We start from the raw sequence: 142336 nt of genomic DNA, 5'->3' as shown, positions 1-142336 counted from the left end.
TTTTAAAATTCGGTTTTGCTTTGTTTAATAAAAGAACAAAGCTTTGACAGCCTCCAAATTCAGGTGCATTTAAATCAAATCCATTACATTGCAGAGCTACGACTGAAATAAACCAAACTGGACGGAGCACCGCACTAAATCACTATCTAAAACATTAAGTAGTAGGGCAGTAATATTTCAATAGGGGGCAGCACACTGCCATTACAGATTGGCCTTTAAATCATATTTAATTGCTCTTTTGTGTAGTAGTCTGTAACTGCAGCTTGACTGGAGCTTGAAACGCACCCTTTTTCTAATCTACTATACTGTCTGTCTATCAAATCCAGCCTCCATATGCCATCCTTAACAACCTTCTGTCTGCTAAAACTAGCGTGCATATCTTTGTTAGGTGTTATATCGGAAATAGACATCAGTACATCCTAGTAATGGACCCCAGTATGAGGTCAAGCAGATCCCTCTCAAGTGGCCGGCTCATTTTCTTTTCCTGTCATCAGCTTTGGGTGGCTTTTTACTAAAGTGTCATAAGCCATGTGATTGTAAATCTTGGTGACCTTGAAGTCACAAGAAAAAGCGCAGCTCCGTAAACCAATCATCGCACGGCTGCCCCTGTCAGCCACGCTCCTGTTCACACAGTCACTGCCTGAATTTCCTGATGTTAAACAGAGGAAGGAAAGAGGAATAAAGCTCAGTTCACGCTCGTGTTTGTGAGAACACAATGTCAGTTTTAAGCTTTTACTTAAAATCCAGCCAGTATTAGCATTATGGTGCTGCTGTCAAGGAATTATTTAAGGAAATCGCTCTGTTGGGTTGAACATTGCTAAGCGTAGGGCATCCAGTGGATATAGAGGTGTTACAGACTTAGCTAAAAAGTCAGGATAAAGACTAATGATACTGCAAGTCTCAGCATTTCGTAGACCACTTCCAACTGCTCCACTCACCGGCAGCACAAAGATCAGAGTTATTATGGATTTGTTGAGAAATCAATTGTGTGAATGCTAATGTCCTTTAAATCTTTCTGAGATAAAGAACGCTCGCTGCATTTCTGTGGGATGATTTCCAGCAGTATCAGAGATCTGCCTGTCTACTCCTACTGTGGATTATTGGACCAGCTGCTTGAAGGCTGCCTCCACTCTCAGTGAAAAGGGTTCTCAGGTTTTCTGCGTGACCCACACGGGTTAAAGAATCTTGTTTTTCTTAAGAGGCTTCACAAGCCGAGCTGTGGTTTGCGTGCAGGTCTTTAAAACAAGTGACCTGGATTCAGTTTCCACCTGATTTTGCACCTGTTCTCCAGTTTGCCCAGGGAATAAACCTGCAATTGTTATCACGGCGTATGATAATTGCTGCTGTAATGATCAACGGTGCCACCCAGGAGAAACGGCATCATCATATTTTTTACATTCACTTGCTCTTTAGAAAAGCTTTCTCGTGATCATCTAATTATCTAGGTTGACTGTTCCTGCTGCATGTTGCCTCTGAGCCACAGAAACTCTTGAATTGCTCTTATGATACAAACTGTAAAGTAGAATAAATAATCAGCTGATTATTGACTGATGTTATTGACTTATTATAGGTCAGCAAAAATTCCTTACTTAACCAACTAGCATAAAGACTCATCTTTGACAGTGATGAACCCTCAGTGCCATATTAGAACGGAATAAAAATGACACTCACAGATATCTGAGTCTGAAGCCTGTGTACATTCTGGGAACTTTATACAGCTCAAAACACAACAGTAAAACAACAGAGACCCTGTTAATGGCTTTAAGCACCAAACCCCACAGAGTCTACCAGCCCAGTATGTGTACATGGTGGGGTACATACATGCATCATCTGAACCACCACTGTGTCTTTCAAGGAAGGGAAACCATTCATGAAGCAAGCAAAATGTAAGTGGAATCAGGTTTTTGCAAGTGCAAAACAAACTTAGTTATTGTTATTGTCATCAGCGTGTGTGTGATGACAGCAGATTTACTGTCATTTTTTTATGTAGTTCCATCCCATCAAAGAAACATACAGTAACAATACAACCGTTTGGGGCCAGAAATACGTTCATTACAAACACATAAGCACACCCACTCACACTCATCTTGCACCAATAGTGGACAGAATACAAATAAAACTAAATATTTCCCTACATTGTGTACATTTTCCTTCCGGGTAAAGCCCACATTTCCACCTTTCACAACATTCACGTGTCGTTCCCAGAACTGAACAGTCTTTCCACTCACCCTTAGCAATTTAAGTTTTAGTATTTCCAGACCGATACAACACAAATAACTCCTTATCCACATTCTGAATGTTTTAGCCTCCATCCCCTTCCAACATAGCACAGGCTTGAACAAACATCTCTGACAAACGTCTTCTGAGAGTGAATTGTTTTGCTGCGATGCTGTATGGAATTTGTTGTGAGGTCTCTTTTGCTGAAGAGATTTGAGACATAAAGAAAGAGAAATAAAGCTTAATTATCCGTCTGTCACGCCGATGTGCATAAACATACTACTTGTATACTAAGTTATCTGTCAGTCCTTTATATTACCAAGACAGTCAATAAGTGTTGTAGTTAGACTTCTTTTCCTGAGTTCTTTTTGTCCCCACTATCAGATTTAATACGGACACCTTGTGATGAAAGCCCAGTCAGGTGTTCCCATTAGAGGCTATCTTGATTTATCTCTAATTGGCTTTGTTTAATACTGTTAAGAGAGGGAGCTTTCTGAAGTGATGTACGGCAGAGTGAGGAATTAGAGTAAGAACGCAGATGAACTGTAGCCCTACAGGCTTTGTATCCTTGGTCTTGACAAAGAAAGGAGCGTCAGTAGTTTTCGTGCAGCATCCAGAAATGGAGATTAGCATGGAGCCATCAGCAGCGCTGCAGTCCCTCCCTACCCTGCTTCTCCTGTCAGACCGCCTCCTCCCTGCTTGTCAGGAGCTCCGACGAGGAGCTGTAAAAACCTTTTCCCCTCTCCTTAACAACTGCAAAACAACACGCACACACCCTGGCTGAGGTGCCTGCTTTTCTGAGGCCTCTGACAGGACGTGCTGCAGGCACAAATTGTAATTCATAAAGGTTAAGGGGGTCAATGCCTTTTATTACCAGTCTGAGTGCATCCAGCTTGATGGGGCGGGCATGCAAATGGAATGTCTCAGTGTTCTATGCAACTCAGACAGCGAGTGCGTGCGTGCCTCTGAATGGGAGGAAGTAAAAGGTGGGTAAAGGGTGGTGGGTGGTGGGGGGGTTGCGTGAGATCGGCTGCTCTCTCCACCTTCCACAGCCATGTAGGACCACACAGCCGCTGCCCGGTTAATTAGACAGTATGACATTGACCTCAGGTAGTTAACGGCCACTTTGATATGTGCCGTCTTGCAATTAATATATTGTAAATCTTCATGTTTTATCATAGGGTTAGCTCTGACCTATAAGTGGCTGCATTACACTTGGGCCGACAATACATTCTTACATTTTAAATTTGCATTAATGGAAACACAACATCAGCAGTGAGGAATTAAAGCTCTGTCACAGGCTAGTTTTGCTTTCAAAGCTCTCTCTTTCTGCACTTGCATAATTAACAGGAAGATGAAGAGGTTTAGACCAAACCAGGTACAGAGTCAGAACAATGTGATGAAAGGATCAGGATATGGGATAGTTATTTAAGTGTTCTTCATCTGCCAGTGAATTTTAGGACAATGTTGTTGTGCTAAGTCTGTTTCCCACCTCTTTTGTGCAGTTACCATGACCCCAGCAACAAAGGCTATGATCACATGAGACCCTATTGCACCCTCTGCTGGACCTTTACGTAAATGGCTGTGTTCTTGGCTGCAAGGAGTCCTGTCTATTCTCAGTCTCAGGCAGACTCTGAATATAATGATGTAATGACAAGTTTGTGACTTAAGGGTACAATAAATACTGGACATGAAACATAGTTTCACCACATTATATTAAGTTTGTTTTGGATATTATTTTACAGAAGTCTGGTTTGAGCATCGCATAAGTTATGGCCTTTGATTGGTAACAAATGCAATTATGTGACATAGACCTTTGAAACTGAACTCCTTGGTGCACTACCACTACAGCAAAGTAGGGCATATGGAACATAAATGGAACAGAACTGAACAGAATGGAGAGTGGAATAGGATATAAAACCTTAGAACAGTGCTGAGCAGAATATGATAGAACATAATGGAATAGAACTGCAAAGAACAGAAAAGAATGGGATTTAACATAATGAAACATAATAGGATAGAACAGAGTAGCTTTCCTGTGAGATTTGCATAATATCTGTGGCACATGTGTGATCTGCTGACTGTTTCTGCTCAGTGAGGTCAGGAATCTGTGGCTTCATGTTCGCTGCAAAACTGAAGAGATCATACCTGAGGAGTCACTGGGACATTCCTCCCTTAAAGCCAGCGTGCAGCAAAGGCAGACTCCCTGTGCTCATTACCTTTCCATCACGGACCAGCTGCTGTGGAGTCATTCATCACGATTACAAATCCGCCCGATGTTGGTAGCCTACAGCTCCACCATCAGCCTGTGAGATGCACCAACAGGGCCCCGAGCCATCAGTCCCTGTGGGCAGGGTGTTAAATTCACACCACAACAGGTGATAGTAGTGGACAGCGGCAGGCTTGTTTTGTTATGAGGGGAAAAACTGATTTTGAAACACTCGTTGGAAGTCTGCTTCTCCTGCAGTCACAGCATGTAGATCATTTGACAAAAACGGTCTTTATATGTTATAATCTCTGCCTACTGCATCATACTAATGACTGTCATTTCAAATACATCTGAAACAGTGATTTCTCCTTTTTCCGGCTATTTCTTGATCCACTGTAAAGAGATCTTTAGACTGTCCCCGTACACATACAGGAAAGGGAAGCACATGGTCTTTTGTAAACTAGTTAGGATCACGCTACCTTCATCTAAATTTCCACTGTTTCCTGGTTTGACCTGCAGCAATGCTACGGCCAAGAATTTCCAGCCTTGGAACAAACCCTCGTTCCCACAGTTGAGCCAAGGTCTGCTGTTGTCGTGCAGCAACATTAAGAATGGATGTCTTCATATCAATGGTGACAACTTTACAGATAGATTTTACCTCTTCTTTCCCACAGAAACATTTCAATATCTAATAATTAGACATTGATTTTTGTTATTAACATGATACATACAGAACCAAATGGTATGTAAAGAAGTGTTATGTCACATGAGGTCAAGTGACATTCACCCCAGAAGAATTTAAATGGTAAGAGTGACCTACTCATGTACTTCAATCTCAGTGGTTTGTTATATTTACTTATAGTGAATTCAGCTTTAAAATCAAATCAAAGATCAAAATCAAACAAACTCTTAACCCCCCCTTCCCATTTCTTTTAATCTTTATGTAGCTTCAAAGTCAGAAACAATAGTCTTATTTCTATGGCTGGACCATTGCCTCAAATGAAAATGTTCTAGATGTCTTGTATATCATTTTATACACCTTCCCCCAAATTAACCTGACATATCTGGTATCCTTGGATGTGAGGATACCAGACGTAGAACTTCATACACAACTAGAACTTGAAATTAAATTTTTAGGGGGGAGAATTAACACAAACATTAGCTGATCCAAAACAGACATCTTGCTCATCCTGCCGCCCAGCCTGATAAACCATACTGACACCTGGGTCTCCAAATGAATCTGCAGGGGTCTACTTTGAGACCTGTGTATAGCTATTTTAGTAATGTTCTAGTGCACATCGGCTCAAAGTTAAATCTGTGTAAAGCTGGATTCCCAGCCTGCCCCAGGCCCCCACACACTCACAAAGACCAGAGGTAAGAGATTCATTGTGCGTCACATGCCGATGCTGAGTATTTACAGCAGCAGGACAGTGTTTGTGGGATTGAATTAAAATAAACTACAGTGCCCATTGTCATTGATATGTTTTAAATAGTTCTTTTGACAACCAAGATCTATGGCACAGAGGAATAATCTATATTGTCCCTTGGCTACAACGCAGTGCTTCATAATGGGATCAGGTCATTTTTGGTTTTGGTGTTTTCATTGAATATATTGACAATAAGAAAATGTCACCAGACTTGTCCTTTAGGACTTTAAGGGTCCTGTGTTATTACCTGTCTTGTGCACCTGTGACTTAACATGTTGCATATTCTTAATTAGAGCTGCAACGATTAATTAATTGAGTAGTTGTCAACTAGTAAGTTAATTGTCAGCTATTTTGATAACTGCTTTATCAAGTTTGAGTAATTTTATAAGTGTGTGTAAAAGTGTGTAAAAGTGTGTAAAAGCACGTTGTTACTGTGATCGTGTTAAATAAAGTTTCTGTGAAATGACCTTCCATTGTCATCATCCGGGCCTCTAAATACATCACAGCGCGCATGCGCACTCTTCCACTGTGGTTCGACCTCTGCAGTCGGTAAGTGTGTAATGGCAGTTTGAATGAGAATCGTATCTTATCAAATCCCTTTTCATCCTCTCTCGTAACTTCACAGTGCAGCACATAAGTGAGGATAGCATGCAGAATGGATGTGATTGTGTATATGAATGCCTGTATTTTTCCTGTGGAGCATTTTTACACTCGTTTGACCTTACTTCTCTCCGGTCTTCCCTCCTCAGAGAGACCCGGGCTTCATCCAGATTTGACCGAACCGGTTAAAACTACCTAAAGTAGAAAATGTACGCCTGTGCAAAATTCGTCTCCACGCCGGCTCTGGTGAGTTTGCTTTTTTCGGTGCGTTTCCGTGCTGTTAAATTGAGTCGTGCTTTCTTGGTATCATCATTGAATCCGGTGGGCCTCTGGATGAACTTGACTGCAGCTCACTGCAAGGGTATCTGCAGTGTAGGCCGACGAGCTAGCAAGCTAATGCTAAAGCACACAGAATGACAGACGTTTTATCCAGCTGCAACGAAGCTCCAATGTTCATGAGAAAGCTGGGTGTAAATTATCTTCAACAAGCTGCCGCGGAGCCTTAGCTTTAGCTCGGAGCGGACATATTTTCCAAAGGCCGTTAGCTAAGGTCATTACAAGCCTCTGTTAGCCGAATTTAGTGCAGAGTTAACCTGAAATCCCATTCAAAGGACTGTGCAATTGATAAGACAAGTGATCACTTTGTCCATTTGATCATCATTAGCCCTCAGATAGATGTAGCCTGGGTTGATAGTCATTCTCCAAGGTCATATTTCTGTTTCTTGTAGCTCTGGTAGGCTAAACAGTCTAAACTACAACAGGACTAGTCATGAACACGCTTGCTGTCAGCATTCTTGCAGTTTGCCACCACCACTGATTTAAAAAATCTGAGTGACAGCACTCACTTACAAATCATTAAACGCCACAGGTGATCATGTGTGTACATAACTGTGAATGACACTGTGATTGGCAAAGTGACATTCAAGGTGCCTTCCACCTGCTCATGTGCCTGCACACTAGGAACAGCTAACAAACATATGCTTCATGTGTTAAGCTTGTGTATGTGTGTGTTATGGAACTAAATTTTGTACGGTGCTGTTGCTGCAGGTCCGTGCTGGTTCCCGGGCTCTTTACAGACCCCTGTCTGCCTCTGTGCTGTCCAGGCCTGAGCTCAAAACAGAGGTAAGAAGACATCCAGCCTTTCTACTGGGACACCAACTATCATTCTACCACTGACTTAGCTGTTTTGAACTAATTTTGACTAATTGGTTTTACTTGTTTACTGTAAGAAAATGTCAAATGCTACCAATGCCCATCAAAAATGTTAACACTCTTAAGCTCAAGACACTAGCTTTTTCAGAGTGTTGAGTTACTATTTAATTTGAAATAAAGAAAAGCATGAAACTGTTTGTATTGTCAAGTTTCGGTACTTGTCAAAAATATTAAAAACAATCATTTATGTTGTTTACACAGTTCGTTTCAGCACTGTTTTGTATGTTACCTAGCTGCATTGTCATATCTCGTATCATTGGTGTAAAGGTAAAAGGTTACAGTTTTTGTCTTCTCTTGCTCCAGAGCAGTGTTGCTGTGATGCCACAGAGCCCTCTCACCCAGGTCACACTGAGGGGCTTCCAGACCAGTGCTATCAGCAGGGACATTGACACCGCTGCCAAGTTCATTGGAGCTGGAGCTGCCACAGTTGGAGTAGCTGGATCTGGAGCTGGAATTGGGACAGTGTTTGGCAGTCTCATCATTGGCTATGCTAGGTTTGTTTTCACATGCATGCATCCTGAAAGTGTTAAAATGCATTTAAAGTGATAGATTTTTTTTAAATTGTGCTCTTCTTTTAAAGATGCATTGACAGTTTGTTCTTGTTTGCAGGAACCCATCTCTGAAGCAGCAGCTGTTTTCATATGCCATCCTGGGATTTGCCCTGTCTGAAGCTATGGGACTGTTCTGTTTGATGGTGGCTTTCCTTATCCTGTTTGCTATGTAAAACTCTGCTGTCATACAACACTTTCATTACAGATGTGACTACATATTTTATTGTGGCTACCAAAATTGTTCCGTGTTGGTGTCATGGAAATGTACATTTTCAAGTCTTTCGGACACTGTCGAAATAAGGAAAACATGTATTGTACAAATGTAAGAAATTACGTGATTAAAATACATGTATTTGACTATTTAACAATGGCAGTAACTTTTATGTCTGGATTATCATGCTAACACAACAGAAAGCAGTCAGCTTTCATGAATGTCATCTTTTCTGTGAAGCAGCTGCTTAGACTTGCCATGGATCAGCCTTGTTTTCTCAGAACATCACCTGCAAGCTTTTAGGGGTCCACCTTAATGGATGTTTGGTTCAGCTGCATTTAAATAGTACTGTAATTAGGCAGCAAGTGAGTACTTGCATTTGTAAATGACATTTAATAAATCTAGATGATTTAATTGAGCTATATAATGGATTTTTACTTCTTTTGAGTGTCACTGAAAGTCCCTGTTGGGTTGTTTCATAAACTTTCGTCATTTGTAGTCATTGGGTCTTTCTGTAATGGATGCTGCTTGGAGAGGACTGAAAGCTCAAACTTAAGTCATTGATTAAAATATCAGTTTTAGTAGTTGGTTATTATTTAAGTCACAAAAATGGCTGTTTCCAGCTTCTCATCTTATGGACAAAATTATTTATCAAGAAGTATTTCATTGTTGAATCCATCACATATGATGAAATGAGTCATTGCAGCTCTAAACTTGCAAGTTTAAAGGAAATTGACATTATTGAAGAATATCGAACAAAAGTGTGAAACATGTACACTGGTATACTTTTAATATCCCTGAAAGATAAAACTCTATCCATACTTTAATTAACTAATAGTAACTATATAGATAACCCTGAACCGACCATGCTCACATTAAATGTTAAATGAGAGGTGCACTGAACATAACTACCAAGGAGTAAGCAGCTTTCATAAGGGTAATATGGAAATTTGATTCCTCCAGAACATATGAATGGAAAAAGGACGTTTCACTTATATAATTAAACGTTTGAAACAAATGTTTTATATGCATTGATTCTGGATTTTTTTTTTTTGCAAGGGGGGCGGTGGATGTCGGGCTTTCAATTAGATGTTTTTTGTGAAAAAACAAAACAAAACATTAATATTGAAAGCATAGCATTTCTATATATATGTCTCAAAACATATCTGGAGGAAATCTTAAATGAAAATCCTGTGTATCTGTTCAGAAAGTGCTGGATAAGGATCAAACATAATGAATAACGTGCGTAACGGACCTGTACTCTGTCTGTGTGACGTTCACGGAAGAGCCCAAGCTGCTCTCGCGTTACTTTGGTACATACGTGGGATTTTGGAAATCAAGGGTTGTGGCTGAGGGGTAAGTGAGCACAGAAACTGATAGCGAATGGGTACAAAGCGGTCGTAAAAGGTATAATTTCTGACACTGCGACAGACTTGTGCTTCGGTGCAGCCAAACGGCCTCGAAATAAACGCTGACATCTCCTCTGTTTACAGTGATATTTAGCTCCAAATATGGCGACGGTTGTATGTTAACGAAGCGCTCAGGCTGTTCCATGGAAGCGACTGGAACAGATAATGTCCCTCTGTAATAACGTTAAATGTTTTTGTGTGTCGACTTTTCATGTTGAGCATTTACATTTACAACAGATAAAGCGGTAGAAGTGTCAGCGGCGGATAGCTCAAGATGTCCTCCTCAGCCGCGCACCTAGACCAAAATAAATGGACCGACAGTTTGGCGTTTTGTGATGACACTGAGGTGTAAACAAGCAAAGCAGCCGCCCATCGTCGATATGCTTTGTCCAGATTTCTGTCTGTCCTCTCTCAGGACTTTGACCTTTACTGTGTCACTCCAACTGTCCAACTAGTCACACGTTATCCTGTAGCAGCTCTGTACATTTGCTGAAATGATAGAGCCACAGTGTTAATTCTTCAGCTTATTTAGAAACCGTTAACTCTTGGTAAGCACATCAGCGCACTGCTTTATGTCTGATGTTTAACTCCTGCTTGTGCTTTTTCCTCTTTTATTTCAGGGTGACATAACAGGAATTCCTTAATATGAGTGATGATAAACCTTTCCAATGCACTGCTCCTGGCTGTGGACAGGTAAGTCATCTTTGATATCACAAATGTCACTTTGTGCCACTGTTTCACGTGACCCTCTGTACAGACCTACATAAAGACACAAAGCATGTTGCATAGAGCTTCATTAGATTTTGCACAGAGACCCAGAAACCAATCAGTACGGTTACACTGGAATATTTCCTGGCCCAAGGTTTTCTGTGCATCACTGAGTTTGTGGTAATTGCCAAATATGTAAAACACAAATTAACTTGAACTAAAATAAAACAGGAGTCGGAGCTGGATTTCAAAACAGCACCCCCAGAAGATGAAACCGCAGATGTGTAACAATGCCAGACCCAGTTCATTTAGTACTGAGGTGGTGAAGATTACCAAACAAATTTTCAAGCAATCAGATGACCTAAAATAAACTGACATGCAGGGAACCTGGTGCTGGCTTCTGGGGCCTGTGGGGACGTCAGGGAGCTCTGAGGAAGTTGCTTGCTATGCCTGGTTAGGCAGGAGTTTCAATATACTGAGGTCATAAAACAAAGTACTTAACCCCTCAACTCTCCAAGATGCTTTAAAGAAAGGACAGAAGAAATAATCTATGTTAATTTCGCATGATTTACTATGTTAAACAAAGTATGTGTGTGTTGTATTTTTTTTTAAACTGATCTCAAAACAGTTGCACGCCCCAGAGTTTTCCCCACACTGCCAGAAAGGAAATTTTCGTATTATTCGGTCATGTTTCTTAATTTTTTTTGACCTAAAAGGCATCAGATTCAGAAATAGTGAGTCTTAAAAGTGCTGGTATCATCCTTGTGAGAAATTCGCTTTATATAAGTTTGAATTCTGAAGTATGAACTAAACTTCAGGTCTCCTGAATCCAAGAAAAAATGTCTCTCTATCTGATCTCTGTGTTCTCGATATAACAATAGAGCTGCAGCTGAAATTCTAAATTCATGAAGATTATAATGATCCGTTTTTGTTGAAACTGATTTAGAGAGGTGCATCTGGCATTCTATCTATATTCAGTAATATGTAAATGTAGATGAAATATTTGAACACCTGCAGCACACATTTATATTTAAAGCTTTTCATAAGGTGCGGCAACTGTTTCAATGCTTTGTCAGACAGCCACGATATTTAATAGAAGACATGATGTTTGTCAAAACTTCACCTGCTGAACTTTATTAAAAGCAGAAACTATCAAGAGATGCTCCAGACCTCATCCAAACAGATCCCGCCTCACTGTCCTCTGTTTTCTTTGTGGCCTTACATAGAGGTTTACTAATGAGGATCACTTGGCTGTCCACAAACACAAACATGAGATGACCCTGAAGTTTGGCCCAGCAAGGAATGACAGTGTCATCATTGCTGGTGAGTGCTCTTGAAGTTGAGATATTTGGATGTCATTGATGCTTTACATGAACTTGCACTGAGGTTTTCCTCCATCGCAGACCAAACCCCTACACCTACCCGCTTTTTGAAGAACTGTGAGGAGGTCGGACTCTTCAACGAACTAGCGAGTCCGTTCGACCACGACTTCAAAAAAGCAACTGAAGATGACATTAAAAAGGTTGTTCCTCTTATCAAACGTGTTGTCTGCAGATCATCTAACTTCTATTTACTGCACAGTGAGCATTCCTGTCTCTGCTCTGTCATATTGAGATGACTTATTCTCATTTTTCTGTAGTTACCATTGGATTTGTCCCCTCTTGCAACACCCATCATACGTAACAAAATTGAGGAGCCCACACCGTTGGATGCACATCGAGACAGCCCTCTGCCTCACCCCGAATCGACCACGAATGATGACAAGGTAAAGCCCTTGAATAAGCTGTTTCTGGTCTTTGTGCTAATCACAGAGAGTTTACAAGGATGTCATGAAGAGTGAATAAAAGGTCCTCCTTCTGTGATTGGCAGTTTACTCTGTAATTGCAGATCAGCTGGTATAAATATTAATTTGATAAATGATCAGATTATTTGCTTGTTTAACTCAACTTTCCATGATACTTGTGTCTCATTCTGGGAGAAATACTAACAGTACTGCACAAAATGATCTAAAGAAATTCAGAGGAGGTATGAGATGACTTATACTTAATACTTTCTATTTGTTTAGCTCTTTTATTCCTAGTATTGAGAAGGATATGCTGAGATATGGGCATCATCTTTTATCATAAGAAGTAATTTAAGAATCTGGTGTTTATTAAACACTTCCTGCCGCTAAGGTCTTGTATGATGTTTTCAGGACTTATCCTTGCAGCCAGCCTCACTGCCAACATCCACTATAGTCCATCCTGCATCCCTCCAAGTTCCCAATGTACTTCTAGCAACCTCAGAGGCTAATGTTGTAATACAGCAAGCTCTCCCATCACCAACATCTAGCTCTGTTATTACCCAAGTCCCATCCACTAATAGGCCTATAGTGTAAGTAACTCAAAACGTCCATTTTTAAAAATCTTAGTTTTATTAAGTCATCTTTTTTTTTTGTTTGTCCTTTTTTATATTTGTGCAGTTTTGTCTTGGAGAGCTCATGTTTCGTGAGGCATGTGCTTGTTTGTGTTTGATTTATTTGCACTCTGCAGGACCTTTTAATTTTTGACCTTCTAAGTCTCATCTTTCAGAACAACATCAGCTTGCTCAAATATGGACTTTAACAAAGATACAATAAGATATGATTATTGTTGTATTCAATGTCTACATCTTCTAACACAGAGGTGAAAATGTAAAACTCAATGGGAGTTCATACCTGCTCATGTTCTAGGTTTACAGAAATGTGAGTCAGTGGAAAAGTGTTGTGGGTGGGAGTACAGTAAAGCACTAGCTAGTCAGATTAATGTGTATACATGCAAATTATCCATTGATATCACCAGTTGCTTGTGAACTGGAGCCACAGCTACATCATCTGTCAAACCTTAGGTGAATTGGACTCGTTAAAGATCTGTCTGAACAGTTATGTTTGCACACGTACACACATTATGATATTATCATGGGTTGAGTGGAGTCTCCTTGGGCCCCTACCTCAACAGTTAAGATGGTTAGGTGATTTTTTTAATCCAGACTCCCTTAAATCAACAAAGCAATGATAAAAAAATGACCCTGGTTATAGGCAGTATAATTTCTTCTTGACCCTGTTTGTTAGTAAAATAACTGCATCAAATTGAAAGCATTCTTACAAAATACAATGAGGCAGGTTTAGATAGGAAAAATACGCTGTATTTAAATGAATGTCTGAAACCAGAGGTCCATATCTGGGCAAGACCGATGTCACTAATGGGGTCTAAAGTGGTGACAAAATATGTGTTCTCTTTATATTGCTTGAACCTGTTATACGACAGGTGCATTTTTAGTTGGATTTTGTTTTAGTTCTGCTTTCTTTCCATACGTTGTTGCCTGATTATGACATAGTGTTGGTACATCAGTAGCCACTCTTGTCTTTAATTTGTGACCGATTCTGTTTTGTGTGTTAGTCAAAAAGTTTCTCTGTTATTTTCCTCATTGAGGATTGTTTTCTCTCCCCCTTTCAGCCCAGTGTCTGGCACCTTCCCTGTGCTCTTACAGCTGCCTAACGGCCAGACCATGCCAGTTGCTATACCTGCATCTATTACAAGCTCCAGTGTACATATTCCGACTACAATCCCTGTGAGTGTTCTGCTGGTTACATCATGTTTATGTTGTGTTTCAGTGTGTTAGAGTTAAAGCACAATTTTGAAATCAGACTCCTGATAATTTGGTTTGGTTTGATGGCAAGACAGTCTCACCTCAGGGTCCATTTAGTAGCTGTTTCAGGGCTTTCTATCATGTTACATGACCTACAACAGAAGATGAAGTTGTCATTGAACTGTAGATGTTTACATGGACAGATTGTTTTGTCAGCTGCTGGTTACAAGGACAATAGCGAACCAGCTTATGAACCAAAGCATTTTTTTTCTCAAGCCGAGTAATTTTAGATTATTATTTTAGTCCAGCATGCAGAACAACAAAATCACTAGACTGTGTCAAATTACTTCATGCTTTGTTAAGCACAAGTTTACTGTTTGGTACACACATTTGAACTTGAAATGTTGTCCGGACAATTATTCACTTCAGTGAAATTGAAATCCTTCTATCGTGACATTCAGATGTATTAAAACCACATATATTCTTTGGACATTGAGAGTATTTACAGTGTTGGCATCTCAGATTTGGCAGTCAATACGGAGTTGTAGAGGTTGAGTGAAATAATGGACTTTAGAGTATAACTGTGTGTCACTATGGCAAAGACGAGGGATTTGGCCAAGGCACAGCAGGCTCCGGTCCAGGATACTTTGCTGCTATTTGTCCTTGTACAATTAGAATCAACGCTCTTGATCGGAGCAGATAGATGATACTACTTATGTGTTTTGCAAACCAATTATAACTGCAACCCATGGCAGTGTCTCACATAGAAACTGTGTTGTAAATGAAGGTCTTGCTGGTATATTTTTGAACTCCCCCATGTGGAAGCTTGTTTTGTTGTTCACTGTAGTCCTGATTGTCTGTGTGGAACGCTGAGCAGCAGATGATTATCTCCTGATAGCGACACAGCGGGGAAAAAACTTCTATCTTCCCAGTCTGTGGGGACTGGGAAAGCCGCTGACAAGTAAAGGAGGGCAAAAGTAGATGGAGAACATGAGCCACCAGTGGGCCTCCTTTCACTCCATCACCCCCCACCCCCACCCCCCCGCCTCGCCTCTTTCTCTCCCTCTCCAGCTCTCCCCACCTCCCTCTGTCTCATTGTCAGCGGCTGTGAGAGGAGGCCAGGCTCTGGCCTCCCGACTCGTGTCTCTCCATCCTCTCTTCAGCTTCCCTGTCCATATGCTCTCACGCAGGCAGGCAGAGGTTCATTAGCGTTCACACTGCATCTCCATGTGGCGCTGCCTCCACAAAATAACAGGCCATCCAACGTAATGAGGCTGAGATATGAGGAAACTGTGTGAGCCTGCAGTCGCTGTGCGTGTGTGTGTGTGTTTCTGTTGTTGGGGGAGCGCTGCCTGCCTTTTTGCTGCAGAAGACTAATTTTCTCTGTGCTGATCTGTCTCTGTGTCTCTGCCGTCAGCTTGTCAGACCTGTCACCGTAGTGCCTAATGTCCCCGGGATCCCAGGACCTCCCTCGCCACAGCCGCAGCCCGTCCAATCAGAAGCAAAGCTGGTATTAATTATATGTTCTTTTACATCAAATGTTATTTCCATTTTGTGTCTGTTATTTCCCATCTGAGAGAGGCAATAACAGACAGAGTAATGAGTGAGCTTCCGTCAGCGAGCAGTTGCTTTCTGGGACCAGATGAGGGTGCTAGTGAAGTACTCCAAAAACTGTGGCGATAGCGTGTTAATGAGTATCTTCCTTTCATCAGTGGACTTTCCATCTGGTTTGTACGTATCTCATATCTAATAAGGCTGTATCATTACCACAGCAGCCCAGGTTCGATTCCAACCTGGAGCCCTTTGTTGCACATCATCCACCGTGTTCTCTCTCCAGCTGCACTGTTACGGCAAAAAAGAAAGGAAAAATCTTTAAAAAAAAAAAAAGATGACTCTTTACTGATTGATAGAGCTGCAATGATTAGTTGATGATCCAATTGACAGAAAATTAATTGAACATTTTCTGCTTCAACGATAATAATAATAATGATAATAATGCTAGTTGTATTTATATTGCATGTTAGCATGCAAAGATGCAGCCCAAAGTGCTTAACAAAACAATTTTAAGCCAAAAATGAAAAACATAAACAATACATAAACAATACAAATAAAAGCAGTGTAAGGGTTCGTGGGTTGAAGCCATACTGATTCAGAATAACTGAGCTACTAAAAGAAAACAGAAATATTGTAAATATTTCTCTGTGCTGAGAAGCCAGTCATCGTGTCATAGTCCTCTCCTCCTGTATAGAAGAAGTGATAGTTGAAGGGCAGGGATATGAAGTGTTGTGTGGGAGATCAGTGGCAATGTGATGAAGCACGGATCACAGAACCTGTAAGTGTTCGCAGCATGCTCCGGCTGTGGAAATTAACAGATAAACTGCGCGTGTGTGTGTGAAAGAGAGAGTGTGTGTGTGTGTGTGTGTGTGGAGGGAGGGAAGGATTGATCCTGACTGCCGAGGACGAAGGGGAGGGGAGGGGGTTGTCGGGGATCATGGGGTACGGAGATGACAAACGCGGAGACAGCGTTGTGCTCAGCACGCCGTCACCGGGGCCAACTAGAGGGGGGCTACCAGCGAAAGCCAGCTGGGGGCATCCTGGCACACGCTCAGCGAGGCACATTAAGTCGGCCTCACCCTGCATGGAACCTTTTGTTCAGCAGAATCCTGCCTGACCTGCATACCCCCTCTTACTCCCGGCACCTCCCACTGCACTCAGCTCATCAGCAAACACCTAATGAGCCCGCGTCAAGAAAACAGACCCCCGCTCAACCTGCCTGCTCCCCGCCCCCACCCGGCTCTCAGGGGGCGCAGAGACGGCACTTTACAAGGACTGATGATGCTGCAAAGACCACAATAATGATAATTAACTTGCTGAATTTAGAAGATTATGCTGTTAATTAGTTGCAAAATAAAGATAAGTAATATAGTAGCAGATGGTTGAATAACACCCATGAGATGGAGGGTTATTACACTGATGAGGTTTCCATGGCAGAGATGAAATATGAATCTGACTGGCTTTTCCCTCTTTCTATGGGCCATTCCAAGAGAATAATATCTTGTTTCTGCCAGAAGAGCTTCTGGAAGGGTATTACACGATAAACTAATTTGGTAGATAGATTGGTCTGGCAAAGGTAGTTGTTAGAATGATGTGGTCCTCTGTTTCCCATGTAAATGTATTCCCTCTCACTTTGTTATTGCTTCGAAAGGCTCATTCACTTTCACCTTGTTTGTTTGGTGTTTGATACGAGAGGAATTGGCCTGTGAATCATGGACACCACTCAGCAGAGGAATAGTTTCTGTGAATGGGCCATGTTTGTGTGTGTCATATGCTGTCTTAGTCACTGTTCAAAAAAGAACATTTTTTGATAGTTTGGGCCACATTATGTGTCAGGGATGTCCATCAGTTTCTTTAGTATTTTGGATCTTCATCTTAGTTTCAAGAAGTCCTTGTAGAAGGAGGCTGTTTGACATGGTAACCATCACTGATAATAATATGGGTTGTGATACTTCTCTCTAATTCATCTCAAATGTGTTTTTTTTTTATTAATTATTGAATTACACAGAATAAAATAGCAAATGGTCTGCTGTCAACATGACCTCCTTTTTACCATGTTTACATAATGAATGTAGTTTTCCTCTCACAACAAACATTTCTTTACATGAACATTTCATGACTTTTCCCTGTGTGAATTCTCTTCCCAGAAACTGAAAGCCACGTTAAACCAGCAGCTTCCTCAGGTAACCAACGGAGATGGTGGTGAAGTCCAGAGCAGTGCTGTAACCCACACCGCTGCTCCCACTTCTCCTGCTCCTGCTCCGACCCCGACTCCAGCCCCGGCCGCGGTCCTAACTCCTGCTCCCACTCCTCATCTGCCCCCAACTGAGGAACCCTCTCCTCATTCCCTTCAGCAGCCAGCCACCTCCACCACAGAGACACCTGTAAGTAGTCACAACTCCAGAGTAGGAACCGGATTCTACTCACTGCAAAGACTGTCTGAGCATAGTTCCAGAGAAGAGACCTCTTTGTTTTTGTCTGTGGTTGTTTGCAGAATAATAATCCAGTTTGTTCCTTATCAGACCATGTTATCATTTACTGGTTTGTCATTCAGTTGAAATAGGGTTCTTTATGAAGCATAATATGGCACTTGTTTAATCTAGAGCTGCAACATTTCATTGATTCATTTTGTTCTGACCATGTTGTTGTTTTGTATTATTATTATCGTTCAGGCTTCCCCAGCGCCCCCTGCACAGAACCCTCCGAGCACCGGCGGTCGGCGGCGCAGAACCACAAGTGAAGACCCTGATGAGAAGCGGCGCAAGTTCCTGGAGCGTAACAGGGCTGCAGCCTCTCGCTGTAGGCAGAAGAGGAAAGTGTGGGTCCAGTCTCTGGAGAAGAAGGCTGAGGACCTCAGCTCCCTGAACGGACAACTACAGGTGCTCCTTCCCTCTTCCCCATCAGAAACCGCACGTTACAACACCTACTTCATCCGTCTTTGTTGTCGTGCTCTTAAGCATCTGTTCGTGTGTGTGCATGCCTGTGTCTGTTTATCATCGCGTGCTGTTAGTGTAAGCGTCTGTACACAGACTTTTCCCTTCTGTGGTGATGAAGTCATTAAAGCCGATTAAGAAGAGCTACCGTGTGACAGCAGCGGTGTGTGAGCCCTTTACATCGATATGTCCCTGTCAATAAAGATGTATCCTCCAGATGTCAGCCGCGCACAAGCGTGTCTTCGCTTCTGTCTCAGCAGTTTACTGAATGGCCTCAAAAATCTCTTAGGGAAAGGTGTCTTTTTGAACCTTCATTTTGCTGGAAGCAATTAGGATCTGATGCTGACAAGTTCGAAACAGTTCATGTATCTGCTGTCTCTGTTGATAAGTGTGAGCCGGGGGTGCAGCACATCGGTGTTCCAGACAATTAAATGAGATGTGGTGTTTATTTGCTCACTGTCGTATTTTTCTGTGAAAGCAGAGTAAGATGTGGAGGGTGGAGGAGGGGACAGACAGCGTTGGGAAAGAAAATGGGTTCACGTTGTTAATATTTCGTTCAAAGACAAGTTATCACCACCTGTCACGGGTGCACTTGCTGAGATTTTATATAAATATAGGTAAACGAAAAGAGAGAGGATAGGTGTGTGAACGGGGTTATTAACAGATCGCATCGCTGTTAACTACAAAGAAGGGAACAACATGTGGCAGAGAGTAAAAGGGCGCTTTTATATGAAGGCATTAATCAGCAGTGCAGTTTTTGTTAAAACCCCCATGCTGACATAGCCCAGCTGATCAGTGAAACTGCCTCTAATGATGCACAATTATTTTAACATCATCCTTAACTGGCTTTTTAATGAGGTGTCAGACCAGGCAGCTCACAGGGCTCCCAGCATCACCCAAGGCCCCATTTACTCAGTTTCCATTAATTCACAAAGTTAGAAACAAGTTTAACTCTCAAAAGTCCAGTTTAGTCCGGTGTGAAATTCAAGGTGTGACGTAGTTTGACGTTGCTGTAGCTGGAGCATCTGTGCCAGTATTACTGTCATTGGTTTCACTGCGTCTTCTGGCTAAATGCGTCTGTAAAAACAAGATAATCGAGATTAAGCATGAAAGCGAATGTCACGCGTTCTGATGCTCTCATTTTGTCTTGTGCTATAAATCCAGCACACCCCATTCCTCCGCGGTGGTGAGCTTCCCCTCCCTCAAAGCCCAGACTCCCTCTCAGCCAGGCTGTGCCATGTTTAGTTCAGGTCACTGCAGTCAAGTGAGCTATCATTTGGGAAAACCCGGTCAAGCCTGTGCTGCTTGGATTTTAGTGCACGTCTGTTAGTACCGGTGCTTAGAGTGGCCAAAAAGGATGAGTCACATTTCAGCAATCCTTTCTCACAGTTTATCTCACAATATATCATATTAAGACAATAATTTCTTTTGTTGAATTATATTTAAAGTTCAAGGAAATCCACTATTAAAAAATATATTTTTTTAAATTCAATAAAAGATGTTTCACAATCAGTGAGTCATGTGAAATAATCTTGACCTCAGTATTGACCAAAATATCAGTATTATGATTTTTTGCCATAATTGAGCAACCCTGCATGTCTGACTGTCTGTGTTTCATGGCTCCCTGTGGCGGAGTGGAGGCAGAGTTGTGAGCGCCGTGTTTATATTGGCTGTAACTGGCAGCAGTCATGGTGGAAGCGCAGTGAATATGGCTACATTGGCTGCATGTGATGCATACGCTCCTTCCAGCTGTGTTTAAATCTGTCTTACAATAGCTCAGCCCTGCCAACACCAGCAAGACTAAACAGATGGAATCAAATAAATTGGCTGCTTTTAGGCTAATAGATTAAGCCTCCCATAGTCCTTTAAAGGAGAAGGGAAGGAGCTTAAATCTGCCACTGGGTGTTCCGCGGGCCCCTGGCCGCTCTAAATCCAGTTAAAGTCACCTTCAGCGTAATGTGGCTCCCTTTTACGACATGCAGAAATCCTCAGCTCCCCTGGGAGCTGTAACGACACAAGAGTGTAAATCTCGACAGCATCTACAAAGTTGCACTGACAATCCGAACAGCTCACCTCTGACAAATGTTCTGGTTGGCAGTCAGTGAAGGCCCATAATTATTGTGCAGGAAAAACATAAATGAAGAAGTGCATCATACTTTATTCTGAATTCATTCTCTATGTGGTTACCTTTCCTTAATATGCAGCACTGTAGTGGTCATGTACTGACTGTACAAAGGAGGTCCGGACGGTTTGATCCTGTGATCCCATTAATAATTGCCATTAAAATCCCATGGTTATTAAAGACACAGCAATTCATGTAACGAAGGCACAAAGGCACATTCAAGCTGCGGTTTGGTGTATGTTCTGCACTGAACAGTCACTGTATATTTGCAGGTTTGGGGAGGGTGTATTTTTACTTGCTAATTTGTGCATAATAGACTGTATAAAACATGGCTGTAGTCTCTGTGACGTCACCCATAAGTTTCTGAAAAGCCATTGTGAAGCTCAGTGATAGCAGCTACGGCCGGCGCCGCCTAAGATGTGGAGCGTGGGTGCTGAAACCTAGTGGCTAACTGTCACTCAGAGCAGCCATGCCCATAATTGTGCATAAGCCTTAATATAATTTAAACAAGTGAGTTCATCCCTGTACACTTGTCATGAATGGGGAATTGATCTACACAGACCAAAAGGTTTTCCTGGACCAGGCTGTAAGCATGTTTCTTTCTGCTGTAAAGTTGGCCATTTTCATATCCAGCCAGAACTGCAGTTTTTGGCACTTCCACGCTTCATTTCTCAGACCTGGAGGTTGCTCTTCTGTGCTAATATGTGGTTTGGGCTTCTGCTCTGAGTTAACTCTTAGTCTAGCTGCCATTTCTGGGTTCAGACTAGAGCTAGTGGATAAGCTGTTTTCTTTTTACAGATATATTAGTATCAACCTGAATGTGGGTCAAAGAGTACAAGAACTACTGAAATGCTAAATGTATTTTAGGATCATGGAGAAACTGTGTCATCATTACATAGTATGTCCACCAGAGAGCGCTAAGAAGAAAGCCTCAGTCATATTTTAATGAACCGAAATCTGACCTTTGAACTGTATGTCGTCTGTTTGTCTTCGTGTTATGATCTGACATAGTGCATCCTCCAGAGTGACCATTTTATTGAGTGCTGTTGTGTCTTCTCTCTCTCCCAAAGAGTGAAGTCACCCTGCTGCGAAACGAAGTGGCTCAGCTGAAGCAGCTTCTTCTGGCTCATAAAGATTGCCCTGTAACCGCCATGCAGAAGAAATCCGGCTATCACAGTGAGTAATGCTCCATTATTCTCAGCCCGAGGCTTCCAGTGAAACGCTTCGAAAACGAGCCGCAGCTAACCACTAGAAGGACGTGTCTTACTGAAAGCCAAGCAGAAAGAGCCATCGGCACGTAGCATCCCTTTTTAAGACGAATCAAAACAAAAAGCATTCAAACTTTGCACAAGTTTGGATATTTATGGGCAGTGGTGTTTCAGACAAATTCCCACTGGCGGCATTGTCCGAGTCCTTTCAAGGGGCCACAGGTGGTATCCACCAGAAAGTTGTTTTCTCCTCATTTGTCTGAAGAGGAATGAAGCTAAATATCTGCAGGAAGTGTGTTCAGAAATCAAACGCTCGTGTTGTCAAGACATGGATAAGAAAGCGTGAGCTCTCTTTTTGTAACACCTAAGTAGGGTAATTAAAATCATCAATCCATCACGATCATCTTTATGAATATTTGACTACGGGGGAAGTTTCTGCCGTTTGCAGCCTCTTCATTTAAATTTCCCGTCGTCAGCTTGCACGCCGTCGTCTCCGTGCCAAGTTCTTGTTCGTTACTTGGTCTCATTTAGAATTATATCGCCAATATTTCTTCGTTTCCCGAGACTGGGGCACCGTCATTCTGACCCTCTGGTCATAACTCACCTTCCCTCACAGATGAGCCGGTGTGCACCGAGAACAAGCGCGCTCCGAGCCACTTCTCCACTGTGCTCTAAATGCCTCTGCTGACTTGTATTGACAATGATTGCCTCTGAAATGAGTCCATTAAAGCAGCAAGCTTGACAAGACTGCAGAGCATTCTCGTTGTGGGGTGTCCAGCGAGCTAGGCTGTTCATTATGCATCCCTTATTGCTAACCGTCCCACTGACACACGTCATATGTATTATGGGACTGATGGTTTCCAGGCTAGAGTGGGCTGTCACAGCCAGGTCTCATTTGGTATCGTCTGGATATTTTTTATTTTTTTTTAGATGATCCACAGATGAATTGGGTCATCTTTCTCTTGCATTTGCTGAGGATGTCTGTCCTGTGTTTCTAGACCTTTCTGAAGGATGGCATTTGGACCACTTTCTACCCTGTTTGGGAAAATATAACCTCATCCACACACCCCAGTTCATCAGTTTGGCTCATGATGACAGTCGGGGTAGATTTGAGACAAGCCAAGAGGGGAAACAAACTAACATGAGAGTGAAAATAAATGTCTGGTAGAGCAGCAGCATGAAATAATCCAGTGCTTCCCAATCCTGCCTCCCTACAGCCCTGTCAGTTAGGCTCAAGTACCCCTTCATCAACACCACCCATCATGGTCCAAATGTGTTTGTTTGGCTTGAGTTTAAACTGGATGTTGTTTACCGCTGTTGATTTTCTGAAAGTGGATATTGATCCAACATTTATTTCACACAATACATGAAAGGAATTTATCAATTACTTTTAGCTATTTCAGCCATTTAGCCTTTAATCTTTAGTATTTCAGCTTTTTATCCATTGCCTCTGGCTATATCTTTCAAGTTTCATCCACTGCTTTAAGATTTATCACTATTTAAAGTAGTGAAACAGTGAGCTAAAACTGGCTAACTCAGTATTTTAAATGAAATTGTAATTTCTGTTTTTCATATTAGTTTAGCTACTCCACAGTCTTTCCACACAGCCCCTGGCAACTGCATACTGTAAGTACACCCTGGAGCAAGAGTACCCCTGGTTGGGAATCACTGAAATAATCTATTTTGCTTAATTAGTAAAGCATGTTATTTAAATCTGACTGATCTGTGCCCCTCACTCATGTGAAGGCCTCATCAAGCCCCCCATTTTCTCAGTGTTACACATCCCGTAAGGCTGCACTGCCCTGCAGACCTGGTAATATCCTTCATCGTCCTGCTCAGGCGTAGCAATGGCAGGTGGGGGGGAAATTACCCAGACTACCCTACAAACAAGCCAGGACACGCTTTCTCTTGGCACACCAAGCTGTCCATCTGCTTACAGTGAACTGCACTTCAGAAATCAGGAGAGCAGAAAGACGCTCTGGCCGTCCGGGGAACCAGAATTTTCCGAGTATTATGATATATCAGCTCGCCACCCCTTAATGTCGTTAGGAGTAATAATGCTCACTTGAACATAGAACAAAACCACCAAGCTGATTTATTCTGAGGTTGACCTTCTGCATAGTAAAACAGCAAGGGAGTTTATAGCACTTTGACATTCACTTGCACTAAATCACACGGTCAAAGTCCAGTCAGGAAGGCGGATGAAGCCTCTAATGTGAAGACATTTGTGTTGTGCTTTAATTGCTTCTTCTTGTTATGGAATCTGCATTTTACATCCTCAAATACGAAACCCAGTCATTAATTACAGCGTGCCATAACAAGTGACTTCATATCATTAACAATATTAATTATCACCGTGCTCCTTATTCCTTTACGAAACAGAGCATGAGAGTAGAGTCTTTTTTTTTTCCATCAGGATCCAATTAATTCAATGCAACTGCCTAACAGCTGGTGGCATTTCGACTCCAAGTCTTCCCTACTCTCCAGTGTGAGCATCATTAAAATCAGGTGCTGTAATCATCTGTCGCTGCAGTAGTTGGCAAGGTAACAAAAAACAAATGAGAATGCAGTTAGGGGTGGGAAACACTGCCACATGCCCCAGAATGTAATGTACCCTTATGATGTGGGTTTAAATTGACATTGGAGCTTTAATTAAAGGAAGGGGTGCAGAAGTAGCATTATGGGGATTAATGAAACAGTTTGCATACGCCACATGCAAATAGCTGTTTTACATCTGATTAGGAGTACGTGACAAAGCTTTCCCAAGCCTGTCTGGATCATATCAGGTAAAGGCTAATAATTAAAATGGCGGTGTAAGAACGCTCTAGCGGCACGAGCTTCTTCAGTGGTTTATTCTCTAATCTTTCCCAAAATAGTCTCCGACAAAGACGAGAGCTGCGAGGAGATGTCCGTCCCCAGCAGCCCCCAGAACGAGGCCATCCAGCACAGCTCCGTCAGCACCTCCAACGGGGTCAGCTCCTCCTCCGCGACCCCGGCCGCCTCCGCCCCGTCCAGCGCCGCCACCACCACATCAAACCAGAGCACAGAGGAGAGCCAGCCGCGGAGGGGCGCCACCCCGTCTCAGCCTTCAGGGAGCTGATCCCAAACTGTGCCCGAGCGTCAACACTGGAGCGCCGTCGCCTCCTCAGTCTGCCTGACACGCAGAGGAAAGGGACCGTCTCTCCGCTTCAGTCTGGGCCGCACTGTTTTTAATTTATTCTCCGTTGGTTTGTTTACGTTTGGTCCATTTTTTGTTCTCTGTCAACGCTTTTGAAAATGCAAACGTTTTCTCTGGAATCGATGAAGACAAAAGAACAGGCACTTTAGGTGTACGATGTAAAACACGTGGTTCTAAACTGTTTTTGTATTTGTGTGACTTATTTATTAATCTTCTATATTTTTTTATTTGAACGCGAGCAGCCTGGAGGGTGAAGTGAATTGTTAGAGACCATACCAAAGTGTGTTGTGGCTCATTTCTAATTAGTTTGCTTGTTTGTTTTCACGTCTTTTATAAGCACTATCTTTACAGTGAAGTTACATAAAGAGCAGTCACTTTTTTCCTTTGCTTTTTCTATTTTGCACATTGAATATAGTGTTGGCGTGAAGCTCTTTGGAGAGATGACGGGTTTACCTTTTTAGAGTGTTGGCAGTCCACACGTTAAGTACTGGCAGCTTTTTAGAAGTAGATTTGAATACTGTCACACTACACAAATGTAAATGGCTGAAGCAGATTTTGAATTTGGCCACTTTTCTGTGAGATCAGCCGTAGTCGCATCGTGCAGTTTGAATGTTTGTAATAATAATAAAAAAAAAAACAAGTCTTAAGGAGGTGAGCTGATTAGAAATGTGTGTTATTTCATTAACATTCCATCTGTAGTCTGATTGTTCCTGAAGCAGTGATTGTAGGATTGCAGTACTTTTTTCCATTACTCAATCATGGTGACGTCGACTCAGTGCCATTAATGTTTTTGTAGAAATCACTTCTGTACATTTTCAATGCAGATTAGCTTGAGATGATCGCTGTTCTCTCCACATTAAAGGATCTCATGAACATAGTTTCTCAGTAAGGAAATATCTTGCTTTGTATACTGTCTTTGCTTTCTAAGTGACCGTTTATGGCTCCAGTGTCTAATGCAGAACACTTAAGGACATGATGCTGTTTTCATGATTGCAGTTCTAGATGACGTTTTTAGACAACATTGTAAATAACATCAATGATACATTCTATGTGATCTTCTAGGTGTTATGTACCTTTTTTATAGAATAGTCTGGAGTCAGTAGCTGAGCCCTGTTGATCACATTAACTCTTGTTAGCGGTTCGAAACTGATCGTAACAGTGTTCCAGTCATTAGGATAGGCCGCTGTCTGACTCGATACCCTGTCGTGTAAATTCAAAGCATTCAGATGTGAACTGGAATCACATCATGTATATTAGAGTTACACTACTACTGCTTGTACGAATTGTGAGCATTTCATCATTGAAATAATAGTAGGAAGCAAATCACACCATGAAGTCAATTTGCCTTTTCTCTTAGTCTCTGTACTGGCTTACTACTGTGTAGTTTTACAAGAAGCTAAAACATTGTTTTCTTAAGGTATGATTTTTTTTGTAAATTTTACTGTTATGTGCTATCTGCATGAGATAACGATTCTCTGCGAGAATTTAACTGTTTATTCAATAATGTCTCAGTCAGATAAATATCATTAAACAAGTTGTTTCAACTTGAGTTGTGGTTCTAAGTTTATGGAAGCTTTGGTTATTTGTTCTACCTGAGCTTTACAGCTAAAAAAAAAAAAAGGGGGTGTGAAACTGTGTTCAAAGTGAACTTGTAACTTGTGAAAGTTCTGTATAAAATTTGAATTGATAAGTTGTTGTAATAAACCTTTTAATATCTCTTTAAACTCCAGCTTTGCTTCCATTTAATCCTCCAGTCTGACTTCACCAGAATGAACAATAGATGATCTTTTGGACTGTTTGTTGGACAAAAGATGCAGTTTAGAAATGTCACTTTGGAATCTGGGAAATGGCGAATTGTTAGTTGCAGCCCTCATATGAATGAGGAACAGACTCTGTCCACACACATGCTTTATTTAGCTTTATTGAAGCTTTCAAAAGAAACATTTCAGCTGAAGCTACTGAATATTGATCTGAGGCGCTGAGGACATGCTGTGAGACTGCAGCTGGGGCACAAAAATATTTCCTGTGGTGTATTCTGCCACCTTGTGGAAGGAAGAGTTGACCATATTTTTGATGAAATGCCAGTCAGTGTCTTACAGAACAGAGGTACTGACTGTCTGTACATCTCCCAATAATTTTCCCACAGTGATTTTTTTCTCATATTTTTCCCTCTGACAGAGTTTGTTTGTGTCCACAGCGGCAGATTTAGAGGTCCTGCATTCAAAAGTTTATTTAAAAGTACAGAAATATTATCAGCACAGTGTACTGTGTATTGACTTTTGATTCACTTTGTTCATGATGCAGCTAATTGTAACCACTTTATGTACTATTGGACAGTTCAGCTGTGAGGTACCTGTACTTCACTTGAATAATTTCATGTAATAATACTTTAAATTTCATCTCCACTGCATATTCAGACTGATGTTGTGAATTGAAAATACATGACCAACTGATGAAATCTGATGTGTTGTTATAGTACAGTGCATAAATCAGCAACAGCAAACTTATTCTAAACTAAGTCTCAGTTTTTTTCAAATCAGGCCTTAAACGCTTTTTTGTTTTTTCCCCACCTTTGCTACATGAAGTTTGGTATTATCAGTTTTTCTCTTGCAATGCTCCACGTACAATGGCAATGCAATTTTTCATTAGTATTTCTATCTTCTATCTTTAACTTTTTAAATCATGTATGTGTGTCATTTTGACTTGTGTATCTTTCATATCTTGTCTTCAGGTCTTTTTATGCCTTAATTGCACTTATGTAAATGCCTCGCTGTTGAAAGGCACTATACAACTAAACTTGCCTTACTGAGCCAACACTGAGCTGCCACTTGTCTTTCAGCGTACTGTACACAAAATGGCTGAAATCGAGTAACCCAGGCGATGCTGATGCAGCCAGAATATAAACAGGCTCCACAACTACTGCAGCAAGAAACAGGTAGGCAACCACTACTACTTCTGCTACCACTACAACTACAGCTATTACTACTACATATGCTGGCAAAAGTCTCTAAAAGACTCGAAAGACAGTGGGGTCAGATGAAAGTACCATTATTATTATTAAATGTTCTTACATCCACTGCAACCTGCATCCATTCCACATTATTCTCAAGTTAGAGTCCCATGTAAGTAAATAAATATCATTTATCTATAAAGTGCCTTTCAAAACCAGAGTTACAAGGTGCTGCACAATTCAAACATTAAGGGAGAAACAGTTAGTTAAAACAGGAAAAAGCAACATAAAAAAACAATTAAAAAACTGCACAGAAAGGAAAGCACAGAGGAGTTACAGTGTACAGGCTGAGCTCAGGATGAGCTGCGCGAGTACAATCTGAGCATTTCTCAGATAAATCGACCAGCACCGGCTCTGAGTGTCCAGCAGGTGGAGTTCCATCCAAACCGACGTCCCAAACAGAAGCGACTGACTCCCTGCATGTATCTACCTCTCATGGTAACACCATCCAGATTACTGTAAAGAGGGCTCACAAAGACATAGCACTCCATTCAAGACACAAACAAGCTTCTCAAACTGAAGACTTACTCAATAAATAAATAAATAAACACAAAGGGGGCTCAGTTTTGTAATAATTCACCTTATATGTAAGTTATATAATAACTTAGAATTTCAATTTGAGAGACATTTTCTCTAAGATATCACGATCATCACGTGAAGTCAATGATCTCTCCTCTGTCATTGTCATGTGTCTTTTATGTTTTGCACAGACGAAATTTGCCTGCCAACACGCAGACGCTCCCTAACACTGTTTAACTAGGGCAGCCTTGATTAGCTGCTGATCACAGAGGGGAGAATTGTAAATGTTACTATGTAGGTCACAGCATTCGCGAATAACAACACTTTTGGCTTTATGCTGCACATTTAGAAAGCTGGAAGCGAGTGACGCTACAATGGGGCTCTGCATCTTTGAAGTTAAATCAAAGGGGGAGAGGAAAGAAGCGGAGCATCACAGCGATATTCCTCTATTCTTTCTCACCTCCACATGCAGACTATTAATTTTGATTGTTTGATTAATTAAATTCCCCCTGGCAAACAGCTCTGCGTTATTCATTATTCACTCCATAATGATTTCAATGTTAATTTGATGAGGTTTCCATTAATGAATGCATGCCGTTTAGAGGTATCACCATGTTCTGACTGCTGTGGCAGGAAGACAAGTTTCCACTAAGACCGCAGAGTCCTTTGTGGTGAATGTGATCTGCACATTGTTTATGAAGAAGTACAAGTATATGAGCCAGACTTGTGGACGTGGAGCCATCACATACGGCAGAGCCTAAGTGGCAACAGAAATAAAGATGGCCAGCGTACAAGCTGGGAGTCTCTCTGTTTCGCCCTCTCGATAAATGAGCAGGATAATAATGTGGAGCTGATCTGCTGACAGGCAGGCTGCTCCAGCTGTTCCCATAATTCGACAGGTATTACGTTTTGGCCCTTAGCAGTCTGCCTCAGCAGACTGGCACTTAATTAGGCAAGGATTAAGGCCAAACAGCCTCGTTTACGTGAATTGTATCATAAATACAAACTGGCTACCCTTTTTCCTTCTGGGAGCATCGGGGGTAAATTTTAAAAACGCCTAGGTCTGCTGAAACAAGATGCTCCAGGCCTCAGACTCCAGATTTCTTAACAATGAATGCTCTCTCCCCCTGCTGAGAGGTGCTGTTTTTGAGCACACGCTTTAACCCCTCAAATCCAGGGAGACAGAGATGAAACAGCTTGATTTACATTTAATTCAGATTATGTAAATATACTGGTTGTGGCCCAAACCAAACATGGGACACAATGCAAGCTGCCTGCAGCACCCAGCAAAGACGGCCTCTATTGTTATTCAAATTTAAGGAATGAAATATTTCTTTTATACATGGTCTGGGCATTTAATTGAACTCTTGATGAGATATAATATGTTTCTTCTACAAATACTGATAACCATTCATTATTTTCACTTGGCAGCCTCCACATACTATCATACTGAGTCTGTCTGCATTTGCTCTCGATTGGAGGGCGACTGCATGGCATCTGGCTCTGCCACCAGGGATGTGCATCTATTTAATAGTATTATAGGGGTGTATCAGCTCAGCTATCGCAGAGTGCACTGCACGGGTGGAAGCAAATCCCCAGTGGGTATGTGCACGTGAATCAAGTAAGCTCGACTCTGCCAATCCCTCCCCTGGGCACCGGCGCTCTCCCGTGCGTCTGGAGGCCGAGTCGTCTCCTCCATTAGTCTCTGCTGACATTAGCATGCATGAAGGTCTCCTCGTGGCAGGAGGTCTGTCACTGTACGAGCTGGTCTTACTCTATTTTCCCATATCAAGTTGCTTATTTTGTTATCAATATTTCACGGTGGTCCGCTCTACTCTCTATGCTGACATGGACAGATCAAAGAAGGGGCTCCTGGACTCAGACATAGCCCCCCACCCCTCTGACACAGACATAAGACACCCAGACTGAAACAGAAATAGAAATTCATCATTTTGAATTGTTTGTAGTTGTTTGCATTGTTCTACTCGTTTTGCATCTTTGTGGTTATTCTGTGACTGTTTGTGGTTGTTCTGGATCTCAAAGTGGTCTTTTTTTTTTTTTTTTTGCATCTCCTTGTGGTCGTTTCCATCTTTGTCGTCATTTTGCATCTCTGTGGTTTTTGAGCCCAGGGGCCCCTCCTGACCCTGACCCATCCATTTACGCTGATGATACAAGGCTGCACTTCCTGGTAAAGCCAGAAAAAAGAGCTGGGAGTAGTCTTGCCTCGACAGCATTTTGTTTGATGTGGTGGTGGAGAAGTATTCAGATCCTCGATAGAACTAAAGGATCTGAATATTTCTAAAAAAGTCGCAGTCCTACAGCACAGACATACTCCTTCACTCGTCCTTTAGGTCTGCAGTCAGAATCCTACTTAAGGACAAGTGGAATATTAGAAAAATTTACTGAAAGTTTGGAGACCGGCCCCTTGCAGAGTGTGTTACAGTTGCATTACATGTAAGCTATATTTCATTTATAGTAATGGATCGTTCAACAAGCTCATCACAAACATCTCTGAATAGTATTTGAAAAGTAACAGCTGTAAACTAATAGAGTAAAAAGTGCAGTATTTCCTTCTTAAACGCAGTACATGGGCAAAAGGTAAAAACAAATAATGCAAATACAGCACTGGAGTACATGTACATAGTCACTTCCCACTGCTCGTTGTTGAGTTAAGGTCTGAAACTCAGTATTGGTCCGTCTGAAGTTGTTAATTTCAGCCTTTCTAACACACCTTCTGTAAATCAAAACGATCCTGGAAAATGTTAAAACAACTTCTAAATCCTGTTTTTCCACCTCTGACCCAAAGAAACTCGTTCATGCTTTAATCTCGTCCTTTGTGCCTCAGCTGGCCGTCGTGCATCTGCTGTATGTTGTCTACACAAGCCTTCCTGCTTTTTTCACTACAGCTGAGATAAGAGATCATGTTCGTCCCCTCCTTACGTCCTTATAGTGGCCTCAGGGTACATGACTTTAAAAATGATTGACAACTTCCCGAACACGACATGTTCTAACCCCCGCTGACATTTCCGAGATGTTATGTTCTTCCTTTATGTGCCCTGTGTCTTATATCTGATCGTGGAAGAGCGATCCATGTCTGCTGGCCGCTCTGTTATATCTCTTAATGAGGCATTTGGTGGAAGCTTTTCTCTGTCTTTATTGGGAATAGACAGTCGAGGGATGTTATGTTGGTGAGTAATTACAGGTATGGCTTAAATGATAAGGCTGACTTATTGTCAACAAATCCCATGAAAAGATCAACACCAACAATGGATTGATCCTACTGACATGTATTGCCTGTGTAGTCTGATATATCTTGCTCCTCTGTGCTGTTGTGCTCCATTGTTCAAAATCCTTTAAAACACATCAGTCAGACATGTTCCTTCATTATAATGATCACGAGCAGTAGTTTTTGTTTGAGCCACCGTTGTGTTGCCATATAGAGCAGCGGTTCTCAACCTCTTTTGCTTGTGACCCACTAATATGAAGCAGTGTCTAATTGCGGACTCCAGATATAAGGTGCTTGAAGAGGGAAACCTATATAGGATTTTGCAAGAAAAATCCAAAAAACGCAATTTTAAAACTTAATTTTAGAAGCAGATTTCCTTTCGTGGTCCCTTGCAGAGGTCTTCATCCCCAGCTTGGGAACCGTCAGAGCACCAAATGTTCACACATTCTCTGCTCTTGCTTCTAATCTTGTTTTCAGGACGAATCACCAGAGCTGCTGTCATCTCCACTGGCATTTCACTTTCTTTGTTTCAGTACTTGAAGGCAGAGCTGTCCTGATGTTTGTTTCTGTTTCATAATTCATAGCATTGATTCACAGATGACAACCGCAGTGGAATTGTCTTGTGATCTCAGCGTGAGGACAATTTATTTTTAACTGATTTCAAAATGTGCTGTCGAAGGTGCCTCTGAAGGTGTCTCTTCACTGAAGTGTTGATTGACCTTTCGCTTCGGCATGCTTACACCAGGGAATCTTCTTCACTAACTGCTGATCGGCACAAAGCCTTATTGATTGTCAGACACTTTGGAGGGGATCTGAGGATTGATCTCATCTCGAGAGGCATCAACAGGAATTCTTATTTACTGCAATAATGACCATATTTACATGATAGAGTTATTTCACGCTCACCTTCAGGACGAAGTCCTCACTTTGTATCCTGCCTGTAAAATCATGCCGTGCTCCTTACGAAGCCTCAAAACATCACCAATGTGCTCTTGACATTGACTTGCAGTGTCGACTCCCATGTCTGTCACCCTCCCCCCCTCCAGTCCCCCACCCGCCACCAACACCCCTCCCCCCATCAGCTCCCAGCACACTGACCACTGTTACTTATTGCTCCTGTACCATTGTAGGCACAGTTGTGTTGATTTATTGGCTCTGCAGCGATCTTGATCCCCCTCATTAGCTTCTTCATTACACCGTCGATCATTTCACGGTGGGCCATATTGTACGCCGAGTTTTATCGAGCTGGCTCTGAGAACATTCATGGTCAGTGGTTATCATGATAGATTCCTTATTTCTTACATTTGAGCCTCCGTACTTTTAGTCACTTTGTGGTCAAACCAGCTCAAGCACTGCAAAATTTTCCCATTTTGAGATATTTATTTCTCTAAGTTTGGTTCAGGCAAAACATCCGATTTTTGGATAAACTGGAGAAAAATGAGTGCTGGACCGTAAGTTAACAACAGCACACAGCTGTTAACCTTCTGCATTATGAGACACACCATCGAGGACATCAAGTGCAGTAACTGTATTTAATGCTGCGGAAACAAGACATTTTACCCACCGCCCACTCACTCAAGTGTTGTAATGTCCTTGTCTCCTCACTTTATTTGTCCCAGTAAACTTTATAGTAATTATTTGTTTGCTGTGTAAAACATTTATTCATTTCAATTAGTTTCTATGCTTCATTTTGTGCAGTAGTTGTTCACAATGAATGCAGTGCTTCTGTTTTTTACAGTTACTAATCTTTACTATGCATCTGTACTTACTGTACACATATCCAAAATGTGTTCAGTAAAGTTTATTTTTATCCTAAATTCAGCTTTTTTTTCAGGTTTTGTTCTTTTGTTAACAAACTAACAAACCCATCATCCAACATCAGGAAGCGTTTAATAAATCCTTAGTATTCATTCAGCTAATTGTTTGGGCATCATGAGGAGCGGGGAAGGTTTCAGTTTTTAATTTGATGTGATGCACAAAGTAAGCAGCTTTAACAGCATCTGCAAACAACCCTGCTGCTGCTGCTCTGTCGATTCGTTCATGCATTATCAAAGCAACAACACACCATACACCACACTCAAGGTTAAATACTGTTTTTCCTCTCCGCTTTGCATGTTTCAGTAAAAGTACGGACTTATTGCGGATAGCTAAAAGAAACTCATTGACTTCTAAATGATGCACGGCCCGATTTTCTCTAAATGTATGAAGCAGCTGTCTCAGGTTTAATTCTCCGTTCTGCTTGGAGAGTTCTGCTCCACTGAAATGACCTTGTAGAATACAGGTGAGAATTTCACATGTGAGTCACAGAAATACAGCATGCAAAGCGCCCATTTTCTACTGTCACTCTGAATTAAATCAATCAAGACATCCTCTGCTGTTTTATTTTCCACTGAATTGTATTTTATGATGTCAATAAATCTCTTTCTTTCCTTCGATAGCCCTAATGAGTCAGATGAACATGCATCTATCTCGGCAGTCCCCCTTCCACAGTCCATGATTGTGCTACTGCATTTTTATATTCATCACGAGCCATAAAAAAATGAGCCAAGTCCATTTTTGTCACAACAGCTGTATCTCCCAATTTCAACAGCACCAACTGAAGTCAGTCACCCTTTAATGGGATTTCCATAAATCTACTAAATGGGTTTAAAAACAGCCTCGCCCTGATGTGGATTCAGAAATCCTTCTGTGGACTTTGAAAATATGCTCAAGATGTGCACAATTTGACAGAATTAGTTCTGTCTCAGCAAGGCTCAGCCCCAACAGTTAAGTCGGGGCTGAGCTTGATGAAGTTAATGGGATTACAGAAAGGGCTGCTAACCCACGATTTAACAATCCAATGTTTAAGAGCAGCGGCGAGCTAATGAGGGCCCCTCTCATCACACATGAAGGGGAGCGGGATTACTGTGGTTTATCAGATGACACCAGGGACAGTGAGGTCATCGCTTTTATTGGTGATATTAAAGTCTGTCTTATGATTCTCATGCTCATAAACTGTATTAGAGAGGTGAAACGAGGATCGTGTCTGTCTGACGGGCCTACGGAGACAACATAAACTCCTCAGCTCTGCTGTGCCAGCTGCTGACAGAGCTGCGAATGCAAACACTGAGCCCTGAGAGCCACAGGCAAGCAGAAACACTGTCCTTAGTTGTCGTACAGCAGTTTACACCATTAATTTTAAAATGCGTTGATCTTTATTATTTTTCCTTATTTTCAACAAATCCCATGAAAAGACCAAAACTATCTGATCCTGCTGAGCATTGTAGCCGAAGTCTAAAATATGTTATTTCCACTGTTCCTTCACTGAACATATAAACAGCCGTATATTTTGAATAAATCCAACAAACTCCATCCTGCTGCTGTAAATACTCACTAGTGCCCCAAATGTGTATTAATCCGCAGCTGAAAATAGTCCCCAACAAATGTACTATTTACTACTGTTTTAAGAAAGGAAACTATGATGTTTCTTAGCAATAATGAAAAAGATCCTTTAAGAAGACTAATTTGCAAACTAACTACAGGGTACAGTCGTTGATTGAAGTCTTTGGCGATGTCTTTAAACCTTTAAACCTGTTTACTCATCCACAACTCCCCATGTAATAGCTCAATAGCTTACACGAAAGTGAACATTAAATTGACATTTTGGACACTTATCTCTAATACGCGACACATTGCATTGTGGGATTGTTGGCAGTAAGTGGTGTATATATCTACTCAGAGATCCGACACTCAAATTCAATAGCTGGGGGTAAATATAGTGATCTATGCAGTGAACAGAGAGTGATTTTAGGCACATCCTTTGTCATTTAAAGGCCTTTTTCACAGCAAACATTTTGACTTGTCACTATAGGACGGTGTTACCAATAATAACAATGACTCCATTTTATTTAAGTGCCACTGTGTGTGTCAGCAAGCACAATAGCAGGGCTGTGAAAGTGGTGAACCTGAATGGAATGAAGCCATTATCAAGGTGTAATTAATTACCCCAGTGTTCCTGCGATGACATGTCAAAATGTTGGCTTTAATGTCAAAGCTCTGCACTCTGTAAAAACGTGGTTTTTACGAGGGAACAAGTTTTACTGTGCTTTTTTTTCTGATTCTTCTCTGATAAATATTTAGGGTCTTAAATTAATCTTGTCGGGATCGGCTCGGCTCAGCTTCTTGTTACTTTGGACACGGGGAGTGCAGTGATTGCCTTTATTGATCCGTTGTTACAACACTGTCATGCTGATGAGAGCAACTGTGTCCATTGTCTCAGCTTTGTTAATTAGATCGTCCAGCACAAAGAGGAAAATACCTTGTCATCCACAGACGTCAATTGGTGATCATGCACCATTTTACAGACAAAATAACCTTCAGGAAGCCACATTTTATGAGCAATAAATGAAAAGGTGTTTGTAGGTGCAGTTGTATATGCAGATCCCATGATACTTTCCAAACTTGTGACATAAAATGTGTCTGTTGTTTCAAATGACATCAAAAGATGACGTGTCTTTAAACTGTAGCAAATAAACCTCTTATCTAACCCTTTAAAGTATTTCAAGTAATTTTGGGGAGTCGGTGTACAAGGATTTGATTCTAATATCCAGTAAATGCAATCAGTGTATCAGATGCAGCTCGAGCCATCTTGTTCCTTATCTTTACTCCCTTCACACCCTTGTTTCCCTTCTTTCATGTCAATATTTTGTGTTAGATGTGTGTGAATTTTGAATATTTGATCCAGTGTCCATCTGTGTCGGACATGCAGTGTATGTAAAGAACAATACAATTCCTTGCACGTGGCATGAGATTAAAATATCCTAAATCACAGTTTCTTTTTTATATAATAAACTCAGATCTGTTAGCATTTTAGACATGTTATATCCTGAAGTTATTATCAGTAGTTGGGATTTTTAATTTGCACTATAGCCTTTTTCCTTCACACCAGACAGTCGTGAAGACTGCCGTGTTGTGATGATTGTTGTCACTGATTAGCAGACTTGCAGCTGCTTGCTTTCACTCCAGCGAATGAATTAATCAAGACAACAAAGACGAGCTAATCACTGTTTTAACATTGGCCCATTAAATCAAGTGATGGCTAATTACTGTTTGTGCTTTAAGACAGGCTTTCAGGAATTTTTAAATTGCTTTGAAGTCAGATATCGTCTCTGATTGATTTCTAAAAGATCTCTTATTCCAATCTTACACTGATGGTAGCATCTTTTTCTCTGTTTACGCAAAATCCACAGACTTTATTTCGTCTGTGTTTGTGGTATGCACAACAATAAAACAAAATTCTTCCATAAATGAACTTTAATCTCAGTTTTTCAGGTAGTATGGACAAGAAGTCCTTCAAGTGTTTCGTCCAAATTACATTTTAGTCATTTCAATAAGCAGTTTTGATTGCAATTACTGTCTAACAACACCATTATATTTGGTGCAGAGGCAGAAATCTCATTGACAGATATCTCCAAATCTGTACTATCTGGACAGGATTTTACCCTCAGAGGTAAGATGGGACATTATGATTTTTTGACAATGATCAATGGTTTTACCATTTTACCAACAATATACTATAGATGATAAAACCATTTACAGTATGTCTGCCAGCAACTGCTGCTGTTATCCTGACACACTCTGGACTGTCCTTGTGTAAACATGTAGCTCTGGTACATGTAAGCCATGACAGATATTGATCGCTCCATGTGGGGATATTTGCACCCTTTTATTACATTTCTGACTGTGTGCAAACAGACATAATGCCTTTCTATAGCGGCTCAAGTCCAAAATTGCAGTTCTCCACTATTACCTGGTCAGAGAAGCAATAATGCGGAATTAGGGTGACTTTATCCACAATCACTCAATCCACCTCATAAGCTGAGCCTTGTAAAAACTGACAGTTCAGTCAGCTCAGTCAACAGCTCTTGCTGCTGGTTTCATGGTAGAGTGGCCTGAACAGCACACACAGCAGGAGAATGTTTCAAAGAAAAGGCAAATGTTGTATCTTTATTTTTCATGCAAAGCAATTGTTTCTCTCTCTACTGCATTGCTGTATTATTCATTTCACCATTAATAATCAATTGAGCTCCTGAGCTTTCTGACTGGCTGATTGGTAAATAATCAGAGAGCGATCAGTGTTGGTCCGTTATGTTCATCATGAGGACAATCAGAAAGAGGAGGCTCCGATAATCAAGATGAAAAATGGTTTCCACATCACTGCTCCAGAAGACGATGGCTTGAGTTCATTTAAATGTCAGTTCATAGGATACAAAAAAAGTGCTTTTATTTGTGGTTTTCTGTGCAACTGTGCATGCATTGTATTCACACACACAAACATTAATCATGGTGTTTCATCTTGAACTGGGCCTACATATGGAAAGCAGAGGTTACTGACGTGCTCTTGAAGCATGAGTAAACATATTTTGAGATTTATGTAACAGTGGAAACAGGGTATCCATTTACCCAACTGAAAGAAGTCTTCTGCAGATTTTTGATGTTACAGATAGCTGAGGTCCAACGCTAAGACCTTTGCTATTTATATTGAACTTTAACTCTGGGTTGTTTACATATCTGATGGATATAAAGGATGGTAAATGATCTCTGACGCTCGCAGAGAGAGGCCTCCAGAGAAAAATGCAGCTCTCTGAAAACAGACAACCAGCCAGAGGCAAGCGAGGCAGCGTGTCGACAATGAACGAGATTGTCCTTGCTTAACAGCGCAGGAAGAGATTACGTGGAATCTGACAATCTCACATCGCTTTGAAATAAGTTCAGAGCGTGGAGAATGGTTCAGGGCGTTCTTTGCAGCTGATTTACCTCTGCAGCAAACTTTCCTTTTCTTCTGCGCTGAGTGTGTTATGTATTCTCACTGTGCAGGGGGTGAATGAGGTTGGATAACAGCGGTGGTGGTGGTGGGGGGAGGGTTCAACCTCAGCGGTTATAAACAAAGAGCAACTCTGTTTGAAAATCTTGGCAGATTACATTCATTAGCCCACTGCTTGTGTAATGTCTTATTCCGGATATTACGTAAAGTGACTCTCTTTTTGTGTGTCCAGACAAACCAGTGCTCGCCACAATGGTGCAGTTCAAATGATTATTTCTGTTACTCCTTCTCTTTCTGCCTGACGAATACGTTTCAGTCTTTGATATGTTAACAAGCAGGCTGCATGGGGAGAGCACAGACACCGGTTTACCAGATGTCCACCAGTCGCTCTCTTCTGGGTAATTTTCAGTGATTTTATATTCATGGCCTGCTGATTTGAAAACTGCCTCAAGCCAAATGCCTCGGATTGGACGGACAGAAATACATACAAATTCATTCCTAACTGCTGGTTTGTTGTTTATGCAACAATCAATGCCAATCATTTTGCCTTTGCCAGCTGCCATGACACCGCAATGCTGCTATAAGAAGATGTACAGATGGCTTTGGTTCCTCTGTTCCAGGCAATTACAAAATGGGTCTTACCTTCATATGTTTGGCCATTATTTCTATCGGTTATGAAAACATTGTACTCTCAAATTTAATGGCTGAGATCTGAGAACACAGCACCATTGTTAGAATATCTGCCCATCCTCACCAGCAGAACGGCTGTATAGGTTGTCTGTGTAGGTAGGTTATTACTATGTGATTGTAGTAATTATGACAGGAGCAAAGGAGGAAGTCAGGTGACATAGTATTAAGAGCAAGAGAGACCACATTTGGAGGAGGTGGGGTGGATGGATCGGTCTAACAAACACAGAACGACAACGGTCTGGTTCAACCAAAATCAAACCAAAAGGCGACAGTTTCACAATGTTAGCCAGAAGCCAACGAAGGGCTCTAATGATTATCGATGTTGTTTCGGGAGTCAATGGCAATCGACTTATTCAGTCGTTTAGGGATGAGGGCGTGTCGTGAAATGTCCTTGAATAAAAACAGGATAAAAGCTTTATTTCTGGCTTCATTTTCTTATTGAAAGCTGAACTCAAGCTGAGGCACAGGATCTGATTTTCTTTGCTTTACAAGTCACAGTTCTCAGTGTGTGATAAGGGATTTGCTATAAAAATCCTTTAATTAAATGATTTTCACAACTTTTTCAGTCTGAACTTTGAAAGGTGCGAAGACCAGAAAGTGACGAACGATAATAAGAATCGCACATACAGGCTTCATTTTACAGCTGATTATGGAGAAGAAAGGTGACAGTAGTGAGCTGGATCTGATGTGTGAAAGCAGCACGATGTGCATTTCACGATGATGAAGTATGAAACTGGTCTGAGTTCAGTAGTCAGTAGCACAGTGAAGCTGCCACATGTTTAATGATGACAGACATTTGTGGCTCCTGGATGTCCTGACTTTCCTTTGCTGTCACGAGCTTTTACTGACTATTTTGGCGCAGAGTGAAATACCAGATGATTTATTATATATAATATATATCTATTATATTAAGAATTATTTTTATCATAAACATCACTAGGTCAAAAATGTTATTTGTCCAAAAACATCTGCACAGCTAATGACATTCCCAACAGCCTCAACTGTACTTGGCGTTTGCTGCTCTTCTGCAAATGTTAGCATGCTAACACACAAAACTGAGACGATGAACCCTGAAACATCAGCACTGTCGTTGTGAGCATGTTAGCATGTTAGCATGCTGAAGTTAGCAATTAACTTAGGGCACTGCAGTGACAGAGCTGCTAGCCTGGCAATAAATAAGATAAGATAAGATAAGATAAGATAAGATAGCACTTTATCAATTCCCCATAGGAGGAATTTAGGTGTTACAGGCTCAGTATATATACATTCTATATAAGCGAGTACAGTGTTTTTCAGTATTGCACACTGGATAAAAAAGTATGTTGCAGTATATAAAATATTAGCGCTAATGGAAAAAATTAAAACAATTGTACAGGGAATGGAGAATTGCACAGATTGCATAGATGTATAGTCTTGTTATAATGCCATCATTAAATTTGACAAACAGAAAGAAACAGAACAGAGTCATAAATTTGGAGCTCCGACACGACCAGCACCACAAAGCAGTTTTTACTCTCTACCAATTTACTCACTAGCTCGTCATTTTGCAGGAGACAGACAGAGATGCAGCTGACACAGATCTTCCTCATGTGCTCCATCAACATCCCTGAGGTAAGATGTAGTTTTTTCTTATTGTAGTTCATCTTTGTCTGTTGATAGTTCTTGTATGTTTAAATATACTGGAAGGATTAGGGTTAAACCAAACTCAATTGCTAATGTATCACTATATTCACTGTGGTGACACAGAGGTTGCAGTTGCAGAATTGTACCAAACATATTAAGCACAGAGAAAAATGTGACATTATCTCTCCACCACTGACACCGACACTGAGTGACCAAAGCTGCTGCTCCTCATGCTGACACTGTAATGTTTTAGCACCCTTTAGGCAGGAGCTGGGTGTGTCATTAGTACTCCCAAGGTTTTCGGGGAAATATTGCATATTTATATGATGAGAATGTGGAGTTATTTTTAACGGTCTACCTCCGTGCTTAACTTACTCTGTCATTCCCTGCAGAAGTGTTCACGCTGCTGCTGCTTCTAAAACTGTCAGACATTTTCACGAGCTGAGCCCAGAATATTTCCAGAGATGATTTGGGCTGCGGGCTACCTCGCCACAGTTGTGGAGAGCTCTGCTCTGGCAGAGTATAGCTCTCACAACGCTGCATTATTATGTCTTATTTGACTCTCTGACTGATGGCTTTTATTCTGTCCTCCTGGTGTTAATTACAAACATGAGATGTGTTTTCTTTCATCATAAAGAACTCACTCTGTTGCTCAGGATGTGATATGTTTTCGGTGTTGGGTAATATAAAGCGCACTAATCAAATTATTCATACATCAGCACCTCTAAAATATCTATTAACATTGCCTCCTCATGGGACCAGTCAGCTAATTTCAGCTGGTAAGATAACCACCAGCGTATGAAAAAAGTCCACCGGCTCAGAAACATTGTTCTCATGGGAACCTGGCACTCTAAACAGATGCTGTTTTTCTGCAGTCTGTGAAACATAAAAGATACAATATGGTCAGCACTCCACAGGTTTGTGTCCTCTTCAGCCAGAGCAGACACTGAGCAGATTACTGACCAGAAGTCAAGACCTGCTGCCAGAGTGCGACTCAGGGCCACCTGTCCACAAACATCGGCAAATCAGGCCACGGCACCGGCACATTTTCTACTGAAAAATGCATCTTTACATTTATTTTATGTACTGTAGCAAGCACATAACTGAGCTCCCATGCCGCTTGATTCTGTGAATACAAGTGAGTGGCAAGCATGTGAGGGAGCAGGGACCAGACATTCAAAACTTTCTCATTGTTGCTTAATGATGATGAACATAAAAGCTGCTTTAAAGTTTTCATCACATTCACTCATTCACAGTAACGGTCGCATACCAATGGCCATTATGCCACTGTTTAAAAGTCCAAACTTGTACTTTGCATCCTCCGCTGCCCCAGTGTTTATTAATACAATAAATAGTTAAAAGTATGTGGACACCCAAACAAAGTGTATATATTGATTCATCTCAAAGGTGTCTGATGAGGTTGAGGTCAGAGTTCTCAGTCAAACCTGGAAAACCTCTAATTTATGGATCCCGCTTTGTGTGTGGAAGCACTATCATGTCGATGCAGGAAAGAGTCTTTCCTAAACTGTTGCTGCAAAGTCGAAAGAACATTCTTGTATAAAATATAATTTCATTCTGCAGCATTTCCCTTAATTGGAATTAAGCCTAAACCAGTGTTTTTTTTTTTTTTTTGCCATGTAATAAAAGGATCCAAATTGAATTGTAGCTACATAAATGTCAGCTCAATAGCATCAGCAAGCTTGTTTGTTCTTTTTTCCCTGCATAAATCATGTTCACTCCATGTTTTTCCCCCAGTCATCCACAGCCCCCCTGCAGTGGCTCTATGCCTTGTGAGTTAGGCCCGCCCCCCAGTTTGAGAACCACTGGCCTGTACCATGAAAACAAGGCTAATGCATTATTTTATGGGTCGTTATTTCCATATGATGTTCTAATGATTTCTAGGTTGTTTCCTGGAAGGAGGGTGTAATTTGGTTCTGTAACTGTTTTCAATTGTGTTGAGTTTAAAAATAGTTGATTTCCAGAAGAATTTCTTTGAAAGAACTGCTCCACTTAAACCCAAGCAAATAATAATTCATCAAAGCTTCTGTCTTCTGATATGTTGAATTGTATGCTTGTCTTTTGGTCACTAGCTTTCCGATTACTTTGTGACATATGTAGTGCCACATGACATGAATAATTCCTGGAAAGTTCAGAGATGACTGAGAAATTATTAGGAATTTACAAACAAGTGCACAGAATGTATGTGGATGAGATCCCTGCTGCACGCTCAGCTGCCAGCATGCATCAAAGACCTCTGACCCAGCGCCTGTTACTGAGACCGAAACTGATTGTGCAAGAGCTGATCATGAAACCTCGCTGTCTTTCAGGAAGCTGCAGGGACTTCTTATTCTCTCCGGGGATGCGGAGGAGTAAGGTACAGTTACATAAGAGCGAGAAAAAATATATCGCTGATATAAGCTGCTCTATCCATCCATGATTAAGAGACCAGTGTGTGATGTTCTGCACTCAGAGAATCCATGCTGGACGCTCACACAGGGAGATTATCAAGTATTTATAAAGTTACCTTCACAGGCTTGCTCGCAGATGTATTCAATTCTTCCTTTTTCTTTCTTTTTCTTAGCAGAACAAGAAGCAGTGAATAACACAGAAAACTTTAATGTTTTATTCACTGATTGTTTTATTGATATCGTTCTTTATTGGCAATATTTAAAGAGGACAGGCACAGAAACTTTTGGCCACAAACACTTTATGTTTTAAGGTGTAACATAGAAGACATGGCCAGAATTATAGTTTAAAAGATTGAAAAAATGAAACAACATTAACAGGATATGAAGAGGTAACAGTTCTGACATTGTCTATGTGTTGTGTTATCTACTGAAGTTAGCATGCTAACCAGCTATCCTCGGTCTGTCTCCTAATACCACTTTAAACCTCAAGAGGTGATAGTCCGATACTAAAGCCCCTCATAGCTTCAGCCAGCCTAGTAGTCTTGTTGTCTAAACCTAAGCAAACTCCCTCACAACGTTAGTAACGTGAGGATGAAGTTGCCGTACGATGAAGGTCCGCCTTATGACAGTCAGTGGACCGGTTTGGCTCTGGTGCTCTCCAATGGTGACATACAGTATGTCAATTTAGGAGTCACTGACAGTTGACCCACCCAGTCATTGAGGTTCAAGGATGTATATCACACAGGCATGAGACAGATTCACTTTTGGAAAGAAAGAGAAATCCCCAAAATGTTGAACTAATCCTTTAAGAATTAAACGCTTTCCTGCTGGAAAAGCAAACAAACCCAACCTTTTTATGTTCTGCAGCATTCCTTTGACATTCTGTGAAAACACCCAAAGACTCACTAAATATTTGAGGCATTAACTAGATCATCCTATCCTGTTATCATCACCCTGTTGCCAAAATAGCCGATGCACAATGAGTCATTCATCAAGCTCTAAACACTGGTATTCACAGTGATGCTGGGGGAAACTGCTCTCTGTAGAGCCACACAGAGATAAAGGACCACTCAGGCCTTTTAATTATTCTTCACAACCATTTGTCATTCCATATAATACAGTCGTTCTTTATAAAAGCAGGTGATTCCAAAGCAGATGACTTTGCGGTAACCAAATTATTTCTCAAGGCAGGATTAATGGCAGCATTTGTACATGACTGGCTGTAGATGTGAGGTTAGTCTCGGTTGTGGGACCTCCACAAATTCAAGCATATAAAGTAATACCTATACTGCTAGATAGCTAGATAGCCTGCTATCTTCAGGATTTTGGGGGAGCTGTAGGGGATGAATTTAACTTTATTTTATTTCTTCCTACCAGTTGTAACAGCTCTGTGTGAGCAGAGAAACACACATTTTAAAGGTTTTCTGTCAAGGTTGTGTTGTTCATTGTGCGCATGAAGCGTGACAGCAGTGAAGTGATGACTGATTTGCTTCCACGTCACTGAAGCACTGAGTCACTGTTATGCTCACCATTGTGTTTCTGACATTTTCAAACAAGGCTGTTACTGTTATGCAATGCACGCATCTATCAGGACCGCTTCAGTGAGCAAAGATTTCTCTATTTAAACTGATTTTTTAGGCAGGTGGCACAGGTTGGACCATTGCAACATGTTTATATATACACAGACTAGGATAAATCCACAGTTTAAAATGCAGCGGTGACTACAACCTCACACTATATTGTGCCTATGCATTGTAAAGAGGGTGTCCGACGTTTGTTCTGACCTTGCTGTGTGAATAGCAAACCGTGATAGCGGCCTACCATACATCACTGTCAGAGCACAGACTGTTCCAGCCACATCCAAGTAATCTATTTGTCTCTGTAAAATATGGTGTAATTTGTTCCAGGTTTCTTGCAACCCCCGCAGAAAAAGCAACAATTTGAGCCGCATCTTATGCATATGTGGTATTTTCTCAGTAGTGGTGGCCGAAAGCATGCAGCCTTTCTGTGTCTTCGATCCACTTTGTCCTCTGTCCTCTTCCTGGTCCAAAAATGAATAATTGTGTAACGGTTTTGTTATTACTTCAGTGGGCTACCCAGTTACCAGAATAAATGTTGGTATTGTGTGTGTTTCTGCAAACCATGGTTATGCTGAAACTGCATATTTCTTCACCATGAATATGTTACTCTTTTTATCTTCAAAACATAAACTTCAAATTTTAATTTCACGTTGTGGCACTGTGGTTTAGATCCAGTTTGGTTTAGGCACAAAACCACTTGGTTAGGGTCAGGAAAGAATCATGGTTTGGCTTAAAATACCTGCTTTTGTTGCCACAAACACGGCTAGAAACTCATACACATCTAACATTAATCTGAATTACGCCACTTTGGTATCTACAATAGAAATGTTGATATGATAAAAATGAAAAGCACAAATTTAAATTGCCCATGGTTTGTTCCAGGCTGCAGGTCTTATTTTAAGTGGCTTGAAAATATCAAAGACGCTTCAGTCACAGCGTGATGACCTACAATGCAAGACAAGACTCGAATTTATCATAGTCATTTCATAAGTTTAATGGCGTGCAGTTCTACTGAAAGCTTTCAGTGTGCAGGCACCCTTGTTCTGACATCCGTCCTCTATATTCTTGGACTCCATTATAACACCCTGGCTCTCACTCTCGTCATCATGCTGCAGTTTCCGGTTATATAACATTATGTAACTTCATGATTTGCAGCTTTACTCAAGGATGAGGTTCAGCAGACTTATATTAATAAGTGTTTGCATCACTAAATCTGCATGCCATTTGGTTTGCCTGTGAATTATGAAGTTTAGATTCGGCTTATGACAACTGTTATGTATTTATCACAAACAAGTGATAAACATTATGTGAGAGAGCGAGGTAGACATCATAGCCATGAGAGTTCATCATGAGATCATGAGAGCAAATTCTGCTGTCCTCGTAATGGGTGTTTATGCCAGTGCTGGGTCAGCAGTGCATTAGAGTATCATTTCCTTATGTAACAACCCTCATAGCCCGCAGAAATTGTCAGCATGTCTTCAACAGCTTAATGGCTTAAGATAGAGTGGGAGGGAGCGCGGAAAAAAAGTTTAAACAAAGAGCGAGAAAGTTTTTGTGTGGGTTTCTGGGTCAAATCCCAATCAAATCAAAAAAGGATCATTGTTAAAATCTTAGCTCCGGCTGGACACAAACATTCAGACAGGCTCACATGTCCAGGCCTGGACACAGATGGACATCGCAGAGATGTAAAGACACTGCACTGTATGCATCCATCCTCAAGAGTCCCGTCTCTGGACATGTTTGGAAGACAAGCAAATCAATCAGTGTCAATTAGAGCTGCGTTCAAAGTAAACCACATCCTGGGAGTCAGACACTGCACTTAACAGCAGGCAACGCAATTACGCTGCAAAACCCTCTAAAGTGCTCAGGGTCTGAGAGGATGAACCGGCGCATATAAAAGGCTCTTACCGTCTTTTATCTATACCACTCTCAGGTACCCTCCTGAGCAGAGACCGTTCGCTGAGCATGAGAGAGGCGAGCTGCACTGGAAGCCCTCTGTGTCACGTCTTTCATGTTGTGATCCGTACCCTGCCAGACACCACAGTTTGGGATGCCATTCTACATAAGTACACTGATCTTCAAAGCCCCTTTTCTGCTCCCCTCCGCTGTTCATGCTCTCATTTTGATACCTCTCTGCTGAGGTGGGGGCAGCGAGAGCTTCAGCAGCCCTGATTGATTTCTGAAGGAGAGTCTGTACAGTCACTTCCTCTCCTGCTGTCCTCTGCGAGAGGTGAGAGCGTTGCACTTTAAGAGTGTCTGACTTTTAGTCTCTGAGACGTGGGAGCATAATCACATTTGACTTGCAGCGTGAATTACAGAAGCAGGTTGGAGATCCTTCCTTTCTCCCACATCCCTATCATGATGCTATATTTGAGAGTTCATTTGCATACACACAACACGTCGCTTGCATCAGTGTAAACCTCAAGGAAATGAATGTTCAGACAAAGACTGCAGAGGAAGAAAAGGCTGCCAGCTTCCAGACATATGCTGAATTCTTTATTATATGTTTTATCAAAATGTAAGACGTGAATATTGATTTATGACACAAATTATTAAACTGGATCATATTTTATCCAATTCAACATGTAGTGTATGATTCATTCGGGGTGATGTTTACATTGTTTATTTGTTGTTTGCATGTGACATAACCAAAGGCAATTCAGTGTGCACAGGAGACATGTAATTCAACGTTGAAAGATGTTAAAAACACAAAATAGAGTTTGTCTGTTAGTCTGTTCTGCATAAATATGTCAGAGTGGAAATTTCAAAGCTGTTTCATCACCTTGTGGATCGATTGTTAGATTGATAAAAACAATGAAAATTTCTTTAGGAGTCGCTTCATATTTCTGTTTAGTCTTCATTCATTTATATTTAGGTTTTGTTTTCCCTCAGTTTTCAGTCCAGCTGCTCGGCGGTGAAAATGGAATTTCTGTTCTTTGTTTGAAAGCTGGAACATCTCTTTGTATTAAAGTGCGCATTAAAATACCTGCTCTCATATTTTGCGTGTGTGCTTTGTGCTTTTGTGTTTTTGCTTTTTGTGGTCCCAGTCATGACCAGTTTCTGTGGCAACATGATTTTGAAAATAGCTCCTCTCCAACGGCCCACTGCTGTCGCAAGTTCTGCAGGCAGCAGCCCACTCTTGATGCATGACTCATTCATTGCTCATTATCATCCCACTCTCATTTCATCCTACCCAGGCTCCCCTGCTTGTATATCTGATGGAGATGGTTGTGTGGGGGCGGGGTGGTGGCTACTATAAAGCCGCCGTGTCCGTGCTGTGATTGGCTGGTGGAATCCATTTAATCCGCTGTGTCTACTACAGAGTCCGCCCCTGTACTCCTCCCCCTCACTCTGCCCGCCCAGACAGCATCCATACACAACAGTGTGCTGTCTCTGTTCCAGGGAGAATATCAGCTCTGCACAGGGAGGAGAGGATTAGCACAACCACTCAGCTCATCTGCATACACGTTCCCAGAGAACCACATGAGCACCCAGGGCTGCACCTCTTTTGTATAAAACCTGGCACTCCTGTCACAGAGGCTCCACTTGATCTACTGTCACTGCAGTGAGAGGATTTAATAAGGACCACAGTGTTTTGTTTTTTTTTTCTTCTGGACTCTATTCAGTGTTTTCCAGACTTTTTTATATAATTCAAAATTGCACTTTCTTTTCTGCAATGTCTCTATTTAATTGTGACAATGCAAGCAATATCATTTGATATAGACTTGCTCTGAGCATCAAGAGTTTTTCCACTGGGTTTGTTCCTCCATCTGGTTTGGGAGACTGCAGCACCAGAATGCCATCTAGAGAGTCCTACGAGGTTCGCAAGGAAGAGAAGTCCCTGGTGCAAAAGGCCAAGCGAGAGGCCAATCAGGAGGATATGCTGGCGGCAGCTCTGGGGATGAGGATGGGGCCACAGAAACCTCCAGCCACTTTCTGGCAGCCACTTAAACTATTCGCCTATTCACAGCTCACCTCACTGGTCCGCAGAGCCACTCTGAAGGAGAGCGACCGGACACCCAAATCTGAGAAAGTCCACAACTTCAAGGTGAGACTGGAGTCAACTTACAGAACTCTTGACGGCTGTTTTGCGTCAAAATGTTGCTTTAATTTCATCATGTGTGGTCAGAGGGCTGCTTCTCATGCTTGTCTTGTGAGAGATTGGAGGAGGGGGGGGGGGGGGGGGGACAAACAGAGCTGTTTTTGGTCTGTCCAGTGAGCCTTTATCAAAAGAAAATCTGTTGGGTGGTCTGTGGAGCACTGCTGTTAGTTCGAGCACCAGATGGAGAGATTAGGCCGATGGAGAGGGGAAACAGTGGAGGAGTGTATCCCTGTTTGGCTCGGGCTCACTTAGCTTGGCTGGTTAATGGAACGGAGAGCAGCAGGTGAAATATTACCTTCAAGGCTTTCAAACTGCTGATGCTTAGCAAACTCTTTCAGCTGCTCCCCTCTCTTGTATCGCTGAATGTTGCGTTTCAGCATTTTAACAGCAGGATCCTGCGTTGAAAGGATAATGTTTAATTTGAGCAAATTCGTGCTAAAGAGAGTGTTTTAGTGCAGAAATGTACAAAACATAAATCACATCTGGGTGTTAAAATAAGTCTTCCAATTGGAAAGTTTGCAAATGAATCACTTGAACAGGTACAACAACACATTTATCAAGTTAAACTACAGTTTGACTTGTTTTCAAACCACAGCCTCATACGTTAATCACTCCAGGTAAACACATCCATCACCTGCCTTTTGATGTTTTCCTTGCCTATAAACAGGCATGATACAGTATGAATAATTACATGATCCTATAGTGAGTCAATAGCAGCACAAACTGCAACCGTGACATTCTGTAAACATGGAAAGGTGCCTAAAGAAGTGACATCACTCCAGCTGATTGTGATAATGATGGCTGACTGTCAAAGAACTTCTTCTTCTTAATATTTGTTAACACCACGATCGCCTGCTTACCAGAAACGTGCAGTTCTTTACCAAATCAGCCTGCTGTATCTGCTGCTGACATACTGCACGGAGAGAAACGGGGAGAGCTGTGGCTTGCTCTTGCTCCCAGAGGCCTCCCTGATTGGCTGGGCTGTTGTTACCTGATGGAGCGTGGGGGCTCCCTCCTCCTACACGAGCAAGGTGGCCTTCTCTGTTTCCATAGCAAATTTCCCTGACAATTTGCACCTTTGCTGTGGTGAAGTGTCAAATCCTGCTGTGCCATGATGGCAAAGCCTGGCCCGCTGCAAGTCACCTCTGCACCCACCTCGTGTTGTCAGTTTGAGGGTGTAGTTGAACAACAGTCCTCCTCCACCCACTAATAAGCCTCCTTCTCTGCCTGATTCAAGATGGCAGCACCTACAGTTCTCATGGCCAGTTAAAGGAGGAGATGGGTTTTCTATGGACTAAATGGCTGCAACCCCCTGCTGCGCTCTCTCTCTGCCAATGCCATCGCACTTCATCACTAATATCTGTCACTGTCTTCCTCTCCGTTGTAGGTCCATACCTTTCGGGGCCCTCACTGGTGTGAACACTGTGCCAGCTTCATGTGGGGACTGATGGCTCAGGGGGTCAAATGTTCAGGTACATCTTGTTCTCAGGCGAACACAGTCTTATGTAAACGATCTCATCACTTCACAGCATCTTCACGGTGTACAAAGTGAGCATTGGTGTATATGGGTTACTTGGTTTTTAGTGCATCTGGAGCCGGATTATCGAGTTTTAATCTGAAATCCGAACAGTAGTTTATGGATTAGGGGTTGTATAATAGAACAGAATGAGGACTCCATAGCTGTGATGTAACAGATACTTAACACTGTGTTAAAACCTTATTTCTGACCCACTTTTTTCCCCACTAGATTTGTGAATGGGTGAATCAGTTCAAACAGGCAGAAGAATGAGTTTAAGCACAATCAGTGATGACAGATTATCATTAAACATCTGAAGGTATTTTTCTTTATTCTCTTTGGAAATAAGGACCGGATGTTTTCAGCTGGGTTGTTCCTCACATCTTGTTGACATCATTTCAAGTACAAAGGATATCTGCATTTCCACTTGCATGATTTTAATGGATAAACATCTTCTGCATTAAAGTCCAGTGAACAGGCAACAGTAGGCTCAATACAGCAGCCAACAAAATTATGTTTAAAGCTCGTTTTTTTTTTTTTTGTTGTTGTTGTTGTTGTTGTTGTATTTTTCTAAATACATTTTGCATTGATGTGCTCCACAGTGTGAGCATATTTCTTTTAATTATTCGCCTACAATCTGTAATCATTTTCAGTCCTTTATGAATGTTCCTTTACTTTGTGTGATAGCTGGTACATACACGCCTTCAGACCTGATATTGGGAGGTAAATGCTTCTGTTATATTTTCCCCTTTGCTTGTCAAAAACCTTCAAACTAACAAAGATTTCAGTTTCATTGCAGCTGTTGTTAGGTTCATTTCACATCCCAGAATAGTGCTATAATATAGTCTGATGTGTGTCTTTGATGTTTTATTGATGAAACAAAGTATGTCACACAAATCTGTGGGAGCTCAGACATTAATTATTAACGTCTTGATTTTGAAAGCTGACAACAATCTAAAGGAAGGCACATATGGTTGGAGCCAATCTTTATCGACTCTTACATCGCCATTCCTTCAAACTCGACCACAGCTACCAGAATCTGGGGCAGCAAAGTCTCACATGATGCTCAAATTTGCATACCAAAAAAAAAAAAAATTCTCTCCCACCCCCTTTTCTTTTTGTATGTGTGAACTGTTTTTGGCTGAGTGCCAGGAAGCCAGCCTCTGCTTGTGCTTGTTGTGCCACATTTCCTCATCAGTGTACGCCCCCCAGCCTCATCCCATCATGCCCGTGAAGGAAAACAAAGCTGGCATGTCTCTTTAATGAGCAGCAGAGCTCGGAGCGTGGGGAAGGAGCTCTGTTTCCACACACATTAAAATTCAGCGGCTTCAACCAAAGAGCTAGGTCAAGCGGCTCAACCCCTGTTTAACTTAAATGCTTGGTAGGGAAACCAGACCATCTAACAAATACAAGTGGTGTTTTTTGTTTTCAGTTTCAGTCAGACAGGGACCGGTTTTAACTGGTAACTGTGCTGGTAGAAAGACACGGTGATAATGTGCTGATTAGAAATTAGCAACCAGCCACCATTAAACCTCTTCTCAGAGCCCTTTAGCCAAAACCAAGCTGCAGTCTCCTCCCCATAGCAACAGATACAGAGCTGACGGTGCAGTAAAGCAGCACCTCCTGTCTCCTGGTGTCCCTCAGGCCCCTGTCTCACCCTCACCCGCCCCACCTGGGACCCAGGGCCATCAATGTGCTCACATGGACAACAGGAGCTCTGCAGATTTGTGTCTGATGACAGGCTCTCCTCTATTATACTGCCTGTCTCATATCCTTAAGAGAATCATCTCTTAAGGTAATTACATTTCTGCATCAATGCATATAAATGCAGGCTCCGTGAATTTCTCCAGGGACCCATATTAATCTAAATATTGTCTGAGGTTCTCCAGAAGCATAGATTCTTGGCTCTCAGAGACATTTTTTTGTTTAAAATTACAAAGTAACAATTGTTCTGAGGGATCAAAATGTTATATTTTATGTTTTTGGAATCAAAAAGCACACAGCATTTGTCAAAAAAAAAAAAAACCCTTTCAGAACTTGGAGACGGCTCAAAAGATCCAAGAGCTTGAAGAGCTGCCCCATTTTAGTCTGGGAAACTAGGTCTAATGTAGCCCGCAGCGCCTCAATTGCTGCTTCCACAGCCATTGTGTGTGAGCTTGGATTTGGAAAAGAATAGAGCACGCAGCAGCGCTGACTATCCCTCCTCCAGGCCACAGCGTTTTCACTGTTCCTCTAATTCCCTCCATGCGTCTCTGTTTCAAAGCAGAGCTGCAGTCTCTCTCTGCATCTGCTCTCCACGGGCTCCTCTGTTCCCGACAAGGTGAATCCTGCCCTGAAACAGCTGTGCCTCAGGCCCTGTCCGCTGTGACTGAAGACCAAACGCAATGTGGGATACTTACACTGACATCATGACTAATATGCTATTTGAACACCCAGTGAGGCTGCAACTGAACACATCAAAAAAAAAAAAGAGAATTTCCCTGCATTTAATAATGACCAAATACATTTTGCCTGCACTAAGAAATGTTTTAATACAAGCTGAAAAAATATACTCTCACATATTCGGTACAATAATATCTTTTGTTGTGGTTTGTCATTGTTTTATTTGGCTGTTTTTAATGGTCGTCCAGAGGTGACTTTGGATCTATGCAGGGCTCAAGGTGACTCCAATGCCATGTGTGGTACAGCGAGAGGAACTCTCCAGTGGTCTTGTGACATTTTAGGGGGCAAATATTGACCAAGGGAATTAACACTCTTCTGCAAGCCAAAGCACACACACGAAACCAGCCGACCAAATCAAAATTAACCTGATGTTGAATTTACATAATAATCCTGAGCTCAGAATTACTGAAATACAAAAAACAATTAAGTCCTTGTATTGTGGTTTATAAATTTTAAATATGACGTACACCGTCCGTCCATTCTGACTTTTTGCTGCAGATATTCATGATGTCTCTCTGTCTCTCTGTAGATTGTGGTTTGAACGTCCACAAACAGTGTTCACCTCTGGTACCCAACGACTGCAAGCCAGACCTGAGACAGATCCGTAAAATCTACAGCTGTGACCTCACGACCCTGGTGAACGCTTATAACACAGCGCGGCCCATGGTGGTGGACATGTGCATACGAGAGATCGAGTCACGAGGTTTGTTTAGGACGTGTGTTTGTGTATTTCAAACGTAAAGCTCGGTCTAAGGACATTTATGCCCAAGATGTAAATGTGATAAATGCAGTTTAGTTCATTCAATTACTCTAAAGGCCAAAAAGCAACAAAACCAAACTCTGATTTGAGTGAACGTGGCCATTGAACTGAACTGAAGAATAAGAGCCAAAATAATCCAAATCTTATAAGAAATCCAAAACATTGTGACATGTAATCACGATTGAATACTTAATGAAATGAAATTTAAATGCAGCTGAATTAATAGCACTGAAATATCAATCTATCTTTAACAATTTTGGAATTAAAAAAAAAAAAATCTGAAATTTACACTGAATTTTCCAGTGTTGAATTTAATCAATCCAATTTTAGGAACCTGATCTGGACACTTAAAAATCCTCTATCTGTGAAACCTGTACAAATTAATATTAATTTTTGGAAAATGCATAAATGACCCTCTGGAAATATCAACAAAGGGAATCCAATGCAAGTTCAGACAGAAGTGCTTCAAAGCTATGAATATTAAGTAGCATTTAAATTTCAATATTAAGGCGTGAATCAGTTTCATAGACAGATAAATAGATACTTTTCCAATCACTTACTGCCTTTCTTTGCTTACATAAAGACATTTAGCTCATGTCCCGTCACATCAGGAAACACTAAAGTTATTCTGAAATGATTTAGAAATACCATTTACAAAATGCAATCATTTAAAACGTAATCGCTTGAACAAAATTAATTTTAACATTTTCAACTGCCATTATGCAGAAGCAATTCTTTCAAAACGACCCCTTTAAGACGCCATTTGCAATGAAGTTTATGGATCCTGTTTGCTGTATTTATGACGCTTGTTGTGGAACAGCTTTCGTCTAATTTCAAAGCAAGCCATCTACAGCACATTCTCCTCAGTCTGAGGTGTTAAAAGTCTGATTACATTACTAACTGAGTTAATGTTTTTGGGGCGGGGGATGACTGAGAGGAGTGATGACTGTGCTGGTAATTGTAAACGTGTAATGAGGAATACATTACTCTGTTTCCTGCTGCCTTACTTGATTGCATTTCAGTTAAATCATTCAACTATGTAGGAAACTCATTGCTCCCTCATTGTCTGCCCTCTAAAATATGTCTGAAGCTAAGTTTGATTTATGTCTTTATTATTTTGCCCGCTGATGCAGAAAACTATTTGCATCTGCCCATGTTGTTCCATTGTGTGACATTGTGGACATTTTATCCTTAATTTCTTATGCATATTTAAGAGTGCTTAATGGCATTTCCTAAATCACCCTGGGCGATACACGCAGGTGAATTTTTCTACATTACTCATGACAGCTCTGATGATGTCTGAAAGGTTGTTTATTTGCTCCTCAAGGACTGAAGTCTGAGGGCCTCTACAGAATATCTGGATTCAGTGATTCAGTGGAAGAAGTCAAGATGGCGTTTGACAAAGGTATGGTTTCCTTTAGTTCTGCGCGTGGTAACTGTTTTTTATAGATTTCTGCCAGCCCACAACGTGACGACTGACATTGCGTGTTCACATATGTTTACATAAGACACCCAGAACAATCAGATTAATGAGAAAGTGACACATTTGAGAAGGATTATTGTCCATCTGGGAGCCTAGATCTTCTCCTGACATGTCCCTCTCATGCAGGGTTTTGCAGTGTGGACAGATGGGGGGACCTCAAGGGATACAAACCATGGCTGTGCTCTCACTGCCGCAAACATAGCTGTAGAAGAAAGAGAAAAAAAACTGTGTTGGGATTCAGTAATAGACTTAGTGAGAATGAGCCTGTCTTGGCCCAGCGCAGTGTGAATTTTAACTACAAGAAAAACCCTGCAGCAGTGGGCTAAACTCTTAGCTAGATCCGCATGTGGGAGATCATCCATGACAGAGTGTCATTCCAGCTCACAGCACTGTGATGTTCAGTCTGCCTGCACAAGTAGGCCATGGCCTCTCTGGAAAGCATGCATAACTGAGGGAAAGTCAGAATAAAACAGGCCAGGCGGATGATAGCAGCCACTTTGCAAAATACAGAGCGAGAGAAGATTCCTCTCTCCCCCCGCCCACGCATCACACGATCTCTTTATTCCTCAGTTCACACGGTGACGTGAAAGTGCTGATGTCAGCCAGTTTTCCAGTGTGAAAAACTCTCCTTCTCTTCTCCTTGTCTCCATCACACATCCTCACAGATGGCGAGAAGACAGACATCTCAGGGAAAGCCTATGAAGACATCAATATCATTACCGGTGCACTGAAACTGTACCTAAGGGATTTGCCTGTTCCCGTCATCTCATACGATGCTTACCCAAGGTTCATCGAGGCTGCAAGTGAGTCACAACAAGGCAAATTAGTTGCACGCACACCTGTTTCAGCTGGATTCTGCTGTGGTTAACATCCACTTCAAAGCTTTATGTCATGTGGTCACTTTGGTTCATGTGGAAAACGCTTTGCTGGGTGACAGATGTCAGCTGTAGTATATTGGCCTAATGAGGGTGGACAAAATAACAGAAACACCAGTATTTGATGGAGTCCAATTCTACAACCTCTAACAAAAGCTAATGTTTGACTCCTGTCCAGACGAGCCCATATATGAACATGTATATGTATATTGTTGAGGCTTTGTGTAGTTGTTGTATTGGACTGCACTTTGCTGCATTTTCTCTTTACTTTATAAAGCTGCTGCCAGCACAGGCACAGTCCTTGGCTGTTATTTCAAACTTCACTTCATCTGAATTTATAGTTCTTACTGGGAGTCCTGAAAAACTATTCAACTCCAGTCATGCCTCTAATTTGCAAAACAAAAGCATACAGAGCACATTCACAGAGCCCATTTGCATTACTCATCTCAAGCAGCCCAGATCTCCTCATGGAAACTAATGGCTTCTCTTAGCCCACAAGGAAATTATTAAGTTGACCCCTGCGTGCGCCCTCTGAGGTCAGAGAGTGCACTGTGGCCACTTTTTTACAGCAGCTCTCCTTTCTGTTTCTGTTCAGAGCTCACAGACCCGGACAAGAAGCTGGAAGCTTTCCGCGAGGCTCTGGCTCTGCTGCCGCCATCACACACCGAAACTCTGAAGTACCTCATGGCGCACTTGAAAAGGTGAGAACTCCTGTCGAACTCTGTAAGAGCTAAATTATTAGCAGGCAGGGCTTTCAGAAAAGGGGGATCATTATGTTTTTTTGACTATTTTAGGTAGGAAGAGTAGTGTGATTTTTTGGAGCATGGGGGAGAGCTGTCAGTGGAAACATAAGTAAATGTATCATATAAAATGACAGTGACAACACTTTGTTTAAAGAATAAAGGAAGAAGTAAATCAGAGGCATCACCTTTTATGATGGACAGAATTTAGGCAATTGCTAAATCTACATTTAATGGTGGCTATGTGAAAGCCATTATTCAGATGACATGTGATGCTTTAAATTGGAGAACTAAGAGTCAAATTCTTTGCATGCTTAAAGTTACTGAGGGCTGAACGGGCTGTACGGGGACATATTACTTTGAGATATTGAGATACAATGTCCATGTACGTTTCATGCAATCTGTTTATTTCCAACTTATTTCTAACTTTAATACTTATTTGCAGGGTGACACAGAATGAGAAATTCAACCTGATGAACGCGGAGAACCTGGCCATCGTTTTCGGACCCACCCTGATGCGCGCGCCAAACCTGGACGCCATAACAGCACTCAATGACATCCGCTACCAGAGACAGGTGGTGGAGGTGCTCATTAAGAACGAAGACGTGCTCTTCTGAGCACAGATCAGGACTTTTATAGAACGGCCACATAATCATTCTTTTGTGTAAAAACTTTGAATGACTGTTTGTATTACACTGATTGATACGTTTTTTAAAATGCCCTGCGTATGGACTAGTACTGACCTAATTTCTGTCCTCCCCTGTTTCGGGTGTGGATGATGAACTTTATGTCTCCCCATTTTTGTCGGGGGATTTTCAGAAGCTGACAGACCAGCATGCATGGTGCGCGGTCTTTGTTGCTTTGTAGTCGTAACCCAGCATGTGTTGAGATGGTGTAGCGCTGTGATTTTGCTTTTGTCTGTTCTGTGGTAGTTATAGTCCACATTCCCAGCTGCCTGCTGCGCACTGTTTTTTCTGTGAAACATTGTATAGCTGGATGTAAAGATAAGCTACTGATTTTTCTGGGGTAATTTTTACAATGCTGTATTTTTTTATCTCCTCAGCTGTTTTTATGTAACCTGAAGTAGTTGAATGAGCCTTTCCTGTTCATGTGTACACACTGGTGCATTTGCCTGACCTTAACATTTTTATTGTGTTTTAAACAGCATTATTTGTGGATTTAATTTTTTTTTTTATTGTAATGTTTTTGTACAAAACTTCTGCATGATCAGTTTAATTTATTAAACCTTACTCTGAGAAATTAAGTGCTTAATGGGTCATCTGAGTCGCCATAATAAAAATCTACATCAAATTGTGCATTAAACCTGCATTAATATTTTTTTTGGCCACCTGGGAGCAGAAGAGATAAGCTGTAAACATGAGCAAACTGCTGCTTATTTATAGATTCAGCAGATACGGAGCAACATTATTGTTCATTTGGATTCATGTCTCTGGTCACTGGGCAATTGAAAGTCCAATACTCACTCTCTTTTAGCTCTGTTTTTGGTCTCCACCAACTCCCGAGGGAAATATCTGGCTCTTTAGCTGCTAAATGCTCCACTACATTCAGCAGCATGTTGCTAACTATGTCTGTCAGCCATTTTGTGGGGGAGGTTGTGGTTACATCAGAGCATTTTTCCTGTAAACAGCTTCCTGTGGCATCTGGAAACAACACCGTGAGAGCAGTGACACTGAACCTAAGCAGTCGAGTGAGCCAGAAAAACGAAAGCTGAAAGATGCTAAAAACCTCTGTGGAGCTGATAGGAACTGTCCAGCTGCAGAGCAGAGTGAAAATTGTCTTTGTGTTCATCACTGCGAGCAACCTGATTTAGCTTTTTGATGTCAAAGATGTGAAATGCTTCATAGTGGTAAACAACATTCATATACATGTAAGCTCTGCTCTGAGATGTTGACATCTGAAATGATGTCATGCTGCTCAATGTGGTGATTTATTTGTTTTTTATTTGCCCGACAGAGTAAATCTAGCAATATTTTCTATCCATTGTCATCTAAACCAACAACTAAATACTGACTACAGCCAGAGCTACGGTTAATTAGTCAGTGCCACTGCTCTCCATTGTTGTTATAACACCTCAGCGCTATGGCTGACATGTCATCATTACCATGAAAATGGACTATGCAGTTTATTTTGGGTCAGTCCCACATGCAGCATCCTGCTACCATGAATACACCCACTGTGTATTCATCCACTGCTGAAAATAGTCCCCAACAGCTGCACTCTTTATTCCTCTTTAAGTAACTTTTGCCACAAAATACTGAGCTCAGCTGTTTTTAGGAAATGACTCTGCCTTTTTAAAAAATATCAGTAGATATTTTTGACCCATTTTTAAAGATTTCTGTCTTCATTTGGAGCTGATTGGCATCACGTTGAGTGCCACAGACAGGGTCAGGCAGTGAGAAATCATTAAGACAGACAAACATGTTGACAGTTTTGGTCTTTTCATTATTTGTTCACATTAAGAAAACTATACAATAACAGCATCTGTATCCTTTAAATGATCTCTAAAAAATAAAAATAATGTTTAATGCTGCTTAAACAATGTGACACAAACAACATTTTTGTTGCTGCAAGATGACCCTGACAGATAGGACTGATAGTCCTCCATTCTGCATATTCAAAATGACAGGTCGTGCCTAAAAGCCACACGTCATGTGACTTCACATAAACCCCTCGAACAAAGCATCAGTCACACTGATTCACTGTGAGATTACACCCAAACACGCAATACCTGAGGCAACACCACTCTTGCACTCAGGAAACTGTTAATTACTGGATATATGTGCAAACAATGTCACATTAAATTTATGCATTTTAGGTTTAATTACCCACAGGTTATGCCTTTCCAAGCAATTTCCTAGAACCAGCCATGCACCGCCATCGGTGGCTCATTACACCATCACCAGAGAACCAGGCGCAGTTATCTGGATATTGTCTTCATTCTGCATTTCATGTTAAATTATATTTATTCTCAGGCCGTGAACAGGTGAGCTTTCAGACAGGATTGTTGTTGACAGACATAAAATCTGATGTAACCACAGTGTTTGGGACCCTGTGCTGTCTGGAGCTTCACATTCAGCCCGTCCGTGTGTTTTGGTTTCTGTGCTTTAAATTTCCCCACAAAGCATCTGAGAAGCAATCACTGCTTGACATTTAATCACTTGGGTTTTGTGACCACATCACATTGAGTTAATGTAAGCTGAATTCAGACTTGTCTCTGGTGATTGTGTGGCAAAATTGGATTTTCATCCAACCGTTTAGCCTCCCTCGCCATTATCAGCCATTTTAAATATATCATACCTTCATCTACATCAGGCATTGACTGTGAAAGGAGGTAAACCACACCAATAAAGCTATGGAGCTCTCTATCTCTCAGTCAGATGCTGCGATAACACCATGCTGGAGTAATGCCTGCAAATGCATTGTGTGGTGGATGTGCCTCATTCACAGTAATGAGACAAAATTTGAAAGGCTGTGATCCATGAGATAACTGACCTTTCTCTGTTGACTGGATGGTAATGCTTTCCTCCCTGCAAACGCCTGACCTGAATACATTTTCAGACGTTGAAATTTAAAGAAATATTCAGTTCATCCATGTGAAGTATATAAAATGGAAATGTTCATCTTGCTTAATTGCCTGCTATTCAATATAATCACCACGATTTCATATTTCACATTGAAGATCTGCTAGAAAACCATATTAAAGAATGAATCATGAACTTAATAATAAATAAATACTGCTTTTAAAATTCAAAAGATTATTATTTGTTATATACAATTCTTGTTTGTTGAGCATTATTTAATTGACTCACTGGTCATTTTGTCCATTGTACTTGTATTTTAACAAAAAACAGAAATTTTAATTATTCCAAACAGCATTAGAATAAGATATTAAAGGTGTGAAATAATGAAAATATGTCATTTTAGGATTATTACTAATGTTGTCCAGTGTTAGACATTTCTGTATTCATGTTGGTACATCATGCGCAGTAAAATATATCACTCAAACATAATCTCTTCTGTGAAAACTCTAATCCTCTTCATCTTCATCGAGGCATAAACATCCAGTATGTTGTCCAGTTTTTATCCACCCCCTGCTGATATTACATGGACGCTTTCATTCAGATTCAGTGAACATTTAATCACTTACAGAGCAGATACAAACACAGCTCGTTGTCCTCTGGAGACTGGAATCACAGTGTGAGCCTTCAAAGTGTCGTCATTAACACTGGACGGAGCACTAAAGGTGTCCAGCTATAGGACTGCAGGCCTACTGAGCAGAAACAATGCCGGCTGCTCCCGTGTGACATGACAGACTTGGAGAAAGGCAAAATGGTGCTCACATGGTGTAAATTCAGGTGGCCTGAGTGATGGGAGAGAGAGCTGGGGGTGGGTCGGGACAAATCTCTCTTAATTCAGACATTGCCAAAATGGTCATTTGTTCCTAAGTGAGATGAATGGGGCGAGTGGTTGAGTGACTGGCTGATTGAATGGATTGGGGATGTGAGGAAATTGAGTTGCCTGACCCATCACGGGCCCGACAGGGTGGGCTAATGCAGAGCAAAAAGAGGGAGATATGGGTGAAACACCTGGCCTCTAGGAAACACTGCGCTAGCTGAACATCTGAATTAGGATTACAATATTATTTATTTTGAGGTGGAACTGGACCTGAAAAGCAATGTGGAAATACAAGGTGCTTTACAGCCGACTGACAAGCTCAGACAGCACAAACAATCTGCAAATGCTCACAAGACAAATGATAAAAATGAAATAATATAACAGAGCAGCTGCAAGATAGACATTATGATCATTTTGTTTTGTTAACAAGATCAGAAATTAACTTAATAAAGTTTTATTTTTCAGCCTTAATGAAGATCCAAAGCTTTAAAATTATTTCAAATATGCCACCCAAACTGAAATGGTCCATCACACACGTAAATTTTTCCATGGGAGAAACAGACACATACGTCAAATCATTATTCAATATGGAAACAGCTTTTGGATTTTCAGTGGGCTGCACATGCCCTTTACACGGCTCATATAAATATATACACAGATTTCAAGGCAGCATTAATAGTTAATCACCGATACAAGAAAAAACATAGAGCAGAGAGCATGTGTCGTGTCTTTGCACCTCGAGGTTGTGTGTGGCCAAGTTCACGATGGGATATTTCAGTGGTGGATTACTCTGGCACGTTGATCTTATAACAGATGACAAAGAATGTGGCCCTCTCAAATGACAAGCATTGGCAGCCAGTCACTCACATCCGCTGTCAGACAATAACAGCGAGGCAGTCAGTGGAGAGCTTGGAGCTCGTGCAGTGAGTTATTTGCCAGTGCTGAAAGAATGTTTTAGGTGGGTCAAACCTTTTTAACTCTCCAGTGGTCAACGGGCAGCGTGTTGAAGTCGGATCTTGTTTTTGGATGCCTGGGTTTATTGGCGAGAATGAATAGTGTGTTTTTCATTTTTCATCTAGTCTTTCTAGCAGGTAAGAACGTACTGAAAACTGGAGCAAACGCGTGTTGATCATCTGTGGATGAGTGTTTACAATACTTACTTTTAATGTTTAAAGTATATAATGAAGTTCGAGAAAGTTGGAGTGTAAAAAAAGCTATTACTAAACATCTTTTCATTGCTTGTGATTAATCAAAATGCCGTCAGGTCAGCTTAAGCTGATCCTGTTCAAACAGCAAAACTAATGAGCAAATTTCTGTGCAAAGAAGCTGTTTGATTGACAAGGCCATGTGCGCTGTTTTCATTTCGCTTTTCAACCTTTTATCAGTCTGTCACCGCATGAAGTCACCTGCGTAATTATGTTCAGGAGGATTCCTTTTTTTACTCAGCTGAATATCTTAAGACTCATTCAACCATTCAAACAACATGTTGCTGTGAAATGACCTTGATTTCAAGGTCAGCTGAAAAATGAAAGGGGATCCTGCTCTGGCTTGTGACAGATACGTAGAGGAAAGAGCATAAGAACATCTCTATTAACAACTGTGCAGGAGTCCCATCACATGTTTGAATGGAGTTTGCCAAATTTGGACCCCAAATCCCAAAAAAGTGAGTACAAGCAAATACATAGTTAGATTGTAGTTACACTGCAGGCCCACAGGTTTGAGAACATGTACTTGAATGCAATGTTTTCATGATTACCTGTTATGTAGCCTGGGAACATCAAAAATATATCAATATATTCAAAAGCATGAAAAATCTAGATATAAAAATGTCATTGTTTTACTATTTTTTGTGCTTATCTGCTCTTTAATGTCTTCTTTGAATGTTTTTTGTGTGCTGTCACCCTGCCACAGACTGCATGGCTAAATCTGGCGCATTTACACGATGGACACAAGTGTTCGTGTTAATGAGCACTGTCCCTTCTTAAATAACATAAACAGGAATAAATAAATGAAAACATAAAACCAAAATGTACGTATTTGATGCCTAGAAGAGCTTTCACACACTGCATGTGTACCTACTTAAACGGCTTAGACCTAGAGAACAACACCTGTCACATCTATTTTCAACTCATATTAAATGCACTCATGTCAGGTATCAGATGTTCTTAAAGCAATATTCTGCTTTGGAACAACATAATAGTTTTCCAGCCCACTCAAGAGGTCCCTTGATGAGTAGAGAAAGTAATATTTCACTGTCTCAATGCCTTAAATGTAAGTTAGTAATAATGAGACTGTATCCTGTGTGGTGTCTTTTTTATTTTAGGGGCTGTCTGGGCCTCCTCTGACGAAACGCGTCTGGTCAAGACCCTCTTCACTGGCTACAATAAGGTTGTGCGTCCTGTCAATCACTTCAAGGACCCGGTGGTTGTTACTGTGGGCCTTCAGCTCATCCAGCTAATCAGTGTGGTGAGGTCTCATGTCACACTCGATGTTGTCCCGATGCTGTTGAGATTCACTGTCATCCGCTGTCTAAACACATTTATCTGCATCCACAGGATGAGGTCAACCAGATTGTCAGCAGCAACGTGCGACTGAAGCAGGTTTGATGCATTCCTTCATTTTTGTAGTTGTGACATCATAAAACAAAGACTTTGGACTCACTGTCATGTTACAGAAAGCCTCAATAATTAAAATGGGCAAGACAAAGATGGAAAAATACATCATCATGCTGCTAGCTGCAAATAAATGCGCGTGTGTGGAAAAATAAGTTTGACGCAAAAAATTCAATAAGATATATAACAAATATTTGGTTTGGGAAATGCTGAAAATACAATATTAACATTTAAGAGTTATAAACATATAGTGTTTATACATGAAGACAAAGCTCAGGATTGACCACTAGGATAGGCAAAAATACAGTTACTTTGTTGTACCAGCTTCTCTAAAGAGAGCAAAGGCAGATGCACAGTTCAGTTCTTCTTTGATTCAATCCACATATGCTGCTGTCCATATGAAGTATATGAGAGACATATTTGACCACCCCTTAAAACAGAATTACATTAAAGTTCGGTACGGTAACTGTAAAGGATATCAGGTGTGTCATTCTTTGTACAGAAATGTGCTTTGGAAAATGTCATTTGTACAGAATGTGTCACCTCTTTGAATACACTGTTTATCGTCACAGCCTGCGTGATGCTTTCCGCTCATGTTAGTTTCATAAAACGATTAAATACTAGTTGTCATTATTCAAACACTTTCCATTGTTCTGAGTGTGCATGTCTGTTTTCTAGCAATGGGAAGACGTGAACTTGAAGTGGAACCCAGATGATTACGGTGGCATCAAAAAGATCAGAGTTCCCTCCACTGATATTTGGCGGCCGGATCTGGTTCTCTACAACAAGTATGTCATCTGGCTATATTTGATCCATGTCGTATCCCTCTTCTTTTTCCCCTCAAACCTTTGTTTTCCCTTATAATAATCTACACAACCTTAAGCACCGAGACTTCTAGACACCATCAACACACCTGTCAGTGATGCTTTGAATCTCACTTTCATATACGTGTGAAAGCTCAGATTTCATCAGGCTAAATCTGGACTCTGTGTTGCGGGTCCTCCCTCCCCCCACCATATGCTGCATCTGACACACTGCTGTTTTTCCCTGACAACCAGCTCCGCCACCACAACAACTTGTGGCAAGCTGAGCTCTGGTTGGCTGGGCTGTGCGACAGCAGTGCTGACCCATCCTCCGGCACTGATGTCCCCCCGCGTTAATATTTGACTTATTATCCCCCATACTGATGCTGCCAGTGTTTATCTGTGCCCACAGTGCTGATGGTGACTTTGCCATCGTTCATGAGACCAAAGTGCTGCTGGAGTACACGGGGATGATCACGTGGAACCCACCTGCCATCTTCAAGAGCTACTGTGAAATTATTGTGCTGCATTTCCCCTTTGACCTCCAGAACTGCAGTATGAAGCTGGGCACCTGGACCTACGATGGAAACTTGGTTGTCGTCAATCCTGTAATTGCACTCAGATCATTTCTTTAGAGGAATGGTTCTACATTTTGGGAATTGCCCTTATTTGCTTTCTTACCAAGAGAATATCAATATCAGAACAGCTACCCCGGCTCTGTCAAAATCCCTAAATCTCAATAATTAGCATGTTATATCTTGTTTGTTTAATCCATACAGAAACCAAGTGATAAAAATATATTACGGATTTATGGGGGTTTTGTACCAGACTATTTCTTGGCTGGGTGAGTCCCATAAAACCACAACATGTTTTGCAGCTTAGTTTGTTGTACAGCTTAAACAACAGAGATACAATATGCTAATTAGTGAGCGTGTATGGTAACGTTAGGACTGAGAGTGACATCAATCTACTCATCTAAGTCTCAGCAAGACAGTGAATAAATGCATTTCTCAAAATGTCACACAATTACTTTAAGCATGGAAATAGTGTTAATCCCTATTTTGAGAAATAGAAATGGCTTTCCATGACGCTCAAACACCAAAGGTCCTATTGAACAACAGTGATAACATTTCTAACACCTCTTTATTGCTCAAGCACTTGGCTACAAAATAAGCAAATAAGTCTTCATCAGGCCTCCTTTGTTATAGAGAATAAGCCGTCTTCCCCAGGTCTGTCAGGGGTGTAACTGTCATGTCACCACAGTGAACAATAATATACAACAGGACACTTACATATGTTGCACCATAACATCAAAACCCACATCATGTTGAACAGATAGACAGAGTTCAAACAGAAGGCAAACAGTCTGTACAGCTTAAAGCCCTATTTCACTATCACTTTTGAACCCAAACACAATTCAGAGTACAAGATAAGCTTGAAGAGGCCTATCGCAAAATAAGTTAGCACACTTCAATCAAACAAACATTGTTTGCTAGCGCTTGACAAGCTTAAAACCAAACAATACAAATAGAAACCATGAAACAATTGTAAACCAGGGAACATGAAAAACAATTGTAGAATGACATGACTGAAAAAATCCACCTTTAATCACTCTGTTTAATGCTTCTCCTCACCAGGACAGTGACCGCCCTGATCTGAGTAACTTTATGGAAAGTGGAGAGTGGGTGATGAAGGATTTCCGCGGCTGGAAGCACTGGGTGTACTACGCCTGCTGCCCGGAGACCCCTTACCTGGACATCACCTACCACTTCCTCATGCTGCGGCTCCCGCTGTACTTCATCGTCAACGTCATCATCCCCTGCATGCTCTTCTCCTTCCTGACTGGTCTCGTCTTCTATCTTCCGACAGACTCTGGTATGTCGTCACGGCTTCCATACTGTTTTGTGTCACTATGATATAACACTAAGTATCAGTCATTAGTATACTTATGACATAAAAGAAACATCAGCACACTGTTCAGAATAGCTGCTTTTTTCTAATTTTCACAGACAAAAAGCAATAAAAGTGTATACACATATTACAACACTCTGCCTGCCAGCACCTCACCCTCACAGGAAATCACTGCGCCTCGACAAGAAATAGTCTGAATCAGAATCCTCATAAAAATGCAAAAGGAAAAACAGACAGAAAGAAAGAAACACTGAAGCTGCTATTTGCTAATGTGTTATGTGTCAAAAAAAAAGTTATCTACAGCGTACTTGCTGCATATGAAAATACAGACATGATAACTGATATCATGTTGGACAAATCCTTGTTTCTAATTTTGTCTGCCAGTCAGAGGTGTCCTTTACATCGGCTGCTACGCTGCCTGTGTGCACATCTGGCCGTGTTCCCAGTGTGTAGGTCTGCCTCATTACCCAGGGTCCCTCTGTGCTGTCATGTCTGAAAGCAGGCCTTTGCTTTAATGTATAATACATCACTTGATCCCTGTTTCTGATACGGCTGCTGACAGGAGAGTGTGGAGGAGAAGCTGGTGCCAAAAAGACGCTCTCTCTGGGATAACTGCTCTTACTGAGCAACAAAAACAACGTGCTTTGCATTTTATTTGTGAAATGGTGTCCAGGTCTGTTTGCTTGTGCTGTTGCTGGGTTTAGAAACAACAACAGAGCAAAAAAAAATGCCTCTCACTCCATAAATATGGTTCGCTTGTGTGGTTGAACAGTGCAGTATAGGGAGAATCGGATTCGTCGAAATAGCTCCCCCTTGTTGCAAAGTAATAATATTACATATTGTGGCATGAGCCAACATACTGTTTCATGTTGCAACTCCACATTTTTCACTCTGGTTCCAGGGTTGTTTCAATGTATCTTAAAAAGGAAAGTGTGTTTAAATAACTCAGAATACAATGAAAACATACGGGATAGACGTTATGCTGTAATTTTAGGGTTTCCAACCTTTTTACCTTTTCACCCTCAAAATTAAGCAATGCTGATTTGTGACATGTCGTCCTTGGTGACAAATGCCTACCACTTATGACCAGTTCACCTAAAGAGCTGTTCATTTTGAAAGACTTTTACAGTCTGAGTTTAAAAATTTGTTTATGACCTTGGAAAAAGCACCAATAAAACAATCTCACCTCATCGTCTTTCAGCAGCTATTCTGACACTTTTGATCATATCACATGAGATAAATCCATTTGTTGATGAACATCATGTGCACTCAAAGGGACCCTCAGGTGAGAGTGTTTAATCAAATGGTTTTTTTTTTTCTCTTTTTCTATCCTAATACTTATCTCACAACCAATGGACGGTTTAATCGAGGCCAACTGGTCTTGGTTGTGGAAACCTGAAAGAAAAAGAGGCTCCAGTTGCCTTTGTTTAAACCCTCTATGATAACCATGACCTGGATGATTGAGAATCTCACAACCGTTCAGATTTATTCTACCCTAATCTAATCTGTCGGGTCCCAACCTCCAGGCTGGGAAACACAGATCTGAATGCTGATTAATCACAAACATATTTGGTCCAGCAGCTGTATACTGCATAGCATTATGTACCTATTACATGAATCAAAACATCAGCAGGAGCAGTAAAGACGGTTCCTTGTGTCTCCCAGGTGAGAAGATGACTCTCAGCATCTCTGTCTTGCTGTCTCTGACTGTGTTCCTGCTGGTCATTGTGGAGCTGATCCCCTCTACCTCCAGCGCTGTGCCGCTCATTGGGAAATACATGCTCTTCACCATGGTCTTTGTCATTGCCTCCATCATCATCACTGTCATTGTCATCAACACCCACCACCGCTCCCCAAGCACTCACACGATGCCAGACTGGGTCCGCAAGGTGAGTTGACCGCTTTCTGAGTGTTGGAGAACTATCCATCATCATTTTCCTCTGCGTTATATTGCCACCTAGTGGTAGGGTAGCAGACTGAAATTTTCATTTTTTAACTCAGTCCCACAGCTCTGATGTGGTGCGCTCCATAATACATCCTGCGTATCCTGTGTCTTTTCATGACAGGTTTTCATTGAAACCATTCCCAACATCATGTTCTTCTCAACAATGAAACGGCCAGGAAAGGAAAAGCAGAATAAGAGCATCTACGGTGGTGATTTTGACATCTCAGATATCTCTGGCAACCAGATCTCTGCTGTTCACTATCAGTCGCCCATCACCAAGAATCCTGATGTCCGCAGTGCCATTGAAGGAGTCAAATACATTGCAGAAACCATGAAATCAGATGAGGAGTCAAACAATGTAACCTCACACAAAGTGTCTCTAATATGGTCTTTTGTGTGGTCTTTTGTGCGTGGGTGACATGTCTTCCCTCTCCTCTCCCCAGGCTGCTGAAGAGTGGAAGTTTGTGGCCATGGTGCTGGATCACATTCTGCTGTGTGTGTTCATGGCTGTGTGTCTCATTGGCACATTAGGCGTGTTCGCAGGACGTCTCATTGAGCTGAGCATGCTCTAAAGGCCGGTACCTCATGGTTTACCGATTTAACTCAGATGACCAGTTTGTTATTCAATGTGAAACGTGCTACCTTGTTTTTGAAGCTACTGTATGGCCTGTAGCATCTCTTTTTGTTTGCTTTTTGGTATTTGCAGAACGGCCCCATTTGTGTATGTACGTGTTTTATCATGTTTTCTTCAGCGTCCTCCGTATATTTTATGACAGAGCACTGTTTTTTTTTCTTTTTTATGGAAATATACTGTACGTGTGCAACTGAAATGTTATGTAATGAAATTTATTTAAAAGAAAACATTTTGCTTGACACACACACATATATATGTATATGTAGGGAACAACCTAATAAAGGGTGACTGATCTAGAAGTGCAGTCCTTATGAAGTGTTTCTGATGACTCTAACTTTGCCAGACTGACCAGTTATGTTGCATATTTTTAAATATGTCATAAATCTAAAGGTGGGAAATGTAAAAGCAGAAATGTGAATAGACGCAAAACAATCGCACATAAACTCTGATATGGAGTTTTGAACTTTGAGATAGTATTTCCTTTAAGATACTTTTACACTTTCCCCTGGTTTCTAAGGACATAAGCAATCTGTTGGACGATAGAAACATCAGCTGTCAGAGGTACTCACACCTCTGCAATTATGCAACTTTCTTAAAGGGGTGTTTCCCACTACATTGTTTACACTGTTCACAGTGGTGGAATTTAACTGTGTACAGTTTCATGTGTACTTTATGGAGAAGTCACGTTATGCAACTCCATATGCCACAGGTAAAAATTGTACTTTTTACTCTGCTGCATTTGTCTGAGAGCTTCACTTCGTATAACACTTTTCAGATAACAATATTACAGACCCCTCCTGTTTTTTTCTGGCAGACTCAAGGCTGAAGTGTTCTTTTATGGGCTGGGAAAATTATTCTACTTCGTAAGCTGAATAAATCTTTCAAAAACCCTTGTGGATTAACTGGAAAATTGACTGTCACAAAGATGAAAACAGAGCTGTTTGTCTGAGCACGTGAAAAGCTGTGGTTCTCACGGGACAGCAGTGCTGCAAACATATGATTATCCTATGATGCACTGCTGTAGATTATATTACCCTTAACATTAACTGTATATAAAATAGTTAAAATTAGTTGTAACTGTAACTGTAAACATCAACAGCAGTAAAACATACAAATACAGTAACATTAATCCAGAAACATACGTATATAGCATTTATTAGTAAAACACTGACAGGGGACACACTCAATACTTTCGATTGCAACATTTTAATGATCATACTTAAATACTTTTTCTTAAGTAATGTTTTTTTTTTCAATGCAGTGGAGTTTATTTTTACTCTTTCTCAAGTAAAGATCTGAATATTTCTTCCTCCACTCTAGACCTCTATATTTTTGTTTCAACCCTCGACTTTACATTCAAATACCCGTATAGATTCAGTGTCCCTGCATTATTAGCTCTAACACGTGTTCACCTCTGTTGCACAACGTTTGCAGATATTCCAGCATAATATCAGTTGTAAAATACATTTAATGAGGCTAGTTTCTCTGCCAGCTGTGCTGTAGGGCACTAACTGACTGGCTGCTTACACATTACATTTCCATGCTGAACACTGAGGACGGCCTCGAAGCAGGTGGGTAAGCTAAGCCCCGCCCCCCACCCGCTTCAAAATGTGATTGGTGCATTCGTTGTTGACAAACCGGTTATTATGAAAGTTGCTGGGTGGGAACTATATACTATCTCTACAGGAAATATTAACATTACCCAGTTATATCAGCAGCTTTGTAACAGCGGACTTCGTACACGTGTTGGCTTTCCTGTCTACTTAAGTAGCTTCTGCTCAGATTTTCGGCGACACCGTCCTTCGCGTCTCACCAGTTAAGCTAACAGGCTAATATTAATGGCTAACTCCTCTGACTGACGTTTGATTGACACGCGGCGCATAAAAGGGCACAACTGCTCTCAGAGGTGAGCGTAAGCTTAAAAGCTGTACTTGTTGAAAATGCGACGCTTGCCGGGTATTTTTTAACAACTGTACAACCTTTCTTAAGTGAGTTATGTCAGGTATATGATGGTGTTTCGGTGAACTGTCTTCACGCAATCAGCGCTGGCACCTTGACACGGACCCTTTCAACGGCGGTAACGGCAAACTTCTTGAACTCCTCCCCTGACTGTTTGTCCCTCTTTCAGCGCCGAGCGGCGGCCGTCAAGACGTAAACATGACAGCTGACACTGGGAGGATCGGCACGATGGAGGTACCCGACACAAGCACCAACTCATCCGCACTCTCATCCAGCGTGTCCATCGACAGGCTCCTCCCGGCTCTGTTGGAGTGCTTTGGGATCATATTATGTGGGTACATCGCGAGGAGGGCAAACATCATCACCTCCACCCAGGCCAAAGGACTGGGGAGCTTTGTGTCAAAGTTTGCCCTCCCAGCGCTGCTCTTTAAGAAAATGGTACTGTTGGACTTTGCTAATGTCATCTGGTCTTTTCTCTGGAGCATCATCGTCGCCAAAGTGTGTGTGTTTTCCATCGTGTGCGTCCTCACGCTCATAGTTGCCAGTCCTAACAGCCGCTTTAGTAAGGCTGGGCTCTACGCAATATTTACCACCCAGAGCAATGACTTTGCTTTGGGATATCACATCGGTGAGTATAATGCCTTTAAACCTACCACCCACATTGCTTTTCATTCACTGCTGCAGCTGTAATTATGCTGGACTTGTGTTTGCCCACGCATCAAAACAAAAGCATAATTATTTATTTGTTACCCCGTAAACTCCCTTAGAAAACACATTTCAATATTACGTTCATGCTAAAGCTGTTGCTACACTGAGAGTGTGGACATTTCTGAGCGAAGTGGGGTTCATTATTTTGTACTTTTGTACACAAGGATTTAAAGAAGCATAAACATGTCGGATCACTCTTCTGCTCAGCTACCTGTGGTTGAAATGAAAGAGTGCACATGAACTGATCCAGTTATCCAATAGCCTTCTCAGGCTGTTCTCAAGTTACCAAACAAGCCCATTTAGGCATGATTTAATAATTAACACTTAGGCAAATTTCAGATGGAGAGGATGTTCATTTTATCAGTTTTTCAGTTCCAGTGAGGCAGAATTTAGAGCTGCATCCACTTGCTCCTGAACCATCTTTTTTTCCACGTCTGATAGTCCAGCTGTGACATTTCCAAAAGGTGTCTTTTGTTTGGCTTTCACTTCAGTTACAAAAGTTGACCTCAGGATTTTTCAGATTTCCACAAACTTTCAAAGTAAAACTGCTTTGCGTTATGAGTCAGAAGAGACTCCAGTTTTTTTAATGTCAGTATGTACTTAGCGCCATTTGTTTACATGAGATGAGCATTTTTTTATGGCGGGGTTTATGAAAGCAGATATATGAACAATTTCATGCCTGCTTTCAGACATGACAACACAGAATAACTCTTAAAGTAACACTACAGCTCAGGGGCCGTGTGTGTCAACGTCTCTAATATATGAAAAAGAGCATAAACCAAAATATTTCAGGGAGTCTGCTCGTTCGTGCTTGTGTGTCGATGCAGCGTTTCAGTGTTAAATCCAGGTGAAGTTTTCTTGACCTCTCGACTGCATTTGTGCTGCATCCCAACAGCTCAAGCAGTATTGAGCCATTTGTCCTCATCTTAATCCACAGTTGAGGCCCTGTACCAGAGCACATACCCAGAGTACCTCCAGTACATCTACCTGGTTGCACCTGTGTCCCTGATCCTTCTAAATCCCATCGGCTTTGCCTTCTGCGAGATCCAGAAGTGGAAGAATCAGGGAAACCGCCAGCAGAGCAAACTCCGGATCATAGGAACTGTAGTTTTACGGGTCCTGAAGAACCCCATGGTATTCATGGTTTTCATCGGTATTATTGGCCACTTTGTCCTGCACAGAACAGTCCCTGCCATCATCGCTGAATTTGTGGATGGCTTGGCCGACGCGTTCACGGGAGCAGCTCTTTTCTACCTGGGTCTGTCCATGGCGGGCCAGTTGGGGAAATTAACCAGATCCACAGTCGTGACACTGATATTACTAACTACAGCAAAACTGTGAGTATAAAAAAAAAACACCATTACTGCTCCTGATGTTTATTTTGTACCAGAGATGATTTAGTGTTATCAGATGACTTCTCTTGTCTAATGAGCCGTGCTCTCGGAGTGCAGAGAGTCAGCAGGTTAGAGCTTTGTAAAGTGTTCCCAACATGCTGTTTTGTGGTGGTGGTTGGGGTGACTCAGGCCTGTCTCAGACCACAAGCCTTTTACCAGATGGATGACCCGTTAAGAGGTCTGAGGAGTGCATAAAAATAGCAAGTGCATGTAAATAATTTAGTTGCACTGCATTTCTCTGTGTAGTGTTAACTAGCCCCTCAATGAATGGTCTTTTGATTTGACTTTCAGGTTGCTAATGCCCCTGATTTGTAAGGACATGGTGGATCTGTTGGACAATAGCAACACCGACTACCTGAACCACTCGAGCCTGTCCAACTATGCCTTTCTTTATGGAGTGTTCCCCACTGCTCCAAGTGTGGCCATCTACGCTGACTACTACAACGCAGAGCTCGGAGTTGTGAGTTGTTTATCTCTACCTTCCAACCTATTCAGGTGCTGTGCTGTGTTTTCATTTGTAACTCACTGTACATGATGTTGTTATTGTGCTTTGCAGATAACCTCTGGGATGGTGATCACCACTTGTCTCTCAGCTCCGTTAATGTATGTTTCTGCCTGGTTACTCACAATGCACTGGATGGATCCTCAGCTTCTGCTGGATTCGCTGCAGAACGTCAGCTTTAACATAAGCATAGTGAGCTTAGTCGCACTGGTGAGTCGCAACAACCCACTTCAGTGTCACATATGTAAGCTTGCGGTTGGGTAACATTTTATAACCAGTTTTTTATCAGCTGGTTGTTTGGTTTCTTTTGTTTTATCTCAGTGTGTGGAAACGGAGGTCAAAGTGAAGCCAGAAGGGCTTCACAGAGCGTTTGGTATCGCATGTTCCACTTCTTAACTGAAAGACGTTTGGCCTGCAGCGATCAGTTAGTACAAAGTACAACCCACTTTTGATATCACACATCTCCTGTCCATGTGATGTTACAGTGTAGGGGGAATACAAAAAGATGGCTTCTCGTTAAATGCTTGAACCACTGAGGCAGGTGAACATGAAAAGACTCAGTCATTTAGAGGATGTGTGAGAAAACAGATGCTTTCTGCCTGATTGACTTACTTCCTCATTTATTCTCACTTTCAGCCTTTTTTGAGGAACATCAAACTTGTGTCTATAAACAGTGACAGTCTGCAGTGATGACAAATTCTTGTTTGTGTTTGTACTCTCTTATGTCTTATGCTTTTTTTTGCTTAGTGTTTGTGTTTCGTTCTGTTGAATAATGTCACCTCTCCTTGGCTTTAAAATGGAATAACCAGCCAACAATGTTCCATATTAGTTGTGCAAAAGTCTCTGTTTTGGTAAATGTGAGTTATTTGAAACCTGTGTCTTTTGTCTGGCAGGTTTGGACAATTGGGGTCATGTTTTTAAGTAAGAAATTCAAGAGAATACCTCACCTTTTTACAGTGAACCTGTTCTTGGCACAGGTGAGCACACTCGCACAGACTCTAAATGGATTTTGTAAACTATCGCCTAAACTGACAAAAGAAATCCACTGCATCTCTTTCATGTGGCCTCTAGTTTTTAACGTGTATTGGGATGATCTTGTGGAACTTTGTGGTGAAAGAAGACAATTTCGTCGGGCAGGTCCTGACCTTCACATTATTGTGTACCTCACTCTACAGCACTTACGTGTGGCCAGGTATGCTGTTTACGCACACCACCATCCACCCGCATTAGCCTGCTTTGTTTGTTTGGGCAAGCTATGAAATGTGAAAATTGACAGCTGATTTTGTAATGTTTATTTTCAGGTTTGATAGCACTGTCTCTTGTGCTCGTGAAAAGGTTTGAAGATCTGAAAGTGTCACCGGGTATCTTCGTCATTGCAGGCTGGGGGTGAGTCACTTTGAGGAAGAATGAAGAAATGAAACCAAGCTCTTTTGTTTGGGGGAGTTTTGCAAGGTTTGAGCTGCAGAGAGAAAAAGTTGAACTGCAGCAAGACGACTTGAACACAGAGAGCAAAGAGGAGATCTGGATTTTAAATGTTAAATAGAAACATTTAAAATCCAAACTTTAGTCTGAATCTCTTATTTCTTCTGTTTTCTGTGATCAGGAGCACTGAGGTTGATTTTACTGGGGTAATGGTGTCTCACATGAATGTAAATGATCAGACGAGGCTGTTCAGCTTCTGAAAATGTAATCGTTGTCACTGAGCTGGTTTATATTTTACATTTTGATACTGTCAGTGATTTTGTTGTAAATGTTGTCTTCGTGTTGACAGGTTTCCAGCCTCAGTTACTGCTGTGTTGCTTATTTCGGGGGAAAAAATGTCTGACACGACTGACTCGTTCTTTTACGGCAAACAACAGGTAACAACATAAGTGGAAATCATTTTCCTGCTTTCTGCTATTTAAGAACTGCGTTTGAACCTTACTTAAAAGTCCTTGTGTGCTTTTTTGACAGATAATCTACACCATAGTTGTAGTTGCCCTCAGCATAGCGCTGGGAGGGGTCGCTCTCATGTGTCTCAGTCGGGGAAGCTGGACACAAAATGACCAAATCCAAGAGGGAAACTCTGCAGATGATCTTGTGACAGAAGTCGAACCAGAAAGACGGAGGTTTTTCGAACCTGTCCTATCGAGAAGTGTCAACAGAGGTACTTTCTTTTCTGAAGATCATTTATCTGAGATTTTTATCCAACAGTTCAGCATTTGTGTGAAGATTTCTGTGTAATGACACTGAATAAGGACCAGGCTGCCAATTACAGTAACAGGGTATGGTCATCACTGGAGCATACAGATGCAGTTCTAACATATAAGATAGTTTGTCAGTTGTCAAAGCCCAAATTTGAAAGGAAACGAAAAGCACAATCAATAATCCAAAGTCAAGACTGCTCTTTATCGACAAGTTTTCTACAGCAAGCTGATACGAAGGCGATGCAGCTTCCACCCAATGTCCATCCCCCACAGATCATTGTCAGTTACATGAGTAGCAAGTAAGTAGAAGTAAGTTGAAACAGATTTTCTGGTGTCATTGTCTGGAGGAAACATGATAAGCCATGTTCCTGATAATCGTCTATAATAATGACTTTGACTGGAAATTCACCCTCCTTGGCTAAAGTTTGTGTTACTTTGAAAGGAGATGTCATCAGAGGAGTGAGTGGATTCATTCATGCTCTATTACCTGCATGTAGTAACTCAATTATGGCTCATTGAAGTTTAAGTTTACTGAAGTATCGTGCTCATAGTCACAGTGCTGTACTGTAGTGTATTACTAGCTCTTTGCGTGGGAACTGGGAGGATATTGTGGTAATACAGTAAAGAATCATCCTCACTGCCATCACTTTGTTATCAACATGTGACTGTACGCCACCGCAGCCCATGCCGGACATGATCATCAGCACAAATATGAACAACACACCAACAGACGTGCATTTTCATTCTGTAAGATTTCAAAATGCATTAAATCCCAGTCAGTAAAAGCTGTCAGTGCAGAAAGACTATAATTGTTGAACCGCCGTTTTTAAGAATGTACAGCTTCTGTCTCAAAGTAGTAAGATTCGGTATTTTAAATGTGCGTTTTGCTGCCACCCTCAGGTCAGTGTGAGAACAGGTGCGAGTCCCCGGACTGCCTGCTTGTCCGAGTGGAGGGGCTCCAAGAGGCTGCAGACAGACAAGTGGCTCGTCATTTGCTCTTATGTCTGCTTCTGACTGTCAGCTTGCTTGCTGTGAGTAAACCACCACCTTTCACTTCCACAGTGACATGAAGTCAGCCTTACTGCCTCCATTATTATATTTAGTGCATCATGAACAAAGTCAGATGCACACGGCTGAGCTGTGTAATTTCCAGCTCCTGTGAGTACTGATGGAAGACGTCTTTAAAAACGCCCATCAGAAAAGGATTTTTTATCGGCCATAACAGATAAGACATATATTAAATAAGGCTTTCTGTAAATCTAAAAAATGTTGGATGGTCACTGACACTTGAATCGTCCTAATGCAGTTAATTTCACTCAGCTTGTTCTACAAGCTGCCGCTGCTGTGAACCAGATTTACTGTTTACATCTCAAATGTAAAATCTGTCCTAATTGCTGTTATGACAGAACTTGTCCAGCTGCTTGTGGCTGCTCTTCAACCGCGTGCCTGGTAAACTCTACTTGGAGCTGCAGTTCTTCTGTGCCGTGACCAACTACGGACAGGTTGGTGCCTCAGATACGACAGTAGATTGTGAGCGTTCATTTTTCACACGGTCCCAGTGTCATGACACGTTTTCTGTTACCAGGGTTTTCTCTCCTTTGCTCTGTTTGGGCTGGACAAGCATTTGATTATACTGCCATTTAAGAAAAGGTAAAGAATGTTTATGTGATGAAGCTTTTTATACACGCAACATACTGTATGTACTGTGTATATGATATACTATATGTACACAGCACTAAACAGGGTCCATGGGTTTGCTTTCTTTTTGTGAATGGTGTCTAGGTTATACAGTCTGTGGTGTGGAAAGAAGCAGGAAGAGCAGCCGCAGACTGATTTACCTGAGGATATCAGGATGACTTGCACCCAGTTCACCAAATACCACAAAGACCAGTGTTGTCGTGACATTGTCAAAATGAGAAGGTGAGAGCACATAGTCTCACTCACTGCCGAGGTTGACGAGAAACAGTCTTAGATAAACATCTTCTCTGACGTATAGAGGAACAAATCCTGGTCGCTGTTCACATACCGCAGTACACTAAAAAATGTTATTTCTTATAGCTTTAGGGCATGTTGGCTCCGTCTGCTTCTTCTGTAGACCTTTGAGTGAATGTGTTGTTGGACTTTCCAGGTGCGGGAAGGGGATCTTGGAGGACTGCTTTCTTGGCTGTGAACTGGTGGAGTGGCTCCAGCAGGTGGGCTTGGCTCAGGACCGTGGCGAGGCAGTACTCTATGGGACGCGGTTACAGCAGGGTGGTGTCCTCCAGCACATCAAGCAGGAATACGACTTCCAAGACAGTCACCTTTATTATCAGTTCATGATATAAGACACAAGTGTCAAAGACATTTATTTTTTACCATTCACTAACAAATACCACGCCGATAAGGTACAGATTTATGATGGCTTAGTAAGTGTTGTGGATGGAGGAGAGCATAGCTGATGAATGATAATGCATTAGGATGAGGGTCAAGAGATGAAAGGAAGGCAGGGTGTAAGGAAGGAGGGATGAAGGGATGAGGGGTAACTGAAGAAGCCTTTTGGATGAGAGGTGAAACGTCTTCCACAACCAAGTCCAGTCGCCTCTGGAAGCACTTACCATGAATTACCATGACCTGGATGGATGAGAATCTTCACAGATGGTGAGGGGTAAGGGATGGAGAGATGAGAGGATGAGGGGTGTGGGATGAAGGGGAGGAGGGCTGAGGGTAAAACTGCATGTAGCCTGGAGACTGGACCTCGAGCAGGTCGGAGAGTTGTTTATGTTGTTACTTTGGAGTTTCTGGTTGGCAAGGGCCATATCTCTCGAAGGCCGAGAGATATGGTTTTGCTGAGCGCAACCAAGTGTGCTGGCGGAGGTGGATGTTAGGGGATGGAGGGGACTCTGGGAGTCTCCTGATCTCCGAAAGAATCGCTGACTGAGGGGTTGAATATGAGCTCCTGGTCCGTGGTGTGAGGTGAGCGATTTGCTGTAATGCTTTCTGTCACATGTTGTGCAGAGACAGAGTTGAAGGGGAAATGAATGAAGCAGGTGAGCTTAAATACTTGAGTGGGAGTGGGATGTGTTCTGGGTGGGGTCTTTGTTCCTGAACCTCATTCTTAAACTTCATAAAGGTAAATGGCATTTCAGCTCAGGAAGAAAATACTGCCAAAAACATCTTCAGGTCAGGTAACGGGCAGAACAATGCTGATCTCACCTGAGAGTACCTGACTGAAACTTGTGCTTGCACTACCATGCTGTCCACACCCGACAGCAGAGCAACAGACTTGAAACAACTGAAAAGGCCAGTGCATCATGTATTGTGTGGCATTAGTGTAAAGGGAACTCGTGCTTTAATAGGTAAAAGGGCCGTTTTAACCACTTGTGTCATATTTTGGCAGTGTGACATTTAACATTTTACTCACCAGGTTAATTGCTGAGATCTGGAGCTGCTGCAGGATTACTATAACAATCAGTTAGGAAAAGGACATGAGCTGTCAGGTGACCAGACATGTACAGTAAAACATCAAAACCATTTATGTGGAGGTAAAACCGACAGTGGGAGTACCTGAAATAGCAGTCATAACCCATCATTATGTGGAAAAACTGCACGCACAGCTACCACTAAGTACCATAGATTAGCTTTCAGGAAGTCATTCTAATGGAGGTCTACAACCGACACATCGGGTTATATCCAGTTTTTCTCGGAAGTGAAAATGACATGCTGTTAGTTTATTTACATGTCAGATAGTCCGCGTCCATAAATCTGCAGTGAAGCTGGTGAGTAAAACATTAACACGTAACAGATCGGACTGATGGACATAACAGAAGATCAGAGCTCAAGTGTTTCCATTTAACGTGCATTTTCAAGAATAACAAAGCTAACAGGTAGAACTTCTTTTAAATGGTGAAACAAGACTTTGCTGCTTTTTAACGACAGGTTTGCATACATGTTTATGCAGTCAATAATGCACTTGAAGGAATGAGTCTCAGAGCTCAGGGAGTGCTAATGTGTTTACTTGAAACCAGAGTAAACATATTGTCTGACAAAAAAAAGCTTTGTGAACTTCAAGTTGGAAAAGTCTGAGCTGCTGTAATTCAGTTTTTCTCTCAGGTGTATAATAAACAGAAAACTAACTCAGCTTAAATGAAGCATTTTCGTGGCTTTTGAAGTTCATAGGCTTGTGTTTCTCGTTAAATCAAGCATGTTCAGAAAGCGGACGTGAAAACATTTCACTTTATTCTGTCACAGGCTGAATATTTATACATTTTAAAATAAATTTTATTCCCCAACCCTCATATCATGTATAATGATTTTGTTCTGTCCTGTATTTGTGGTGAATGATTCTGTACACAAGTCAGCATTTTTGGCCATCTACAACATGGGATTCATGACTTTTGAGTATTACAGGCTGTTTAATTTAATTTAATTTACTCGACCTAAACGTGACTAAAAGCTAAACTTCAGAGGCAGACACTGTGCTGCTGCTGCTGGAGACCTGATTCGTTGACTGTAACAAGAAGCAGGCCTCTCAGCTTTTACTGTACACAGCTACCTCCTCCTTAACAGAGCTGGAGAACAGATTCACCAACAAGTCCGGTTCCTCAACACCGTGTGAAAGGAGCTCCTCCATCTGTGCCATCTTCTGCTTCTCCAGCAACCTCATGCTTTCCTTGATCTTCTTTCCCCTCTCCTGCAGACAAATAACAAAAAAAAAAAAAATAAAAAGTTGTAGGTACATTTTCAGCACAGTGACCACACTAAGACAACCTCCAGGCTTGAATGTAATTGTTAAACCTTGAAGGAATCCATGATGGCAGCCACCAGTTCGTGTTTGACAAACAACTCATGTTTGCGGTCAGGCTTGCTCTGGAAGCGGGGTTTCTTCTTCACAGGATCATCTGGACCGTAACTGGGAGACGTCGTCTCCTCCAGCGGCTTCAGGTTTTTCACAAAGATGAAAGGTTTGAACACAGACCTGTGGTACAAAACGGACTTAATAAACCACCAGTGACTGCAGCCAAAGTGAATTTAAAGGATGCTCTTTGTCAGCTAAAGTGAGACCACGTGCTGCACCTTTCAGGGTCCGGAGTTGCTGTAAAATAGTGAACCCCTGGCAGAGAAGGATCCCTGGGGATGACTGACACCATACTTCCTGTTGTCATGAACATGCCCTCCATGTTGATGCCGCTGTCTTTATCCCTCAGGACGTCCATCATCGTCTCAGCAGTGATTTGACCTTCAGTGAATAAAGTCATTTGCATTGACAGTGCGAGAAGTCATGTAGCTTTTTCCTCCTGTGTGTGACCTTTCTGCAGTGAGGTGCACTTTACTAACCGTTGCTCTTTTCCATCAACTTCTTCCCCTCACAGTATCGGCTCCCTGCCGCTTCTATTCTGGCCGTGGTTATGAAGGAGTAGACCGTGGCAAAGTTGAACTGACTCTTTCCATCCCACCAGCCCTTGCTCCTCGCATATTCCCTCATCTCTGGGTGTTCCTTGTCTATCTTAGTCGTTATGCCGTACTGGTTGGAGATGTTGCGATGTCCATCTAGAGAAGGGGAATACACACGTAATGCTGTTATTCAGCATTTATGATTCATCGTCTATTCACCTACTACTTCAGGTGCATGCAAGGCTGTCTGAAGCTGACCTCAACTGAAAAACTTAAAGGGATGATAATCAGAATAAAGGCTTGGAGTGGCAGCTTCTCAGAGAAGGACCACAGATATATAAAGATATTATTACAAACACACAGTATGTACTAAGTATGTCTGTCAAATTCTTTGATGGCAGCAGAACGTGTCTCCCTGGCCACAGCGTGGACGATGAAGCTGGCTGTTACAGATTCAGCCGCCTGTTATATAAGCCTGTAAAATGATGTCACTGTTATGTTAAAATACTCATAAACTTCCCGCAGATAAGAGTGTGATAAAAGAGGTCATAAAGACGTTCAAATGCAATTACAATTAACTTATTTTACAGTGGAGTGATGTGAAATAGAGCCGATTTTACTTAGATTTTCTTGTTTTGGCGATCTTAAACACTTGATGTTTCTCAGAATCATAATCCAAAAAATGAAGAGGAGCTCCACTGTGAGGATGAAGAATCCTGAGCACAGGTGCATTTAACAAGATAACCTTTTAATGAATTGCTACTAAGGTAAATATGATGACTAACCATGCTGATTTCAGGTGATACTGAGGAGCCCTTTATTCTATACAGTGATCTAATGATCCGTGTTGGAGTTAATACACAAAGTATTTGGCCTTGTGCTAATTAATGCTTGTGTTTTTCAAGTGACTGGCAGACGCCTTCAGCCAGCTCAAAGCCAAGAAGTCACTGGTGCGAGTCAGGCTGTTTAAGGAATAAAATAAAAAGAAGTTCAACTGATATGAGGCCTGGAGTGATACCTTTTTTCCCCTGCAGGGAGAATGAAGAGATAAAACTAGCCAGTCAAATCGGTTCAGCTGGGATAAGCTTTACATTGTCACACATCTTTACAGGAATTTTGATGTCGCTAATAATTTACACGACTGCTTATTGTATGGTGTCACCATGTGACCTGCTGACGAGGAGGGTCAGCAGGAACGCTTGCAAAGATTTCGATTATGAGACGACTGCAGTGCACGAACTGTTTAACTTACAGCGTATGATCTTTTATGGTCATCGTCAGCCTGACCATGGCTGTGAGGTTATACAAAGTTTTCCTCTCTGTTTCAACTGGATACAAAACCAAGACTCAGATTTTCAAATGTCATACTTGTATTGTTTCATGGCTTCGGTTTTAACTACATTAAGTTTGCAAACAAATGGAAGAACTGATGTTGACCGTTGTCGTTGATGTCTGCCACCTTGTCTGAAGACAAACTGTTGGTCTACTCAGGGATGCAACTATAGCCAGACAGGCCTTTAATAACGTTTGTTTATGTAGAGGTCAAAGTATAGTATGTACTATGGGCGCCCTCTGGTGGACAAACTATGTAATGGTGACTGATTCTGAACTGCCTCAAACATATCTTTGGTACTGTGTACTGCAATTTCTTGACATTTATCAGTTGACATATACACAGACAGCAATATAATAATATATTAAAAAATAATATACACCAATTCAAGTGATCTGGTGGGCTCTAATTGCACCTTGTTCCAAGCTTGATTTACCAAACATGGAAGCGCCTCACTCTTAGAAATCAGGCTTTTGGCTGTGATGTAATTAACACGTCACTTTTCTTTTCTTATTTCTGGAGACATGTCAGTGCCTTTGTCTTGTCCATGGTTTCATCTTGGATTTCAGTTCTGACCTCTAACACTGCAGACTAACCACTAAAGCGCTTTTTGAACTTGTGCTTCAAATGGAAACCTAGCTCTCGTGCTCTTTCTGAGTACCTTCCACTCTCTCTGCTGCCCAGTACTTCCCGGCCGTTTCCAGCAGCCATGCCTCCGTCCTGTCTGAGATGAGGAAGCTGTTGTGGTAGGTGAAGCCAGACTCGTCCTCCATGCAAGATCCTCCCTGGCCATACTTCTCCAGCAGCTCAGTAATAACATCCACAGCCTTCTCTGCTGTATCGGCTCTCTCAAGTGCAAGCCTGGAAAATTGCAGGGTCACAGATTCATGTCTTCGTCTATGTCTGAGCTGACAAAGGTCAGCGGAAGGAGAAGTTGCACTGAATTGTTTCTGCCTGCTACCATGTCATTACATTTCCATTTTCCCCTCAAGATGAGGCTGGAGGCTCAGAGGCTTAATAACACAAACAACTGCTCTTTCTTGGGCTTCACCTGACAAGATCCATGCCAAGAAGAGCCTCGTCACCATCAGCACTCTCTCTGCCCCACACCGCTTCATTTCCAACACACACTTGGTGCTCATTTGCTCCCATTTCTGCGCCCCACAGCCAGGCCGGTCTGCTCAACACGACGGCGTGAGTGTGGGCAACCTGCTCAACCTCTATGTACGTACACTGTGGACGAGAGGACCGAGACACAGGAGCAGAGGCTGTTAATGTCATCAAATGGCACCTTCACCCAGGAGCACTGTGGGAAATTGAAGGTTGGAGGGCAATAACAAGCTGTCTGTGTCACCCACCTCCACCTTCTCCTCTGCATTATAGTCTCTGGCAGGGAAGTACACCACCTCCTGGACTTCATCACAAGGCCTGTCAGAGTTCTTCCCAAAAATGATGCGTTGTCCCACAGTGGAGGGGGGCAGAGCCACGAAGGTGTCACAGGAGCAGGGCTGCATTTTCAGGCTCGAACTAAAAAGACATTTTAAAGGTTGTATAAGTCACATTTACCGAACAGCCAGACGAGCTGACGCGCGGTGCCACGTCGTGCTGTGACTGTAATTCCTCATTACAACAAGGTAAGCTTACCTGTGCGCGCCAGTCTCAGAGAGCACCGTCACTTTCTGGTTTCATTTCTCTGTTCACCATAAAGTCCATGCGCGGAACAGGACAGTCACGTGACCCAGTCACCGAAGTCAGTTTTGTATTCGTAGTTGACCCAGTTATGGATCGCTTTCATATTATTTATTTGTTTAAACTGTATTCCTCATCCTAAATTATTATATTATCGGCTGATGTTCCAAGAGGCTGGTATGATTTGATTTGATTTGATTTGATTTGATTTGATTTGATTTGATTTGATTTGATTTGATTTGATTTGATTTGGTTTATTTTTATTTGAATGTTGTTGAGAGATTTGTCATCAGATAATAGCATTTACTGCCATCTCATCTAATTTAATTAGTCTAATTTAATTTAATTTCATCATTGAAATAGATCAAGTATGTCTGTGACGGATATACCAATTTATATCCCTTTAATTACAGAATGAACAGAACCAATTAAATGATGTTGCTTTTGGTTTATACTAAAATAATAACTATATTTTAGTCTATGCACATTGATGTGACATGGCGGTTTTGGCATAAGGATCTATTTAACGCATTTATTTAGTTTAACTCTTAACTTCTGTAGCTCATCAGAAACCCCTTCAACACCAACATGAAACTTTCTTCATGCGTTCGTTTACTGGATGGAAATGAGCTGACAGATAAATATGCAAAAAGAGCAACAGGAAACTAAGAAATAAACATGGTCATAAAGTATAGCAAGGTAAAGCTGGGGTTAAACTGTTAGAAAGAAAGAAATAAGATTCTTTAGAGAACGCGTGAATTAATAGGAGAATTTAATGTAATAGTCCTGATCCATAGTCCAGTCCAGAAGGTGGCGATAATGCGCCTAAAAGCAGTTTTCCAGCCGCCATTAAATAATAAAAGAAGAAGAAGCAGTTGTTTACATGTGATAGGAAGCTACGGTAGCGACCCCTTTAGCTAAAAGTTCACGTTACGTTGTCAGCTCGGTTGGTGTAATAGGTTGTCAGCCATGGGGAAATCATTCGCTAATTTCATGTGCAAGAAGGATTTTCATCCTGCGTCTAAGTCAAATATAAAAAAGGTGAGTGCTAGCTGTAGTTAGCCAGCGAGCTGCGTTTAATACGTTTTGCTAGCCCAGCTAGCTAATGTCACTTAGCAAGAGCTCCCGTGATCCACTTTGACGATTAACGTTACTTACCTAACAGAAAAGATTGAGCTTAGAGTAGACGGTTTATTCTGTATGAATCATGAGTGTAGATAAAACATTTAAATCACATTGATTGTTTGTGCCGTTAAGTTGCTTGTTAATTAATGGAGTTTGGCGTTAAATAAAGCTAGTGGTCCAGTTGATCTTAATTAATGTAACAACTTAACGTAGTTTTAACTTCAGCATTGTTTGCTTCAGCTTTCTTCGCTCTCGTGGTCTTTCTATGAAGAGCCAACCTTCATATTCTGAGTAATACTGCGGAGTTTTCAGTCACAATTTGTCTGATTGAAATCTCCATGGTCAAATGCAGTGCTGCGGTCAAACACTTAACAACAGTAGGAAATCACACCCCCTAGTTAAGTTTTGATGGTAATAAACATTGTTGTTAGCATTTGCCAATTGTTGATTTAATGTAGTGTCGGTGTCGTTTCTCCTCCTCAGTGTATGTACGTTTTAACTGTGTAATTGTGCGCTACCAAGGGACTAGCTCCCATCCACCTCTGGTTGAACATGTTTGTCTTAAAAATCTTAAAAAGAGATGAAATGCATGTTTGCATGCTTTACTCATTAATGTGCTTCATGGCTGCATTTGACAGTGATTATAATTATTAATTACTCTTCACTCTACTATAAAATTACTCTTCTTAATGCAAAGTCAAATAAGAACAACAATCTCAAAAACTGAGAAACTGAAACTAATTCATGTTTGGCGTTTTTGGTGAAAAATTATCTAAATAATCCATTGAATAATTATCTAAATTGTTGCTAATCCATCATCAGTAAATCAACTGATCGACTATTTGATTATTCAGCAAGTCATATTTGCTCTGGTATTGTTTGAAGGGTACAGGTCAGTAATCGATGTAAGGCTACACAGGAGGTGAACTCACTTGTAGCCAAATAACTTGCAAGCAAGCTGAGCTAAAAGATAGTTTTGAGCGTGTGCTGTAGTCATCCTTTTCTCTTGATCTTACAGGTATGGATAGCAGAACAGAAACTGACCTTCGAGAAGACCAAGCAAGAAGAACTTATGCAGGCCTATCTGAAAGAGCAGGAAACTTACAACAACAGGTTCGATAAATGACAGAGCACTGCCGCAGACTGAATACCATCTGAATAACTGATTGATTTGTTTCAACTACTGAATTATTTTCAGATTTTCATCAGAGTCCAGTGACCATTTTCTGAGACCTCCACCCACCTGATACATTTTTACAGAAACGTTTTGTTCAGGTTCATCATATTGTTTTCTCACTTCCAGGTTGTTGATGGGGGATGATCGTGTCAAAAATGGCCTCAATTTTATGTACGAGGCTCCACCTGGAGCATCCAAAGGTAAATCATTACAGCTGTGATCCACGCTGACTCCATATTTTTACAGACCTCAAACACCAGGCTTTTGGTAAATATGTTAATGTTTTAATACTTGTTTATTTGTTTTTTTCTTCTTCATAATTGTCTTCTGCCCTGAAGAGGAAAAGAAAGAGGTAAAGTGGAGAAAATATCAAACCTGTATGATTCCACACTGAGTGTGCATTGAGGACAGTTAGGGTTTACATGTTAAAATTCATACAGGAAATGTGTCTGTTTGTCAGGACGGAGAAGAAGAGTACAAATTTGAGTGGCAGAAGGTGGCTCCTCGAGAAAAGTAAGTTTTGTTTTGTTTTGTTTTTTGTTAAACACAATCAAATTTTCTTGGCATGTTGGCTTTCTTTTGCATTATTTTTAAATCCTTAATTTTCTCATGTAGGTATGCAAAGGATGACATGAATATAAGAGATCAGCCGTTTGGTATCCAGGTGTGTGATGATTTTAATTCATTTGGCACATATCTGAAAAATTATTTGATTTTTCTCAGATTTTCTCTTTTTTTTTTGTGAAAGGAAAATTCATGCTTTGTGTGCAGTGCTTGCAACACGTCCCCACTCAAACCGAGGGGTTTCATATAGACAGTGGCTTTTTTTTTAGGGGTCACAAGCTAAGAAAGACTGAAAACCACTGTATTATAAAATACCACATAAATTAATGATACATAACAAGCTTTCAAAAATAAATCCAGAGTCAGGCACGTTAATGGAATGTGTTCTGCCTTATACTCGGGTGATGCCATTATTTAACGATACGTGGAGTGGTTTGGTTTAAATTATTATGCATACATAATTCAAAGTAATGTCTGTTGTTAACTTCCCAGGTGCGCAACGTGAGATGCATCAAATGTCACAAATGGGGCCATGTGAACACAGACAGAGAGTGTCCGCTCTATGGGCTGTCGGGTATCAATGCCAGCTCCGTGGCCTCGGAGGAGGCAGCAGGTAGAGTCGAGAGTCCATACGATAATTACAACATCCGCTTTAACGTCTTCCCCTACAGTTTTCTGTGTGGCAGTTTCATCAGTGCGATTAAATGTTAATGTCATGCGCTGAATGTAAACAGACCACGATGATTTTATATGCAGATTTTATTTTGATGTTTTTGAATTGAACATGAATAATTAATTAATTGAAATAAGCATCTGCAGACAAGCAGCATATTAACATTATTATTTAAAAATTTGAATCACTTTCTTAATAAATGATACAGCTACTAAAGACGTAGGTACGCTGTGTTAAACATATATAAAAACATATGCTTATTCTGAGTTTGTAATGGAAAAACTGACCTAATCGTACATGGTAGGAAAACGGGGAGCCAGAATATCTGTGCTGCTTGACATTTGTGGCTGGTGGGCCACAGTGGGTTAAGTGTCACACACTTTGCAGCAGGTACACCTACTGTATCCCCTCTCTCGGTTTCAGCTGGAGCTCCCAGGCTTGAGCTGATTCTGAGTTCTGCAATCAGCGAGTTGAGTTGTAAAGTAATAATGTTTACCCTGGGAGAGTCCAGTCAGTGCATGGTGGTGTTGATGGTGGAGTGCTGTAATGGTCCCCCTCCTGTGCCGGGAGAAAAAATGTAATTATTGTGTATTCTGATTCCCCTAACTGCTGCTTTGGCAGAGAATGATATTGTATGATTTGCTCAGCCGGAAGTGGAGTGAGTTGATTTGATGTCCCATTCTGTTAACAAAGCCGCCCCTGAAATTCCCACTGTGGAGATAGTGGTTGGCAATGGTTTGACATCAATGGGACTCTGAGGCTGTGATTTGTGCTAACAGGTCCGTCGATGCACCCCTCGGAGTTAATGGCGGAGATGCGAAACAGTGGGTTTGCCTTGAAAAAATGTGTCCTTGGTAGGAATGCTACTGTTTGTGATCCATCGCAGGTAATTGTCTGTTCGCACTTCCATCTCTGCACACATAGGACAATATATATACGAACACACACACCTCCAGAGAGAAAAGACTAACTATACCTTTGGTATTTCCTCTACATAAATACCGCAAAGTGGTGACTTATTGAGCAGATCTGATTTTGAAAAAAAAAAAACAGGATTGTCATTGTTTAAAGGTGTTTTTTTGCTGATGTGCTCAAATATAGATTTGCTCAAGTTTGCCGTTGAGAGTTGTGTTTATGTGCATGTTTCAATGCAGATTTCAGTGTGTGCTGTGTACTTTTACAGGAATATGTTGCCAGTGATGAGGAGGATGATCCCGAGGTGGAATTTCTGAAGTCATTATCCACCAAGGAAAAGCAGAAGCTCCTCAGGTAAAAAAAGTGGCATAATTTACAAATCTTAATGTATGAAAGCTTCAAGGGTTGAAATTATTTTTGACAATGAATATTTTTATGATAGAGTAAACTGAGGGGAAGCGTCGGTAAATAATCTGATGAATTATTGATGTTTCCTTTTAAATTAATTTTGATTCAGGCTTTTTTTTTAATCGGATTGTCGCATTGTTTTCCATTTTGATGAAGTGTTTCACGTTTACCTTCAACACTTTCCTTCAACTTTGCTGTCATTCATAAACTTTGGTATGCCAGAGCCTCGTTGTAGAGTGTAAATTAAATGTCTGTGTTCCTCGCTTACAGAAAACTCGATCGCCTGGAAAAGCAGAAGGCCAAGAAAAAGAAGAGCAAGAAACAGAAGAAAAAAAGCAAAAGAAAACACAAGAAGAAGCATGAAAGTAGCGACAGCTCGAGTGACTCCTCCAATAGCAGCAGCAGCAGCAGCAGTAGTAGCAGTGACAGTGGCTCAGATTCAGACAGCCATGGCAAGTTCAAGAGCCAAAAGAGAAAGAAGAACAAGAAAAAAGATTCCTGTCGGGATAACAGCTCTAAGAGCGAGCGGCGAGTCAAGAGTCAGAAAAAGGCCTCCTCTCATAGGAGCAGGTCACCGAGTCCTCGCACCAGACAGAAGCGGCCTGAAGAGGAGTCCAGAGATTACAGGCAAAAGGGGACAGAGAGGGGAAGGAGCAGGAGTCGGCATCGCAGCCCGGAGGACAAGATCAAGCTGGAGGGAGGTCAAGAGAGAAAGAGGCACAACAGCAGGGACAGGCAGAGGCCTCGCAGCTCCAAGTCTGGCTTGGACAGAAGTGGAAGCCGCGAGAAAGGCAGGGAGGACGGAGGTAAAGACAGGCGTCACAGCGGAGATGGTGAGAGGAACAGAAGTGGCACAGATGGAAGGAGAGGGAGAACAGCAGATGGGAGGAGCAGAAGCAGGGAAAGGAGGAAGGAAAGAGAGGGCAGGGGAAGAAGCAGGAGCAGGGAGCGAAGAGAGAGGAGCCAAGAGCGAGGAAAAAGAAAGCACTGACTCTTTCTATGCCCCTCTTATAATATTGGACAAAACATGAAAATGTTTTGAATGATTTTTTTTTTTTCCTTTTCAGTAACTGTCATCTTCTTGATTATCAGTGTCCCTCTGTTTAAGACAGCAGATCTGATGTGTGGGTCTCCTTTTCCTCCAGTAGAGGGAAGCAGTGGACAGAAAATATGGGGATGCAGCTCATTGCGCGCCTGTGTTGTCTTGTACTGTATGAAAGGGACTAAATTAATTGATTACGATTAGAGGCAATCTGCAGCTGTGATCCACTGATGGGAAAATGTTGGACTCATTTTAGTGGTCAGTTGGCCACAAGAAAGACGCTTCCTGTTGCTGCATGTTTTTATTTCGCTTTCATTATTGTCTTTTTTTTTTTTTTGGAAACGTCGACATTGTGCGCTGTGACGCTTAAACGGCTGTTGATTCCTGAAAGAATCAGGACTTTTATTTTCCGATTAAATTTTTAATCGTCTCAAATGAATGCCTTTATTTTTAGGATGGATGGAATGAATGTCAGCGTTAGGAGTCTGATGAAAATGGACATGTGGATGTGTCTGCTGATTGATTCCTGTTAGTGTATTCCCACTGAGTGCTAAATTGTCTTTAAGCTCGAGGCACCTGATGCCAAATTATTCCACTTTTGCACATGCCAATCTTTTTTTTTTTTTTTCTTCTTCTTCTTCCTCGTTTTGTGTTTGCTTTAACGTAACGTTTCTCAAGTTTCCAGGCCGGTTTCCCTGAATGTCCTGACAGTGTCCGCCCTGCTGGGTTTTTACGGGCGTCAAATTCAAACAAAACAGATCTGATTTGTGTCCAAATATCCAGCGCGTGCATGCAGCAGCGGAACAAAAGCAACTGGGGCCGAATACAGATGTAGCTGCTCTATATATTTAATTTTTTTAAATTATTATTATTGCAAATTCTATATTTTGATTTGTGACAGCTGTGTAGAATTTAAGCCATTATTCTGTGTGAATCCATCTAAATTGGACAAATCTTACTTCCTGTTATTCATTTTTAGGCCGAAAATGACACATTTTATTTGATGCTTTCAGTCTATAAAATGTAGACTCGAACAACATTTTTTTAAATCCAAATTTTAAAAATATATATCTCTTCAGTTTTTATCTCAAAAACACATTTGCTTCAATTGCTAAATGTGGCGTTCACGAGCTGAAATTTCAACATTTTTTTTTTTTCCCTTTTACGTTTTATATTTAGATGAAATTCAAATTGGAGATCTAATTTGGTAGTTTTCACTATCTGGCCGTTTCCTTTAAGCCGCTGTTGCACAAAAGGAAATGAAAATAATTTCCCTCTATTGCCTTCTGGTCAATTTAACATCCTCTTCAAAAAAAAAAAAAAAAAAAAAAAAAATGGGGGGGGTGTCTGGATGAGATGCTTTTCCCTGACGTATTCCCAGTCGTGGACTCACGCTGTAATTATTCCCCGGCTTTTTCTTTTGAGAGTCGGACGCTGCACTGGGTAAGCACAAAGAAGTCAGAGAGCATCCTTGAACCCTTTCAATACGGGCCCACTGATATTCAAATAACATGCAGACACCGTTTGACTGCGCTGAGCAAAGAGCATTTCAAATTCAGCATTTGCATGTGACTCTTTGCCCCTTCCCTTTTCTAAAGTTTAAAAAACTGTTCCCATAACATCTCTGCGCTTTCTGGCAAAGAGAAAGAAGCCGTATCCTTATTCTCGCTCCATGGATTGGTATGCAAATGAAAGCAGTTAATTTGGACAATTAGAATAAATATTCAGGGACCTTTGTCGTCCAACCCCCTTGGAAACCCCCCGATAAAGTGAAACTGAACAAAAGATGTCTCAGAGATTAATTAGATATTTGATAAGACACGAATCCCTAATCGCAAATACAAGACACATGGGGCTACGATGTGCTCCAAGTCATAATTAATACCGTTTAACAAGATTTTCATTTGGGCATGAAATGTTTTTTTCCGGGGCATTAAACATTGATTTATTCCATAGGGGAAATAGTGAAAGTGGAGGTAATATAGGTGATTTTAAGAAGAATAGCCTATTAACAGCACTCACGCTTTAAAATAAATTTCCAAATTAAATAAAACTATTTTTCAAAATTAAAACCTAACTCAAATAATTAAACAAAAATAAAATGTATATATATATAAAATCTACAGCACACAATTCCAGCCTTTTTTAAGATGTTTTAATTACGATAAAATGAAAGTCTTATACGTGTGACTTTATACAGGTAAACATTTATATATAGATAATTTTTTTTAGCAAAGAAATAAAATGGTTAACCAAAGTTGAAAAAGCTGTGTACATACATATCCACAAAGTGCGTCGAAAAGTAAACTCCCTGATTTCCAGGATACCAACACGAATAAAACAATCATAGCCTAACATTTACATGAAAATAACACATAGTTTTAGTCGTCAATATACAAGATGGAACTCACATTGTCCAACCAAAGTTCAACAGGTTTCGCGCACCTTTAGCAAACATCCATTTCTTTTTCAAGTTGCCCCTAAAAATTCCCAAAGGCCTACAGTAAGTCGCTCTGTTTTCTTTTGGATGGATTTACGAATGAAATACTCGCTACGCCTGCGGAGAATATATTTATTTTTTTTTTTTAGACTTTTGCAATCGCTTCTTGGAATATTTTCTCCTGTACTGTCTGTCAAATAAGACCCGTTTTCATTGCTGTGCAGTTTTGAGTGTGGTTTGCTTTTGGGGTGACGTCTCATTAGGGCTCGTCGTGAGGAGACGGATCCTTAACAGCGATTCTGGGATTTACCCCATCCAAAATAAGTTCTGGGGACTCGGACCTCGGGGTTTCCAGGTTGCTGGTGTCGGTGTCACTGTCGCTCCCCTTTTTGCCTCCGCCACCGGCCGTGTGCGTTTTGATGTGCTTGCTCAAATGGTCACTGCGCATAAACCGCTTGTTACACACCGGGCAAGCAAACCTTTTCTCGCCGGTGTGGGTGCGCAGGTGTCTCTGGAGCTCATCGGACCGAGTGAACCTTTTGCCACAGAAAAGCCAGTTGCAGACAAAAGGCCGCTCGCCGGTGTGCCATCTCAAATGCGCTTTGAGGTGAGACGTCTTTCCATACACTTTACCGCAGCCGGGAATGTGGCAGCTGTGGAGTCCCTTTCTCCGCAGGCTGGCCCCGGCGGGTCCCAGCCGCTCAGCCTCCTGGCAGTTCGGACAGTCACATGTTGCTCTGCCGGAGTACCGCCTGGACGACCTCGACGAGCTACTTATTCCTGAACTGCCCCCAGAAATCATGGCGTTGGCGGCAGAAGCGTCTGTGTAAGTGGGGATGACTGTTTTGAAACCGTCCTGTGATAACAGGTGCTGGCTGGTGGACAGTAGATGAGACGCGGACGGGCTGATTCCAGTGGAGCTAAACGCCGAGTGGGTCAGCGAGGAGAAATCCGGGTTGTAGCCACTCAGCTGGGAGTGGATGGCTTGAGGCGTCCCGGAGTGCAGTGAGGTCTGGAGGGTGCTCGCAGGGTTCTGGACATCGAGCCACGACCCGGGATTAGTGTGAACGTCCCACCACGAGGACGCACCGTTGGCAACATCGCCAGAGATGGTCGAGTGGAAACCGGACTTGTACCACGATTCGTACGGGTGCGCCATCCCCACCCGCGGGTAAAGAGTCTCTGCGGATGTGTGGACTTTGGAGATAAACGCCGACTGTCCTGACTCTTGGGATGTGACGCTTGCAGAGTTGGAAAACAGACCGCTGTACTCTGTGGAAAACGCAGACGAGGTCGGCGAGGTGGAGGCTAAGCAAAAGGCGCTGTTGCCTGTGCCACTGGTCGGTGTTAGTCCTGTCGATGCGCGGCTTGTTGCTACTGTGAAACCGGGCAGACTGGATCCCAAGTTGCAGCTGGAGGAGGATCTTTTCCACGGATGAAATCCACCCTTTGAGAAAGCGCTGGAGTCAGGCAAAGTTGTAAGAGGACTGGTGTTACCAATTTTGTTGCAAGTTGCAGCCAGCATAGCTAGAGGTGTAGTTCCAAACCGTGGCTCTTCCTGAAAAACACACACGCAGAAGTTGGACTTAAAACAGGTAGCAGCACATTTTACTGAAAGATTTTCTTTTGACTCGCATGACATGGGAGCAGATTCACAACAAAACAGGAATTCAACAAGTAAATCATAACAACCATTATTTATTAAACGATAATTTGAGCTGAGATTAACGTTTTTGGAGAGAGGGGAGGAACGCCCTTTAACAGGCGTATGACATTAATAAAACAACGTACAAGTAATCAGGATTATTTTTTTTCGAAATTTCCTCAGAATATTTACTGCGTCAGATATCTGAGAAGGATTTACAGCCAGCAGAAAATACTCAAGTTCAAAGTTTGATCAGTTTTGGTCTATCGGCATTTAATTGCTTATTTTTAACAACAAATATCAGCAAAAACAAGTTAATTAATGGTAAATAACACCGTATTAACTAGAACTGTAAACTTGAAAGCAAGCATGTTAATGCGGGCAGGGAACACTTTTTGTTGCAGAGGAACGTAGGCTACAACAACTTTACGCACAACTTTTGCGCATAAATACAAAGCCGGACTCACCCCAAGTATAGACGTAGCCATATCCAGGGTCTGTGCTGTGAGGAGAGTGTTCGCGATTTCTATGCTGTACGGCTCCAATTTGACTCAGGCTCACCGTGTTTGACTCAGGTCACACGGTTTCTTTCTTGGCTCGCAGCTCCCAACACTACCTAGTTGTAGAGAGCGTGTTCTTTGAAGTACAGCTGGCGAGGACGCGCAGCCAATCTGATAGCTGCATTCATGGCTGGGGATGAAGTCAGCCAATGAGAGACCCGACCGCAGACAGAAACACCAAAAACCCCGCCGTCAATCATCTGTTGTGCAGCCTCCGCTCAGACTGTCATACAAGACACGATTTTTTTTTTTTTTTTTTTTTTTTTGAATGCATACAGTTATTTTTATGTATTCTCACACGAAGGCTCAATGTCTCCTTTCATTGCAGAATTGAGTCCACACGTCAGTTCTCCGAGAGGTAAGCTTTTCAGTCATTTTAAAGCGTTTGTGGATTGTGGTTACACTGTGTGGTTCCAGGTTTCCCTTCTGATATTCCAATATCCAGATCATGCGCAACACGTCATTGAGAAATAGTTGCTATTTAAGCACATAGTGTCCTGAGCGGCGTGCGAGCCGCTGCTGCCGCTGATGGCTTTATCAGAAGTGTGTAGCATGCCGCTGTGTGTCACGAGACAACTCTTGTTATAAACGCTGCGTCCTGAACTCCAGAAGTGCTGCCGTTCATATTGGAAAATCACAGGTGGATGAAGTTCGGTGGAGTCCAGAAACAGCACCGAGCTCACTTACGAAGCCACTTGTCTCAGAATACACGAAGAAAAACAGACCAGGATTCGTAATCAATCAACTAACCTACAGTTTGTTTACTTCCAGCCCAAAATCTACGCGCGTCTGCGCCCGTGCGTGTGCTCGTGTTCGCGCGCGGCCGCGTCGCACGCACTCCCCCCTCCCTTACTTATTAGGGGGAGCGCAGGTGAGGGGTTAATTAAAAATGACAGCTTGCTTTATCAGCGCGTGGAGTAGATGTGTTTTAAAAGACAAGTGTTTTCTAGGCGGAGAAAAAAGTTTCAGCATCCGCGGGATGGTACCTGCTGCAAGGCCGCCAGTCATCTCCATTAAACCGATTCAACAGGGGCCACGGTGCCTGTCTTGTAGCTGAGGAATAAAATGTAATGCCAATCTAATTATTTGATTAAATCGTGGACAATTAAGAAGACGTCGCATTTCAACAATTTTCTTAAACTCGCGACTCTTATTTTTTTTCTTCTAATATCACAATCCAATAAGCCGGCACAGTCCATAGCTTGTTAAAACGCCCAGGGATAATGGCATAATGTAAAATTGACCTGCTCTGACGTGAATCATCATCCCTTTAAAAGTTAAAGCAATTTTCCAGAGAAAGGCTTGACCGAAAGATGTGCATTACAGTATTCAAAATGGACAAATAATGCTCCATTATAGAGTATGAATGCTGCCAGTCAACACAGGCGCAATTTGTTCAAATACTCTTTTTGCTGTAAAACCCCACCTTTGGAAGGGTGAATAAAAATCAGTCTCATCAAATGCTGAACGCTGCCAAGAAAATGGAATCATTTTTGCAATCATGACAATTTGGCAGAGTGCTGTTAACGGTATTAAATTTCTGTTCTACATAAACAAAGTTGATTGTCGCTATAGTAAGGCAAATTAATTCGAGCGTTACATGGAAATCAACGCACTGTGAGGACATTTCTTTTCATTATACTTTCGTAATAAAAAAAAAAAAAAAAATCAGACAATAGACAGCCTTTAATTAAGGTCACTTTTTAAAAAATAAAAATAAAAAATAATTATCGGTTTCAGTCGCCCTTAATAATGGTCAGATATCACAGTCGTCTGTCCGTTTGTTCAAATGTTAATACTCTTGTGTACATGATTATTTGCGTCGTATTTTATCTTAATAAGGAGCAGTGTGGCCGTTCACATTGGAATAACGATGCCTCTAAGTCCTAACAAAGAAATCTACATCAGAATCACAGAATCTCCATGCATTAATAAATGTGCTTGTCTTTTTATATGCCCTGCCTTACATTTACATGGAGGGACATTTATTTGTCCCAATAATAATAAAATAAGTGATTTCTCAGATGATGTTTGCTTGGGACAGAAGGGGAGAACATGATCTTGCCTTGTCATTCAAGTGAGAATTTCGAGCTGAATCTGTAATTCTGGACTCTATTCGGGTGCACTTCTCTGTGGCAATTAGGAGCCTATTACAAGCCATTAGATTGATCAATGTACCTTAAACAATGGGAATGATTTATTTGGTCGAACAAAACGCTCTGCGTCTATTGTGATGAGTCTAAGTGGGGGTGCATCCATCAACAAAAGATAAATGATTAATTCAGACCTATTCATTTAAATTCTTTCTACAAAGCCAGCCTCACTTGCCTCAAATCCGGATTATTAGAGCCTCATTTTCTGCATGTTAAACCAGACAGGCTGCTGGACTGGGCAATGGTTTTTGGTTGTGCCCCTGTGCGCTTTAATTTGTATTTCTGCTGAGGGAAGTTTATTTGAGGACATTTAACTAATTGTTGTAATTTCGCGTGCTCATGTGGCTACACCTGTTTCTCTCAAAGGGGGTCGGAGGAAACTGAGTGCAAGGATGCTGTACTTTATTTCTGTGGTGCTGAAGCTGCACATTGTTGCCTGATGATTACACTTGTATCATAGTCGACCAGAGGATGCTCATTAAATAGAAAAAGTGGGCAGAAGTATGAAGATTTTCTCAAGATGCTTTTACTTACAATGTCTTCCTTTTCTTACAGATATTTTTGGGCTGTAACATTTTTTCCTGTTCCCTTGTAAAACTGCAAATATGATGATAAAAAAAAAGTATTCATTCTTCATTTTATTAGCTTCAAATAACAATGTCTGTCTCTCATCTGCTGTCTCCCGTTGGCTCGTTTTATTGCTTGCACTTTAAGGTTGCCAGGTCATTGTTTATTTTAGTGGCAGGTAAATACAGACCACAGCGAGGAAATAGAATTGATATACATTTAAGTGCACTGTGAAATAAACTGCTTGACAATGAGGATTTATTGCTGTAGGAAGTCGATAAGCTATAAAACAAGGGGAAATGGCCAAATTGCTTGGACCTGTCAGTATGGAGACGCAACTCGTGGATGTCTTCAGTTAGGCGACTGTCAGGACAGAGGATTTAAATGTTAATAGAAAGCAGGCAGCTGCTGACAACACAGTCAAGGCTCTGATAAAGATTAACTACACTTTCAATTCACACTTTTCAACTAACAAATCCATGTAAGATTGATCTTACAGCAGCTCATCAACCTACATCGATACTATTGACAGCTAAATTTGGAAGTACAGGTCAGCTTGCCAGCTTGCAGTGTCAACTTTCATTTCCAGAGGCTGCAGGTTCTATTTTGAGCGCAGGGAGCGAGCCAGTCGAAGTGCAGTCGACTGGTTTCATTTCAGGACTTAGCCCATTTTCTGTCAATGAACGTGTTTTTTTCTCTGACTTTGTGAGCTGTTGTGGAAGTCAGCAAAAACTTCAGCGTGGGAAATGGCTCCAAAGAAGGTGCACTTCATAAGGAAGAGCTCCACATTCAATAATTGGCATGTTGGAGATTATGTAATGACAGGTGCTTGTTCTGACTACAGGCATTTCCACATTGTCTTTAGGGAAAGGGAGATGCACCAAAGCCGCCACCACTGATTGGAAGGTTTGGCACCTCATTGAAAATAGGAGTTGTTGGCCTGCCCAATGTTGGGTAAGTAGGGTTTTTCTTTACATTAAGAGTGTCGCCTTCTCACCATTCACTCTGCAGGCACCGCCATGTGCGCTGTCCACACGTTAACTATGTCTGCCTTCCATGAATGCATATAAGCCGAGTACAGAATGCATGACCAAAGAGCAGACATTACATTTAAAGAAACGTTGTACATATACAGACAACTTCACACTTTAGCTGCATTTTTGTCTGAAGTTGTTCGAGTTCCTCCAAAATGAGTTTTCGCACCTTGTGCATGCCACACTTTATATTGAAACAAATAAAATGTAGCATGGTGAGTGTGATTTTAGCCCAAAAGCCCCAAAATAAGAAAAAAAAAATCTGCTCTTGAGTGCTCGTGGAAAATATTTGAGCGTTCCTTAACAACCTGAGGAGTGTTCCTTAGGGTGTTAAGTGTCTGGAACCACGTGTGCCCCCACTAGCCAAGGCTCAACGCCCCACAAGGGCGTCCCACCCCCACATCTTAACTCTCTCTCTGTCTCAATAAAAGGGTGTGAGCTGCTCAAACCTTTCAAACATGATTTATTTTCTGTGGTGTTACAGCAGGTATGTGTTATGATTGGGGGTAGACGTATGGCTTCAGAGAGTTTTAGCACATCGAAAGACAGAGTTTTAATAAAACAGTTAAAGTCCTGATCATTTTGGAATATATAGAACGAGTATGTATCAAGTATAATGTATCCTTCAATTTATGAAAGTGAGTTTTACTATTACAGCAGCGTGTCTTCAGTTAGAGAAGATAGTTCATAATTCCATGTGACGTCGTATTGATGAGATTGTGCCATGACACGTCGACATTTGAACAGATGTGTATGACAGCAAGCAAAAATGAACCTACCGCACTGCTCTGAATGCAGAGAAGAACGTTACATGAATGAAAAGCATTAACAAATACCTACTTATCAGTCACCATGACATGTCAGGGAACACCCCAGACAGCTCTCCAGTCAACAACAGGGAAAACACACACACTGCAGACAATCACACACACACACTCACAGATTCATATCTCGGCCAGTTCAGAGCCTCCAGTTCAACTAACCTGCATGTTTTCTGAAGCGTGGGTGAAAATTCAGGATGCAGGACTTTGAGGAAACTGTGTGAAATTCACTTGCACGTTGTGCTTTGCACTCAGATGCTATCGCTTCACGTGTAGGAATTCATCATGGCCAGCTGCCCATAGTTGTTTGAAACATCTCGCAGGTAAAAATCAGTGCCTGTAGCGCTTTAATGAAAAAAATTATGTAGGAGATTATTTGCAAGCCAAGCAGCCTTTCAACATTTTCAGATTAATCAGATAGTAAAATACAGAAAGATACCCACATAGAACTGAATGGCACTGAAGAAAGGTTCGGCATCATAAAAATACTCCGTCGTGTCGTTATGTATTCTTTTTCATTGAGCTCATCTCATCCTTTTAAACAAGAATATTTCTAATGGGCAAGAAATGCTTTGGTCTCTTGTAATTATGATGTAACCTTTTGTAGCTAACCTAAAACTCTTGCACAGTGAGCTGAAGGAATGCAGGCCAAAACCCAGAGAGATCTTTGTATGTGTACTCATTTTTTCTTAATCATTTTTTTAAGATGCAGGATGTTAAACGGTGTCCCCGAACTTGTCTCTTACCTCTACATATCAAATGGTGCTGCTATAGGAGGGTGAAGGAGGGTGCATAATGTTAGTGGTTCGGGTGTGTTTGAGGATAAATGCAAGTGAATGAAGTTCACAATGAGCATTTAACAGTGAAATTAAAGAGACAGTACCTCAAACTAACAAGAGACGGGTTTTTGTTGGTTGCATAATGTAACAGCTATAGAATAATGACACCTAGGCCTGTTTCCTATAAGCCTTCACTGGGTGTCACCTCCTGGGAACTTTTTTTCCCCAGCATGGCGAAGTCATGACCTGCCCTCCTCTGACTCGTTGGCTTAGGTTTAGGCGTGAGGAGACTGGTAAGGGTCATGGTTAGAATATCAAGGTCAACAAATCAGAGGCAGAGTAGGGTGGGTCATACCTTTGGCATCCTGGGAAAAAAAAAGTCTTCCAAGGAAAACAAAAGCTGGATTTACTGCATAAAGTCAAGATGACTGGATCAGTCAACTCGTTCATTTGGAAATCAACAAAGAGAAAAGATGTTATCACCGTCTCTGTTTTGTTAAAACTTAAAATAACATGATACCAATCAAATAAACTTAGAATTTCTGTCTGTATTCATATCTCCTCGGAAATTTAGAAACAAGCACGGTGTATCCTGCGTGTTGGTAGCTGCCTGTTGGTATCTGATGAAAACAGAAAACGATTCAGTGAATACCACTTTCAAACACTAGGGGAGCCTGGAGTTTCCCTCATACAAACATGCATGTTATAAAGGTCTGTAAGCTGGGTTTCCTCCCTGAAATCCTATTAGCCACTTTGACGAGGCTGTCGAGCTTGTTGTTGTTGGCCAAAGTCAAATTCTCATAACAAGCAACAATGAGAACATTAAAACCAATTCAGTGAAACTTCTATAAGAGAGTCATCATCTCAGAGGAGACATTAAAAGAGCACAAAAGACGTTTTTTCGGAGGCAGCATTTGATTCAAAACACAGTGTTATCAAGAACAATACCCGTGTATTCAGAGCTATCCACCAACTCAATGCCATCATCTCTGATGGTGGTTCGTACAGGACTTGTCTTTCTACAGCCGATTATCATGTCTTTAGTTTTCTGACACATTTAATTGAAGGAAGGACTCTGATTTTACTTTTCCCCTTCAAGAAGAATCATGCGCAAAATTTTTAACCTTGCAATATGAACATTTTTCTGAAATACGAACCTGTTTTATGACAAATGGAGAGTCAAACGGCCACCCAGTCTGAGCGATTTTTATTAGTGAGGTGGACAACTTGAATGTGCTGAATGGCTGCAGTGCATGTTAGGGGGCTGAGACACTGTCAGACAACCTGGTCAGACAAATCCACCATGTCAGCATCTGGCCAAGACCTTCAGCGACATCAGACAGAACGTAATCACGGAGCAGACCCTGTGTGACTTTCCCATGGCCCCCTTTGAACCACAGTGATGGCTTATCTTCCGCTCAGCTGACAGCTTCTCACCTTTTTGAGGCTCCTTAAAACATTTTTGACTCATTTTCACCAACTATTGTTTTCAAGTAGCCTGGAAGGTTTTGTAAAGGCTCATGATGTTGAGTCATCATCCATCTGCTGAAGCCACACATACTGTTTCAGTTTAATTGTACACATGCTGGGGGTATTTTTACACGACTCATTTAATTACATGTTTAAATACTGGATATTGATAGTGAGGGATAAACACTGTGCATAGATTCAGTGTCCTGAAAAAGTTCTTCACGTGTTGTGGTTCTTCTGTGTTTTGCTAGATTTGGTAGCTTATTGCACAAAGATCCAACCCTCGAGTGACCAATGTTTTCATTTCTAACCCCAGTGAAAACCACAATTTCTTCCTGCTGTAAGAAGTTGAACTCACTGAGGTTGCGGCCTGCCATACCGCATTTATGTCAAAGTGCAACTTGTCAACCCTCCTATGGTTCCTTCATGAATGAACCATGCTCAGATGCCAGCCTGCTGTTAGTTGGGCATAGCTGGCTGTTCTTCACACACATGGGAAACTTGAGAATGTGATTTAGATCCAACCTTGCAGCTATTTCTGCGCTTACACCACAGCACATGTTCTGTTTACTGCCCTGCTCCCCCTTCAAAGGCACAAAAAAGTTTCATCTCGTTCATTTAACCCCTTATTGGGTTGTACGGTACAGTAACGACAATATATGGTCTAAGTGCCTCAAGTCATTCTTAAACCGTCCTCCAGGTCTCCTAGACTGAAGTGAGTTTAATAGGCACCTGCCTTTAGCCTCAGTCTGCCTTGTGAAAGTCCCTCATCATGTCTCTGTGTGCGCAGCAGATGTAAAGTAAGAAGCCAGTGTGAACAATTAATCTCCGGATAATTACTTCCTGTAACTTGTGAATCTCTATTAACTTGAAGGTCCCAAAAGCCCAATTTAATATGTTCAATAAGTTAATATGCCCATATTTGGACACATTATATAAATATATATTTTACTTTTCATTCATTCAGTGTGTAGACAGTGAGATACAATCTAACAGTGTCATTACGAAACTGAATTAGGATAACCAGGATGATTAAGATTAGCAAACCATTCGACCACTAAAGCAAAGAATCTAGACTCCTCTGATATGAACAGCTGTAATAATGCAAACATCAACCATAACAAGAGTCATGTAAGCTGACTGAAGCCAACCCTGCACTCTGACCCCTGTGAAGAAATGAATCCATGCAGGAAAATGTGTGATTAGGGGGTGATTTTGATATATTGTGTGTGCACTTCTCTTCTTCCTCTTCCACTTTAACTTTGTATTTAGCACTTAATTTACCAAAGGAAAATGCTCTCTCGACCTCCTACCCTGGTAGAATTATTACTGACTATCATCTATAACTGCAGAGTTGATTAATTTTTATATGGTGAAAAACCGACATTAATTAAGAGTAACTAATTGCTCCACTTCATATTCCATCAATCCTATAATTACAAATGTTAGAAAGTCATTGCTACTTGTTTGTTTTTTGGCCAAGACACACTGCAGTTTCCCCCAGGTCATATGGGATGATGGGGAGCAACACGCACCAATCAAAAAGATCCTTCTCACTTGTATTTTGAAGCCCACGAAGTCTTCCTTTTGACATGATGATCGGGCAACAATAGACAGTGATCTCCTGGGTTTTTCATTGAAAAACTAGATTTGTGAATTGATAAATGAATCTGAACTCAAGATTCACTTGAGTTTGCTTAGCTGTGTATATGTCAGTATGGCTTCCCCATCAGGAGTTTCCACTACTCACTGGTGGAAAAACATTCTAAAATCTGGCTGCAGATTTCTCAGAAAACATCACTTTTCTCATTACTGACCAACATATTACACTCTAATTACACATGATTTGTGTGTAATTGTTTATATTATTCAGAAGATTTTTACACCTGATGATGGACGTAGTGTTGCTGCAGACTGTCTTTCCTTTTTCCTCCAAGGTGACCCAAAGAAAGCCGTCAAGTACATTAGACAAACAATCTAGCTTTATATAAGGAATTAATGCCTGCCCTTTAGCAATCTTGGGCAATTTCATGCCTATAGGACTTAGCAAACAATCATTTCAATGTGAAGCACCGAGTGAGGGGATAAAGATGGAAAGTCCTGGATTATAGTTAACTGCCGTGCCATTATTACTCTTAGACACTTGCCATTGTCTGTAGATTTTGAAGTACACTTGAGCTGCTTGTGCCATAGAAAATAAATCTCTCACTGATCACAACATGGGGCAGCGTTTGGCTGATCCCGTTCAACAGCTGAGATCTATCAGAAAATGTAATTTGCCCCTCGATTCCATGTACAATTGATCCATTATGGGATTATCTGACCTTGTAATTGGGTGTAGTATTTTTGATTCAAGTGCTCAAATATTCAATCTATTAGAATAACCCTTTTCCTTCGTGTGCAGAAAAAAAAGCCAATCTTGCATAATTTACTGAAGTGTTTCAGGATCATACTATCGAAACCATTGGGCTCTGCACACCAGCACTTTTAGATGGATTGGCCTCACTGCTGTTTTTATTTTCAGGAAGTCAACCTTTTTCAACGTGCTGACAAAGAGTCAGGCTGCAGCTGAAAATTTCCCCTTCTGCACCATTGACCCAAATGAAAGCAGAGTGCCCATTCCAGATGAACGCTATGATTTCCTCTGCCAATTCCACAAACCTGCCAGGTATGGGGTCTCATCGTTCACCTATTATTCACACTTCAGATCTGTAGTCTCTGACGGTCTTCTTGCTATTGGTATGAGAAAACATATAACAATGTTGTTGACATGTAGCTACCAGGTCTGTATGATGTATGATTGCTGCTCTACTCCAAGGTTTTCTGTTAAGGAAAAAGCTGAAGCATCTGAACCTCCAACACCTGGTTATCATACGCATTTATAGAGGCTGTTAAAGCAGGTTGGATTCAGATTTGCTCTGCTATACTGACAAATTACTAGCAACCTATCCTTTTTTGAATGACAAGAATTGATATGTTGGACAGCACAGAACATTTCAGCGCAAGAAATTTAGTCACAAGAACTGAGCTCCTGCTTTTCAAAGAGCCGTATGAATCTCATGATCACGCTCGCACTCAGTTCTGTGCTGCTTTCGCTCTATATGTCCTATACTGTAACACACGTAAAACACATTCCACGGCTATAAATAAATAGATATACCACTACACATAAAAATGAAGAATAATGCAATTTTACAGCTCTACAATACCTACAGGTCCACCCTATCTACCTCTAAGGGCTGCCAATGTTCTATATATGACTCTTATTTAAAGACAATCCCGTGAAAAGACCTAAACCAGCAATGAATCCTGCTAACAAATATGTCCAAAACTGTAACCAAACCAAAACTGTGGCAGTAACCTGAAAGGTTTCTCAGTATGCTTTATTTTGAAATTCTAACCAGACTTTGCATATTATTATTATTATTGTTATTATTATGCTATTGATTATAGACTGCAGTGAGAGCAACGGTGAACATGGTGCAATAACGAAAGGTCCTTCCAAGTGAAATGCATCAGTTTGAACGTCATCCTGAGGGTCGAAAATTCGTGTCCACATACATGAATGCTATAGGTTAAATTTCATGACTATTTCACACACTGCCTGTGTCGGTGCCACAGACCTCTATTGTTTTTCCAAAACACATAAACGAGCCACATACAGATGACATGTTCACTAATTAGTTTGATTAAATTTATTAGTCAGTCCCGCGTACACCGACCCAATGCTGTAAATTCTAGAGCATCAAATGTTTTTCATGCTCAGCTGAAAACAGCCACCAACAAATGCACAAGTCCCTCTGGTATGAGTAATGTTTGCTAAAGCTACAGTGTCCAGCTGTTTCACGGAGCCTTTTTACAAAATGACACTGTTTTTAAAGGTTTCCATTCTCAGTCAGCTTGAAGCTGAGCATTGGGAGATGGACAATAACACAGGATTGGTTTTGTTCTTTTTCTGAGAATTGTTGACAATAAGAAAAATATAGAATAACACCAGCCTTATCTTTTAAGATGTCCACTTTGCATTAAAACTGCTTCACTTATTTTTTGTTTTGATTAAACTCCACAACAGCATGTTTTGTGGGCTATAATTTGAGGTAGTTTTGCATTAGAATATGGGAGCAATCTGTTGAAAACACATTACATTCTAATGCAATCGACAGCAACATCATAAACTAACAGTCTACTTGGCACTTATCGGACAAAACAAAAAACAAATGGAGAACATTTCACAGGAACTGTTGTATTGGGCTGCCCTATAATACAAACAGTTTCTGTTTTAGTTATGATACTGATGATTTTTAGTGTTAAATGAATGATCTTTTCTCCTTTTACTTGCAGCAAAGTCCCAGCATTCCTTAATGTCGTTGACATCGCTGGCCTGGTGAAAGGTGCTCATGCTGGCCAAGGCCTGGGAAACGCCTTCCTGTCCCATATCAGCGCCTGTGACGGCATCTTCCACATGACACGTGAGTCACAGGCTGAGGTTTGCTTCCTGTCATAGGATTTCCTCAACAAATCACAATAACATAAACGTGCAGTTCTGTCTTATGTACTGTAAACGTACTGTAGCTAAAACCCAATCACAAGAATAAATAAATGAAAAAAATAAATCTGAATAACATATATTATAAATAAAATAATATGAATAATAATAAAACAAATGTTGGCACGGTACTTTTCTGCAAAGCGCGAATATGTTTAAAGTTTAAATTTCTTTTATTCAAACCAAGTTTCTTTACGTTTCTACTTTCAGTTGTATGTCGTGGCTACACCGTGGTTAAGGTCTGGTTAGGGTTTAGGCATAAAAACTACTTGGTTAGAGTCCATAAAAGATCATGTTTTGTCTTTTTGCCACAAACACAGCTGGAAAAAGACCCCAGTGTCTCATTAAGAATACCCGGTTTTGTCACCTCAAAGGCGGCTCAAACAGTAGTCTGCTGCAGCAGTCGTCACGCTCAGCTGTAAACTCAGCTCAGGCAGGTTTGATACCTACTGTCCAAACACTGATATGACACATATGAAGCATACAAATTGAATGTATGTATGGTTTGCAGAAACGTGCAACGCCAACATCTTATTCTGGCGACTGTGCTGGTAGCTAAAGCAGTTGCACAGGGAGCATTTGGTCATACTAAAGACGTAGCATTTTGAGAGCAAAGACCTTAGCAGTGCTGTATCTTTGCTCCAGTGTTAGCGGAGCATCTTGTGTGATGGGTGCCAAGATCAACACAACTGTCAGGACTGATGAAGTCAAACCAAACCTCACATTCCTACTGGGAGGCTCCCTGAATGAGAATCACAGAAGTGGGACGTGAAAGGGTCTGTGCCTGGTTTAGGCTTCACACAGTCAGTAGCACATTCTGAGGTTTGGAAATATCACAGAAGAAGCACCAAATGATACTATAATGTGAATTCTCATGCCACTTTTGATTAAGTTTGGGTACATGGAGGTAAGTAAGTTATTAATAAACACATGATGAGAAAGAATATGTCCTTTTCTGTTCCTTTTTGTTTGTTACACCCTGACATACACCATTGCGGCGGCTGATAATACAACAATAGCAGTCTTAATGATAATGAAAATAATGTGTATCTGGAGTGATTTGAAATTCTGCCCTCTTACTTTGTGAAGTACAGATGTGTTTATCTCAGCAAATTATTCTGAGTAAGTCCCCCCACAAAGCTTCACTTTCCCTTTGTCTCAAGTTCTCCTGTGTCTCTGACATGGTCTTTGTCTTACACAATTTAAGCGTTACACGCTAGAATAATTCAAATTACAGCACCTGAAATGAATGCAGTGGGCCTTTTAGAAATAGCTGAATTTGTTTACTGATTGTATGCTGTTATTGACTTTCCCACTGTGTGAAAGGAGCTCTGATTAGAGAGTCAGTGGTGGCAGGCATGGAACGGCCGAATAGAAAGGTTTAAGATTACGGCCATTTTCCTATATTGTTTCCTAAGTTGTCTCTGTGTATCACTGACAAATGCATTACTTCTGTTCCAGCACAGTTTTCAAATAGCCTTTGACTCTGTAGTTTGTGAGAAGTGGAACTGGAAGACCACCCACAGTAAGACTTAAGTAATGATTTACAGAGTGGACAAGACATTTGAGGTGAGATAAAATGTGGTCAGTTCAGTTTTTAAAGGCCTTTAGTCCAATAAATGTTAAAGGATGAGGCTGAAATGTTAAAGGATGAGGCCGGTGTCATTCTGTGTTTTTCTGACTGTCAACAAATCCCTCAAGAAGCTGACAATGTTAGCACGTCTCTCAGCACTTTCACACTTCCCTATTCTGTCTGTGGCTCTCAGTTGTTTTTAAACAGATCATAAATATGGAGTTTCTTTTTTAAAAAGAGGGATAAGTAATTTCCTTTAACAGCAGGGCACTGTAGTCTTTAAACAGACTTAAGTCAGTAGATGTAAATACTGAATTCATTCAGGACTATTTTCAGATATGGATTAGTATTTACATCAGCACGACCGTGTGTGTGCACTGATTTAAAATGAACTATAGAGCTCATGTTCATGTTAATGAAGAAACGTGTCAGCCAGCGCAAGACTGTGCCTGACTGATGTGTTTTTCATAGTTTTTGGGCAGCAACAGAGCTCTGTGACACAGAGGAATAAGATATATCAACACACAGTCAATACTTGTTAGCACCATAAATTCCTTGTCGGTTTTGGCCTTTTCATGAGATTTAATGACAGTAAGAAAAATATAAAATGTCATCACATCAGCGTCACTATTTAATAGTTTAGTTATGTTTCAGTGTTACCAGAGTGTCCAGAATTAATCAGTTCATTCTCTTGTGCTCAGATGTGATACTTGCATTATAGTTACTTGTGTGGCTCGCATGTATTTTTGTATTGTACAGTATGTATAAGGTTTAAAACACCCACATTTCCTTTGATATGGGCCAAATGTATATGCCAGATCCTCACCCAAAACCAACTCTTTTGTTTCTACTCACAGAGAGAAGACAAACATCCCCAACAATCGGAAATAGTCCGATGGAGAGCTTCTTCTCTGTGTGTGTTTACATCTATCAGCTTTGGCATGCCATTGTTTCCACTCTCGCAAAGTCCTTGGAAACAATGTGGTGTGTTTCACAAGTTAACCATTAAACATAGCTGGTTTTGTTTTGTAATTATATCTATCTGTTGTCAGGCTGGCTGCAATGTTGAAGCCACTGCTTTTATATAGCTTGATTATATGTTTGTGGGGGATCACGCTTTTGGTGTCTGGAGTGGTATGTTTTTTTTTGTTTTTTGTTTTTGGTCTGGGAATTAGCAGAAGGGTTTATAAAGACACTACAGAGAGACGCTCAGTGTTAGTAATGTGAAACAGCTGGAAGTCATGTTAAACTCAAGAGATCAGCTTTGATTTTCTGCCAGTTCTGTCTAAGAAATGATCTTCTGGTTTATTATTCTCTATACTGCGGTGCAGTTCTTTGTTTAGCAGTTGTGAAATTTAAGAAATAGTGAACATTTGCAAAGTTTTACAAAGGCATGAGAGTGGAACAGGTTAGCATGAAGTGTCGCATATTTCCCTCTTTTGAAAAGATTCTACTTTTTCCTGGGCGTAACTGGATTTTCCTCTTCAGGTCTCAAATTTCCCCCAGTAGTGTGCACGTTAGGAATATTTTTCTACGTCTAATGACTTTAAAAATCCTGCGTAAACATTGGATTTGCTTTCAACAACACCGTCCAAAAACTATTAAGGTGCGTGATGACATCCTGAAAGCTGATTCTGTTGAGTGACTGGTGTTCCCTGGTCTCAATAACCAAATGGTTCGCTCGCTAAGTGTTCCCAGTGCCTCTGCGGTGACTGGAGAGCGGCTGGATCCTCGCTGTCTGAGACAAGACACAGACATGTTCTACTTCATCTGCTCTTCTGTTCCCCGCTAGCAACTCTGCCAGCTCACCTGGCCTTATTCCCAGATGTTTGGTTTCCAGCAATTAGATGTTTGAATGCTCACACAGTGCCCCCCCCCCCCCCCCCCCCCCCACCCCCCGTCACTGTAGGAATGCTCTGGTTCACTTCTAATGAAGACTTACTTACGGTTGCACGACACTCGGTAAGAATCTAGCCTTAAGATTCTGTGGTATAGCACATTTATTCTGCAGGGCCTGGCTGTGGTTGTGGCCAGCCGGCTGGAAAGTAGCTGTTATTTTTGGTGTCGACTCTTCTCTCGCTGTGTGATTCATGCTTTCAGCACCTGAATTCCTGGTTAAGTTAAGACTCTTTCCTCTCCTCCTCTTCCGCCTGAGGTAGATACAAGAAAGGTCATTTTATGAAATAATGCTTGTAGGGTTTAGGGAAATGAACCTGATCAGTGACGTGAGGTTTTAGCTGTAGAGCAGTAGAGGTGTCACATTGTTGTATCTTTTATACGGCTCAAATCGTTATTGACCGCGTTGTTTTTGTACAAGTGAATTAAAAGCATATTCACATACAGTATATAATAAGTTTAACTCACAGAGACATGCATGTCTTTGGTTTCCAGTTGATCGTAAGTGAATATATGGGCCTGTTTTGCCCCTGTGTGCAATTATTATTCACACATCCGTCATGCTGATTAACTCCGTCTGTTAACGACTGAAACTGAGCTGCTGTGTTTCAGTCTGTTTCAGTTTTTGCTCGTGGGGGTCATGTGATCAAATCAAAGCGTGAGTCAACAACAAAATGGCAGCAGTTGTTGCTCTCTTTGTCCTATTCACTCAACTCTAAAAATGTTCTCTATTTAAAATACCCCAATATCAGAATCATCACTGCCTGATAAATATCTGAGTCTGATCATAAAGAGGGAGTTAAATTAGTCGGCCGTCGCGTTGCTGAGTCTGGTAGGTCGCTGTATTTGCGTTTGGTTATTGCATCATTCAGACTTCAGCCCATACTCCACTAATCGCTCATAGTGAACAAATCAAACTGATTGTTTAGCTACAGGCGTTCAGAACAAACTGGATAGACTATTCAGACGGAGATGATTTATGGCCAACCTGCCTCCCCACTGACGCCAGTAATGGCTGCTCTCCAGCAATTCTGCCTTATCACTCACCAACTCACAAATTCTCAAACTTGACAAACATCCAGAACACCTCACCCAGCCCAGTGACTTCAACCGTGTGACTGTCTAAACAGACAGGCAAAGAGAGAATTTCTCAGCAAAACAGAAGCTGAATCAGTTATTGTGTTGATGTATTCATTTAAACAGCTAATAGTAACTGACGTATAGAAATAATAGTTACTAATGCAGCTAAGGCTGAAGACATGTACACACATTGCTTTAGTCAGCTTAAAGGGTCATTCCTGTATTTTTAAACCTCGGCTCTATTTTTACATATTTTATGTTTGTCTGAAGTTTTGGGATTGGTTTGGTCGATCGGCTCACCCAGCAGCCGCAAAGCAGGGGCAGCGACATAATCCTCGAGGGCAACTCGAAGTACTTCTCTGAAAGTGTTTGTTTTTGCTGCTGACAGGTTCAGATTGAAGTGTCTGGCAATGTCATGAAAAAGATCCCAGCAGAGATAGACCTTTTGGTTAAAGAATAAGATTTGTCACACAATAACACAAACAAACGAAGCGATCATGCCAACCGTTCTGCGAGGTAAAATTACTGCTTTCCTCAAAGGAGTCTGGCAGCTTTGGTCAGAGCAATAAAACGTCTGCTGCTGGTTACAAAGGGATCTTACTCTTAAACCAAATGTTCTCTTACATATGTTAGAATATGGCCCAGGTTTAAAAATACTGGTATTACCCTTTAATCCTCTCACTACTGAGTACTTTCAGACTTCCCTTCCCATTCTACTGAGGGCTTAAATCTAAAGACGATAAAAAAAAAAATATGCACTCATATTTAATCCATCATGTTGTGTCTTTGAACAGTAATTCTGGTACTATTTGTTATATCATATATAATTGTATATTAATGTAAAACAGCGGGCATTGAAAGCCGTCTGAAGCCTGTAGGAAGCATCGATTTCTGCTTAGGTACCATCAAGACAACAGGGCTTCATCAATTTAATTCGTCAGATGAAAATTAAATCAAGTTATCAAAGAGGAAACAAGTGCCAAGGTGAAAAATCTCATCAGTTATTTTTTATTCCATAATAGATTTTGTACTCAGTGCAGTTTATGTTTTATTGTGGAGGTCTTAGCTTTTAGCCGAAAGCATAATAAAGAACACAAAGTTTGAAATCAGTGCACATGGTTTTACACTCGAGATTTATCTGACACTTCTGTACTGTTGCAGCAAAGTTAACTGTTTCATAAGGAGACAGCGACCCACTTCCCACACCATCCTTCAATAAAAATACACGGTGCTGTACGTCAGCCCCGCCTGGGTCCTAGCACCTGCCCCACGTTTGTGTCTCGCTATGCTTGAGTAAAAATAGTAATGTCACATTACGCGTCAGTCAGAATGATAAGCTGCCCCGTGCTATATGTGCGTCTTTGTTTATGTTAGTTGTTGTTTCAACCAATACTGCTATTTTAAATCTAGATCATTTAGCTGTGAGGATCATCCTCCTTTTGTGTGTTTCCGGGCTGTGTCGAGGAGCTGTCACAGCATTTAAATGAGCATTTTGCTTCAGCGAGAATGAAGAGTTTTTGTCAGCCTCCACTCATCGTGGATGATTAGAGCAAAATGTCTACCCATCTTGACTGGAGATCGCCACAGCTCCAGATAACATGCTCGGTGATTGAAGGTCGCAATATTTTGAATTCTAATGGGGCTGCAAGATGAATTGCCTGAAATAGACTGTAGAATCTTCCTGCTTCCTCCTCATGCCCCCCTTGCCTGTCCGCTGTGAAAAGAACCACTGGGAATGGCAAGGCCCGATGATCATAGAATTATTGGATGGTGATTCTAAACCCTTCAAAGAGGAGTTGCTATGGAGATCTCGCTCCAAACTGTGAAATGATTCACCTTTGAAAGGCTGGAGGGCCTGAAAGCTGAACACATCATTGTTCAGGTGGCGGTTGGTTAGAAAATTGCTGGTGCCTGTGCAATCAGCAGCACTATAGTAGTTAAGGATCTAAAAAGGTTTGTTCTCTGAATGATGTGGGACAACAGTGGTGTGCATATGTCGGTTCCTTTCAATCAAGGCACTCTCATGCTCCGTGGTTTAACAAAATAAATTGAATGACAGAGGTTAAGCTAATGATAAGGGAATTAACACTGTTGTTTTCTGTCAGAGTTCATGGAAATCGGAGCCTCCCCAGTACATTCACCTTTCAACCGCGCATAGATCACACTTGTCTGAACGGCGACGCACAGTTTTTTGTTTTTTTTTTCAGGCAGCGATATCCGACATGAAGGAGAGACGCACCTTTAATACTCTTTTTTTTTTATGAGACACTGCAGTTGACAGTAGATTACATAGGGATTGCGAGACCCTATGAGGTGCTGATATTCATACTATCGAGCTCTGTGATTTTAGTGTGATCTATTTGAAAGATGGGATCATGTAGAAAACATGAAAACTTCAGAGTGTATCCCTGAAGGGCTCAAACCCACCATTTTCTGGTGTCAAACTGCTTCTTAGCAGCCAATGTATTTGCCATAATTGACATAAGAAACAAGGCTGAATATGCCACAAACTCTGTTACAGAAGCAGCGCACTACAAATTGCTGTCAATTTCATGTATCCTAAAATGAATGTCAAGACGATATTTCCTGAATGAACATAAATACCCTTGTGTGCATTGCCAATGTTTTTTATGCTGAGAAGACATCCATAATGTGCTTTTCCTGACAGACTCGTAAAATAGCTTTTACTGCTCTGAATACCAGGAGAATTGCGGCACTGAGTTTGCATGAACATTTTAAAAGCAGCACGAGGAATGCAAGTTCTTTAGATGTGCTCTTACCCATCTTGCATGTGAAAACATGCACAGGAAGTTAAAAGTCAATGAATGCTGTAATTTAACTGAATTATGTTGACCACATATCCTCCCAGGTAGCAACATCAGAGGAAGCAGCTCAATCAGTATTGATCTTGACTTGACTCAGATGACTGCCTTGTCTGTGTACCTGGCAGAAAAGTGATATAAGCTCGAGCTTCCTTGGTGTTTTTAGGTCTGTTTACTACTACAAGCTAAAACCTTTATTTGTTTATGCTGCAGGCTCTGTTCTTAAATGTATTGCAGTGGAATTTTGCCTGTTGAGGTTCATGTAAAAACATGAACAAAATCACTAAAATCTATTTGTTTTCTTTGTCTTGTTTTTCCTCTTGTGAATATCGGTTCATGGAGTTATGTCCTCTCAGACTACGCATGGCCAGCAGTGCCGCTGTAAGTCCATAATTTTACAGAGTTAAGCCTGATCCCTAATCAGGCCATTGAACAGCACTCACCCTCAGAGACTAATCCTTTTGTTCTGTTAATAAAGGAGCACCTGTTAATAGTGTCTTCAAAACACACACTATTTGAAATGAAGCAGTAAAATTTCAATTGTGGGACAGACCTGACTCCTGTAACTTGGCCTTTCCAACCTTCTGCTTTTTTGTGTGTGTGTTTTTACTGTCTTGCATGTGGCTTTGTGTGGCGCCGCAGCCTCATAAGAGCTGTCTTCACAGAGCCCTGCCCAGACCCAGTTGTTAAAGGACTAATTGTGGAGATTGCCCCCACAGATTTCTCTCCTCTCTTTCACCTCGTGCATTTGTTCTCCAGCTCTAAGCCTTGAATGGGACGGCGGTAAAGTAGATGTGAATGTTAAATTAGGCGAAATTAATTAAAGCAAATTACTTTGGAATATGCGGTAGTCAGAGGAGAGTGTCAGCTGATGACTAAATAGTGAGTGATCAGCTGCTCCTGCTCTTTGAAAGCCTCTTTGAGATTTTGATTTATCAGCTTTTTATGAAGGATGTAAAACAATAGTTAGAAATGAATTTGCTTATTTAAGAGAGTAAGAAATGTGTTAGGAAATGATTGTGCTTGCTTTGGGTGTTTTAAGCATTTATTAATAAATGGATTGATATAGTCTTTCCTCGTGCTTTCATTAACAGTGATTTAAACCAATCATGAGTGGTTTTCTGTTTTAAACCTCTTTGCTACTAATTAATATGTGTTCAGTTAAAACAACAGACACATATGCATTTTCCATTTGAAACTCAGTGTATCACAACTGTACATCATAATTGTTTGTAATGTATGTATATTCTTGCAGCTAACAAAATGATTACATTGCATTATATTTTCGGAGTTCATGCAGAGACAATAGCAAATTTTCATTCCAATCAGTGCTGAACAGGGAGCTGGTAAATTGGCGCAGCAAAACAATAATTCCACTGATTAGCCCCTTTCTGTGTGGCGTAAGTGAACTGTTTATACTGTGGAGTACCTCTGCAAGAGGAGAGGAACCAAAACAGCCTGATTAGGCAAAGAGTAATTGGATAAGTTCATTTCACCATGAGGACAACGCACAGGATGACAGCTTGCACAAAAGTCTACAGCTTCTGTTGGCTTGCATGAGTAATAAGGCCACCGGTGTAGGATTTTTTTTGGGTGTCTGTCATTTCGCTGTTGAGCTTGGATGTTTAGATGTGACTGATGAGTGGTGCTAGATTGTAAAAACCCTGTAGTTTACTGTCATGGAAAATCAGGTACTTATCCCTCCTTAACCCAGTAGAAGAACAAGATGTGATATTTTGTGTGTGGAAGATCTTGTTTGGGGTTTCATATTGGCTCAGTTTACAGTGGATACTGATGGAAAACAGCGCAGGTCTCAGAGGCACTTATTAATGAACAAGAGTCAACAGCCACTATACTCGACTCTGCAAGGCTGTGCTGAAGCATGACTTAAGTCGCTCTGAGCTAAAAGCTGATGTCATCATGCTAGCATGCTTACAATAACAATGCAAACATGCTGATCTTTAGCAGGTCATGTTTGCCGTCTTAGTTTTGTTAGCATGCTAGTTATTACAGTTCGTCCTATGGGGAACATGAATGCCTACAAAATTATATTGCAAGCATTGCAATAGTTGAGACAATTCACTCAAAACCACAAATGTCAACCTCATGGTGGTGCTGATTAGTGAAATGACAGGGGATAACCTAACTGTTCACTATGCATCCAAAAGGAGTTATAGCAATGCTATATAGAAACTTGTCAGCAGTCAGTAACTGCAGGATTTGCCTGAATCTCAGGTGAGCTGCTACAGCTACGCACAGCTTTGAGTCATCAGTATTTCCTACGTGTATCACCGTTTGAGCTTGTTGAGAGATGCATGTGACAGCTTCGCGATGAGTCGTGCGGATCACCTCGATGACGTTTTTATCTCGCAGGGCCTCACCTGTCAACAGACCTTCACTTTTCAGGTGTGTACACATGAATACGGACTGTCAATAACCTTAAGTCACTCCGACATGCGCATTCCAAACATAGCGTCCCTCAACACGGCAGTACTTAAAGCCAAGTCATCGTCCCTGTTGAATGAGACGGCATTCCCATGATGCTGCAGTGTGACATTTCATGAGTCACTGTTATTGACTGATTTATGAAAACATGTGCAGGCATATTCCAGCTTTACAGTACTTATATAAATCTAGCATGACGGCACTCCAGTGGGCCAGAGGGCCTTTTTACTCTGATAATTTTCTACAGAATGAGAATTTGTATACAAAACATATATTGAGCTCATAAAATATGGAAGTTATATTTAATTATCCAACAGTAATAATAATAATAATAATAATAATAATAATAATAATAATAATAATAATAATAATTCAGAGTAGAAGTGTAAAATGCATACTTGCATCAGTAATAATAATGTAATAGTTTTAACAGGTACAAACCTTTTCTTTAGTGACATTTTCAATGCAGGACTTTTATTGTATGAAATGAAGTATTTTTATTTTACAGTATTGCTACTTTTACTTCAGTGAAAGATCCGAATACTTCGTCCGCCACTGACGTGCTCTGATCCCCCTTTTATTTGCAGGAGTAGTGATATTATAAAACAAACTGTGTGAGCTGTAAATTAAAGAACATATTGTAGTCCACTACAGTTGCCAGTAGTACTGTTAAAGTCTGTCACTCTAATGTGACAGATGTACACCGCCCCCCAACCCCCCCCCACCCCCACCCCCCCCACCCCTGAGTTCTGCTGGAGAATCAGAAGGAGTCCTTAGAGCAGCTGCTGGCTAAATGGTCTGCCTCAGAGCCTCATTACCTAATCACCAGCACAGCCACAGCTAAGACACAAATGATTAGGACAAGACTGTAATCTATGAATGTTGACATTTTTCCTCTTAAATCATTCTCAGTTTTGTTCATTTCTCATATTTTGTAACTTAATGCCTGATAGTTTTAAGACAGAGGGATACAAAATGCATGACCACACACTCCCACCTTCATACTGAATGACAGTCAAGCCTGTTTTGTCGCACTTAAAGCCAATTTTAGTGGAACTTACTTTGACACAGTAAGCTGGTTTCTCACAGTTCTGACACTTGCACATTGGAAAGAAATATTAAATATATTCCTGAGTATTTTATTATATTTGTTATGACTTTCCTGTGACTCCCACTGTGCTTTTTCATGTGGATGTTTATTTTTCCCATATTCTCTGCAAAAGGCTAATGATTTTTCTGGGCTAAATCTAATCACTGCTTCACATTTGATCTGAAGAAGTCAATGTCATTGATTATGTTGCTTGTACTATGTGTGTTCACGTAAAGCAGTGTTGTTGGTGCAAAAAAAAAAAGAAAGAAAGAAAAAAGAAAGAAATATTATACTCATGCACTCTCTGTGTGTTTGTGTCCTGTCGCTGCAGGTGCTTTTGAGGATGAGGATATTATCCATGTTGAGGGGACGGTGGACCCAGTGAGGGATATGGAGATCATTCACGAGGAGCTGAGGCTGAAGGATGAGGAGATGATCGGCCCTATTATTGACAAGCTGGAGAAGACGGCCATTAGAGGCGGTGACAAGAAACTCAAACCAGAATACGTGAGTCAATGTCCCAGCAGGCCCTTTGCTCCCCCTCACAGCAAGGCACAAATAATAACCCTCCCACACACATGGCCAGGGAGAAAAAAAGTATGTTTTTTTTAATCTCCCTCCAATAGGTCTCACCCCTCCCCCTGCCCTATTTTTTTCCCTTTCTGAGATTGAAAGTGATCAGGGGTCAGGGGTTTTCTGCTGTAGAAATCATTAATAGAGAGTTACTTATTCAGCTGCTGACCCTGGGTCACAGCACTGGGCTAATGAAAGTGTTTCCACACAGCTCTTTTCATCTAAAGTAATACTCAAATCATGGCACAGCTCTTGCTCATGCTTATACACCTACAGCAGCTCAGGAAATTGTATAAGGCCATACAGTGGGTGACACATATGTCTATACCTTGCAATGAATACCGTAAATGTTTAGAATGTTCTTTGACAGAGGATTCCTCGGTTATATGCAGCGCAGCGCAGGGCAAAATACTGAGTAAGATCAGAGGAAAATCCCCATCCTGGATGTTGGATCACAATGTATGTGGATGCATGCGCATTCAGATGGTCATATTGTTAAGGTAATGAGGCAATGGCAATGATTTGGTTGTAAATGTCTCATGATGCACCTCCATCATCGGAGCAGGCTAGGATGGGCGAGGGGATCTGGCCTTTCCCTCAGAGCGGCATGCCCAATTTCAGGTCCCGACACACCGAGGCTCTGACCACTCATTACGCTAACGAGAGGGGCTTTTTCACCTGCTGCAGAGGCCTGGTGTTTAGTTGGTTCCCCTCAGACTAACCCCCCCCCCCTCCCCTTTAGAGCCAACAGCACTTCCCCACACCCCTGTAGCCCCACAGACAGGAGCCATTCAGGCTAGGCAGGTGGCCGCTTACGCACATAATTGCTAACAATTTTAGGCAATGAATAAAAATGATACATTACTTGTCAAAGGTTGTGCACACGTCGGCAAGTGAAATCTATAGAAGACCTCTTTAGATGGCAAAGAATGGTGCTTATCAAAGGCTGCACCAAGCTTTTAGATGGGAGGGATTGTGTGATTGTCTCACAGGCTGAGTCTGGCGTTTGACACGCTCAGCTGTGCACAGACACATATACACATGTTTATGTCAGCATCTATATGCAGAACATGTGCATTGAGACTGCATCTGAAAATATACAGTTTGAAAGAAACAATTGTGCTTGTACTTTCTTTTGTAAAAGCCACAGAATGCAATGAAATAAAAAGGAAATTCTGTGCAACTCTTCACATGGTGATTACTTCCTTAGATTTTCCTCTTTAGTGAGTAATTTGCAAGACCTTTGAAATAAGATCTAATTTCCATTGGTGCACTCAGTTCCCTGTGAGCTCTACAGGTCTTTGTGGCCTGAAATTTCATGAGCAAGAACCACTTTTATTCTACTTGTAGCGGATTTAAAGAGTTATTTTAATGGCAACTCATTTTACCCTCTACATTATTATCACATCAGTAAACCTTTATATGAGTCAAGATGGCATTCACACTTAAAGAGCTGGTTTTGTGGACACCATAGTTTACAGTAAACTGCGTCATGAAAATAATTTTTTTTCAATTTTTTGCATTTTTATATGTTCTGTCAGTATAAGTAAAATAAGACTACAGTAGAAAAATTAAAATGATGCCAAATTCTGTTTTTTTCGTTGTTGTTGGTTTTTTTTTGTTTTTTTTTTTCACAAAACCACACAAATCTCTAAAACTCAAATATGCCTGATGAGAAATTCATTCATTTCTTGTGCATTGCTATAACTCTTTTTGGATGCACTTGCTTAAACAAGACACTGGGGCAAGACAAAACATGTAAGGGGATGAATAATATTGCAAACTAAAAGGGATATCAGTTAGAGAGAGGAATCTGTTACATCTGATGGGTAAGGGGACAGAATTAATGAAAAAAAAAAAACTGTGAAGGTTTGATTGAGTTTTCACACGCTTACTGCTGGAGCATGAGTTCACAGCTGAAGCTGTTTGAGAAAATGGGATTTCCAAAAACAACCACATCAGAAAAGTGGAATTTCTTCTGAAATAGTATATTATGGTTAGAAATTGCTGTCACAATGAAAAAGCCACTTAATTTTTCACTGTGAGTTGAAGCTAAATTAATGCGCGTGCAGCAGCGCAGGGCTCATATGTATGCATTGTTGTAAAGATTTAGGTCCATTCTGCTGTTTACGAGAACAATGTTTCATTGCTTTTGTCCGAATGAATCCTCAAAATCCCTATCCTTAAAAAACAATAATAAGAATCTGGCCCACCGGCAGAGCTTCATGGTGGCAGGCATATGTGTTTGACCCTTGTGGGACCTATATGCCTTTTATTAACACCTGCCTGTTAGAGGAGCGCTGCACGGCGGCTGCGAGCTGATGAGGGAAACCTGGAGCGGGTTCAGCCTGTGTCACTGGCCGTTTGCTGTTTCCATTTCACAGATGATTAATCTCTCTGTGAAGACTTGGGACGGCGCGGGCGGAGTGTATGCAGCTCTTCCTGCGCTCTCTCCCGCTGGCTGCACTCTGGCTGCCTGACTAAAAGGCCTTTAGAATTCCTGTGGAGAGAGATGTGCAGAGAGTGAATGCAGCTGGCTGGGGGTCAGTGTGTGGAGCTTTTTCTGCCATTGTGTAATTGAGGCTCTGGCAGGATTTTTTCCTCAGTTCTTTCAAAAGGGAGTATGATTGTGAAGTGCTGCAAGGGTTTGGGGAGGGAAAAGGAGGTAGGGGGAGTGTTGCAGGGGGTGGAGGAGTTTTTATATGAAGGGGGAGGTCAAGTTGACAGGAACAAAAAGAATGTGTTCCGCTAATTTCTGTGGGGCTGGATCAACAATAATAGGCTCAATTTCTTTATTACAAATTTTATAACTACCTCCCTCCCATTTTCCCACCCTTTTCCGCTTCCAGATCCTGTCAAGACCCAGTCTTGCCTGTGGTCTCAACCCACAAGTACCTCAGTAATGAATGTGGCATACATAGCTGGAAATGCTCAATATTTTCTCCAGAAGAAACAGTGAATAATTAGTTCTGTACCTCACTAGTGCTTATTCAGTATGACTGCATTCTGCAAAGTGCCTGAGGAAGGACCAATAATTTACACCTAACTAACCAACTTCCAATTAGTTCCCTGCTCTTTCCAATTTCATCTCCTCTATCTATCCTTTTCATTAAGCGGTCCCGATGGAATATTGATGTTCAAAACTGCAGCTCTAAGCGAGACACCCCAGAAGGCATTTTGTCATGATTTAAAAGAGGGAAGGGGGTCTTGTGCATGCCATCCCTGTCAAAGCCAGGCCACTCCTGCTTGAATGCGAGCACAGCCATTGTTCATTTTGGCATCAGGATGCCATGCATTTAGGAAATAATTACCCCATACCCTGCTGGGTTTATATTCTTTTTCATCTCCTTTAATGGCTTCTTGTTCATTCTCTTTTAACCCCAAACAGGACGTTATGTGCAAAATCAAGAGCTGGGTATTGGATGAAAAGAAACATGTCCGCTACTATCACGATTGGAACGACAAGGAGGTAAGCCTTTGATGTTACAGTCAAATTTATTAATGGGATTTATCGTGCTAATCTTTTCATCTGACCTAAAAGTACAACTGCTGTTTCCTCCTCTCGCTTTTTTTTTTCTTGAGCAACACGTCCATTGTGCAAAGCTAATATTATGCACAGCCTTTTGTTGGTTGTATTTTGACATTACTTTTGTACAAGCTAATGACATCTGGCCGTGCAGATTTTGATTTAGAGGCTTTATAGTCGCGCCCCACAGTGCCTGTACACCAGACCCTAATTTGATTTGGCTCCACTTATCTTTGTCTGTGCTGTCCTCAAAGCCTACTTTGGAAAGTTTGGATTCATACTACTTGCCTTGTGTATCTTTGCCACAGATCGAAGTGTTGAACAAATACTTGTTTTTGACATCCAAACCAATGATTTACCTCGTTAACCTCTCTGAGAAAGACTACATCAGGAGAAAGAACAAATGGTAAGTGCTTTGAAGAAAGGCGGCCGCCGTCTCAATGCACTCATTAATCATCACCAAAGAGCTTTCCTTATACTTATGTTCGGAGGTGCATTGATTTCTACTAACTTTGATTGAATCTGCATTTCAGCGATGAAACGTCTGCATGTATGTGTCTGCATATGCATGTGCCGGAGTGTGAAAAGTGTGTGTGTGTGTGTGTGTGTGTGCATGTTTGTGTGAGAGAGTTAGCCTCGCTAATCTACTGACTGTGGTCTCCTGCTGACAGAAACGGTCATATCTTTGTGAGAGGATCTGCCTGGAGGTGGCACTAAGTAAGCTCTAACACAACATCCAGTTCTGCTAACCCCAACCAGCCTCCAGACTCTGCTCTTTATTAAGCACATACTAGCATATGGTCCCCATTTTCCACTGAAATGTGTCATTTCCATATGATATCAAAGAGAGCGAAGGCTTTAAATTCCAAAAAAACAAACATATGTACAATCAAAGCCAAACATATAATTAATACCATGTGGAGAGAGCCAATAAATCATAAGGAAAAAACTCTTTAAATATTACAATATCTGAAATTGTTTTGCTCCAAATATTTGGTTTTGTCCTCACATGTTGTTGCTTTACAAGCTTCACTTTACAGCCATGAAATTCCCACAGATCTCAGTGACAGCTGAGGCGCTCCTGGCATACAATGCGTTAAGGAAAAACTCTCTCATGTTTTGCTTTTTAATGCTAATATACAGGGATTTGTGCTCTTTGCAGGTGCAATGCTATTCATAATGTGAAGTGACTGAGGAGGACCTTTAATGCAGTAAATATACTTCTTCGCTTTGTTTCCAGCTCTATGATGCTCTGCCATGTCAAAAAACACTTTTTATATTAATCTGGCCAAAGTGAGAGCAGATCTAGACGGATGGTGTTAGACATCCATTATATCTGAAAGGGCTACTTTTCCACCCTACAGCCGTTTCGTCAATGACACCAACTTGTGGATTGTTATCGCACTTTTCCAATTGCCCTCTAGGCTTGTGGTGTCAGTTCTTACAAAATTTGTTTTAGTGCTTTACTTGGCAGCATTGTATTACAAGGGAAGTTGTTTACCTATGACTGTTTTTTAAAATGTTCCTGACACGAAAGTATGACTGTCAGGCGGAGGGAGGAGGAAGAGAACTCGTAAATCAAATGATTCATGGCATGTGGAACATCCGTCATCAGTAGGAAGAGAGGGTTTTTTTCAAGTTCCGTGTGTGTGTGTGTGTGTGTGTGTGTGTGTGTTTGTGTGTGTTTTAACTGTGTAAAATGCAATAAATCTTTGAGTGTTTTAAACAGGCAAACGGTAGTGCTCAGGTGTCCTGAGGGGCTCCGCGATGAACAATGCCGACATCAAAGTGTGGATGTTTGACAGGTGATGAGTCACTTCCCTTGTCCAGAGAGGAGCTCACACCTGTATGGAGATGATTACAGGTAGATCTAGCTGGCCCTAATTGTACAATAAATGCTGCTCTCAGCCCTAATGGCAGCTAGTCTGCAGCAGAGACGCCAGACTGCCATTTGGCTGTCGCCATGCCCCTGTGTTTTTCCAGCAGCACAGTTGAGATGATGATATGGTTAAGGACTATTCAAAGCAAACAGCTAGACAAATTGCAATCTCAGCTTTAATGTGTGGAGGGAAAGCAGGCGAATCCTAGAATGAGGCAAATAAGCCAATCTTATCTGTGTCTCTCAGGACACCCATTCAGGCCATTTCACAGGTTCACTTGCCTGGGTTTTTGTCAAACTCTGTTTTATATTTTAGCTGTTTTGTGCAGCACATGCTCCCACCGGGGCTTTAGGTTAATGTTATTAGTTTTAGCCGCTTGCTCCACCAAACATTATTTTATGAGTTTAATGTATGTAAGTTAATTGGGTTCATTATTATAGACACTCAGCTGCATGTTGTAGAGACAGTTGCAGCAGCAAATAGTTTCATCAGACTTTTTGAGCCTCCAAGTCCATTGTTAACCAAGATCATCGTGTTTGGAGTATGGGAACCACATACCAAGCTGCCCTTGTTTAGACAAGAATACACAGTATTAGCGTTAGCAAGCCATCATTAATGGAGGGATCAGACGAGGAGCAAGGCCTCCTTTCATCCCCAGGTTCTCTGCTGGAGACAGTACATCATTTACTGTTGAGAGGAGCACATGGCTCCAATCCTATACAGTGTATGTGTACGTGTATGAGAATGCGTACATGTGCATGTTTGAAGTCTGTTTCAGAGGCGACTCCATGCTCATTTGGATGCTGGCGTAATTGCGGTGCGGAGATCAAAGGATCGCTGGCCGAGTGATGTTCCAGAGGAGACTTTACCACACAGCCCTCTCCTCTGTGCAGAGGGGGCCGCCTGCTGCTCACCGCTCCCCTCTCCCCTCTAACCATGCACTGCCCCCTGCACATCCCCGCTCGTAAAAAATGATTAAGGCCGCATTTGTCATGTGTTTATGACTGAGAGGCATTGCGTGATAGGGAATGGCATCTACAAGAGTCTATCAAGAGGGTTTCTCCTCTTCCCCCGGCGTCACTGAGCTGCCTGGAAGACTTTTTCACCGTAGTTTGTGTGTTAGAGAGGGTCATTAGAGCACTGTTGATGATGTGGGGGCTGTAGCCTGCCCAGTGTTAGCGTGTTTTCACTTGTCAGTTAAGTTATTGTTTATTTTACAGGCCTGTGGCCTCGCCATCTTTATCAGTCTTTATTTCTTTTAATAGGTTTGGTATCAGGTATTTATTTAATCCTCCTCAGAGAACTAAGAGCATTCACATTTTGTAATGCTAAAAGACACAGTTGAGAATACTCCAGATTTGCTGTGGTGTTTTGTTTTTTTTTTCTTTCTTTCTCGTCTTTTTTTTTCTGTTTTTTCTTTTCTTCTTCTTTTGGACAATGTGCATTAAAGTAAATTGGTGCCTCTTAAGTAGATGAGTTGACCTTTAAGGAAACTAGCAAGCGTGACCTGTCTGTGAGTGCCTCTGCAATGTGGGTTTTCCTGGTGAGTGTAAGAACTGCAGGGTACCATTGCTTGGAGCTTTTATTAACTGTGTGTATATATGCGTGTGTGTCTTTGTCTGGCTGCCTGGATGCAAGTGTATGTGTGTGTTTATAAGTATGGGCATGTGTACTTCTCTCTTTAGTCTTATAGAAGTTCAGACTTATTCTAACTTATTTAATACTTTATCTTGTTGAACATTATTTGCTCCTAATGTGTATCACATTACATTCGGCCTTGTGTCAGGAAACCACAGCTGCTCTTCCAGTTGACCTTTTTAATCTGCTTTTTTTTTTCCTGCCACAAAGGCACAGATTGATAATTTCCTAATTAATCCCACCCGTATAACATCGTATGCTGTGTTTGTACTCTCATCAGCCATTTCTGATAACTATGATGTTAAAAAGACAGCTTTTGTGTGTCTCAGCACTTCAGGAGAATCATGTTCAACAAGTCCTTGTCTGGTTTGATCCCAGGAAAAGGCCTTGTGTCATGAAGCAAGACACAGATTCTCCAATCTCTATCTACTTTACTCATTTTTGGTGAATAGATACAGTTAAAGATATTCTGTATTTTTCTTATTGTCAACAAATCTTATGAAAAGACCAATAAAATGTGTTGCCAAAGCCTGACATATCTTATGCCTGTGTACCATAAAGCAGCACTGTATCCAAGAATTATTAAAAACACACGAGCCTCACTGTTTTGCACATGTTTCTTTATCACAATGACATGGACATTGTAGTTTATTTTGAGTCACTCCCACATACACCGTCCGGCTGCTGTAAATACTCACCAGCAGACAAAATGTGTATCAATCTGCAGCTGGAAAGCTGAAAATAGTCCCCATCAAATGCATAGTTTACCCCTGCTTGAGTAATGTTTGCTAAAAACCAGTGTCCTTTTTTAAAAAAAAAATAATTAAAGTAGATATTTGTCACCTGTTTTCAAAGATTTATATCTTCAGCAGGAAAAGATAGACTCAGAGCTGAAACTAACACATTGCTGGTTTGGTCTTTTCATAGTATTTGTTGACAGTAAGAATGAAATAATGTCTCCTAATAGAGACTAACTCAGTGAAAACAGAAGATGCTAGCAGCTTTGTTGTTAAAAGTTAAAAGAGATCCCACCACAGTTAAAGAAAGAGCAGAGAGACAAGAACATGCCTTTGCTGTGACTGATACTCTTGTTGGCCTGCAGGAGGAGCTTTGACAATTAAAGTGAAGGAAGCCCTTACAGGAGGTGCAGCACGTCATTTGTGGACCCTCTGTCTTTGGAGCTTGTACCTATTTTCCTCAAGCCTTCTCTAAACAGATCGTATGGCAAATAGCGCCTTCGTCGGTTGACTTGTATTTTGTTCTATGCATTTTGGGGCTTTGAAGAAGCCCAGTAATAAGTTAAACATGCATATTCTTTTGCTGTGATCCTTTTGACAAACGGCCAGCCATCTCTGAGTACCCGTCGAGATTTAGAGACAGAGGAAAAACTGAGACGGGAGGGGGGGGGGCTATTATGATTCACTGAAAGCCACTCCATGAAAACAGTCACTGCAGCCCACTTCAGCTACTCCAAACCATAATTCCCATAAACACAACTGAAACTTTATTGAGTGCAAAACCACTGGCTCCATCCAAGTTTTAGGAACTACTATCTGGGGAGTTAGAGTTCACTTTTCAAAGCCATGAGGAAGATATACGATCACTTGCCCCTTTTTATTTTGTGCACAGTCGTCCACTCTCTCCTTGTGCAGTGTGGGATCCTGAGAAACACTTTCCCATGGTAAGATGTGTACCCTACTGCCCACAGTCAGTCCTAATGGATGCCTTCAGCTAGCTTTCAATGAGAGAAAACAACAGGAGAGGCTGTATAGTAAAACTGAAACAGATGGTGCTAATAAAGTCCTGTCGTTCCAGTTAGCCTGGTTATTGACTGTCCCTAGTCCAGGTAATGAAAGGACATGTCACATGTCACCCCGTTGTCTTTGTTGTGTCCTGGTGGTGAGGACACAGCGCCGTTGTTGTAACTAATGAGACAGACCCTAAACTTGAGACTAACAGAGACTTTTTCCTCTTCCTGTTTGTTCTTTAATGACCCAGTGAGAAATCAGTTTTGCTCTCCAAAACCCAATACAGATTGTCACTTCTCCCTCATTTATCAGGCCCAAACTCGGGGACGCCGATGCTGAGTGAGTCTCCTGCGGTTCATAATGTATGTAGACACCTCTGTGGCAGCACAACATGCTTGCTTTCTTCTGAAGGCACCCTGGGAATTGTTCCCCTGTAAAGCCTGTAGTTTGGCAGTGCAGACATAAAAAAGAAATGTCTGCGAGTTTCAAGTCTCTCTAATGATACATTTTGATAGCTTTGGCTTTGTTGAGCTGCGCTTTTTATTATGTTGCTGATAAGGTTAAGACCGAACGCACATGCCACAGAGAGTAGCCCGCAGCCTCGGCAGCTCTAATGAGACAAATAAATGAATTTAGTGTTGCCACATACAGCTCCTGGACGCTTATTATCAGGATTATTGTTGAACTGTTATGAATGGGAGAGAAAGAAAAAAAAACAAGAGATGCCGGATTGGAAGCGGGCATGATTGGCTGATGTTACATATGTCCTTGATTACCTTCCTTCTGCTTTTATTCTAATAAGTGGCATTCTTTGTACTCCCTAGGACAGCTAGACAGTCTGACACACGATGAGAATAAATATTGCATGTGGTAGACATTAAGCTGTCATCCTGGAAAAAAAGAAGAGATGGAGAAATCCGTGTGGTGTTCTTCGGCGCTACACTTTGCCTGCTCTTGTCACAATTGTCACATCTTGATGACTCCCCCCACTCTACCCCAGCCCCCTTATTTTCTCTCGCCCAGTCAACTGCCATGAATGACAGCATGGATACCCCATATAGAGAATTATTTTGGGTGATGTAGAATGTACTCCTCTGGGTTACTGTTTGAATTTCTGATGCTTGCCTCTCTCACAAATAGCCTTAAACAAGGACATATTCATAACATGCCCTCAATGACCATTATAAAGCCGGAACTGGGGATGATGGTTTGTTAGGGTTTTAGCTATCGTGTGCAACCATTTAAAGTCAAAAGATTTGTCTTTAGAAATTTAATGGGTGCAGCTATCACGAAAAAGAAAGTTGTTCGACAAAAGCTTGTTACCAGCACACCCTCGAGGCATGATGTGAGATGATGCTCTTAATTAAAGCTGCTCCCATTGTGCCTGCACTGGCTTCTGTTTCTTCCAGCACATGATTGCTTTGAAGGCTGAAAGAAGTTGACAATATTCGAGATACTCTGTGTGTGTGTGTGTGTGTGTGTGTGTGTGTGTGTGTGTATCAGATCTCCTTCCTTCTCAGAGACTGATGTGTAATGCCTTTCCATCCAGCCATGGCCACAGGGAGCAGAGAACGTCTGCACTCTAGTCGCTCAGGAGCTCACCACTGGGAGGATGAAAAGCTTCCCACAGAGCCCCCGACTTCCCAGCCTCAAAAAGCCACCATGAGCTCATACCTCTCATTTCTGTCTCCCTTCACAGAGGAAGGGAAGAGGAGGGGGTTAGAATACGCTGTGCGCCCCAGCATCCTAACCCCTTAAGATGCTCGTCCCTGCAACCTGGGACCGGCAGAACAGAGAGGGGACCCCGGGTTTATTACTTGATGAGTCTGTGCCTAGCATGCAAGCCGGTAGCACGAACGGCTGGCTATACCCAGGTTCAGGTGCTGGGCCCTCCACCTGTGGGTGTGTCAGTGATGAAGCTGTGGTGGATGCAGGTAGTGGATTACTCTTCAGGTCTGTCAGCATTCAATTGCATCTGAAAGGAGCACTCAAACTGAAGGTGATGGCCCGCCTTTTAGAGGCTTAACTGGCTAAGCACTCCTAATAAAGCCAACCTGTATGAATGTATGTCAGACACAGGCCCAGGTCATTGTCTCAGGTAGCTGCCTCTGTACTTTAGAAACTCCCATTGTTTTCCCCTCCTGAGCCATTTAAGCAGATCAAAGCTCTGACAAAGCCCAGGGAAGCCCCAGGCATGTGGAAACACAGGAATTATCCCCCCCCCCCCCAGGATTCCCACACAAAAAGACAAATAGACTAGCCCCAGAGGGTGGCCCCCTGTGGGACATCTCCTTTCAGAGCCAGGCTGTTATGGAAGCTCCAATTGTTTTTGTGATTTCACAATATATTGTGCTTTAAATTAGATGTATTATAAATACAACAGGCATCAAATCTGAAGCTAAGAGCAAATAACACGACGTGTTTTTCAAGATTTTAGATAAACAGATGCTGATTCTTAATGCATTGTTCTTATCAGTTAGCATGAACAAAAAAATAAATAAATTCATATCATGTTTTAGATTTGTAAAGTTTGATAAGTGCATGCATAAGACACCTATTTTCCTCCTTGATCTGAGAGCAGCAGGGGAAGCACAAACATGGCTTGGTCCTTAGCTTTGTTTGAGCCTTCAAGCTGGTGAATGATTAGCAGAAATAATGTCCCTGTCACCCTTAATCACATTAAAACGTGGTTAACATTTAATTTTTCCCACTTGATATGCAAAAATTTCCACTTGATTTGCAGCAAAGGCCATTGGAATTCCATTATAAAAAGAATAAAAATTTCAGGCATCATTTGTTCAGAGAGGGATATCAAGACCAGAAAGTGCTGAATCTTTCTATTAACCGAGCAGTGAGAGATGGCACTCAGTGCTGGGACATAATGGGAGACTGACAAGACACACACACACACACACTGAATCTTTCTCATTGGATTTGTGTGTGTGTGTGTGTGTGTGTGTGTGTGTGTGTGTGTGTGTGTATAACTTAGACTTGTAAAACCTTTTTAAACAGGATCTTCACCAGGACGAGGACTTGAACAAATATTTTATCTGTCATTTCTATAACAGAAGTTCACAAATCCACATAGAATATTTTTAGTTTTCTCTTAAAAGATGTGGATGATAAGCAGTTGAGCCATCAGCTGAAAAACCCTGCATTGAAAAAATAAGCCGGTTTCCTATGTCACAGAAAGAAAGATATGGATGCTGTGCCGACTTCGCTGTAAACAGTCCTTGATGTACAGAAAACACGATTCTTATTAACACTTTATATTTACACAAATGCCTTCTGTAATTCAGAATTTCACGAATGACTGAAGGATGAGAATAAAACCCCCCTCCAAAAAAAAAAAAAAAAAAAAAAAAAACATCTGCAGCGTGTTTTGCATAAATATTTTCCCCCAATTTACACATCCATGTAAAATTTCACACAAATAATTGGAACGGACATAAATACAAATTGCAAAGAGGCATGGGTAGACAGCGGTGAAGTTGACAGAATTGGTTTTGGGAGTCATGTTGACGGAGCATCAAAGCTCTTAATTGACAGTGCTTTGTTTCTGGAGTTGAGGGAAGGGGGTGTTTCATGTTCCTGTGGCAAGGTGTTTGTCTGGTCCTGTGTCACTCAGTGCAAGGACCCAGAGACCCCCGCGCTCATTTGCAGCTCACGTTCTCCGTCTCGGCTTCACATTATTAAAATCATCCCTCAGCCTTCTACCAAGAGCCTCTTTGTTACTTGGCTGGCTTGGCTCAGCTCTGTCAAGTCTTCACCAATTACAGTCTCAGGTACAATGGTCTATTCAAAGGATCACAGCCCTTGACTGGTGTGGAGAGAGTGATTTGTGAATCATTATTCAGCCGCCTGTAGAGTACGCAATACCTGAGGAATGCAAATAATGTGCCACCAAATAGACAGCTGTGCTGCTAAAAGTGAGAAACTACAGCTGTTATTATCTCAGATTGGATTTTTTCCCCTCTTGGAGCACCCGCCATCTCCTATGTTTTCAGCTTTTTTGGCTTTGACAAAATGTGTTTATTTTTCTGTCCTTTATTGGTGAGACATGGCGACTACCTTATTGCGGTGGCAGTCAAACGTCAGCTCGGCATCCATAGTGTGGACAGAAAAGGGAAATATTAGGTTACGGCTCTTAATAGATGTGCATCTGAACAGACAGACAAACTGGCATATGATGCATTTCAAATTTACCCTGAAGTGTTATATTAGCTTGTTGGCAAAAACATCCAATCAAAGCCAAACTGTGCTCTTCCCGAGCCCGTTACCCTGTCATATATTGTATATTGATAATCATTGGGTTGCAGCAGTGATATGCTGCTGTAGGTGATAAAGCGGTGACATTGTTATTGGAATAGATGTGGTATTGAGGTTGTCGGGTCCCTCCCAGTCTTTGATTCTTATGGGCTTTAAACAGGAAACTAGGATTACAGATAATGACGGGGACCCCTCAGAATCAATCCAGCCCAGGAGCTCTGTCAGGGCCGCCGTGTGAAAATGGATTTGTGTGATGCTGTTCTTTGAGACCTGTCCAATCCCAGCCTCAGAGCATGTGGGGCTAATCTCATAATTGCCCTAACCCCCTTATATTGTTCTGACTGAGAGTTACCATTAAGTGTGAGGATATCTTTGTCCTGCAATGTCAGGTGTCCTGCTGGACTGGAAGACAAAAAGAGAAAACAAAAACTCAGGTCAGCCAAGAATGACAAAGACATTTATGAGGAAGCACTTGAGTTAGTTTTTCTGCTCCTTCTTGCCTTTATGGTACATGTTTAGTTGGATCTCTATTTCTCTGTTATTGTAGAAATTAAGCAAAAAACGTTTTCAGAGGAAAACGGTGTACTCCTTACTCGCATATGTATTTTACAGCTGCAGTTACTATTTACTTTGCAGATTATGTTTCATACAGAATATAGGATCAGCTTCTTAAACACAATGTCTTTTCCTCTTCCAAGTCATTTTAATCTGTAATTAAGTCCTTTAAATTCAAAATCATGTCTCATATTTCCAGTGCAGCCATCTGCCTTATCGTTTCTTGTTTCCAAGGACAAACACATCTCTTTTCAATAATTTAAAAACTAAGTTGTTTTAAAATAAAAACAGGTTGAAATATTTTCAGTGCACAATTTTTTCACTTCTCAAGAAAATAAAGATTTAAAGACTCAATTATAGTCTGATATGGATTTAAAAGATTGGGGATTTTGCAGATTAAACTGCTACTTACACCACTAATAATGACCCATAATATAAATATATACAGTAAAAAGGTCTGCAAGTATATTTGATATATACTTGGAGTATGTGATACATCTGTACTTTTACTTCAGTGATTTTAAATCTGTTGTGAATAAGTCTTTTACAGTGTGGTACACTGCTGCTGCTGCTGTTGCTTTTTAAATCTTTGTGAATTCATGCTCTGTCCTATGAGCGCATGTCAAGTCAAATTTTTAGTTGCAAACTGTTAATGGAAACAAAGTCAAACTCTGTGAAAGAAATGGCCACCTTTGGAGTGCAGTCTCCTGCAAACACTCATATGTTCACTCAGCTGCTGTCATGAATATGCATGCACCAGCAGATTACAAATGCTCTCATGTTAATCACATCCTCCAACTAGTTTTGTGGCTGCTGATTTTGCCAGGTTGGTGAAAATCAAGGAGTGGGTGGACAGTCATGACCCCGGGGCCTTGGTCATCCCCTTCAGCGGCAGCCTGGAGAACCAGATACAGGACAAGAGTGAAGAGGAGAGGCAGAAGTACTGCACAGAGCACAAGACGCAGAGGTTAATTAGCATTCAGTCTCCCCACACTTTATTATCAGCTGTGTCCTCCATGCACTCCTTTAATTGCATGTGCTGATAGAATAATAAATGGCAGAGTAATTACCATTATAAAGCAAAGGATCCCTCTTCTTACTGAACAACTCAGTCAAAGGGTTTTCCTCTAAATTAAGTTTTTAACTGTCATCTGTCATCTGTAGGTATAATTATAACTTGGGCATTTTGGGTTTATTGTTCTCATGTGAAAACCTCTATGGAGAGAAAAATTGTGACAGCAGATATTTTTTTTTCCTCTTGGTGCAGAATGAGGCATCGGGTTGAATTCTTAAAAATGCTAAATGAGTCTACAAGCTTTGTAATTAATCAAGGAAACCATTGGAGAGTTGAATGTCTTCTGTGAAACGAAGTGACCCATCTTATTCACTTAATGAGTTTATATTGGAATAAATGGGGCCTTGCCACTGAAGTGAACTTTGTCTGGGCACCAGTGGCAATAAATAATACTCAGCAGTTCAGACCCCTCGATTCAAACTGAAATTTCTCTCCGCCAGTGCCCTGAGCAAGATCATCAAGGCCGGCTACGCGGCCCTGCAGCTGGAGTACTTCTTCACTGCTGGACCAGATGAGGTCCGCGCGTGGACCATTCGGGTAAGAGCCAGCCTCCTGCAGTGCACATACATGTGAGCATGAGGGTGTGTACCAGACACATACACACGCACAAACGAATACACACAGTGTCCCACGTTCCACCCTGCTGGCACCCTCACTGATATCACACACTTTCAACTTTGTCATGGTTGTGCTTTAGCCAGTCATTACAGGCCAAGGATAACTTCAATTACTGGTGAGCTGCTGAACAGTGAAAGTGGGGGCTACATTGATTGAGGAGGGCAACAATTGATTTTGCCCATTACGTCCATGAGAATGTTTCCATCCTGTGCAGATCTGCCTGCCCTCCTCCTGCCGCTGGAGATAAGGAGCCTGTGCATTGTGCCTGCCTAATCTGTGTGACGGAGGTTGTCTGTGCCAAAATTGATGTCGCTTTTCATTCGACTGTTTGTGGGCCTTGCTGGGGGCTCCTCCTCCCTGTATGTCTCAGTTTACTGAGCCCGGGCCGCCAAGAGCTTTTTGCAATGGGATTGCAGGTTTTACATCAATACAGATGTTGGCTTTGCATGCTGGTATTGTGTAGATTTTTTTTTTTTCTTGAGCAAAAAGAAGGATTGAGTGCAGATATAATGAAGTATTTGACTGGTCAGGAGTTACATATTATAGGTTCATGCAGGTGGTTTCAAAATATAGCAAAGTAAGTTTTTGAGGAACTTTTTGAAAACTAAAGAGGATTTGGGCTGTATCCTGTCATACTTAATCATATCCATTATTCCAGCCCATCAGATGTTTCAAGGGACGGCAATTTGAGATCAAACTCTCACTATGCAGAGTGCTTTAAATCCCCTAAAACTCAGACCACCGTTTTCAAAAAGCATTGCAATTTACCACAAAGGCAACTATTCAAAGAACTTGCCTCCAAGCAGATCGTTCAGGTTTTGGTCCCTGAATGTGAGCTACCACTGATTTCACATTTTGATGACAAATAATCAGGAAATTCAATGTTGTTCCTGTGGCAGGGTGTTTGTCTGGTCAAACAGCAATTCTTTGTTCGATATCTTTACTGAATAGGCTCCTGTAACTTGTGTTTATTTGGAAATAATAATGATATAGTGTGTTGCAGTTTTGACCAACATTGCAGATACTGCTTTAAAAATCTATAAAATTGACTTATTAATTTACAGGTCATCCACGGGAAGCTGTGTTTGTGTCAAGAATCATCTTTGACTGGACACAACATCTTCAAGAAGTCAGAAATGCTTTTAGATCGTTTGAAGGTCTTGACCTGTTTTCTTGTCACTCTCTTCCAAAGTTCAGGACTTTCAAGAACAAGCATCAGGTGGTAAAATATCTACACGTGTATGAATTTGCGTGCTCCTAGTTCCCTAAAATCAGTGTGTAAAAAGCGAGAATGAGGGATCTGATATTTCAAACTAGATGACAAAATATTTCAGTTTATATTCTATAACAAATTAGTAATTCACACAGATAAAATTTGATGTCCACATGACATTTTTTTAAAACTACAAAATGAATAAAATTCATTTTTAATTCAAATTTAAGCACAAATGATGCTGTCAGGATGTTCTTTACATTTAAAGCTTCACTGTGAGAGTTCAACACCAGCTGACAGCATGTGCTTCAGTATGAGCCGTCAGTCTGAACACACACTATAGATCCATGGATTTCTCCCAAAAACAAAGCAACGGAAAAATGTTTTTCCCTGTAAATCCCACATGTTGTAAACTGCATTTAAAGCTTAACCAGTTACTCACTGGAGGACATCTACAGCCTTGTGGTGAACATATAATATGCTGCCAAATGTGCCCCTAAAGTCACAATATGCACTAATAACGCAGTCACATTTGATATTTTGGTATTATGTTGCAAAATGTAAGTAACTCAGTAACCCATGCTCATACAGTCATTTTAAATGATTATTTCAGGGTGTTGCTTTTCTTTGAGTTCAAGTCAAAGTTTATTATATCACAAACTGTGTCTCCAAGGGCTGTACGTAAAATACACCAATAATGAACAACACTGGCAAAGATGCAGATGGCTGACAAAGAAGAGAAACAGGAACCTAAGAAAGCGAGAGAAAGCGGGGGATGGCATGCAACAATCCCCCCCCCCCCCCCCCCGGTCAGATATGAACACAGGACGTCACAGTAATACAGTACGAGCCTCAGACCGCCTGCCAACAGGACGCCCCATGCTGCTGCTTCACACAAACATCCACTTTTTGATCAGGAATGCTAATTTTATGTCCGCGCAGCGACACAACAACAAAAAATCACCCAGATTCGTTTGCCACTAATTTAGCGCTGTACTTGAACATTAAACTATGTAAGGAACAGCCACTTTTAATCGGCTAATTTAAATATTATTTAACGTTGATGTTCCATGTGTTGCTCCAAATGAGATGAAACACGTCCACAGAAGAAGTTTGGAAACAGGAACTTTTGGTAAACATTTTCATGATGGCTTCTCAGACAGGCCAGAGGGGTGGATGAGCTCACTTCCTTTTCTTTTTTACACAGGACACATTACATTTTAGTCAGATGACATCACCGTGTTTAGACGCACACTCATCTCAGCGTGACTGATGTCCTCGCCATTTACAAAAAAACTCCCGAAACACTTCAAAGGCATCCTCGAAAACACGTTCGTCCTCCTCGACATAACTGATTACAGCCAGCCTTGATTGTGTGTGAGGGGCATTTAGTCAGGTAAGCATCAGTGAGTAACTATATTAAGCCAATACATCTTGCATTGTAAAAACTACACTCAGTAATGTCGTGTTCCTAAGCCCTTTAACATGCTTTATTAGGCAGCCTCGAGGTGACCATTATCTATCAGCCTGCTCTGCATAGCTCTTAACTAGGACAATGTGGATCTCTTGTAATGCTCCGTATGAAAAAAATCCCTCCCTTAATCTATTTTTCTCCAGATAGACAAACCTTGATGCTGATTAATGGTAGTTAAACTCACAAGTACTCCGTCAATGAGATTGCAAAGAGATGGTAATGTATTAGAGTCATTAAATACGCATCATTCTTTTGGCATGAAATATGTTGACCCCAACCTGATTATATACATAATTAAAACTGCTCAACAGTTCCTGAGCACAGAGCTGCAGAGCAAAGAGGGAGAGAGAGCGAGCAGGTCGACAGGCAGGAGTCATAATGATACACAGCAGACACGTCACTTATTTGGGTCATTTGTCATTTCCGCCCAGCATTATTTCAGCGCATATAAATTGCACATTTTATCAATCACCAGTTGTGTCTTAGAGTTTTAAAGAGATTTCAAGGAACAAAGAATTTATGAAACTATTAAATTGCTATTTTGTGTTTTGTAAATTGGCAGTAACTTTGGGGGCATGTTTAAATGTATGCTTGGAAGATACAATCATTGATGTCAAAGTCCATTTAAATACATCAAAAACAGTCTCCAGCAATCCTGCATCCACCGCAGTGAAATATTACTGACGCTCTGAAATGAATTTGAATGACCAAACTCTGGTGTGCCAAAATAGTGAGGCCTAATGCAGTGAGGGCTCTACAGCCACGGCCTCTCACTGCAACACTGGGTCTTCTTGCTGTCATGACCGGAGAGCCGAGCAGCGACCCACAATGAGGCGAGATTGCTTGGACAGAAATCAATACCACCACGGAATGGGAATCAGAAGGCATTGATAGCGGTGCTGGGTCCTTATCGGTGTCCAGGCTGCCCTAGCAGGGCACAGCCGAGTGGAAAGCTATCCAGAAATCAGGACTGAGGCAAGAATACCCCCGACTGAAAACACCCCCGAGTGATGCTCGCGACGCTATCACCCTATCAAACACCATGTCGCTCGCATGCTGTAATCCATCTTCTCCAAAACAATTCATTTGTCCTCTCTTTTCCTTCCCTGTCACAGAAAGGAACTAAGGCTCCACAGGCTGCAGGGAAAATCCACACAGACTTTGAGAAGGGCTTCATTATGGCGGAAGTAATGAAATTCCAGGATTTTAAAGAGGAAGGCAGCGAGAACGCTGTCAAGGTGAGCAGTCAGGGTGCCAGAGGATGAGGGGAAGTCTCCTGTGATCAGTGGAGCTGACAGTCACCACGCAGCTCCCACTGCAAACTGCTCTTCACCTTTACTCAGGGGAAGAAATTACTGCACACACTCCAGCACCACTCCTGACAAGCCAACTGATTCTGGCTCTAAACACTGCCATTCTGCTCCAGCTGTGCATATCTTTATCACAATGTGTCTTAACTGGCTGATGGTAGCTCTTGCTCGTGGCTCAGCGCAGCCGCTCAGAGGTAGCACTTCTTCACCTCACCAGGCATTTATCAGATCTATAGAGTGCGCTGTTAGCTTAGAGCTCTCTGTTGCTAAATCCCCAAGCCACTGTAGGCATGTGACAGTGATATAAGGCGGCAAGTTAAATAAAGTGTGAAATTCCTTAAATAAGGACCCTTTCATGGACGGCTGGCGCAGAAATGTGACTTGCATGTCTTACTCTTATGATGCCAAGTGTTTGTTTTGACCTTTTAACTGGGGTGTGTGTGTGTGTGTGTGTGTGTTGTTCACGTGCACACTAATGCTATAACTGATTTCATGGTGAATTTGTGAAGTCAGCAACTGGGCGCCAACTGCAGCAAGTTCTTTACAAAAATGTTTCACAACGCTTTACTTTCCTACCACCAGTGTTTTAAGGCCTGGAATTTACTTTCATATGGGCAAACTGTAATTTAGTCATTGACGGTACAGAGTTAATAATCAGTTAATCAACGCTCTAGGATGCCTTTCACATCAAAGATGCTCTTTTTTTATGATTTAATTTCTGTATGGACACATTTTAAAATTTCATTCTCAGTTAATTAACTTAAAGGAGAAGTGATTTTAACCTTGCTGTGTGTGACATTTGTGAGCAGCAGCTGTAAGCCATGCTGTTACAATCCCACTATCGCCACCATCAACTCTATGTGCCCACTTACAGACTCAACTAATGTAATTATGGTGACACACAGGGACCCGCGGGGACCAGTGTGGAAAAGAAGCACTATGAAAACATTGAAATCTCTTTACTATTCAAGCCTTTTTTAATAAGTATTTAATGCAGCGGCAGTGTATTGTCCACACCCTTCATAAGCTGCAAACAGAGGGTGAAATGTGTGGGTCTCTGGGGAGTTTCACCATTGTTATCCGCGGTTGAGATCTGAGTGTCAGGTCCTTACTGCATGCTCTCTTACTAATCCCTTTTTGGGCCTCATAAGAACATAGAGCGTTTCTGACTGTGGCATTAAGGTCCATGCTATTTAATGCCAGTAGTGGGAATAGGCTGTCTGAATAGGACCAGTGTACGGGGATATCACATTATTAGTAATCATATCTTCTTAAGCCAAGCTTGCTGCTCCAGATGGCTGCTTTCAAGTGCAAATGAACCAGTTAGACGTGTCTGGTTTAATACATACTCAGGAATCACAAATAGCCATTGATTTTTTTTCCTGTCTCCCTCTCCATCCAGTGTTTCTGGTGGTATTGAGCTTGGATTAAATGGTCTCCTGAGCCTTTAAAGGGACATTGATTCTTCTAATTAATTGTGCGCTGTGCAGAAACAGAATGCATAAACCTGTCCATATTAGCACTTCAAGTCAATTATTTTGAGTTTGCCGGGAAGGAGAACAAACACTTACTGTATACAAAAGAAATGTTAGAACTTATTTTGTTTCCTTGAGAAGTTTGATAGTGCTGTAATCAAAGACTTATTAACATTTTGTGCTTGTGCACATGAAACTGAAATGAGCAGAGGAGAGGATTATTCACTCAGTGGGAATTCAGGCAACCGTTGAACACAACATGGATGCGTGCATGCGTGCGTGTGGCGTGTGTGTGTGTGTGTGTGTGTGTGTGTGTGTGTGTGTGTGTGTGTGGTGTGGTCGCACAGAGAGGGAGAGAATATGACATTTGCAATTGGAGTCAAGTTATTGTAGGTGATAAAATAGATTGGATTTTCCATTATTATTTACAGTGTGCACTATTATTTCGTGCTCTATATAGTCAAGTATAGCAATAAAAGTTAAATTATGTAACAGTCTATGAACTGTACATCACAGAGTATTTTGGTCATATTTTTTTAAGTTAATTTATTTTTTCTTTGTTATCTCACAGGCAGCAGGGAAATACAGACAACAGGGAAGAAACTACAGTGTTGAAGATGGAGACATCATCTTCTTCAAATTTAACGCACCAAATGCACCAAAGAAAAAGTGACACAAGAACAATCGGTTTGTTTACATAACTGTGCTTGTTACCCCGTTTTTTTCCTCTCTTTGGCCTGATACCCACGCTCACTTTCTGTTTCCTTTCCTGTAAAATCAAATCCCCCCTCTGTGCCAAAGCACAGGTTCAGTAAACTCTGACAGCTTTGCTATTTAAGATCAGGATCGGCCCCCCACTCCAAATTGTAGCAGCATCTGAAGGAGCATATTACTCTCCAGATACTTCATTAATCTCCATCACGGGTGCCAGCACTGACACAGCTGACAGCGGGGACAATGCCACCTGCTCCTCTCCCCCTTCAGCAGATAATGCATGTTTTACAGTAGCCCAGATGTCTACACTCAATAAAACATTTGACAAAACCAGTCTGTGTGTGTTTTGGGATGTCTGTATTGAGTGGGAAGCTGCATGGTGATAGTGATAGCGGTCCTGCCGACCACTGATTAGAGAATTAAAAGACACAGCTGACATTGACTGTAGCAGAGAGGGGGCAATTATAATTAAATCTCTTAAGTGATGCTGATTTGAGAAGGGCACATGCACATTGCAGGTGTTTCGGCCAAAAAGGACTGGTCAGTTTAAAGGGTTATTTGTACAGCGATTGAGTTAACCTTTCATTTGCAATTTTTATTTCACTTATGATTGATGAATATGTGAGTGCTCTCCTTCACTGTTACTATAATACTCCTACAATTCTCAAATATTGACAAAAAAATTGCGTGTTTGTTATGTTTACAGTTTCTACCTCTTATTCCTGAACAACGAGGGCAAATACGTAACTTCAAAATAAAAGAAATATTCATTCAAACTATATTTTCACAAAAAAGTCCAGATTTTATGATATTCTGTATCGTATGAAAATAGAGGTTGACACAATCCTCGAGCACAACCAGAAAACGATTCCTTTTGTCTGAAGTAGTGTTTTTCTCACCCCTATACTTTGTGTGTAAGTGTTTGTGAAGCATTTATGCTGATGGAATTGTATGGCTGCAGCCGCAGTGCTCCAAAGTAAGATTGTGTTCTCCGTGGGAGTCCGAACAAAGAGCTGTAGATCAACAGTGCTTTGCTGAATGTCTTGTAACCATTAAGACTGCAGAGAACAAAATGGCCTTTTGATGGGAACAGAAAGATTGAATAAAAATGGTCATTTTACAGAGATAGTATTGCATATCCAAGTTTTGGATAGGATGTTTTATGGAGCCGAGCCTATGCTAGCACTACAAAGCACAGTGTTTGTCATGGAAATAAGGTGGATTATAGTCTTTAAGGTTTAAGATCAGTGGCAAAATATAGGATAGTGTTTATTGTGGTTACAAGGAATGAAAGACAGATGACAACATGTGTATGAAATAACATTAAGCCTTGCTTGGAAGCTTTAGCATTAACCACTGATTTTAATCACATGCAGCAGGCCAAAGAAGCCGTTGCTACCAACATTTACAGCTTTCATATACTGTCCTCTATACAACAACAGGCTGTTTTTGGCACACTGTTTTCTAAGTGAAACCATACAAATCCTCTGGAGAGCACAATGGGGGCTTGAGACAAAACTGTTTTTGCATTCCTCTCGGAGTGGTGGTGGTGTTGGCCAACCTAAACCCCACACAGAAGATTATTCATCTGCTGTAGTGTTGAGGCTCAGCGATTGACGAGTTGTTCCCAGTGGTCTGGGCCGTGGAGTATTTTGTTTTTCATAAAGTGACCATAAATCCTTTCAGAGAAAGTAATAAAGCTATTTAGAATCACGCAGATTTGTATAGGAACAAAACACCATAACAAAGTCGCTCGTTCTGGAAGTACGTCCCCAACAGGCCGTTCTGGGGTTTGATACTATTAATTTTGTTGTCGCAGGAGAACAAGAATTAATGAATTATAAACTCTTTGGGTGTCCTTTCTGTCCTGACACCATGAAGCACATTTTGTGCACACATAACCACAAGTTATTCATAAACATTATCAGTTGACGTAGGCGGACTGTAGAAGCAGTCCAACTGATATAAGCTCTTAGAAATGAAAACAAGTCCAGAAATGTGACAGATTCTCTGCTGGTACAAATGTTCTGTCAGCACGATCAATCAAGCGGTGCCACTCTGCCCCGAGGCAAACCACACTGGCATCAAACCAAGGAGGGCACAGAGTGGAAAGCTGGCTTTAAAACACACACCCAAGAAAACAGACCACGGCCTACTGCTGTAAATCACATGTGCACCAAAGGTCTTTGAAGAATTCAAAAAAAGGAATGTATGAGTTATGTACAAATAAACATATAAATAACTTTGGCATTTTTCAGAGCAATCACTATGCACAAGGGATTGTGTTGGTAAATTCAATGGTTATTATAAACGTATCGTGTCATTACAGAGAGGAGATTATCTCTATTTTGGATGACAATAAAAGAGTTGCCATGTTGTAATTATTGCTATTGTGTGACTTCTCTGTCTGACACATGCACCATATACTGTACACAAAACAGACATGAAATCAATATAGAATCAGGATTTGTCTAAAATAACGCTTCATGTTCATTTATGAGTGTTTATGCAACAGTTTCCTCTCATTTGTTTTGTGCTATCATGGTACAACGTGATACTCTGATTTATTGCTCTCCGTCTCTGAGTGATGAAAGTGTCAGTGTCATGTGTGAGTGAAAAGAATGCCATAAAGAGCTCAGAGGAGTCTCAGAAAGGAGTGTTTAAATCATGAGGTTGACAAATTTACTTTCTCGTTTGCATCTGCACTGATTATTGCATGTGTCTAAAGTACAAAAATATTTTTCATGGCTACCAGAGCCATTAACAGTGTGTTCGAATAAACCATGCAGCAACATATGAATTAAGGAAAAATTTTGCTTCCCGCATCTCACACATGATGTCTAAAAACATCCCTGACGACAGTAACCTGTGACTGTGGAGTCTGTACATGTGCATTCATTGGTCACTGACTGCAATTCAATGCAACAACTCCATAAATTCTACCTTTGTGAAGTTGGCCATTTTCAGTTCAGTGGTGTGTTTATTACTGAGCTCATAGCTAAAAGGTGCTGCTTTACTGGACTACATTATATTGAGAGGTGTTTCTAATTGTACTCCCTG

General features: G+C 41.3%; 9 protein-coding genes across 12 annotated transcripts; 7 read left to right on the top strand and 2 right to left on the bottom strand.

The window, feature by feature from the left end:
* The first annotated feature begins 6337 nt into the window (after nt 1-6337).
* On the top strand, nt 6338-8845 carry atp5mc3a (ATP synthase membrane subunit c locus 3a). 2 transcript variants are annotated; one of them, XM_076747508.1, is made up of 5 exons: nt 6338-6402; nt 6603-6699; nt 7501-7575; nt 7969-8159; nt 8275-8845. In XM_076747508.1, the coding sequence occupies exons 2-5, from the start codon at nt 6661-6663 to the stop codon at nt 8387-8389; spliced, it is 420 nt and encodes a 139-aa protein (XP_076603623.1). In that variant the 5' UTR covers nt 6338-6402; nt 6603-6660; the 3' UTR covers nt 8390-8845. The 2 variants fall into 2 exon arrangements, with proteins under 2 accessions (XP_076603623.1, XP_076603624.1); XM_076747509.1 differs by having other exon boundaries at nt 6397-6490.
* Nucleotides 8846-9705: 860 nt separating this feature from the next.
* atf2 (activating transcription factor 2) lies at nt 9706-26874 on the top strand. 2 transcript variants are annotated; one of them, XM_076747127.1, is made up of 12 exons: nt 9706-9783; nt 10457-10529; nt 11771-11867; nt 11948-12066; nt 12184-12309; nt 12739-12917; nt 14018-14132; nt 15568-15660; nt 17852-18088; nt 18377-18583; nt 21830-21935; nt 24844-26874. In XM_076747127.1, the coding sequence occupies exons 2-12, from the start codon at nt 10482-10484 to the stop codon at nt 25065-25067; spliced, it is 1551 nt and encodes a 516-aa protein (XP_076603242.1). In that variant the 5' UTR covers nt 9706-9783; nt 10457-10481; the 3' UTR covers nt 25068-26874. The 2 variants fall into 2 exon arrangements, with proteins under 2 accessions (XP_076603242.1, XP_076603244.1); XM_076747129.1 differs by lacking the exon at nt 9706-9783 and adding an exon at nt 10008-10026.
* A 14049-nt stretch (nt 26875-40923) lies between these two features.
* chn1 (chimerin 1) lies at nt 40924-58244 on the top strand. Of its 2 annotated transcripts, XM_076746609.1 has the most exons (9): nt 40931-41003; nt 43343-43389; nt 48406-49051; nt 50493-50577; nt 53593-53766; nt 55151-55228; nt 55972-56109; nt 56777-56882; nt 57367-58244. In XM_076746609.1, exons 3-9 carry the CDS (start codon nt 48800-48802, stop codon nt 57536-57538), a joined length of 1005 nt encoding a protein of 334 aa, XP_076602724.1. In that variant the 5' UTR covers nt 40931-41003; nt 43343-43389; nt 48406-48799; the 3' UTR covers nt 57539-58244. The 2 variants fall into 2 exon arrangements, with proteins under 2 accessions (XP_076602725.1, XP_076602724.1); XM_076746610.1 differs by lacking the exon at nt 43343-43389 and having other exon boundaries at nt 40924-41003.
* Nucleotides 58245-62385: 4141 nt separating this feature from the next.
* On the top strand, nt 62386-69317 carry LOC143330372 (acetylcholine receptor subunit alpha-like). The gene is made up of 9 exons (XM_076746895.1): nt 62386-62428; nt 63661-63803; nt 63893-63937; nt 64628-64737; nt 65165-65360; nt 66390-66627; nt 68329-68552; nt 68730-68966; nt 69052-69317. Exons 1-9 carry the CDS (start codon nt 62386-62388, stop codon nt 69178-69180), a joined length of 1365 nt encoding a protein of 454 aa, XP_076603010.1. The 3' UTR covers nt 69181-69317.
* Nucleotides 69318-70933: 1616 nt separating this feature from the next.
* On the top strand, nt 70934-80261 carry gpr155a (G protein-coupled receptor 155a). The gene is made up of 15 exons (XM_076746894.1): nt 70934-71148; nt 71371-71829; nt 72847-73246; nt 73595-73763; nt 73860-74015; nt 74699-74782; nt 74877-74997; nt 75107-75191; nt 75577-75664; nt 75759-75951; nt 76892-77022; nt 77398-77493; nt 77577-77641; nt 77774-77911; nt 78120-80261. The coding sequence occupies exons 2-15, from the start codon at nt 71400-71402 to the stop codon at nt 78313-78315; spliced, it is 2352 nt and encodes a 783-aa protein (XP_076603009.1). The 5' UTR covers nt 70934-71148; nt 71371-71399; the 3' UTR covers nt 78316-80261.
* Nucleotides 78354-84428, bottom strand: scrn3 (secernin 3). The gene is made up of 8 exons (XM_076746896.1): nt 84339-84428; nt 84053-84221; nt 83746-83927; nt 83356-83555; nt 81305-81517; nt 81044-81206; nt 80765-80945; nt 78354-80660 (listed from the first exon to the last, which is right to left on the bottom strand). Exons 2-8 carry the CDS (start codon nt 84206-84208, stop codon nt 80499-80501), a joined length of 1257 nt encoding a protein of 418 aa, XP_076603011.1. The 5' UTR covers nt 84209-84221; nt 84339-84428; the 3' UTR covers nt 78354-80498.
* Nucleotides 84429-85261: 833 nt separating this feature from the next.
* On the top strand, nt 85262-90719 carry cirsr (corepressor of RBPJ and splicing regulator). The gene is made up of 10 exons (XM_076747656.1): nt 85262-85424; nt 86527-86621; nt 86812-86885; nt 87024-87037; nt 87146-87198; nt 87301-87349; nt 87742-87862; nt 88702-88808; nt 89106-89191; nt 89516-90719. The coding sequence occupies exons 1-10, from the start codon at nt 85353-85355 to the stop codon at nt 90234-90236; spliced, it is 1392 nt and encodes a 463-aa protein (XP_076603771.1). The 5' UTR covers nt 85262-85352; the 3' UTR covers nt 90237-90719.
* A 1715-nt stretch (nt 90720-92434) lies between these two features.
* sp9 (sp9 transcription factor) lies at nt 92435-95026 on the bottom strand. The gene is made up of 2 exons (XM_076747373.1): nt 94840-95026; nt 92435-94285 (listed from the first exon to the last, which is right to left on the bottom strand). Exons 1-2 carry the CDS (start codon nt 94858-94860, stop codon nt 92987-92989), a joined length of 1320 nt encoding a protein of 439 aa, XP_076603488.1. The 5' UTR covers nt 94861-95026; the 3' UTR covers nt 92435-92986.
* Nucleotides 95027-95213: 187 nt separating this feature from the next.
* Nucleotides 95214-141661, top strand: LOC143330658 (obg-like ATPase 1). The gene is made up of 11 exons (XM_076747374.1): nt 95214-95290; nt 98518-98606; nt 104281-104424; nt 106098-106225; nt 117540-117715; nt 121170-121250; nt 121616-121713; nt 132224-132364; nt 132913-133009; nt 136893-137015; nt 139134-141661. Exons 4-11 carry the CDS (start codon nt 106219-106221, stop codon nt 139233-139235), a joined length of 825 nt encoding a protein of 274 aa, XP_076603489.1. The 5' UTR covers nt 95214-95290; nt 98518-98606; nt 104281-104424; nt 106098-106218; the 3' UTR covers nt 139236-141661.
* Nucleotides 141662-142336: the final 675 nt, after the last annotated feature.

This window comes from Chaetodon auriga, chromosome 13 (assembly GCF_051107435.1).
Source record: "Chaetodon auriga isolate fChaAug3 chromosome 13, fChaAug3.hap1, whole genome shotgun sequence".
Classification (NCBI taxonomy): Eukaryota; Metazoa; Chordata; class Actinopteri; order Chaetodontiformes; family Chaetodontidae; genus Chaetodon; species Chaetodon auriga.
This window is presented reverse-complemented; position numbering and strand designations above follow the sequence as displayed.

Bases quoted from the DNA above. Each gene is read 5' to 3' on its own strand.
- atp5mc3a (XM_076747508.1), top strand. From the start codon at position 6,661: ATGTACGCCTGTGCAAAATTCGTCTCCACGCCGGCTCTG. The intron at 6,700-7,500 runs GTGAGTTTGCTT...CTGTTGCTGCAG, and splicing joins TCGTCTCCACGCCGGCTCTG to GTCCGTGCTGGTTCCCGGGC. The intron at 8,160-8,274 runs GTTTGTTTTCAC...TCTTGTTTGCAG, and splicing joins CTCATCATTGGCTATGCTAG to GAACCCATCTCTGAAGCAGC.
- atf2 (XM_076747127.1), top strand. From the start codon at position 10,482: ATGAGTGATGATAAACCTTTCCAATGCACTGCTCCTGGCTGTGGACAG. The intron at 12,918-14,017 runs GTAAGTAACTCA...TCCCCCTTTCAG, and splicing joins TCCACTAATAGGCCTATAGT to CCCAGTGTCTGGCACCTTCC. The intron at 14,133-15,567 runs GTGAGTGTTCTG...CTCTGCCGTCAG, and splicing joins ATATTCCGACTACAATCCCT to CTTGTCAGACCTGTCACCGT.
- chn1 (XM_076746610.1), top strand. From the start codon at position 48,800: ATGCCATCTAGAGAGTCCTACGAGGTTCGCAAGGAAGAGAAGTCCCTG. The intron at 49,052-50,492 runs GTGAGACTGGAG...TCTCCGTTGTAG, and splicing joins AGAAAGTCCACAACTTCAAG to GTCCATACCTTTCGGGGCCC. The intron at 56,110-56,776 runs GTGAGTCACAAC...GTTTCTGTTCAG, and splicing joins AAGGTTCATCGAGGCTGCAA to AGCTCACAGACCCGGACAAG.
- LOC143330372 (XM_076746895.1), top strand. From the start codon at position 62,386: ATGAATAGTGTGTTTTTCATTTTTCATCTAGTCTTTCTAGCAG. The intron at 63,938-64,627 runs GTTTGATGCATT...TCTGTTTTCTAG, and splicing joins GCAACGTGCGACTGAAGCAG to CAATGGGAAGACGTGAACTT. The intron at 68,553-68,729 runs GTGAGTTGACCG...TTTTCATGACAG, and splicing joins TGCCAGACTGGGTCCGCAAG to GTTTTCATTGAAACCATTCC.
- gpr155a (XM_076746894.1), top strand. From the start codon at position 71,400: ATGACAGCTGACACTGGGAGGATCGGCACGATGGAGGTACCCGACACA. The intron at 73,764-73,859 runs GTGAGTTGTTTA...TGTGCTTTGCAG, and splicing joins ACAACGCAGAGCTCGGAGTT to ATAACCTCTGGGATGGTGAT. The intron at 75,192-75,576 runs GTGAGTCACTTT...TCGTGTTGACAG, and splicing joins TTCGTCATTGCAGGCTGGGG to GTTTCCAGCCTCAGTTACTG.
- scrn3 (XM_076746896.1), bottom strand. From the start codon at position 84,208: ATGCAGCCCTGCTCCTGTGACACCTTCGTGGCTCTGCCCCCCTCCACT. The intron at 81,518-83,355 runs GTACTCAGAAAG...CCCCTTCTCTAG, and splicing joins GGCAGCAGAGAGAGTGGAAG to ATGGACATCGCAACATCTCC. The intron at 81,207-81,304 runs GTTAGTAAAGTG...TATTCACTGAAG, and splicing joins GTTGATGGAAAAGAGCAACG to GTCAAATCACTGCTGAGACG.
- cirsr (XM_076747656.1), top strand. From the start codon at position 85,353: ATGGGGAAATCATTCGCTAATTTCATGTGCAAGAAGGATTTTCATCCT. The intron at 86,622-86,811 runs GTTCGATAAATG...TCTCACTTCCAG, and splicing joins CAGGAAACTTACAACAACAG to GTTGTTGATGGGGGATGATC. The intron at 88,809-89,105 runs GTAATTGTCTGT...GTACTTTTACAG, and splicing joins CTGTTTGTGATCCATCGCAG to GAATATGTTGCCAGTGATGA.
- sp9 (XM_076747373.1), bottom strand. From the start codon at position 94,860: ATGGCTACGTCTATACTTGGG. The intron at 94,286-94,839 runs GTGAGTCCGGCT...TGTGTTTTTCAG, and splicing joins TGGCTACGTCTATACTTGGG to GAAGAGCCACGGTTTGGAAC.
- LOC143330658 (XM_076747374.1), top strand. The intron at 117,716-121,169 runs GTGAGTCAATGT...AACCCCAAACAG, and splicing joins AGAAACTCAAACCAGAATAC to GACGTTATGTGCAAAATCAA. The intron at 137,016-139,133 runs GTGAGCAGTCAG...GTTATCTCACAG, and splicing joins GCAGCGAGAACGCTGTCAAG to GCAGCAGGGAAATACAGACA.